A 134,189-nucleotide genomic window follows, 5' to 3' on the forward strand; every position below is an offset into this window, starting at 1 on the left:
AACTGGCTTTCTACTGTAAAATTTAAATTTAGGTAGTCAGTTTTATAACTCTTAAATCAAATGTATGCAGGAGTAGGACCAGAGAGTTTTAATTGATTTTGACTGAGCAATTAGTTTTGAGGGAAAGAGCTCTGGTTTGCTCATACAAAATGGATGTAACCATAAATCTGTCTTCAGCGAAGACTTGCAGAAGTGCTACATATTTGGTTTGCACTCCAGCCATAGCTGTACAGAGTAACTCTCCTCTGCTTCTTCCACATTTGTCTCTCCTTCTGTCTGTTGTCCTTTCTGCAAGCTCTATGTTACTACAGTATATTCCCTTTATTTCTCAAAAATTCTCTCCCATGTAAAGTGTTTTCTTTTTTTTTAAAAAAAGAACAGGTTTGAAAATGCATTTTCCGAGCATTTCTTTAATGCTGGAATTTGAAGGAGTATAATTACAGTTTTTGGTTTTTTTTAGTGTTAATGTCTTTAAATAAATCTATTTAGGAGGTTGGAACAAGAAGCTATCCGAATTATTTAAGTATTATTTAAAAACAACAGAGAAAGATTTTTTAAAAAATAATTTTCCCTTTTTAATAATTTTTCTTTGTCTGTATCCAATCTGTTTTCCAAAACTATATATACGGGAAGACAAAATCTTTTTAGTCAACTATTTCTCAGCTATTCCCTATTTTCACATCTGTAAGCTAATTTGAGCATGACTTTCAATACTAAGAAGTTATTTTCCACTGAGCTGAACTTCATTCACCTTTACTAGTGCCAGGGTGGATATCTGAAGGTGAGGAAAAACATGCTTCTAAATGGATTTTGTATGCCCGGATGAAAAATGAAGATAGCCAGTTGTCACAGTTACAGTTCAACTTTTTAATTTCTCATGATGTGGCTGATTTGAACTGGCAGGCTAGCTTCAGGTGCTTCCATGCAGGCAGCAATTTGGGAAGAGTTAGCTGTGGGCTTTAGCGGGTCTATTTGCCTGATACCACTTTCATAGGAGGGATTTCGTGTGCTAGTTGCTCTAGCACCAAAACTAATGCTGTTCCTTCCCCATAATTTTGGGTAACTCAAAAATTTTTTTCAATTTTTACACATTTTTTCCTCATAGATTGCAAAGTCAAGACTTTGGATCTAATCAGTGAATGTGCCTTTTCTTCACACATGCACATTACATTTTTTGGTTTTCCATTACCATGGTCTCATCTCCTGTCGAAAACCAGCTTTTTCTCACCGGCACTGTTCCAAGGTGCTGCTGTTTGAATGGAAGGTTATTCAGGTTAACAACCACTCGCTGTTGCTATACCAACCCAGCTGATGGTGTAGCCTCATTGCTGAGCAGCTGGCTTGGTTCAAAGAGAGGTTTTACAAGACAATCCACAGCTCCTGAAGTTTGCATTAACACATTTGCCGACCTATGAAGCAAGTGATTAAAAAATGTGTTCAGCAGCAACTCTAAAATTGTAAGTTTTCATGTTAGTATTGTAGTTTCTGTCCTTATGAAAAATAAACTGTATTTATGAAATCTAGCAAACAAAATGCAAGTGTTCCGTAACCAAACTCCCCGCTGTCATTGATTTTCATGACCTGTCAAGACACTGAAATCAAAATTAGAGTATTTTTATACATAGTTTGGAGAAAAGTCTGATTTGATCTTGCAAAATTCTCTGCTCTCCCATAACCCAGGAAATTATTTGATAAACTGTCAGTACAAGAATGAGAGAGTATTTCTGAATCTCAGTTAGAGCTGATTTACTTAAACAATTGCAATATTTTTTATTATCTTATTTCTTAATCAAATATTGGGCTTTATTACTGCTATGTAATAAAGGATGTGCAGTTCCCAATAAAAGTGTTATTCTTTGATGCAATTCATGTCATATGTGCTTAGACATTTTTGTCCTTAGGATTTTTATTTTAGATCATTCAGAGTATTACCTCGTAAACTCTTGTCATCACAGACACAAACATAACAATTAAAGCCTTCCTCTGAGAACATGGGAGGGCTGGAGATCAAGTCTTTTTCTTAATTTGTCCATTTGTTACCAAGAAGTGTTATGCAGGTTACAGGGTACTGAAAGAATATTCAATTTCAGATGGCAAGTACTACAGAAGCAGCAAAGTGGCCATAAGATAATAGCATGTTTTGAAAGTGAACCAGAAAGTAAATTATGAAGAAGTGGGAAGATTAATATCGTGCCAGCCTTCAAAAGGGGCAAGGTGGAGAGTGTAGGCTGGTCAGCCTCACTTCAGCCCCTTGGAGCATTTTTGAGCAGGTCTGCCCTAAAAGCCATTTCCAGGCATACGCCGGGCAAGCAGATGACCAGGAGCAGCCAGCGGGGCTTTATCGAGGCATCTGGCCAACCTTCTTCCATTCCACGAAGAAGTGACTGATTCTGCGAACATGGGGAAAAACATTCAACTTTGTTTACCTTGACTTCAGCCAGGTCTTCAACACCATCTGCCACAGTATTCTTACAGGCAAACTGGAGGGAGAGGGTTTGGATAGATGTATGTTAAGGCCAGTGGAAAATAGACGGGATTTGCAGGCTCAAAGCCGAGTCCACAGCACTGTTCCCAAGAATCTGTTCTGGAGCAGATAGTGTTTAACATCTCCATTTATGACCTGAATGATGGGACACATACAGTGCACCCTCAGCAAGCTTGCAGGTGACACGGAATTGGAGGGAGTAGTCAATATGCTGGCAGAAAGAGCTGCCTGTCAGTGGAGCTTTGACAGGCATGAGGAACAGGTTTTCTGGGAGAAACCTCAGGAAGTTTAGCAAATATAGAGGGGAAGTCCAGCACCTGGGACAAAATAATCCCATGCAACAGCAGAGGTTGGGTTCTGGCTGACTGGGGATCAACCCTACAGAAAATAGCCTGGGATGCTGGTAGACAAGAAGTTAGGAGAGGTTGCAGTGTGCCCCTGCAGTGATGATGTGGATGCATTAGCAAGAGTGTATCGAGAAGTCAAGGGAAGTGATTATTCCTTTCTAGTCAGCATTTGCGAGGGTAAGAAAGTCTGACCTTCTATGTCCTCTTCTGTGTCCCCTTCCTCCCCAGTACAAAAGAGAGATTGAGAAACTGGAAGAAGTCCAGCAGAAAGGATGGTTAGGGTGCTGTAGCATAACATATGAGGAGACGCTAAAGAAGGTTGCTTATTTCAGCCTGGAGAAGAGAAGACTAAAGGTGAGAGAGCGTAATTAGTCTTCAGCTACCTAAGTGCAGACTATAGAAGACTCTCACTCCAGCTTCTCTATGAAGTGTATAGGATGACAGGCAACAGTCACAAGCTGTATCAGGGGAAATTCTGACAGCTATAAGGAAAAAAAAAAATCAGAATGAGAGTGGATAAGCACTGGAACATGTTGCCCAAAGACACTGTGAAATGGCCGTCCTTGAAGATATCCAAAGGTTGACTGGACAAGGCCTTATCTAACATTGAAGTTGGCCCTGCAAGTAAGGCTGGGGAGGTGGGAGTGGGTGGGATGCCAGAAGTCGCTTCCAAACTAAATTATGCTGTGATTCTAAGCTCAAGTTAAGCAGAGGGGATCTCTGTTCTTTCCCAGGAAAGTAATAAATGGCCACATTTAGTCACTCTGATAAAATCAATGAAAGCAATAAATGACTTCTTAGAACTGCGGAAAATGGATTAAACACTGTCTTCAGCTAACCCAACATTAAAGCTACCATAATCTGACTACTCTTTGCCACTCATTGCCACACATTTTTGCAGTAGCGATTTTTTAGCTAAATGTACCAATTGCAAGACTGAAACTTGGTCCATTTAGTGATACTTCCCTGAACATCTGTGTCATCCCTTTAGGCATGCCCTATTGGTAATCCATGTACTATACTTACAACTAGTCTGTCTCAGAGTTGAAGGGTTTTGTGTATATCTATCTCCTACATTTTTAAAATTATGACGCAGGCACTATTGTAGTGCATCATACTATCATTTATGGATATAGATGTTCATAAGATGTAATCTTGACCTTATTGAAACAAGCACTTAATCCCCATTAATTGTACTAAGGATTTCACCCTAGTATTTCAAGAAGATTCACTGACACATTAGCTCCAAGAGCTGGATGGTCTTGTGGTGACTGTTCCACAATATGAGAACCAGGGGACCTTTGCTGATAAGAGATAAAGAACGAATCAAAATGAGGGGCTGGTATATTTCCATGTCTCATGGTCCTTCTGTCTTCTGAAAGTTTTAAAAATAGTTACTGATACAGAAAAGAGAGGAGAACAGGAATGGTATCTTAGAACTGATCCTCAGGAAGGTGATTTACAGAGAATTTGGCAAAGCATTTTGCCCTGTTGTCAAAGAATAAGGTTTCTGTGAAACTACACAGCTTGATGCATCCATGTCCTTTTTTATTGACATTTGAAAGAACAAGTAGAGGGTGCTTGCTGGCACTGACCAGTACCAGGATGTGAGGATATACACTGATGACATAACTGTGTTATCTGAATTATTCTTGCATTACTAAGCATCTTTGACTTTAATATGCAGCATGCAAACTTATTTTATCAATTTATGCATGTCAAGAAAGTTAGAAAGCCACTATGCTTACTTAACCCTTTATGTGCTGAAAAGGCTGCCTTTTGGACACCCAATGATTAACTCTAAAAACATTTAGGAGACAACACCAAATCCAAGAAAAAAGTACCACATAGACCAGTAGGTTTCAAGCTCACTGTCAGAAATTTAATGTGAAACAGATCATAAGAGAAAAATGAATTAAGTGATTTTAGACTTTCCTACTTTTCAAGAATATTCAGTTCAGTCATGATGCTAGCTCAGTATTCTCATGCTATTGAATCTATTATTGTTTTCTTTCCCCAGATACGCTAAATACATCCATTTAACTGCCATGACATCCTATGCGGGAAAAGAAAATACTGTGAATATTTCAGAACTCATCAATACCTTTCTTTTAACAGTACAGAGAACAGGAGCAGGTAATGGGACCTCAGATAGCTCCAGTGTGCTTATAAATGCACAGGTCCTCTTCAGACCCAGGTAAAACCACCAGTGGAGGATTATATTGGGAATGTCTGTTCTCTATTTTGAGATTATTAGTGTTCAAGGACTCCAAAAATCTGTTTTGGTTTCATCATTTTTTATCCACATACTTGTAAGGCCCAGGATACACAAGGCAGCCAGACTCTACGCTACAGTGGGCATTGAGGTGCTGGCTTTGGGCCAGTAATGATGAGAATGGTGGTCTGAAAACAACACTGAATTCTTTAGACTATGAATAATAAATATTGCCATGGTTATTAATTCACACATAGAAAATAAGCATGGATGCTCTTATTCACACTGACTGGATTTATCTCAAGATGTTTATTTTAGGTAGTTTTTGGTCATTTAATGTGTTTTTTTTGACTAAATGTCAAATTAGAACTAATAATTCCCTTATTGTTAACTGTGACGCATAAAATGTCTGGAGTGTTTCCAGATATTGGTTTACCGTTACAGTTTATAACAGGTGATACACTTTAAAGATATATACCACACAACCCACTGTTAGAAATACTTGCAGGAATGCAGAGAAAAATGTCTTCTGAAACTACCACTGTGTTCTTCTGTAATTACAGTGAAATGTTCAGTCTTCTCTTTCCAATGCAACGTTTTTATCTGTTAACCTCAGACTGTTTCTTTCGTTCTGTGGCAATCAGAATTAACTTCAACAAAATACCATAGTATCAACATGCTCATAATGCAAAGTCTTTCCTCTTCCAATACAAAATGCTAATTTTATGGTAAGATTTTATTTGGTGAGGCCTGTCTTAATTCTTAGGGGGGAAAAAAAGTCCATCTTGATATCTAAAATGTAAGGGGGGGTGTATACACCTGAATCTTCCTGGCTTATGAAACGTACTATATTTATCTGATATCTGTTAAAGTCAATGGAATGTTTTAGATCTCTGAAAGACTGCGAACCATTTTCTTTAGCAACTGGATCAGATTAATAGGCAATACAGGTTATTTGATTTAGACCGTACATTCAGGTTTTAGATTATACTGATTAAATCTAGCATTCATATCTCTATATGTTGTGTTACACCTATATTATTCCCATTATCTCTTATCTACTATAAAATGAAAATTTAATTTTAAGAATACGAAATGAATGGCAAGCATTTCCTGGAATATTTTCTTCAATAAAGGCTTATTCAGAAGACCATTTCTATTAATGTGCGGTTAGAAATAACTTCTAATGAATAACTTAGACAAATAAGACTTCTGTGGGCATGCACATAAGTTTCTCACTACTTACAAGTGGCCTCACAAAGCTTGTATGCAACTCTTCATAACTACATACTGTAATTTGAATTTCAAATTAAAAATTGACTCTTGCATCACAGAATTGTCAATAGCTGCTGATCTTGTATTTCACAATACTGTAACACACTTAAGGAGTTTGTAGAAAGGAAAATATTAACATTTCTGACCATCATGACACTAAAAATGCATGTCCATGAGAGTCTTGTGCTCTCTTTATACATGAGTAGTTCAAGCAAGTTCTTAGCAGATTTGTCACCTTAGAATTGACATCTAGTGTGTTTTTTTGAAGCTTGAAATGTATGTGAAATTATAGTTTTGTTTCACAAGCTTGCAGCAGTACTGCTTGGTCCAGATCCTGTATTAATTCTGACATTCAAGCACACCTTTGACAGCAGCAAGGGCAAAGACTGGTAAACAAGAGAAACAAAACAGAAAGCTGTTTCTGTCTAATCTAAATATTTACAACACTATCCTTGCTGAGTTAGCAAAGTTGGAGTTATAGGTTATAGTGTGTAAATTAGCCAGAAAAAAACCCAACAGTTTAGGCCAATTTCTTCAAAATAGTTCTCAGCTTCAGTTCTCAGCTGTAACAATTGTGGCACATGATAAATGTCTAATAGAAAAATATATGCAGCTAATAAAAATAATATGAATAGATGAAAACAAGAATAAGTATTTTGACTTTGCACAAAATTTGCTTTTTTTAGATTCCATATGGGTTAAAAATTTTCAGTTTCCTTTTCATGGACATGGTGGAGGGAGAAGAATCTGGAGAGAAACACCCACAATGATTTCCAACACCCAAAATGAATGAATAAATTCATCTACAACTACCTGAAGGGAGGCTGTAGCAGGGTGGGGGTCAGTCTCTTCTCCCAAGTAACAAGTGATAGGATGAGAGGAAATGGCATCAAGTTGCGCCAGGGTAGGATTAGGTTGGATATTAGGAAAAATTTCTTCTCTGAAAGGGTAGTCAGCCACTGGAACAGGCTGCCCAGGGAAGTGGTTGAGTCCCCATCCCTGGAGGTATTTAAAAGACGGGTAGGTGTGCTGCTTAAGGACATGGCTTAGTGGTGGACTTGGCAGTGCTAGGTTAATGGTTGGACTCGATGATTTTAAAGCTCTTTTCCAACCTAAACAATTCAGTCATTTGTTCAATAGTAATGGCTGTAGCAGTTTCATAGATCAGACTCTGACAACCTCTCTGAAAATGCATGTTTAGAAACAATGCCACTGGAGACAGTGCTACTGTATCACACATCGGAGGTCAGAAAGCTCTGCTATTTAACCACAAAACTAGAAATGAAAGGATGTATGTCTGTGCAATAACAAGTATCCTGTTCTGTCATCAGGAGATTATTAATGCTTTAAAAAGTGTGCATAAAAAAGTTTTGAGCTTAGCATTACTTTATACATTATCTACAAAACATATCTTGTTCCGTATCTAACTTACTCCCACACCTACAACAGCATTATATCAGGAATGTCTTCACTTGAATCTTTACCAAATGATGACACAAACCAGCTGGACTGTATTTTCATTTTCTGGGGAATTTTTCCTGGCCCAAAGCATGACTCTATTGAACAGGTTTAGGTTTTTAAGTCTATGATATAAAACCTTGAGCAAAAGGCAATTAATCCAAAGCAAAAATCCCAGACACAAATTATTTGCTATCCAGCCAGTTATTGTGGCTGTATGTAGCCCTGGAGCAACTGCACTTGAGCCTCAGCTACCCTTGCTGCCATGACAGCAGGCTTAGATGCTTCACCATTACACACACCAGTAACATATTCATTCTCCAGGCTGAGACCTCTAAGCGAAAATTGAGTCCTAAACTGAAAAGAGTTGTTTTCTTCTAGGGTCCTAGGAAAGCAACTGGGGAATGAAGATTCACAAGCAGCTTAAAGAAAATATTTGTTTGCTATGCATACACAATAGCAATTCTATTTCTAAAGCAGTGTGGAAGAGGTGCACTTCTTATTACTGACCATATTTTGAGACTGATTTTTTCTCAAACTACCTACCTGCTGCTTGTAGATGCTGAGGTCCAGCTGACAGTGTTGCAGGGATGAACCTTCCCTTAAACAGGTGCAAATCCTCTGCGTCAACTCCGTTGCCTTCCACAACTTGGTGAAAACCTCTGAATACAGCCAGACTTTTGACAATTCCTGGGAGGGCTTCTGTAAGGACGCCTCACAGACTTGCAAAATAGCATGTGGCTTGGACAGATATCTCTGTGTTCGTTTAGTTTCACTTCCTTTTCAGAGAGAGATATGTGGGGGAACACTGGTTTGGTTTAACAGATTTCATTCTGCCTTAAAGTCTCTTTGACCGAAAATAATCAGCCCTCTCTTCAGTTTTTCTTCTAGCTGCATTTATAAATCTGCATTTTTATCAGAGTTTACTATTAACCTACCTGAGTGTGACAGTAATGAAACAATTCACCCATCACTTTGGGATTATTTGTTGTGCTACAGCAGGAACTTCTTGTCAGACATGAAGAGCTCTTTGTACTATCAAGAGAAGTCACACTGCTCTTCTTTACTCTATATGCTACTCCACTGCCCTGAAACCAATTAAATCATGTGGTATGTTAAAAAAAGGGCATGCTTTCATTCATATGTTCTTGATTTAGACTCACTGAAGAAATCTAAGGTAATTCTGCTGTTTGTCATTGGCTTTAGACCATGTTTCATAAAAATCTCTGTATTGCTGGAGTATATCTTGGGTGTAAATCTATCACTTTTTAGTAAGACAGGAAACAGTATTTCTAGTTTCCCCTTTACAAGCTAAATCCATCATCTGCCTCTCAGAGAAAGTGCTCTGATATGGAACCTGGAAAAGCCTTTGTGATCAAACCTCTGGAGTAGGTTCTCTTTTTCAGTGTCAACTATATGTTTGTAACAAAGATTGTTAACTAAGACTGTGCTTTCCAAAACAGATTGTCTCCAGTCTCCAGTCTTCAGAAGGCATCATGATTTTTAAATTAAAGTTCTGGTAGGCTATCTCATCCATCTAAAATACAGTGTCCTGGGACCCATTCCTATAGATTTATATAACTTTTCCATTTTTATTGTGAACAGCATATTTCTTTTATATCTGCCCTTGTGTTCCTTTGAAACACAAATATGTTGCCAGTTTGTTGGTTCTGCTGTATTTTTAACTACTGATCGTCTTTATTTTGCTCCTCCCAAAGATGCTCGTAAAAAAGTGTACTTTTAGTCATCTATTATTACACTGGATTTATTGTTGATAGCAGGAATAGCAATGGCTTACAGAAAGAATCATTCAGATGATTTTCAGACTTCAGAGCTTTGCTGCATGTGAATTCATAGATAAAGTACCTGTTTTAATCTAGTTTTCAAAGTCCTTAATGATGACACTGTCAGTGATGCGAAATTTTGTTTTCTTTCCTTACATACACAATGGAACATTTTTTTAGACCTGAAGATCTACAGATAAAGAATTCAAAAGCAGACCTTTTACCAGAGTATACTCGACTTTTATCTGACTCTGTTAGGTCTGGCTGTGAGCTGGATGCAAGAAAAGAAAAATTGGAAATTACCAGATAGTACCTTATCAGGAACTGATGTAGACCTTCAACATCTAGTTGCTGGATCATTTGTCAGGGATGCACATCTAGTTTTAAAATGACTGTGAGCCAAAGCACAGGCTCACTTTACTCAGAAGCTGTGATTTCCAGAGTATTCACTGAGTATAAGCAAAAGTCTCTGGCCTTATCAAGGTATGATAATTAGAAATAAAAGGAACGTTTCTTTAATATCTATAAAGATACATTTTTTTTCTGTTATCAACCTCTTCTCTCAAGTCTAATATGAAATGAAAGTGGAGTATGGGTCCTGCCCTTCTAGTGCAGTGACCCCATTATCATTCTGTTTTGCAAATTTGGCTTTCAGCTGTGTCAGAAAACCAGAAATCCCATCTATCTTTGAATTAAACACGCCATAACTTTCTCAGAAAAGACAGAAAATTGGGCATTAACATTATAAATACTAAAAGAAAATTAAGCCAAACTGACAAGATCAATAATATTCCCTTTTACATGCAAAATATCTAACTCCAGAAATAACATGAGTGGTGCGTCAATGATCATAACACCTAACCTTAGTGAATACATGTTTCCAATTATGTTCTACTTCAAAATCCTGTTTGCAATTAATATCTTCCACTGTCATCTAGTGTTCAAAAAACTTTCTGCACGTGTTTGGTGATCACACAGAAGAATGAAATACATACATACGATATATTTTCCCAACTTCATTTAAAAACTTTTTATCAGAAAGTAATTCCTAAACTTTGGATAGTCAAGATTTTCTTCTGTCTGTATAGTTACTCAGCCTTGAAAAAGTCTATACAGCTGAACATGCATGTCCAGCGAGGAAATATGAAATGAAGAGAAAATACAGGGCTTTGAAAAACAATACCATTACAGAAGATCCCAGTTGTGTTAGGGCTTTAAAGGAATTGAATTAAATTGAATTAGAAGAAAGCACAATCAAAATATGTCAGTACAATTGAACAGAAGAAATCAGTAAATACATCTAGTGAAGAAAAACATTAGGACATATTGCTAAAAAGAAACCCAAATAAACAAAAACAACTAAAACTTTAAATTGCCAAAATAAGAACATTCATTAAATATATTTCATACTTTCACATGAATCGTCCCTCTTTCCTACATAAAGTAACAAGAAAGCAAACATGACAGGTTTGAATCATGCTCTCTAGGGCACTTGTAAGGTATTTCACTGAGCACGCTGTTTCAGCTTGCATAGTGAAGAACAGAGCCATATTCATAGTTATTATGTTTAAGCCTTACTCTTCATAAACATCCATGTTTATAATTTTGATTAGTAATACTGCAAGAATATCTGATCGCCTTTTCAAGGAAATATTTATTAGTTTTCAAAGTGAAAGATCATATGAAACTGTTGTTTCAACTTCCATGTACTTGCTACAGCCATTGATCAAATCCAGTTTTCATTTCACAACATTCAAATATGGCACAAAATATTCTAAGAAAAGTGGGGACTATGTTCACATATCCAAAAGGAAACAGGATTAAAAATACATGTCAATAACCTGGTATGTCGTTAATCTATTTAGCCCTGCTGAAATTAGCCTCAAGGAACCACGGCACCAGACTCTTAAAATGACAAACTTAACGCAGGGCATTAATATCTGCTCTTGAATGTAAGGTTGCTGCCAAATGTACATTATCTGTTTACTTCATAAATGTTACTCCAAGGGTAAAAGGCAGTATAGTGAAGCTAAATAACCCAAAATGACATAAGGGCAATTTATTAACATAAAACACATTAATAAAAGGGTGATTTGCCTTTGCAAAAAAACCCCAACAAAACCCAGTACTGTTTATGTAGGTGAACAGGTAATTAAAATATAGAAACAGTCTTAATTCCACCCTCTTATGACCTGTGAAAGATATAAGGGTTTGAAAAGAAACTTTCAATCTTTACAAATCAGATTCATATCACCTTAGACTGAAAAAAAATTAAAAATGATCAGATATTACAATTATTCTTTAATTATTATTAATTATTAAATTATTAATTATTTATTATTAATTAAAGAAGAGGTAAATGTTGCAGTGATTTAAAGGTTTAAAAAGAACAGATCCATATTCACCTGCTCATCCCTGCAACATGGCAGCAATACTCTTACAAGTTCAGCTGAAGGAATCTTGATGTCCATACAATTTAAAAGTAAAAAAAATATAAAGCCCTCACAAGAATTTAATTTAAAAATATTAGTTTGGCAGATAGTGCAAGAGTAAAATAAACTTGCTATGATTAAGGTAGATACTGAACCTAACTGGGTAAGAGGGATAAAGGTTTCAACTTGGTTTACATGTATAAAAAAACAATAACATTTACCAGTGTTTAATGAGCAAAAGAAAGAACACACTGTCATCCTCTTTCAGTTGGCAGCTTACAGCAATGAGTAGTGATGTCTTGATTACAGAATTCTCGGTAGTGTTAGAATAAGATGAATAGAAGGTGATTTTTAAGTCCCAATATGTCCTCAGAGAGGTCCATATGGCAAATGCAAAGACATTTGGAACCCCATGTGCATTATTTATTATCCTGTCTATTGCTTCACCTAGTAACTAACGAAATTTCAGTAGCTCGGGGTTCTGAAAGTATTTTAACTCATTTTCTGTAAAGAAAACAATTTATTCTGTAAATTTGGACTATAATTTCCTTGCATTAAAGTGTGCTGAAAGAAAATCTAGTAGTAAATTTGGAACTGAGTAGAAAATACCATACCAGAGAAGACTGTCCCACCAAGAATGTTGTGCTAAGAAAACAAAAATTTTGTTCCAAAAATATTTTTTTTATTATGGTTATCTTAGATTTTTGAACACAGTAATTTTCAGTTGGAACATAACCTTGGAACCCATTAATCAGTTCCAACAACTTCAATCCTTTGTGAAATGAAGTATATATATCTAGTAAAATACCTAAGTACCAGTACTTAAACATTTGACGTCGTGCTACATTGGACCTCTAAATTTCTCCTTGCACTTCGTTAGAGCATTAGAAATACTCTAGGATATGCCTTTTTGCATATAATAAAAGACTTTCAGACAACTTTGCAATCATTGGACTGTAAAAGAAAGGGAACAAAGATAAACTTTCTTTCTGAAGACCCTCCTAACCTCACCAAGGATTCTACATACTATATTCTGCATCAGAATTCAGTAGAAATTCCTAATATTGGCCTTTAATGAAAAATATCAAAAGGCAAATTCATCCTTGCTAAATGACAGATTGGCAAAATAATTAAGAACCAATTAGAGAGTAAGAAATAAATCGCATAGGACTGACATGCAGGTTGCTAGACCATTTTATTGTTTTTAATGTATATATTCTCTTGTATCTTCTGGGATTGCTGTCCTACTCCTAAAAAATTTCCTAAAAATATATAATAATAAAACCCCACCTATTTAAAAACATTTTTCCAAAAAAAAGTCCAAAATGAAGTGTGAAAACTTATGAAACCATAGATCAAGAGGGAATTGGATCCCAGACGTACTCCACATCGTGTATGATTAAAGAAGAAAAAAAAAGTAATTCCTATCATTAAACTCTGAGAGCTCCAACACTTGCTTGCAGACAGATTAAAAATGTAAAGACTACCAATGACCTCTAGCGTTGTGTTTTAAGTACTGCAATACAGTGTTGCTAGCAATAAACCACAGCATCCATGAAACAGCCAGGTAATTCTAGACTGTATTATTCAATTATGTGGTGTAACACAGAAGAGGCTCTTTTAAAGAAGAAAAAATGCTTTGTCTATTAACTAAAGCTACGAGCAGCAGAAATACTCTGCCCTTTTCCTTATAAACTAGTAAAAACTAGTGGAATACTGTTTGGATACTGCATCTGTTTCTGATGATATGGGGGTGAACTTTCTGTACTCTTCTTTGCACCTGGTTCAAGAACAAGGATTATGTATCAGATGAGATGCTACTCTGGCTGTCTCATATGCCCAGGACAGGTAGGACAGGGGGAGCAGGAGACAGTGAATTAAATCCTAACAAGAAGAGCCAATGAGAGGCCATTATATTTCATCCTATTGCCGGATAAGCATCCTTTGGACCATTTGTGGAGAAAGGACAGAGCAGCGTTGCTTTCTAAGATGACCTTCATGGAAGGATAAGGCTATTACTGTCCCCTACACAAGCAAATGTCCCTGTTGCATATCAGCTTTATCAGCCATGAGTGTGAACAAAACAAGCCTAGATGCACAGATGTGGTTTAAAAAAAGACAGTACTAGGACCTAAATGAATTGCCCATATAGGCTTGAGAGGAAACACAATACTTCTTTTTGGTAACACCACAGAATTCTTGGCCTAACTCTTACAGCTCAGACCTTGCTTTTAGATTTCCTGTGCAATTATTGAAGAAGTGGGATCAATTTAGCTCTACTAAATATTTGAAAAAAAAAGTCTCCAGATTCAGTGAAACACAAAAAACTGTCTTTAGGGACAAATCACCACAGCAGGATGGTTAAAAAGATCATATGAAATCTGCTGTGAAAACCTTCTGTGGCTTACCCGAGGATTCAGGGCTACTTCACAAACATAGCTGAACTGAAATAGCAGAATTATCTTAATAGGTTTTTCCAGGGCTTGCTCTGGTCACCAAGCACTGAAGAGAGTAACATTTCTGTGCCTAATTCCACTTTTGGGTCTGGCTTGCTCTCACTTGGTCCTCACTTTTTTTCTTCTTAATATTTCTTTCTTTTTTCCTTCCTAATAACAATGCTAAGCACACTGCTGAACTATTCCTTACAGCTGTAAGAGTTTTCATGTGCTATTTAGCAACTTGATTTTCTTTAAATGCCTCCATTTTATTGCTACTTCCTGTATCAATGTGGGTATGTTTTTTTTTCAGAGTACACCTGTGCAATACTCTAGCCAATCTTTATCTGCAATTTGACATGAGTTTTATCACACACTTTCAGAATCTAGTCCTGTAATTAGAGAGAAAGTCACTATAAAACCTCTCATCAAAGGTTTGCCCTAAACTGGTTGCAGCACTGCCAGTGCCATAGTTGCAGCAACACAGAGCTCAGGCTGGGTTAGCTGACTGCCAGTTTCCCCTTCGCTGGTTTTGCAGCCTTGGCTGAGCCATATGACGTTTCAGCTGTGCTATCACCGATAAAAGAGACACTTGCGTAAAGGAAGTTCCACTCCGCTTCTACGATCTGAAATCCCATATAGAGCATTAGCACTGTGTGTCGATTCTATGATCAGCTGTCTGCAGTGAAATCACAAAACACCCTGATTCATGCTAGAATGTACCTCACAAAATATTAAGTGGCACAATGACCTTAGGGGTGTGTGGAAAACAAAGGCTTTTTGAGATGGCAGTCTGGAGTATTTCTGAATTGAATCGAATTGAAGGAAATACTTGAATTTCTATATGGCCCTGGAGAGCATAATGCAAACCCATGCTTAAGCAGGCTCAGATTTTAAGAAGCATCTGAGACAGACCAGGGGTTTCTCTTCTTCTGCATCCTAAGAAAACTCCAAAGTTGAGTTAGGGCTTAGAGAAATACTAAACAAAATTCTTCATGACAGTTTTTCCAGCTCTGTCTTTCAAATATAACTTCTTATAACTAAGCTAGAAAAAAACAATTCCTCCTGCAGATAAATCTAGATTAACTAATTCTTCAAATGGGATTTGTGACTGTTTAGTGACCAGCAATACTTTTTGTCTCACATTCAGAACAGGTATATTTTGTTCAGATTAGGGGACATATGTAAACTCAGCAATTCCTTTTACCTAATTTACCAGACGTAAAGGTAATGAGCAAAATTGATCTGAAAACACATACAGAGAAAAATGTGGATGAAAATTGAGTATTCTTTCAAAGGATTTAATAAGCAGACAAAAAGCCCCAACTCTGCAATCTAGAGAGAGCTACTGCTAAGAGCCTATCCAGATTCACCAGTTATATAAAAGACATAGTTAGAAATTAAACAACAGCAGCAACAACAAAACTAATCAGTATTATGTAACACACCAGAGGAAAAGAGAAACGGATAGCAGCAATGTGAACTGGAAGCTATGAAACATGAAACACTGAAAAGCTAAAGTCCTTAGCCAGTCAAGGCCAGGGTCAGTTGCTCTTTTGTTCCCTGTCATGGTTTAACCCAGCCAGCAACTAAGCACCACACAGCCGCTCACTCACTCCCCCACCCCTGGTGGGATGGGGAGAGGATCGGAAGAGTAAAAGTGAGAAAACTCGTGGGTTGAGATAAAGACAGTTTAATAATTAAAATAAAATAAAGCATAATAATAATAATAAATAATAATAATAAAGAATATACAAAGCAAGTGATGCACAATACAATTGCTCACCACCCATCGGCTGATCCCACCCAGTTCCTGAGCAGTGAGTGGTCACTGCCCCTGGCCAACTCCTTTTGGGTCCTTGAAATACCCTCTCCTGAGGTAGCCTATTCCAAGGATGCACTGAGCCTCTGGGCCAGTCACAATGGGGTGCTTTTGCCACTCATTCCCAGTTAGGCTAACTTTGGCCTCCAATACAGTCAGCTGTTGGGATCCTCCATCACTCCAGAAATACAGATGGGTTCTGCCCCTTCATAGCTTGATGGCATGAGGGTGCACTGTGCACCGGTGCCTACCAGAGCCTTATACTCCTGTGGGTCTGATGTGCCAGGCCATTGAATCCACACAGTCCAGTAAACCTGGTTGTCCTTTTCCTCCACCTGACTGGAGGCAGGGCCTCTCTAGTCCCGGGCATAGTATTCATTACTCACTTCTTGTAAATACCAATCAAAAGTCCCTTTATTAAGATCAGAAGTAAGATCAGCCCTTCTACTCTGTCTGGGGAACTGCCCACTGGAAACTGGAGCAGCAATTTTGCTGGAAGAACCCCCTTGTGTGACTGTTTTTCCTTGCAACTCACATACCCCTGCCTCTAGAGTCGAGGTAGGTTTTCCATCCCACTTCCTCATGTCCTCTCCGTCGTCATGCAGGTAAAACCACAGGGTGGCCCATGGAGAGTACCCACTATATTCTCTCTCTTGAGCAGAGGAATGCTTAGTCCTAATGACTGAGATACTGGTCCATACATGTGGGGAGTAGGACAGATCCTCTTTGAGTTGTTGGAACTCCCAGGACAGTTTTTCCACAGCCGACATACAGGCTCATAGAGACGAAGAGAGACTTTCTTCATATTGCCAGAGTTGGCCAGCCAATTCATCCACTGTTTGTTCCTCTCCGTCTTTCCAGGTCATTACTGCCAGTGAGTTTGCATGTGACGATGGTGCACTCCGTACAAACTTCTGCCACATGGGTTGTATGCATCTGACTTCATCTGGATCTTTGGACAACTGCTTGTTGTTCAGGTCATCATAAGTCACCTCCAGCTACGTAGCTGCAGTGCTTGTCGCCAGGGTTAGAGCAGCTGCAGTGCCTGTTGTTTTGTTGTCAGATCCAGAGACCTTCTCTTCCTCTTGAGGATTCTGAGTAGTGTTAGTGTTGAACAGGGCTTGGTAGGCATGGGCCAGGCCCCAGCACGTTGCAGTGATTTGTATCTGTCTGGAGTTGCCAGGGTGACAACATACTTTTTCCAAATACTTTACTAGTTTTCCAGGATTCTGCTTTTGTTCAGGGGTGAAGTTCCACAACACTGGAGGTGCCCACTGTCCTAGGTACTTGCCCATACTTTCCCACATACCCTGCCACTCATAACTATCCAGCCTTGGGGCAGATTTCTGGATTATATTCTTTCTTAAACTGCTTATTAACCTTAGACAAAGTCTAAACAATATTCCCAAGAAATACCAAGAGAAGTATCTTAACTACCCAAGGATGTTCAAGATACTGAAAAGTTACTGTAATGAAGAAGGAAACATCGTAGAAGGCAGAGAAGGTGCCATTCTGTATTTCCTTCACAGAAAACCTCTCAGAGGAAGAGGTATAATTGCTAATTGTCTCCATGAGGTGGTACCCGAAGTACAGTAATGGCTTCAGTACAAAGCTCAAATAGCAGGTTAAGCTCAAGGCCAGTGTTTTAATAACTAATCGCCCGGGCAAAACATCACTAATCACTGCAGAGCACAGCAAACTGCAAAAACTAACATCAATCTTTAACATGTACAGCAAAAAAAAAAGAGCAAGGCACAGAACAGATAAACTATATTGAGAATAGATGAATTGTGACCGGTAACTGTTAACAAATTCCTTAATACACTCTGGTTAATCTGCTATTATCTCAAACCCTTTGTGCCCCACGTTGGGCACCAAAAAGGACTGTCATGGTTTAACCCCAGACAGCAACTAAGCACCACACAACCTCTCGCTCACTCCCTCGCCGCCGGTGGGTTGGGGGAGAGAATCGGAACAGTAAAAGTGAGAAAACTCGTGGGTTGAGATAAAGACAGTTTAATAATTGAAATAATAATAATAATAATAATAATAATAATAATAACAACAACAACAACAACAATAATAATAACAACAATAACAACAACAACAACAACAACAACAACAACAACAACAATAATAATAATAATAATAATAATAATAATAATAATAATAATAATAATAATAATATACAAAGCAAGTGATGCATGATACAATTGCTCACCACCCGTCAACTGATCCCAGCCAGTCCCCGAGCAGCGGTCACTGTCCCCGGGCCAAGTCCCCCCAGTTTACATACTGGGCATGACACTATACGGTATGGAATAGCCCTTTGGCCAGTCTGGGTCAGCTGTCCTGGCTGTGCCCCCTCCCAGCTTCTTGTGCACCTGGCAGAGCATGGGAAGCTGAAAAGTCCTTGACCAGTATAAACACTGCTCAGCAACAACTAAAACATCAGGGTGTTATCAACATTATTACCATCCTAAATCCAAAACACAGCACTATACCAGCTACTAGGAAGAAAACTAACTCTATTCCAGCTGAAACCAGGACATTCCCACAGTGCTAGAACTAAACACTGAGCCTATAACAAGGTGCTGAAAATATTAATGACATGAAAATGGTCTACTGTTAATTAAGAAATTTACTAGGCACTCACAGAATTTAAGTAAGTCCAGGTAACTTGGGGTTGTATGCTGTGGTCCGCTAAAGTTAATGATGTTAATAAAAATGTGAAAATCAGGAAACCTTCAGAAGACTGAAAGAGTCTAATGTTAGGGGAATGTTAAAAAATGGCAAATAGATGAAACTGCTTGATCTACAGTTTGATGTGATGCCTATATCACACTTTTTCTTTATGATGCCAACAGTTCAATTCAGTTAATACATCTAAAAGGACTAAGAACACAGTTAATCTTGCTCAGAAAGGTTTTGTGAAAACAGATCCAAAACAGTAAATTTTAATTGACTGGGATTATGTATTTGAGGAAACAATGTACATGCTGCTTACTGAAGTTAGTTTTTTCACTGTTAAATCAGGAACTATGCAAAACTTTATACACAAAGCTGATTTTCTACATACAGTGTAAAAAATAAAGAAAAGCAAAACCCCGAACAAGTCTTCAAGGAAAGAATCCTCTTCCCAGTTGGGGGGGGAGCATTACAATTTTGACATATTTTGCTTTCTTTCCTGTGCCCAAATAATTGTGTAGGTATTGATCTCTATTATCTCTAACTTGCTTATTTCAGCAGAAGAGAGTAATTTGTAATTAGTAGAGATTTTCATGTATTATTGTGCTGGTTTTGGCTGGGGTAGAGTTAATTGCTCAGGGACTGGCTGGGCATTGGTTGGTTGGTGGTGAGCAACTGTCTTCATTTGCATCACTTATCTTTCTTGGGTTTTATTTCTCTCTCTTTGTTATTTTCCTTTTCATTACAATTTATTATTATCATTGTTGTTTATTTTATTTTATTTTATTTTATTTTATTTTATTTTATTTTATTTTATTTTATTTTATTTTATTTTATTTTATTTTATTTTATTAAACTGTTTTTATCTCAACCCATGAGTTTTCTCGCTTTTACCCTTCCAATTCTCTTCCCCCCATCTTGCTGCGGGTGGGAGTGAGAGAGCGGCTGTGTGGTGCTTTGTTGCTGGCTGGGGTTAAGCCATGACAGTTAGTTTCCATTTTGGTGTCCTTCATACAGTGGAGTATAAATATACTAAATGCAATCATTTTAGAAGTGTGTTTTAGAAAGACATGCATTTAAGAGCTTTGGATATTCTTAACTTCAAAACAGCCTACCACAATCTCCATCTCTCTAAAGAATCCCCTGTCTACACTGATTTGAACAATTTATACATGCTTTTAAAATGCATAGGGAACATAAATGATGCAAGAAAACCAGCAGTCATCTGAGTTGCTGTATTGGAAAGCTCAAGTGCAGAGCAAATTCTAAAGCTGCCAAGCCCTCAGAGAGGATTCTACCAGCACCCACGCCTGATCTCATCAATGAATATAAAAAAGCTCCTAAGAGTGAGTAATGAATGCAAGTGCATTCAGAATAGTCAGGGTTTTGTTTTTTTTTTTTTAAATGATTTAAAACCTAGTTTAAATTAGTCTACTCCTACAGTATCTTTTAAAATAATGCATCTAGTTACTTAGGAATGTTTGATAGGTGTAGTCTCTTCTGGAGATGCAAAGAATCATCATTTCAGTTTATTCCATTAACTGAGGTCAGTGACTAATTCTTTGAATTGAGACTCTGGGAGCTGGAAAAAAATGATGGGTTTGTTCCTATTCTGTTCAGGAACAAAAATGAAACAAAAAGGACTGAATGCTATAAGTTACCAGAACAAAGGACGAAAAGTTAATTCAATATGTTAATAGATGATATTTTCATTTAACAATTCATCTTCATGTAAGCACAAAGTGGGTTTTATATATTTGGTTTATGGCTCTTAGTAGTTTATTTAAATGTAAGTAATAAAATATATAAAATGAAGAGTTTCTGCATCTTGAATTTCTAGTCTGTGTTGATAGAAAGCTTGGGGAGGAGAGGGGAATTTACATGCTTATTTAAAAAGGCAATTAGTCCTTATTAATGAAATGAAAAAAACCTCAAATGTCTAAATTAGCGACTTAGATTAAATATAATCATACTTTTCTAGCCTTTAAAAAAATAGACTGCACATTAAAATCTAAATATAGAAGGAGTGGACATAGTCTAGAAGCATCTGAGTCTGTCTCACTGGAGTGCCTGATGAGGTACATTTCCAGGCCAGCTGCTGTGATGTTGGCTGGCTTGTGGCCTGGGGTTTCAGCTGGAGTCGCCCAAAATCCCTGTTCCTGTAACAATACTGCCATTTGCATCTGGCTTCCCGTACTGTTCCAGGGGTTATTGTGAGAGGCAAAGTTCACTGCTGGGGCTAAGGGAGGAGCTGAAGCCTCCCGGGTATGCCTGCACCCCTTGGTTTATAAATTCTGTCTTTATGGTTACGAACCAGAAGAGTGACTGACGCAAATCATGAAAGGATCAGAGTATGTTTTCTGTGAATATAAAAACCATTAGACAGTTAGAAGGTTATCTTGCAAATGGGGACAGTATATCCTGTGCCATAACTCTAAAAAGAAAAATAAATCAGGTTTCTAGCAATGCAGGCCAAATTAATTCCTGATATACCTTCTTCAACTGAAATACCTGCTTATGTAATTAATTTTATTGTTAGCAGGAATTAGACTTAACATTTAAAACTATGAATGTATATGTGAACATGACTTAAGTGCTTTAATATAAAAAAACAACGCTGATACACAGTATAAAATGGGAACTCTATTCTCAGTAACATTTAATATTCAGTAATGCTAATACAGCAATACCTGTCTATAAATGTAATATTACTGCTGTTCCATGTAGTCTTCAGCGTATTACTTGGTTGGCCTTGTTGTGCTCAGTATCGTCTGTGTGTTGTGCAGAGGTGGTGGTGTGGGAAGGTCCAGTTGCTACATTACACAAATGAGGTCTCTTGAATCAAAATTTGCCGCAGGGTATTTTTATAGGATTATTCAGGCTGCCCATTTTCCCTTGAGAGGTTCTGTCCTTAACCAGTTCTGAGGGTATGTCCATTCTGATTATTTTATCTGAGGTTTAAATGTCCTTTGCATATTTCTGCCCAGGACCAAGAACTGATGTCATGACCTAGATGTTAAATTGAAGCTAACTATCCCCTTCCTGCAAGGAGCTCTGGCAATAAACAAGAAAAATCACTTATGAATTCAAAACCTGTGTAGTCAGAATTACTGAAACGTATTGGGAAGCCACACGATGTTAAAATCACTGGTTAGGAATGACCCATAAAGGGGTCAGAGGGAGTGGCATGCTTTCAAAAATGGCTTCAGCTGCTCCTGAGTCATTGACCATTCAAAAACAAATTACTGAGAGCTTATGGGCCAGTCAGTGCTCTGGAAAAGAAGCAAGAGATGAGACAGTACTTGGTGTTTGCTATGGACTGCCAGGCTACATTAAAGGATAATCGAAGTTCTCTCCCTAACATGCAGGAGAACTTGTGTGGTTGGAGACTGGTGTTTACTTTGTATATTCCAGTTCAGAACAGTAATATATACTTTGTCCTTTAAAAAAATTACTATTTTTTAAAGCGATTAAATTGTTTAGTTGTATGAAAGCTTAAATGGAAAATGAATACTTGTTCAAGATTACTTTACAAGATGCCACAAAGCCTCAATGGAGAAGGAAGGAACTTGGGTTTAAAACATCAGCCTAGGTTAGCAGGGAAGTGAATGCAGCTGTTTCTAATATTAAAAAAAAAAAAACAACCAAAAATGAAGGGAAGTGGATGAAGATAGCAACTGTAAGGGAAGCAGAAGTACACAGGGAGAATTTATGGCAAGCAGAGCTAAAGAAAATAGGAAGATGTGGTTTTTCAAGTACATTTGGAACTAAATAAATACTGACAGTATTGGTCCTTTACTGGCATGGCAGATTACAATCATACAGAAAGATTGATATGCTACTTCTCTGTTTGATACTGAAATAACTTTTCTGACCTGGTGTTATCAGTTTTAAGAGGGGTGCTTGATGTATTAGAGTATTACAGATGAACTATGGGAATAAACTCTTAAAAGCAGAACTCAAGAGGCTTAGTTTATTTGGTGCCACGGATAAAACTAACAGGTGTTAAGGAACGACATGTGAACAGACGTCTCCAGAGAGAAACACATAATGATTTAAACGGCTGACACTGAAACTGCCTAGTTGAGGTAATTAGCCACTGTAATCCTTGAAAGTTTAGATTCACATTGATGTTTTCCCTAAAACACACTGTAAATCAAACAGGAGTTTTCAGAGTCTTGTCCCACTTGTTTTTGGAAGAAAGTGGAGTGCTCACACTAACTCCCATCTCCAAATTTTCTTCTGGAATTGAATGAACTCAATAATTTGTTTTGTTTTGTTTTTTCTCTAAATCATTCTCTCTCAAAAAGCATTTTTGACTTCAAGAAATCCACCCCCCCCCATAGTTTGTAGTAGCTAATCAACCACACTTCCAATTTTTTTACATGTATAATTTTGTTTTACAATTGGAATTTTTAATTATAAATTACATTTACAGTGTCCAGTTTAATAAACAAAAGCTGTTGAGAAATGTATATTTAAAATAAAAGAAGCAGAGTCATTGCATAAGCTAAAAGGGATCATGAATGCAACAGCTAAGGCAGAATGCACTACCATATTCAGGCATTGGGTTGGATATAATTTGACAATAATTTGGGGAACGAATACTCATAGCAGATAAATCAATTCTGAGACTGACTATATGGAGATGGTAATCTGTAACAGAAATAGGTTTACCTGTTTATTTCGTATGGGGTTCTGTATCTACACTGTGTTTTAACTTTGCATGTAAATCTACTGCCAGTCATGGCAGCTGTCACAGCCCTGGGAAGCACTACCAGGCTCTGAGACCCCTTCTGCCCCTCTGAGGGGCCTGGCTGCCCCTGCTCGAGGCCAGCTCCGACATGGCCTGGCCGTGGGACCTGGTCAGGCTGCTGTCAGAGTGCTGTGTGGGGGCTGCTTCCCCTTTGCTCAGGAGCTGTATTCAAGCTTCAGCCCTTGGCCTTGGCTCTTTCTTGAGCTAGGCTGCGGCTGTAGCCCCACTGATCCTGCTGCACTGTGCTGGCTCTACCCCAGACCTGCCTTCTCACCATGGACTTGTCCGCCAGTCACTGAACTGGTGGCTGAACTGGCTTTTTGCCACCAGATCTTGCTCTGGTACTGTGGGACTATGCCCCTTGTCCGTGACAGTGCCCCTGCCTGCCATGCTGCCAGCCTTGGCTCTCAGCTTGCCTTCCCTTGCAGAGCAGCCTGTTCTTTTTGCTCCCTGACTACAGCTGCATAGACATGTAGTTTAAAAGAGACAGATTCTTTGATATATCAAATTTAGCATGCAAAATTAAAAGCACACAGTGAAAAACTCCTTCAATTTTCTTGTCTATTTTACAGAATGTGAAAAAATATACAGGTGAATCCTAAACAGTATGTTGAAAGAATAATAACCTACATTTGGTACAGCACTTCTTGAAAATGTGAAGAACTATCAGCAACCTCGATTTAATGCTTTCTTTTCATATATCCTGGAGAAAAATAATCTCCATAAAATACTGCTTTTTTCAGGACAGAAGTGCTACATATAATGTTAAACTTTTGTTTTTGTTCAGACAGGCTTATGAAAAAACCCTGTAATTAGTTGGTTGGCATGAACTGGCTCTGGATCATTTTGAGAGGAAGCAACATAATGAAATGTTACAAGAAGAAGCCAGACCAACCTGCTCTACTAGCAGTGCTTTGCTTATTCCCCAGTTCCTGCTTCAGTCCTGCCTCAGCTGCCTCTCAAATCAACAGTTGTCCCACACATACTGTAAAAAACTGAACAGTGCTTAAGCGCCTGGAGCCTCATTTTATGCAGTTAGTGTGAACTTGAGTGGCAGAGGTGCTTTGCTGGAAAACTACAAACCCTGTCAGTAACGCAGCTTCAGTGTTTGAATAGTTGCTGCTGCTGCTTCTCTCAGCTCCTTGAACTGCAAGAGGGCACTCTCAGTAGTATCTCCTCAAGACAAGTTTCATGAGACTCACTGGCGCTTCAGCCCTACTAAACCGCAAAGTTTTTTTACCTCTGCCTTATCTCCCCGTTTATGGCATGTATGGCACTTGTTTTGTGAAGTTCTAGCTGGATGTCATTCCCTTCACACTAAAGATTAGTCCTTCATCACATGCAAAGAATTTATGAAGAAGACCATTTTAGGAAATGCAAAAAGCCGAAGTTGACATCTGTAGAACTAAAACATCACTTAACTTTGACATAATCAGTGTTATATTACACAAAGCTGCCTTGAATTGCTTCGCTAGAAACTTTTATTATATTATGTCTGTTCATCAGAGTACCGATGTCTTCCCAGCTCCACTGACTGTTGTAGTCTGAAGTCCCAGAGATGTCTTTCAGAACATGGGTAATTAGGACAAGTCTCCCAACAAGCTGCAAAATTGGAGAGCGCTTGTTTAGCAGGTGACACAAGGTGGCAACTAGGGGTAGCGAAGCCGTGTTTACTTTCAAAGGCCCATGGCAGTGGCGTTTTCCAAGAACAAATACCTGTCGGTACAGGCTGTGACTCTTCAACACTGTCTTTAACACGACAGACAGGCTGGAGGCTCTTCAAGCTGGCAGAAGCAGCTACTAAGAGTTTACTGTGAAAACCATAAGCCTGGTCCAGCTTGTAGATTTACAAGCTGATGAACTAGAAGTAAAAAATAGTATCAGGTGAAGGGCTGTGCATATGAGGTTTAAAGAGGCCTAAGAGGAAAGTTCAGGTAAGACGAAGAAAATGTTTTATATAATGAACCTAGCTATTTTACTGAATGCATCTGTCCCGCAGGCTGAAAATGAGATGCTTGTGCTCTCTTTTGCATTCCTCTTCTGATGTGCTTGCTTCATATTCTGGCCGCAACACTGTGCTTTGAATTTCTTATATTCAATGACCTGCCACCTATGGTGTATGTTACAGGAGAAGGAGAGGTCATGGTGAGGCAACAGAGAAGGTAAGATTCAGTTGTGCTCTGTGCTCAAGGGATCTTTGCTGGAAGATATCTGTAACTCCAGCATCATGACTCTCACCCGCAGTTCCGAGTGAAACAACACTCTTCCTCGCACCCCTCTCCAATCTGCTCTTCTCTGAGTTATGTGGCTATGTTCTCATCTCAAAGAAAAGTTCAGTGGGCTAAGCCTCTAACAAAACTTACAACAAAAAAAAGAAACCTGAAAGTGACGTGCACAAGGTTCACTTTCACTTTCTCAGGACAGGAGTAAGAGGCCAGTTCCTACCCTACAGCTCTCGGTCTGCTTTGTGTCGAAAGCTCTGTGAGCCCCCAGAGGGGCCCCAGTCCTTCCCCGCGGCCCTTGCAAGGAGGCAGGCGAGGAGCCCGGCCCGGGCGGTGAGTACACCCGCGGCGATGAATTTCACGTTTGTTAAATGTGGAGGGGGGCGGTAGCCCCCCTCGTTACCCGTGTTGGGGTAAGGCCTAGGCGGCCTGTGGCTCCGAGCCAGGGAGGCCTCAGATCGGCATCCCCCACGGGCGGGGCCGGTTAACGGCCGCCGGTGACGACCTCCCCCCGCCCCGCGCTTCAACGGTCTCCGGGGTCTCCCGGGGTGAGCGCGAGGGCACGACTTCCGCCTGCCCCAGGCCCGCGTGCGCCGCCGCCGCTGCGGCTTCCGCCCTGCGGTTCCTCCTCCGGGCCGCCCTCTCCCGGCATGCCCTGGCGCCGGAAGCGGCTGACGACAATAACAAACATCGGCGGCGGCGGCTGCGCCAGGGCTCCCCGTCCCCCCGCTCCCCAGCCGGCCCCGCCGCCACCTTCCCCGCCCGCCAGCTCCGCCGCTTCTCCCCGCCCCCGCCCGGGCGCGGTGACCGCTGAGGCGGTGCGTGCCCCCGCGAAGCCGCCGGGCTCGGCCGCGCGGGGGGCGGAGGGGGGGCGCGCCGCCGGTGGAGGATGCGCGGCGCTGCCGCGGGACCCTCGGGTGAGTGGCGCCGGGTGAGGCGCGGGTTCCCCCCGCCGCTCCGCTTCTCGTCTCGGCTCCTCCCAGCCGGGAGGAGGACAGGGACCCCCGTTACCGGGAGGGCGGCCTTGGCAAGGGGCGGCGGTCCCGGCTCTGGACGCAGGGCTGCACCCGTGGGGCGGGTGATGAAGGGCGGGCGCGGGGGGAGGACTGGGATCCCTGGCTCCGGTCCCGGGGTGGCGGGGTGACCCCTGCGGAACCGGGGGCGGCGGAGGACGAGGGGCGGTGGCTGCCAGCTCGTAGGGGGCCGCGGCGGTGGCGGGGCAGCGGCGGGCGGGCCGGGGTGCTCCCTCCCTGCCCAGGGCTCCGCTGCCAGGGCGAGGGATTCGCGGTGAAGTTACTACAAGGAATGACTCAGCCCGGCTGCGCCTCCGAGCTCGCCGTCGGCAGCGGTCGGACGAGCGCCGGGCAGAAGCGTTGTGTTTACAAACGTTGTTCTGCCTTTTTCTCGGTTGTTTACGTGTTTCTGTTCCCGAGGAAGCATATGTCGTGTGCTGAATTTTCCCGTCGGTTTCTCCTTATTGCTTTCGCGCACGCTTCCAGGCTGTTATGTTGATCCGTGCTGGCGTTTCCTTCCCAGTGCCCCCCAAAGTTCTGGCTGACAGTGATCCAGAGGTAGAAATGCTAATATGAATGTTGGGAAAATTAAATGGACTGATTTTTGTAACACTCAGGTTTCTTACTTAACTTCGTCTAGAGACAGGAAAAAAAAATCATGTCTGAACCTGAAATACTCAGAAGCGAGCCAGAAATGTTAGTTTAGTCCTTTTATAGCCATAGCCTTTTTTTGCTATGTAATTTGTTTTTTGTCTGAAGCAATTAAGTGGTATGTTCTGTCCATGAGCCATTCCCCATGGTTTGTATTTAAAGCTTTCACCTTTATTTCTTTATGGGAGAGAATGAGGAGGTCGAGTATTTTTTTCTGCCACTCACATAAATGTGCGTTAGAAGTAGTTCATGCTATCGGCTTTATGGAAGAACTTGCACTTCTGAAGTTGTTTGGTTGACTGCATGGTGAAAGATACCTCAGTGGTGCTGGAGAAATAACGAGGATGGAAAAATATGCTTCTTGCAGTTGAAGTTCAGACAGCTGGGAAGTACTGTGAGGAATACTAGACGCTATAAATACTTCGCAACCATAAAGAAAACTTGCGTGCTATTATGGCATATTTGTGAGCTTTTACGAATGTTTAATATCTAGTACCTTGGGTAGTTTTTAGAAGATGAAACACATGAAGAAAGGATTTTACTATTATCTAGTGTTTTAACATAAACTTTAGTACCAAGAAGCAAATATTAACAAGAAAGAAATTAGACATTTAAACATCATTAAGTTCAGTTTAAATGAAAGTGTGCAGAGGATCTATTTGTACTTATTCTAAATGCTGTCTGGAACTCAAAATGGTTTTGTTATGTTGGGAGTAGTAAAGAAAACTTACTGAAGAATGAGAGGTAAGGGACTTTAGCTGTACCAGTTATAGAGTTGGAAATACAAATGGGATCTTTTGGGATAATGGGATTAGTGTAAGATAGACCTAATTGCACTTTGGAAGTGTATTATTGTTGTACACTTTGTAGATTTTAAAGAAAAAGCAAACCTATCTTACGCTGTATTGTGTTGCTCTAGCCTTGTGCTCAGCACAAATTTGGGTTAGTAGTCCCTGAGATCATATTCAAGGGGCTGGCGCTCTCCCCATGTCATGTTACTGTATTTATAATTAGAAGTGTATGCAGCAGCCTTGCAGTGTGACTGGAGAAGAGGGCAAGGGTTATTTTGAGGTCTTTTGTGGCATCTGTTTGAAACATTGTTTGTCCCTGCATGTTGCCTGAACACAGCTAAGGTTACGTAGTCTAGCAAAAAAAAGGGTGAACAATATAATTTCTAAACTATTAGTACATTTCTTAGAATCTCAGTTATTCTGATTAAGTAGGAGGTGAGTGTCTGGGAGGCGGGGTATGAGTAGCACATGTCGATTTGTTCCTTTTGATAAGAGAGTGGCAGTTACAGTATTTGAAAGAATTTTTCTGTATGCTGTCCTGTAGGGTAGGTTGTTATCAGTGTGTCCTTAAGTCTTTATTTGGTTTTAAGCTAGCAGTTAGTTTCTGTGGAAGGCTGGCTTAGAGTGGTGTAAAGGTCTTGAGACTTTTTATTGCACAGGTTGGGTTCATTCGCATGTTGTGGTAAAGTGAAGTAAGTCAAAATGAAACACTGTAGCGTGCATATGCAGCCATCGCATGAGCTACTTCAGAGTCATTTGGACAGTGTCCAAGCAGTCATGCGTTGTCTTCTGCATATGCGTATTGCTCAAGAAAGTTGTGCTCCTGATTTCGGTCCATAGCTCAATGACATCATGTGAAGAGTTCTGAAGGTGGGGGAGAAGAAATTTTTAATACCCTACTACTTTCAAGGACTCTACTGATAGTTAGCATTCTGATGCAGAGTTGATAATCAGTATTATCAAGTTGTGAACACTTGATTACAAGATGCCAGCTTACATAATAATATTGTATTATACTGCAGGACCTGATTGAATGCACTGATACCAAACAGGCAAAAAAAGTATCACTAATATGTAAATTACTAATCTAATTGCTAGAATTACAAAGTGTGTATTTTGTAGCTGATTTGTCGTAGTAATGATTTCAGTGTACAAATTAAAAGATCCTTACATGAATTCCTTGTTGTAAAAAGCCTACAGCATGATTAATGGTGATAGAGAAATTGCTAACAATGATTTTAGTGAGCTAATTAGGATTCTGTGGTTATAGTGAAAGTCACTTATCTATTTATGAGTTTATTCATATTGCAGATCCGCTTTTAATTTAGTTTTGAGTTCAGTTGGAAGAGAAGTTGGAAGACATCATAGCCACCTATCAGCTATTTCTATCCCCATTCGTAAGCAGGATTGGAAGTGGATATAATTTTTTGATGTGTTTTCTAATGGGATTTGAACATAACTAAATTGTTAATAATACATTAATAATATCTAAATCTAAATTGTTGGCACTTATCAATAGAAATATCAAAACAAATTTATTGATACAAAATTTTCATTCAGAGATTCAGATGGGGCTGGCTACTGTTGGCTGGTCAGGAGAACCACCTGGGATGTCAGGGGAGTTCTCGCTTGTCTTCTGTCCATCTCCAGGTGTGTATTTTCCTTTTGTTCTTCAGGTTTGCCGTCAGTGGTTCCAGTAGGGTTCTGAGCTCAAACTACCAGCTCAAGCAACAGCTAATGTAGCTTTTTATGTGCATCCAAGATGTTGACAGTTTCTTTTGGGAGCAGATTTTGCAGCTGGGCCTGCTGCCTTTATCGCATCAAGGTGAAATGATTACAGTGTGCTATATATAAATCTCTAGTAGTTTGTGCATCTAGAAAATTAGCTCTTGTAGAATGTGGTAGCCTGCTTTCTATGTGAAATGACTTAAGCATTATATGAATTTCTCTGACCTGTGTTGATTACCTGGTGATTGAATGTAAAATGTAAAACTGCTTTGTTGACTAGTAGGGTTTCAAATGTCCTGTATCTCTCTTGCTGTGTAGTGCCATAGGTCCAATAAGCAGACTGATGTGCAAATATTTGAGAGCAGCTCTGCTTATGGAACGTCCTAATGGGTCTCTGACTTCAGAACACGCTTTTATTTTCTTGTTATGAAATAGCTCATATTTTCTTACCTCCTAAGACTTATTTTTGAAACAGTATTTTTGCTTTATCAGGAGAGTAGGAAAGTTTTGGTGGTGGGGAAATGTGTTCAGTATTTCAATTGCCTGTTCCTTTTATTTGGAGGAATTAGATGAAACTAGTGTCTGTATGATAGTAACACAATACATCAATCTTCATTATTATTCTTGAAGATGTGTTTGAAAGGCCAGTATGCTGTTTTCAGTTTGAACAGATTGAAAGCAATGTGTGTTTCAGAGCTAGAAAGCAGCATTCAAGAACTAATTAAAGGGAAAGTTTTACTTCCATCATGGATTGAAAAAATCAGACCACTCTTAACAAAGCTAAAATATAAATTCTGTTTAAGAGTGGCACTTTGCTGAGATCCAATTTCTTTGTACATTTGAGGTAGCTGCTCCTAAATTCCAAAATTTTATTTTGATTTGGTGTTTAGGTTCTCTTTTGTAACTGACTGATCTGCTACTGTTTTGTCTGATTGAATATGTTCATGCTACATTCTGTAAAATATGCTCTTTTGTCTATTATGTATATTGTAGATATGGCTGCAGCAATTTTTGCTCTTCCTCATTTGAATGGTGGTGTTTTCCTGATATTGCAGGGACTCTAAATGTCAGTGGTTTATCTCCAAATTCTATGTTGGGTTTGTTGATGCCAAGTAGCTGTGCTGGTATGTCAAAAGTACGGCTATTTGACCCTTATTTAATGTAGTTGTGCCTAGGGTAGACAGTTCGTACTGACAAAATGGTGTTTTTATTTATATACTTTTCCTTCCATCCTCCAGAGTGTGTATTTTTATTAAATTCAGATGAAGTGGAGATTCTTATATAAGAATGCATTGTGTAACTGGACTAGCAGCTCTCTTCTAATATATTATGCTTATGCTATATTGCAAGTATTCTGCTAGTAAACTCAAGATGACTTATTTGTCTATTGTAATTAAAAATATTCTTTACAAATACTTGTCTACAGATGGAAAGAGACTTGATTCAAACCCAGTGAATACTCTTTAAACAAAAAATGAAAATATGACTCAAAATTCTTAGTTCTGTCTGAAGAAAAGAGGGGGTGTAATGTGTAAACTTTAGTTATGTTATGTGAAAGACTCGAAGATAAAATACTTATAAATTTCAAAAAGCAGATGTAATATAACAGCAATTTCACATGCATGTTATGGCTGCAAACAGCACAACCAGGGTTCAAGAAGGTAGGAATACAGTTGTAGTATATCAACAGTTATGGGTTGTGATTTGGGTTTTTTTTGTGAGGTTGTGTAGTTCTTAAGCTGGTAATATTCCATAACGGGATTTATTAGTATACTTTTTTAGCTTTTTTTAAGCTACCAAATATCTATTGCAGAAAGGTAAAGAAGGCCAGTTGAAAATTACTAAACACCTTCTTGATAAGATAAAATTTAATATTCTTCAAACCCATTCTGCAGCACTTCTCATTTCTCTAACATGGCTGTTATTTTCTTTCGGATTGATGCCAGTAGAGATCTGAAGGTGATTTGTAACTATGTAACATGCAAATAGAGTAGTAAGCTGACTTGCCAAAAATCTAGACATGATTTTTGAATATGTATTCATAGGGAGGGTGAGGGTTATGTTGACTCTGCACATCACTGATGGTCCTTTACTTGTCTGTTTCAGATACCACTGAAAAAAAGAATATAGATAAATAGGAAGAGGTTCATAGGTAACATGTTAATTATAAGGAACTTAAAAATGAGAAATTAGAGAAATTCCGTCTTTAGATCATAAAAGTTCAAATGCTAAATTTACAAACACCCATACGAATAAGAAAAATTTGAAATAAGTTTGGAAGTTGCTAATCATTTGAACAGTTTACCAAGATGGTGGTGGATTTCCTTATTACTGGAAAACTTCAATGTTATTCTAAAAAATTATTGTTTATGAATAGAAATTAATTAAGGAAGAACCTGTTACTTTTATGTAGGCAATCAGACTAAATCACAAGGATCTTTACTTGTCTTACATTTCATTATTGTCAATCTTTCTCTTCTATCTGTAGTGTTTCCATTCCTGTGAAATAAATGCCATTTAATCAGTCTTTCTATGCTTTCATCCTATAAAGTAGGTCTGGCCGAGTTACCTTGTGCTATCCACCTTAAAAAACCTTGTAGCATTACGATGGTGTATCTGGAGAGGGGAAGGCAAGAGAAGTGGCCTCATAGTCTATATTTTGAGAAACTCTGTCCTTGGTTGCATATGTAGTAATTGCCCATTTCCGAGTTATCTTAGCCTGCGCTTTAAGACGATACTGGCTTTTTTTTTTTTTAATAGGTTACCATTTATAAGAGGTTATCTATTAATAACTGATGATGTCATGGGCAGTTAGGAATGTGAATGATGTCTTCTGGAAATTTTCACTTGTCTTCTTGGATGATGGTGCTGACGTTCAGTACCCCCTTGTATTCATCAGCCTCTTTCCAGCCTTAGTTGTAGTGTAACAGTTTGTGGGGCTGCATAGTGAACTGGATCATGGAACTAATTAAAGCTAGCAGTAACCTGGGGAAGTACGCTGTTTCTAGCTTGTTACAGCAAAGTAATCTGGTTTACTCCATAGAAGTATGGAAAGTTGCACCACTGAAAGTCGTGCAGGGAGAGGAGCAGAAGAACAACTGGCTGAGGAAAGGGATTCATGAGTCTGGTGATCTTACTTTAACCAGTATTCAGGTGATTGTGGTCTTGGTTAACCAGAGAGAGAGTGTTAGTGAAAGAAGCATTGGTGCCGACTTGTCTGAGTTTTGATGTAAGAGATAAAGGAATTTTTGTTGGCTGTTTCTTGCAGAATTGTTTGCAAACACTGCACTACATGCTAATTATTTTTAAAGAGTATATGTCTACAGGGAGAACCTTCCCACCAGTATGGAGTCAGTCAGTAACTTGAATAAAACCACCTGAAGCTCCACATGCCCAAGAGCACCATTCTTTGCAAAGTGCATGTATTAATCTCTGTAATTGGAGGAAGACTTGTAGTCTAGAAATGCTTTTGAAATGGCAAAATTATACATTTTAAAAAAAAAAAAAGCTGACAAAACCTTCAGTTAACTTTGTCAAAGACGAGTAAGGGTACTTCTACAGGCTGTGGCTGTTTCCTAGCAATAAGAATGCCAGAAACCCTTCGTTTGTTTTCTGACTTGTACCTGTTACCTGAGGCACAGAAATTTCACTTTCTGTCAGGTAAGAGATGTGGGCTCTTGGAAAATGTGGTAGAGTTTTGGTTTCTTTTTTTTTTTTTTTTTTTACTGTTGGAGGAGAAACACTTTTGTCTGATCCATTATATGGATTGTGTTTTGGCAGCTCCTCAAATTAGTGAAAAGAGCAGTATAAATAGATGCTAACCCTCAGATCTGAAATATACATATGGAATCATGACACAATGCTTAATAATGCGCTTGTTGTCTCATAAACATGTCTGAAACTATTGCTTTCCTAGAATTCATGATATAAGTTGTGTCTGAACTTGCAAGAAGCTGCCACACCAATTTCAAAGCTACTCTTTAATGCATAATGTTTTCTTAGCTGCCCAGATGCAGTTGCTTTTGATCTCCTGCTGTTCCACTGCTGATGTTGTTGAGGATCTGTGAAGGTGTTGCTGTACCTACTTTGCTAAATGAAGAGTTTCCATGTAATTCAGAGTTGCAGGAGAAACTCTAAATATGGTGGTCATATATAACTCTTAAGTATTAAGTTGGTATTGTGTAAAATGATTTATCTTAAAGGGGGGGGGGGGGGGAAGCCTCTTGTACTATGAATTACTGTATACTGAATTACTGAGTTTTGAAATTCCTCTTTAGTGAATTGGGAAGTGGGAAGTAGGGGCTTAGACACGTTTCCTGGTCGCTCTGCAGAATTGCAGCTTTGTTCCTGTGTTGGGTGGAGAAGACTTGCTTTACTGACCAGCAGCTGAGTTTGAGAGCTGCTAACAACACGGTGACTGTTGGAGATACTGTAATTAAGTAACCGCCTCTGTGCCTGATGCACATCTCGACACAGTATAAATAGAGCTCCAGATGGCACCTTACAGATGTCAGGGATTGACAGCCTTTCTTTAAGACTACAGTGTGGCTTGAACATGAGGTTTGTAGGCTTTGATATAAGGTGGTAATGGGAGACAGGATCTCTACCTGGAGTAACATGTATCTCGGTTATTAGGTGTGGTCTTCTGGTTAAATTTATTTTGGAGGAGCAGGGGATGAAATTATTCTCTGCAACTGGCTCAGGAGGAGGCCTACTATTTATTCATCACGTAGCTTACGATTTTTTTTTTTAAAGTTTTACTTTAAGTTTTTTAAGTGCCTTTTAAAGCATGTTTCCTTTCAACACTTGGTTGTCCAGATAAGAGTATGCATTTGCATTGTGTTTTAGAAACTAAGCCATTTCTGTTGCTAAAAGCATTAGTAAAGAATGTGTGCCCTCATAATGAGGTCATTCTCTCTGTTCTTCTGGTGGTGGTAGTAATCTTCTGCAAAATTAAGATATATTTGGTTAGATTCATTGGTTGCAGCATTGAAGGAAGGTCCTTGAAGTGTACTTTTAGAGATGATCTTACAACTGACATGAAAGAGGGTGTTTGTTTCCTTAAATTCAGCTTAGTCTCTATGTTTGTTTTCCTTTGATACTAGGATTTACGTGCTATAAAATCCTTTGCTTATGAGGTGAGGTGTGCAAGACGGAGCAAGAGAGCATTTTTTGAGAAGGGTACCTGAAGAAAACAAAGGAAATAGAGGTAGAAGACAGGTTTGTAGAAGAAAAAAAAAATTAATTGGAAGGAACATTCTGTGCTAGTCTTGTACCTTTTGTTTATTGTAGAATTGCTTAAGTCAAACAGGAAATCCTGCTCTAAAAGGAGAGAAAAATTAAATCACAGGAACTGCAGCATCTCAAAGGCGAACCTTAAGATTTGCTGTATGGAAATGAAGCACAGCTTAATAAGATGTTAATGCACCCCAAAGTTGGCTCTCCATCTCCAGAGGTAATAAAGGTATATTCTCCTTGAGGGGAGATGTTCTCCAGATATTCAGTGAATGAGGAATAGCACTTGAGTCTTTTAAGCATGTGATGGACTTGTCAGCCTTTGCCTCAGATGAATTGACCTTTTGACAAGCAGGAATTCTGCAGTGATCTCCTGTGAGACGTCTGACCCTTGTAATCAGTGGTAACATTTATGACTCATATTGGAGGCACTATCTGTTACCTGCAGTGTAGCCTCAGCTGGTCTGCAGTAAAAGAAGAGAAACTTCCTTTATTGGCAGCGTAGAGATGATGTTCATACAGAACTATGTGAATGTCTAATAATTGGCAATGTGGAATTGCAGGCTTCTGAGTGAACAGTGAGAGTCTTGCCGTGCTTAGGTAGTTAAGCTAGTTCTGTCTGTCTGCTTTCAGAGTTGAGCTGCTTCCAACCTGGAGATAATACATGGGGGGGAACAAGCTTCGGCCTCTTGGCCCTCTGACCTGGGAGATGAAGCATTGATAAGTATGGCACTTACTCTATAGATGTGAAGCAGTACTTCCCCAGGCACAGAAGGCAAGGTACCTTATGCTGCTGGTGTGTTGCTGATGTAAAAGATGGAAATTTAAACCGCTGGGTTTAAAGGAAAGCTATGACTTTGGCATAATTCAGTTTAAATTTCAGGGAGTTAAAGAAAAATGTATTAATAACTTTGTTTGCTTAAGTTTAGTTTGTAAACCAGTTTGTAAAGGAGGCATGGGAAATGAGATGTCAAAAACATGTGCATGAACTTAAATATTGGGATATCGTAGAGGAAACTTAATGACTTTGTAGTGAAGTTGATAATGCCCCTTGAAACCCAAACAGCATAAATATTGATTTCTGTCTTTGTCCTGCCGTGAATGCTATATTTCAGTGTTTGAGTTTATGAAATTGGAAAGAATTGTACCATGAAACAGTGGAACAGTCAGAATTGGATAATGGAGCAGGGATTCTGCACTTAATGGCAGAAATGAATGGTTAATGTAGCCATAGGATTATTTGTAGAGTGCTGTGGAACCCATGATGCCCATACTGTAATTACGAAAAGGAAAGGTCTGTAAACAGGCATTCATTTTCTTTTACAGATGTAGCAATGAGCATGTTCTGAACTAAGTAAGATACATTTCAAAACTTCTAAACTACATGCATTGAAAGTATCGATAAACACAGACTTCAGAAGTACTCAGTTGTTGAAGAGTTTATATTGGATAGAAAACGCTTGCAATACTTTCATGAAGTGAAGCAGATGTAGTAATTGCATTGCAATGTAAACACAATGTAGACCAGTAAATAGTGTTATAACCAGCATAATATATTCATGGCTGGTTTTGGTGTTAGCTAATGTAACAAAATATACATCTTCCGAATTAATTCTGTAAGCTTTTTCTACTTCATGCTATTCTTACTTTCATTTTTGTCACCTTATTTTTTTTTATGTTCATGTCTACCATATTCTGTCTACTCTGGCAGCTCCTACAGAAATTTCCTTTTCAAATTTTTCAGCTAATTTTTTAATGGTGTAACTAATAATTCATGGCTGTTGATCATACAAGCTACCATCCCATAATTTGAAGGATCTAGTTTATAGGAGAGCATGGATCTGCTCTCGTGCTGCAGGTCACACAGTTCAAACAAATAATCTGGGTGGATTAGTCATTTTGTTACAGTCTGATTACATAGTTAGCAGCTCTGTCTTCAGTAGTTACCAAATTTTGTAATTGTTCAACCTCTATTAAAATGAATTAAAGTAATTTCAGCAATGTAACACTAAAAAGCTTGAAAGTTGTAACACTAACAGTGTAATGCTAAAAAAGCCTGAAATTCTCATAATGGCCATAATGTTGAAGACAGAAGAATAAATAGAAGAAGAATAAAATGTATGCATTTATGGATATATTCTGTTGAAGCTTGATGGTGGCTGACTTTCACACCCAACTTATGTTAAAAACTTGTGTTACTGCTGAATCATAACATTCAAGAACATTGGGAACAAACTTAAAGGCTAATTTGTGATATGTAGCTGACCTTGCTTGTAATAGTCTGCTGTAACCTGGCCTTTGAAAGAAAAGAGACTTAGGCAACTGTGACTGGTTTTCACGCATCTCGCCCTTTAACTAATCTTGGACTTTGTTGGCCAAACTCAGCCAGATGTTGTCCGGAGATACAAGACTAGGGAGAGCTCTCAAAATTCAGTTTCTTCCAGTGTTGTGAAAACAGGTAGCTGGAGAGAGGCACTTGACATGGTTTCTGCTGAAGGGAGGGCTGCAGCCTGCCCTTATTGGGCACCAGTGAATCTGCAGGAGAGCTCAGTGTTAAATGCATGTGTTTTCTGAAACCATGCTTTACACGATTCCTCTGTTCCTGGAAGTACTCACTGAAATTTGTGGCAACCTTGGGAGTGGGTGAATTCTACTTTTTTTTTTTTTTTCTTTAAAGAGTAACATAATTCAAATTTGTCCTGCCTGTATGAGTGTAGTTCTGCTCCCCCAGGATTGTTTGTTGAAATGTTGAGTGGAAGAAATAAGACTTGTTTTTTGACTTCATGGTTGCAAAGGAATTGGAAGAACAGAGATTATAGTGCTGTGATCCTACTTTGTGGCAGAAGTGTTTCAGTAGTTTCTTGTTATTAATGCTAATGTGCATTACTTTGATTTAAAGCAAGTGTTCATAAATTAATTTTGCTCAAGTACAACTGCTGACTGCTGATAGCTAAACTGGAAGAGGACACTTCAGTTACTGGTTTTCCAGTGGTGGTACTTAAACACATTGCTTTTTTCCCTTTTATTGCACCTTTGCTTCTGACAGGGTGACGTGTGTGCATTTTGCATAGGAGGAAAGAGGGAATGGACAGGAGGGAAGAGGATAATAGCTCAAATAACAGCCTAATAAAGTGCTATCTGTTCTGTGCGTGTAAAATACTTCTAATAGTTGTATATTTTTTTCCTTTATCATAAGATTTTCAAATTTGGGATGAAGTGGTTTTGATTTACCATTAGTAGCATGGGTTGTGTAAAATGATTTACACGTTCTAAAGGTTTTCATGCTTCAGCAAACCTATTTTTAGTAATGGATTATCACCCTTTATAGTGCCTGATCATCTTCTCAGAAAGGTTGCGAGGGCATTAACATGATAGAAATAATGTTTGTTTGCAGTTTGGAGTTTGATTGTGCACTTGTCTGACTGCCCTGAGCCCAACTGCTCATCACCGCCTTCCTTGCCAAGGGCTTCTTCTCCTTTGGCACTGCTACTTAACTGACAACAGTTAAAGTGAACTAGGGTGGCCTAAAGAGACCACCTTTGTTGATCGGACTCATTTTGATTGTTGTAGTTTCAATTCTAGTTTAAACAGCAGTTCTGGGTGAGGAAGCCCCTGGCAAGGATGCCAGTGACAAGCAGCTGGGAATAGTAACATATTCAGTTTATTTAAAGAAAAAAAAAAATTCTAAAGTAGGTGAATGGTTTAACAAATAAGGTTACCTTGTTTCAGGTAAGGAAGGTGATGCTGATTCCTGAAGGAATCTGTTGGATATAGCTGCAGGATAAAGCTGTTCATTCAACAGCAATAACGTGTGGCTTTCTACACTGGATTTTTTTGGATAGATTACATTTTGTTATGACTTTCTGTATTGCTCTTAGCATCATCTCATCAGCATTCTGCACTAGTTCTGAAAAATACTTTCAGTTAATGGAAATACAAGCAGTTCTGTTTAGCGAACTAACTTTGCCTCCTTGTAAATACTGAAGAATATCGCTAATGGTTGAACTGAACCTATGGGCAAAAATATTCAGGTATGTAGCAGTTTTGAGCAGACTTGTAACTGGAGAGCATTGTTAATTAAGAAAGAAATACTACCACATAATTATTCTTCCTGGCATTGACATACACAGGTTTCTGGCTTAGATGCAATGATGACCATAAAATCCTGACATTTTAATAATACCTGTATTCTGTATCTTTTCTTTCCAGATCTTCTCTGGCTTTGAACAGCCATGCTGCTCTGTTGCCAAAAATCAAGTAAAGCAAATGTGCACGTTTATTCTCCTCTTGAATTTGAAGAAGGTGGCAGCTTTGTGTAGTGCCTGAAGGTAATTCTTTCTTTACTTGAAGTTAAAAAGTTTGAGACTGCTGATGCTGTCAAATATTTTTGATCTTGATAATGTTTTTTCTTTAGTGTTAAGGTATGGAGGGGGAAATGTTTGATCAAAATTTCACTTTATACATGAGGTTTCTGGACAAATTCTCCCTTAAATATTGCTTGAGCTTAAAAGGTAATGTTCATATGAAAACTAGATACTATACAAGCCTCTTACTCTGCTTAGGTGGAAAGGAGCTTTTTTTGGTGGGTGCTCCATGGTGCTTGCTTTAAGCATTATATTATTTAACACATTTGTTTCTAATCTACCTGGACCACAGTCACAAATATACCCTTTGTGAAAAGAAGTCTCTCTACATGTGAGACTGATTAATTCTGAAACCTAGGCCAAAGAATTTACTAATTAATTATTGCTAGCTTGTTCTTGGTGTTTAGCAGTTTTTGTCTATCTAATAACTTTGTTTATAGAGTATATTCTTCTTTTCCCAATATAAATTGGAACTGGTGCCACTGAGTAGAGTAGAGTTCTAGTGTAAGGACAACAAAAGTCAATTCAGATCAAATTATTTAACTGGGGCTTCTTTATTTGATGTGGTTCTATTTCTGAAGCCTTGTGAAAATGCCTGTTTTGACTAGTTTATGTACTATAATTAATACTTTAAAAGTGGGTGGAAAGCCACTCTCTTGAAAGAAAGCTCTTTTGACTTTCTGGGCTTCTTAGTGTGGTAAAACCTTTCCCCCTTCCCCATTTTAATGGCGTTTTTGTTATTTTTCTCTATGGTTTGTCACTTTTTCTCTGTGTAGGCAGAGAGATAAATGCAAATTCAGAGTCATTTTAGAATAATACCATTAGCTGTGTAGACCGTGTGTGTGTATCCTGTTCATATTTCAGGGAAAGAGGGACTTCTTATACTTCCTGTGAAGTAATTTAATCCAAAAAATCTTTTTTATAATGATATAAGAATATCGCTGAGTGGCTAAAAGTTTTCCAGCTTAACTTTTCATAAGTCCTTCCACTTCAAAAAAATTTCAGGTCATTAGTGACTGCAGTGCTAGCTGTACTTCTGCAGCAGCTTTGTTAGTGTGAAGGAAATCATTCCTAAACTTCTGAGCTCCTGTGGACGAGAAGAGAAAAAGGCTCAGAAGTATGGAGTATTTCAGTGATAAAATCTCAGATTAAATCTCCATGTTTTACAAAGCAGTTCAATGTTTTTCTTCTGTTATGTATACTGGAAAAACACGTGCTTATAGTCACTCATCCAGATGCTTGTAGGGCACAGGACTGAAAATGTGTCCAATGTGTTGGACTGCACTGTCTCTCTTGATCACTCCATATTCACTATTAGTGATGAAGAAAGTAGCTACAGATTTAGCTAGTGCTGGAAACAGGAAAATATTTTTTAAAACTATTACTTAATTATGGAGAGAGAGAAAAAGAAAATCTACATAATCTTAGGGTGTTTTTATTTTTAATTTTTGCTAATGCTTCCATATGTCTGAGTGAAAAAACTATGGATAGGGATAGTAGTGAGCAGATAGACTTTGTAGCTGTAAGTTGAGGAATGAATACTAGCAGCATAGATCATGCTGCTGTTTGTAAAATCTAGAAAAGATGTCTGGAAATAACTCTATCTGGGGCTTTAAAAATGCATTTTATAATTGAGAGAAGCCAGGTAATGATCTGGGATGGTGGCCTCTGCAACCAAAAGTTGTCTTTTTTTTTTTTCTTTTAGTTCTCCTCAGTGTATATTTTCATGTGTTCTCTTAACTATCTGCATATGTGGACGCTTACCTCCGCAGAGGTCAGAGGAGCATCTGTATGTTTAGTAATGGATAAAGAACTGTGGAATATGAGAGCTGATGTATTCACCCACCATATACCTAAAAGTATTTTTTTCAAAAGCATGTATGTGTCTTTTTTTGTATGTGAAACAAGTTTCATAACTCATATGTGAAACTAATGAATTTTTTTTTTTCCTCAGTTTCTAAATGATTTTAGCAGTGAAAGTTATAAACTTCAGAAGCCTAAAGAAATCATCATGAAGCTATATGTATTTCTGGTCAACACTGGAACTACCCTTACTTTTGATACGGAACTTGCTGTACAGAAGTAAGAAAGTTAATTAATTGCTTATTATTTGTTTTTTAAATAAATTTTAAAAAGAGTATATATACTTTTTGTATACTGAAAGATGATACTCAGTTGTTTTTTAGTATGTCCATGTAGTTATCTTCTAGGTTTTCATGTATTTGAGTGAATTTGGGGGGATTTTTTGGATTAGCATTTTCAATGCCTTGCAGGTGATTGTGTGTGTTTGAGGTCCTATGAAAGCGTGGTGACGTTATTTACTTTCTGGGGCAGTGACAGAGGATGCCCTGCTCTTAGTTGAGTCTGGTGTTATGTTTGGTCATTTTTTGAAAAACCATGAGAATGAATTCAGGTCTTCTGTGACCTTTTATTGGATGGTGCTTTTATTTAGGATTCCTCTGTAAAAGGTTTATTTTTTTATTGACTGGCATCACTGCAGAAATTCTGCAGTTTGCTTTTTCTCCTGTCAGTGTATACTCATCCTGAAGAAAATGTGTGCTCTGTAATATTTTTAGATTGGATGCTAAAGAACTGACATTTTTGACTCATGTCCAGGATGGGTAAAAGTTGGTTCTGGCGTATGTTGTAAGGCTCCAAAATGTTTTACATCAATTTTATATGTAAAACATGAACTTCTGAATGCCCAATTGCCTGAAACATGAGCAGTGTTACAGAATCACAGTTTAAGTCCCAATAACTTTGCTATTTGTATTTCTTTTCTCTGCACGTTAAAAGCATCTTGCAAATATAAAGATGCTTTTAGAGAGGTTTAGGTATACTGGATGTATTGTATCCTTTTTCCTTGTTCTTATGTGGGACTCATCAAATAAGTAAATTCTGTATCATGTCATGATAGCTCATACACCTTGGACCTATCATGAGCCAAGCTTACCTGCTGTCTTCATATTCTGTCAGTGATGAATGAGTTGCAGGTAATTGTGGTTGAAAGATTTCTGCCATGGATTTTGTGCTCGGATGCACTGTTTCCGTTCTGCTGAATTCCTGTTTGTAGTTTTCATGACTCAACAAGTTTATTTGGATTTTGAAACTCGTTTGAGGTGGAAGGGCCCTAAGACTGTCTACACAGATTGGTTTTGTATGCTCTTCTGCAAAGCCCACTGACACTCAGGGTATTATTGAGCATGAAATATTGTTTCATCTCAGCCATTCTGGACCTACTGGGTCATTTGCAGGTGTATCAGCAGCTCTGTATGCTGTCTGGTACATTGAGACATTCTGTTCCTAAATCATGGTGAGTGAGGTACAGCATCTGAACTGCCAGACCAGGCACCTAATAGTCTGGTATGGGCTGACTTTTTACTCATTTGGATAGTTCTTTGAGAAAGAAGCTTTCCAACGGCTGAACCACACAAAGTTCAAGACCATTCAATTGAACAGTTTAATTTCTTATTCTGTATATCTGTATATATAGACTTGCTCTTTCTAGCAAGATTAACTTTCTTGGGTTCTTTGCCTGTCTCCTTGTACATGGACAGGCCAAGCTATCTTCCCAAAGACCATGGAGATGACAGGTGAATGCTTACTGTAACGCAGCTAGCAAGTACAAGCTTGTGCTCATGAGATGTTTGTAGTGAATCCATGATGTCATACGGAATGATGGTTATTTTAGATAACTGATCTTTATTTTTCAAGTACCATATAGCCAGTAACGTTGTTATGCTTCCTGCCAGTTATATCAAAACCAGTGATGCTTATATTGATTATTCACTTGATACTCTGAAGCATTTTAATACCTTTGCACAGGTACTACCCCAGTGTGTTATATAGTTTGGGTCAGTTACTGTATCATGTTAGTAAATTTTTGTTTAATTTGCTGTTTGCCTGTGTCTCCAAGACGAAGTCTAGAACTGTCTAAAATAAGCAGTAATGTGAAGATGTTGTCACCCAGAATTAAAGGTTTGGGATGGTGAACGAAAACAGGGGTAGTTTATTAATCTACTGTTTCTGCATTAAAAGTGTCTGTAATGTTTATATGAATTTGTTGCATATATATGGAGTCTTTAATTTCCTGTTATTAACTGCTATTCTGCACTTTATGTACAGTAAATCAGATTTGATTAGGTGAAATTTTGTTTGTTACGCATAATGAAGTGTTAATACTGTTGTCGTCTTCCAGGGTTTCAGTAAGTCAGCTGTTTGTTCATAAAGTATATATTCAAAGAACATATGACTTTTACAGTTATTATCCTAAATACTTGATGTGATTTAATCCGGAATTTCAGCATCCTATCAGATCTTCTTGGAAAAAGATTGCTGATGACTTACCAGTAATGCAGAGGCTGTCTTCTTTTAGCTGATAGCTTATTAGCTGGATATCCAGAATGCAACACATTATAGCACTTACAAAACTTAAAAATATGTCATTGTGCAGAATAAAAAGTAATAGTTCTTTAAAAAAAGTTCTGCTTTGACACAGACAAGTTTCCTGACTCTATTACAGGAATATGTAAAATGAGAGACACAAATAGGCTGATAGTGTCGTCTTCTCTTCCCATTTTTTTTCCCAGTGTGGCTGATCTGAAACATGCAATTCAAACAAAGTATAAGATTGCCATTCAGCACCAAGTACTGGTTGTCAATGGAGGAGAATGTATGGCACCAGACAGAAGAGTGTGTAGTTACAGTGCTGGAACAGTAAGTGCACACTGCATTCTTTGTCTAAACTGTTATAGGGGAAGAAAAAGATGTTTTACTAAGGGATTTTTAAGTATTTTTCTGTAGTGTACTGTTTGCTGCATTTCTTTGCTTTGAGAAGCAGATGTTTATGTATTCAGCTTGTACATGTAGATTTTAATGTATTCTTAAGACACGTTACCCACATGATGAAATAATTGGTGATTGAACAGTATGTTGCCTTTACTCAGTGTTTGGTTTCATTTTCTTTTTGAGTGTAGGATACCAATCCAATTTTTTTATTCAACAAAGAAATGATCTTGTGTGAACGTCCACCAGCTATCCCCAAAACCACGTTTTCAGCAGAGAATGAGATGGAATTGAAAGTAGAAGAATCTCTCATGATGCCTGCAGTGTTTCATACAGTAGCATCACGAACACAACTTGCTGTGGTAAGTAAATTCTTACTGTATTCTTAACCTTTTTGTATGTCAGAGGGGAGGCTTGATATAAATTATGAAATAGTTTGTTCAAAAGACACTAAGAATGGCATGTTAGTGATGATGTATTCTTCAGAGCCTTTGTCTCAAAGTTTCAAGGTAGGTATTGAAATGTGCTTGCTTCTTCAGTATGTTCAAAGCTTCTTTCAAAAGCATATTGTATGGATGTGTATGTTTACAGCATTTGCAAACCAAAAGCAATCTGGTTGCTTTGGACCCACGCCTTTATGCTCTGCCTTATTTTCAGTGTCTTCAGTCTGCCTCAACCTGCAAACAGAAAAATTTGTGAATTTGGAACGTTGTTAACCCAAATAGAAAATTAGCAGCATAATTTTTAAAAGCACCTTGCCAAGCTTCTGTTTCATCTTATATGTCTAAACAACTGGTGAGGAATTAATAAAACTAAGCTTCCTTTTCCTGAAATTCAGGTCTCTTATTATTGAGTGCTAGCTTTTACTTGCATAGAAAGCAAACTTGTCAGAATTCCAGTTTGATTACTTCTGTATTATATTGATGGGGGAACCAGTTCACTGCAACATGGTCAGTAAGATATCAAGTGTGCACGCTGTAGGAACAGCTGTGTGTTCAAGAAAGTGACACAATGCCTTCAGTCGCTGGACTGATTGGTTTTCTTCATGTTAGGAAATACTGCCCTCATTTTCCTTTTAAAATTTTTACATTTAAAGGCGTTAAATATTTTTTCATGTCTCTAAAGATTATTTAAACGTTTAATGGCTGGGAGTGGGGGATGGTTATGTGTAGCACTGAGCACAAAATGAATAGTAATGTATGTTTTTAGCATGGTGTCTTGGTAATAAAGTTTCCTGATTTCGGTTACAACTTTAATGTGATCCAAAAAAATATTTAGCGCTTGAACTGGCTGGTTTTTAATACTGTACAGCTGAATTCAGAGAAGAGTGCTAAGTCTTGCATATAGTACAGGGTTTTTTGGTTTTCCCCCTTGGCCTCCTGACCTGTGAAGAGGGGGAAAGTTAGCCTGAATAATCTGACCTTGACATACTGTCTGATTTAAGGCAAGGACTGAGTCCAGTAGACTCTTCCTCTGTCTACCACCTGTTAGCAGTTACTGCTGACTTAGTAAATAGGACTTTGAGTTATTAGGGGTCTGGGAATCGTATGACTGTCATATGGAGAAGAGTGGATATCGATGCGAGTTCAGCTAGGAGTGGGAGGTTTTCATTTGTGCTCCTTGAAGAGTGTGAGGATTCTGGTTTTAGCAGCTGAAACTGAAAGTGCTTTAAAACCACTTTTTTGTGAGGTGTTAAGAGGATCTTATAAAAGTCAGCAAGACTGATATCTGTTAAATGCTTAACATTGATTTGATATGAAAGGGTGCTGTAGTGATTACTGGTAATTATGTCTTTGTGCTTTTAATAAAGTAATTATGGTCTTTGTGCTTGTGCTTTACTTAAGGTAGAGGAAGTGAAAGGTGGTGGTACCTGGTCTCACATTTCTCATTGTTGATATTTTATCTTCTTTCTTCATCCCATCCCTGATTTTGTGGTCTTGAAGATTCTTAATTTTGGCTTTGGTCTGGTGAAATTAGTATACACTGATAGAACAGATTTAATTCTTCTGGAGTAAGCTTTTTATATTCCAGGAGTTTTATAAAAAATACTCCTACTTAGACATGAAAAGAATTGTTAGTGCTACCTTCTCTTCCCCTTTGATTCTGAAGGATGTATTAATATGCAGAGCAAGCAAGTTTATTGCAGTGTTTCTGCTTTTAAATTAATTATTTAGATCTTTACTGGCTTGTTTGGGTGGCGCGTCTTCTGTAAGGGAAGCCCATATTTCAGAAATACTCTTAAAAGCTGTACTCCACGCAGAGACTTTTATTGGCCAACTGGAGCTATAATATTTGGCTAGAGACTGAAAAGTTTGTCTAGAGAGAGTGATCCTGAGCTGATTTGCAAGAAGAAAATAAATCTTTCCATACCTGATGGCACCTATTATTACGGGATTGGGGGAGGAATTTAGTATTTAAAGTTCTTTAAACATGGATCTAAGCAGAATGGAGGTTTTATTTTTAGCCTGCAGATTTATCTTGAAAAAGATGCTTCTCTATTCCCCACTTCTTCTAGCTCTTCCCTGCTTGTAAAAAGGCTACAATGATAGTAGAATCTTTTGTGAAAAACTTAGAAATTTATTTAGAGATTAAATAGGTGTATCAGATTTAAGAATATCACTATCTTTATACCTACAGTTAATTTTATCAAAGATTTTAAAGCTTTCAAAACCATAGGCTCTGTGTTAGGCTGTGAAAACGCATTGGGTACTTCTTTGGGAGGTCAGGGGAATGATAAAACCATCATGTATGGTGGAAGATTAGCAAATAGGCTATCATGACTTTAGATGTACCAAGGTGTGAAAACTGTATAAAGGAGTATTGCAGTATTGTACTAAAGCAGTTTTTTATGATGCCTGCTTGAAGCATATTGAGCAGTAATTCAGAAGAAACTGAGGGAGGAATGGGAATGTGGTTAGAACATTAATCTTCTTCAAGGTTCACCATAAGCCTCTTGGCTGGGAGGAAGAGGGAACATGGGATATTAATCCTTCTCAAAATTCATTAAGATCTGGGCAGAGCTATAAAGGCTCTGAACCTCTGTAGTTGTGAGATTGATGCATCCAAAGCCACACTGAGAATACTGTATGGGAGATGTCCTGCAAAATGGGCATGAAAAATCTGCTTTAAAATTATCCAAGCTTTGTCTTGTTATTAATTTTAGACAGACAGTAACCTGCCTTACCAGAAAAGCAGAGTGGCAGTACTTGATGGAGAGTGTTTGCTTATTAAGTGTAATATATTTACTACTAATAAATGATAAAAATATATTGTATTAGGAAATAAACGTTACAATCTAAATCATTGCTCATGATAGAAAGTTTTACCTATTCTTGTCAACAATAAGAAACAGCGATATATAACTGTGTAAAAGTAGGGAAGAATATTTGATAGCTACCAGTTTCTATTTAATTTGGTATCTGTTCTGCCCAGAGGATATACAGTATGATTTAAAAATCAGACTTGAAATGAAATTGTAAACAGCATATGAAGTAGTAAAAATTGCTTAGAAGATGGCTTCTAACTTACTGTGCGAGAGCTCTTAGTTATCTCTTGTACCTCATGCCCTATGCCTACTTTAGTAATAGGCAAACTTGTTGTATGGAAGATTATGAATATTTCAGGATGTGAAGACTTTTACTTCTGTCTTCTTTCTCCCTCATTTTAAGCCTGCCTGAAAACTGTTGAATTTCATAATGTTTTTCAGCATCTGTGACTTGAACTGTATGCCACTTGGCAACTATGCTGTAGAACTGTATGAAAGGTGGTTTTTTTACCTTACCTTGTTTTGAACCTTATTTATACTGTGGAGAAGGGTGGACAGATATTTCTGATTCACTTTTTCTGATCCGTACTTTGTATACACTGGTATATGGCCTTTAACTTTTTTTCCTCACGATAACAAGTAGTTCTAGATTCTCCTTTAACAAGTATTTTTATTAATCCGTGCCTTTATTTCCTCTCCATTTTTTGCCTGTCTAAAACTGACCATTATTGATTTAAATTCTTCTTTTGCGTTCTGAGTTTTTTTGCCATAATTTTCAGATACCCTTAGTTACTATACAGGTATAAACAAAAGTCATCTTTTAGTTCACAGTGGAGGCCCTGGCATTCTTACAGCCCTTTTGTCCATATATGTATAGGGTATAGGTATATGTAAAAGCAGCCTTTTTTTTTTTTTTTCCCCCAATTGAAACTAATTTTCTTAACTTAATATGTAGCCTTTTTTAGATTTTAATGCCTCCTAACCAAAAATCATAACTGTGAGAAACTTATTACCTCCTGTTTGGTTTTCCACTGTACTGTGATTATCATATCAAGATACCTCAATTTTTTCTTTTTGCTTTCATGATTTTAACATCTGTACAGATTTTCTTAAGTTCCTGTTGATTACACGAGATCTCATTATGTAGAATTCACAGTATAAAGATTTGGTAGCTTGAAAGAAGCTATGTCTGTTACCTTAACTTGTTCCTTTACCAATTAAACAGAAATTCTTGCCATAGGTTTTATTTACATGTGGCACAATGTCTCTGTCTTATAAACTTTTTTTATCAGATCCTTTTTGGTCAGTGTTTGTTGCATCTACTGTCTGGCTTTTAAATCTCAGTTAAAGCAACTTTCTAAGCCTATTTTCATTTTATGTCCCTGTATCCTGGTTTCATTTTGATCAAAAACTTACCTTTGAGATATCTGTGCCTAAAGGGTTACAGCTGGCCTTTTTACAACTGGCCTAGTTTCCCACCTCTCTTCCATTTCAACAGTTTTGGCCTTGAGCTGCAGTGTGTGGACAATGAGGTGTACAGAGTATTTGCAAAAAGTTACGTACACACCAGCTTAGGAGAAGACGAGCTGTTCTCTACACAGCACATTGTGCAATAAACTACGTTGTGTGAATTTTATCATAGAATCATAGAATGGCCCGAGTTGGAAGAGATCCACAAGGATCATCGCGTCCAACTCCTGTCCTTGCATAGGACAACCCCAAAAATCACACCGTATGTCTGAGGGCGTTGTCCAAATGCTTCTTAAATGTTGTCAGGCTTGGTGCTGTGACTACCTCCCTGGGGAGCCTGTTCCAATGCTCCACCACCCTTTGGGTGAAGAACCTTTTCCTAATGTCCAACCTAAACCTCCCCTGGCATATCTTCCTGCCTTTCCCTTGGGTTCTATCATTGGTCACCAGGGAGAAGAGATCAGCACTTGTCCCTCCTCTTCCCCTTGTGAGGAAGCTGTAGACTGCAGTGAGGTCTCCCCTCAGTCTCCTCTTCTCCAGGCTGAACAGACCAAGTGACTTCAGCCGCTCCTCATACGGCTTCCCCTCTAAACCCTTCACCGTCTTTGTGGCTCTCCTCTGGACACTCTCTAGTAGCTTTGTATCCTTTTTGTACTGTGGCGCCCAAAACTGCACACAATACTCAACGTGAGGCTGCGCCAGCACAGAGTGGGACAATTACCTCCCCTCGACTGGCTAGCAATACAGTGCTTGATGCACCCCAGGACACGGTTGGCCCTCTTGACTGCCAGGGCATACTGTTGGCTCATGTTCAACTTGCTGTCAACCAGAACCCCCAGATCCCTCTCCACAGGGCTGCTCTCCAGCCTCTTGTTCCCCAGTCTGTATGTACATCCAGGGTTGCCATGTCCCAGGTGCAAAATCTGGCACTTGCCCTTGTTAAACTTCATATGGTTGGTGATTGCCCAGCTCTCTAATTTGTCCAGATCTCTCTGCAGGGCCTCTCTGCCCTCAAGAGTGTCAACAGCTCTTCCCAATTTTGTGTCATGGGAAAACTTTGATAACAAACCTTCAAGTCCTGCATCCAAGTCATTTATGAAGATATTGAAGAGCACTGGCCCTAAGATGCATCCCTGCGGAACCCCACTAGTGACTGGTCGCCAGTCTGATACAGCCCCATTTACTATAACCCTTTGAGCCTGACCCATCAGCCAATTGCTCACCCGTTGCATTATGTGTTTATCCAGCTGTATGCTGGACATTTTGTCCAGGAGGATACGGTGAGAGATAGTATTGGAAGCTTTACTGAAATCCAAAAAGATTACATCGACTGGTTTCCCTTGGTCAACTAGGTGGGTAACTTTGTCATAGAAGGAAATTAATCATGTCTAATCTTGTGGTCTTTTAAAACTACAGCTTAAAATAATTTCTGGTAGCTTAGCCTTTAGAAAAGGATTTTTTTTTTTTTTCAGTGATCTAACTGAAGGTCCCATGTTATTTGTTCCAGAAGAAGGATATTGGAAACTTGGACTTTTTGTTAGTCCATATGTTTCACATTTCATGTGATATTGCTGCTGTCATCATCAAACTGTTAATTCTGGTCAGTTTTTCCTTGAGAAATGGAAATGAGGGTGAGAAACTGTGTGGTCAGTTTCATTTGGTTGCCTAAAACCAGGGCTGTAGTCATTGTACCTAGATCATTCTTGGTTTAGTTCCAAATGCTTTGTAATACTTAAGCCAAGAAATATAGTCATGCTTCCTGAAAGCTGTATATCTACTATTTAGAGAAACGCTTTTTCACTTCTACTAGAAAGCTGTTTTGAGACCCTCTGGAAAAGAGTTACTTTAAAATTTTAATGTTCTTTAAAGCTTTGTAATGTTTGTAACAATTGTGTAGCTAAATTAATGCTTCTCATTCTTTTTGGCTAAATTATCAGTCTAATAGCCAGACACGCTTCTAGCTCCTCCACAGAAGTCCAGGCTTCTTTGTAACTCTGATTAGCGGTCAATCTCATAATCTTTTAAAGTCATTGAGCTTGGTGGGGTTAAAATGGAGTAGGTGTTAGTTTACCCTAAGGTATACTAAAAGATACAGCATTTGTTTTGGTTGGCCTTTGTAACCTGAACTGTTAGATCAAGCTTTTAGAAAATTCACCAGGAGAAAAAGACTTGGGTGGCTTGGAATCAAGCTAGTAGAAGTTATCACTTATCTTGTACCATGGTTTGATTCCCTGGCTGTGGTGGTTTATGTCAGCTTCTCAGTATTTTTTTCGGTGGTAAATTTTGTCACTTGACTTCTACTCTACTTTTAATGTCAGAGCCAAGAGCTGGTGAAAACAGTACTGAAGAAAAAGTCATTAAGCTATAACTTAGAGAATAACTTGTTCTGTATTATGCTGATGAAATAAATACTTTCTGAGTATGCAATAAGTCATGAACTGTGTGGACAAATGTCCAAAGGACGCAGTCACCAAAAATGACCGCTATTAAAGGAAAATGGAATAATCAGTTGTCTAGTAAAAGGAAAAATTGCCATGAAATATCAGTCTCCCTCACAGTGAAGTTAACTGTTCCAATTACAGGTTTTAAAAGCTGAAATCTTGAAGTGGTTAATCTAGTAGCTTTACTGATGTTTTAGTTGGGAGATGCATGAATTAGAGATAATGGTCTGGTTACTAATTTTGGTAAGCAAGATGATGGTTACCTTTTGTGGAAGCATTTATCTGCTGTTATAGTGTATAGGCATGTGTAATTTCACTTTCAAGGATCTTTTTTGTTGGCCTGAAGTTGATTTTTAGGGTGACTGAAAGCTATAAGGAGTGTCCTTTAGGAAACCTAAAGGGAGTATCCTTTTTACAGGGTTTCAGACACATGGCAATAGAGGACTTTGATGACTTGTTTCCTTTTACCACAGGGTTGTAGAGAATGGAAAGAACCCTGCATTTCCTGAGAACTTTTGTTCTTTAGAGGTAAGTCCAAACACCACTTAAGACAAAAAGACCTTCCCCAGATTTTTTTCATTATGACAGTAGGATGCAAAGACGAAGTCTCAAAATTGATGGGGAACACTTTACCAATTAATTTTTGTTTTAGATAAAACATACTTTGTTGCTTCTTCTGATTTTGGTTGAAACATACTAAATGGAAGTAATTATGATCAGAAGAATCACCTAAATTTAAGTTACAGTGAACGAAGGAATTCAAGTAAACATTCTGTTAAAGCACCTAGCAGAAGATAAAAATCTTTCTGGTGGGCTTGCGACTTTCTTGACAAATTCAGAAGTGAAGATGCCTTTATATACTCTTCAACATAACAGCATGTTGAGATTACTCTGGGTTTGTCTAGTCTTGTACTGGTAGTGTTGCTTCTTGAGGTCCACATTCCAGTGGTATGGTGAAGCTGTCAGTGTTCTAGGTATGCTGGTATAGCCAAGTAAGATGGACATAACTCTACAAGGCAACTGAAGTTAATTTGTATGCTCTGTGAACCATTGGGTGTCTGCCAATTACCCTTTAGTGGATCTGTGAAAAATTAGTGACAAAAGCAAGCCTGTTGTTAGACAGGCTTCATTTTCTGTGCTGGAGCTGGCAACTTTACTGAGAAGTGTTAAAACATATGTTGGATTGCAGGCCTTTATTTATATGCCTGACATAATTTGGTTTTTAGACTTTATTAATTTAGCAGAGAGCTGCTTAATTCTCTTCTGCATACAGACATACCGGTTTTGTGAAATAGATAAGTCTTGATCCTTCTAAAGTAGCCTGAGGAGGTCTCCCCAGAAATGTTGTCTATGGAGATGGTAGGAAGAACAAACCAAATCTCTTGAAGATGTATTTCAGTAGTGACGGGATGATAAGAAAGATATGTCTGTGTAGTTTTTAATTTCTTAACTACTTTTAAGCTACATAGATACTCCAAAGGAAGCAAAAAGCTTCACCACTTCATTTTCTTGCTGCACACCCTCACATTTTGAAAGCAGGGTTATAGGATTGACTGAAACTGTTTTCTTCTTGACCCCTCTATGCAGCATTAAAAAATAATGATTTAACACAGTGTTCATGTTCCCTGCATTGGTATCTGCTTAGTATAGTCTAAGACTGAAACAGTTCTGATAGGTAGAAAAATAGTTACTCCATGCGGTTTGAACTTTATTAGAACCACCTACTCGGACCCTATGAATTCAGAGTAATATTCTTTACTATTTGAAAGTAATGAGCTTATTTCACGATATCGCCTAAGGAGTCAGCATCAAAAGCAGTATTGGGTTCCTGCGGACTCCGGTTGCATTCAGGTTCATCCATGCAGACAGAATTCTACTGCTTGCCCCCCATCACCCAGAGAGAATTTCTTTGGCACTCAGGATACATATGTAAAAGTAACTTTGGGAGGATGATAATACGGAATGCTGTTGTAATATCTTGCATATGTGGCCTGAAACAGTCATGTCTGTTTAGTTGTACAAATTGACTTGTAGTGTATTAGCTTACAGGTAACTTTGAAAACATGTTATTTGAAAGAAACTTAGCTATGTTTTCAGGCTAATGAATTTTGAGCTCAATGTTAGTTCAGTTTGAGCTCTAAATAGTTCAGAAAAAAATCTTTTGTCTTTCGGTATCGTATTTATGATTGCTTTCGTAATAGGATTTTTTGTTTTAATGTCCACGTCCCCTGCATATACAACAAAGAGCTGCAGGTCATCTGGCAATAAATGCCTGGTTGAATACTTAAATGGCATTGGAGTATTTCTATTTTTATGTTCCTTTGGGAAAGTCTGTGTTATATGACAGATCCTGATGCTTATTAGAATGCCCTTCTGTTACATGGTTTCTAAAAAATAAAGAAATATTAGTTTGCCACTGTGGGAAATACTGTTTACTCTCACTTTTCTAGGAGTCAGACTGCTGGGACACAGGCTTCTGGTTTGGTTAAATTTGGGTAAATCGCCACAGGTCAGAGTGCTAGATACAGAGTGTCAGTGCTGGTCATCAGTAGTGTAACAAGTCCTCTCAATTGTAGTGATTTCCCCCCCTACTAAAATTTGGTAACTTTTGTCTTCAGTTTTGTGTTTGAAAGTGTTTTCCTGAGGAAACAACCTTGTTAAAACTAAAATCTTAAATTGGCAACACTTAGGCTCTCAAAGGACAATCAAGAATGACATCTAAAGCTTCACAGGACAACACTAACTTGTAACTTTTGACTTCCATTGTGAACACAATAAATAGATCTAGCTAAAAAAGCAGACACTAGCCACTAGTTAAGACTATGTTTCAGGGCAGAAAGTCTGGTTATATCAAGACTAGTGTACGCATTTCCTTATTACACAGTTGAGTTGTGTCATGCTAAGTGAGTTTGTCCAAAGGAAAATAGAACTACCAAAAGCCTCTACCCAGGGCTTTTAAAGAAACATTTTTGTTTGAAGGTGGGAGAAGTCCAGTCTTCACTTTCCCCAGTAAACTCACTTGAAGGAACTGCATAAAAAGACTTCAAGATCAATTTTGATTTTTGTAGATGGTTTATATTGTTTTAGTCTTCAAACTAATGTGTGGTTCTGTGTATGCTCTCACTTCTGGCATTATTGCCAGTAGTTTGGAGGAAGGTAGACTTTGGGAAGAGAATAGTGTTTGTGAGTTGAAAGTAAAATGCTTATGTACATTCCCAGGACATACATTAGAATGCAATGGGGACATTCAGTTACCTTTTCAGCTTCATGTTTTTGGTGTATTTTTTAGTATACCTTATGGTAAAACAGCCTGTTCTTTTGGTTCTTAATAGGATAATCGAGGAAGCAGTAATTCTGCTCTTTTATATGCTGTGGAATTTGCCTTTGAGTAACTTGTATACAAAGTGAATTTAAGAAAATAATACATTGTTCAAGTTGTCAATATTGCATTAGTCAGCTTATGTGAATTTAAATTGTATAGATGAACTGGAGATAGTCTGAAGAAAATGACTTGCAGATTTCAGCACTATCTGGATGCCATCCCAGTTGTGTTACTGGTTGATTTCGACTTAAGTGAGAGCTCATGCAGCAAATAACTGTTCTTTTCAAACCTGAAATCCTTATTCTTATGTACACAGAAGTGACCAAAGTTTGGAAAACAAGAAAACAAATAGCCTCTTTATTACAAAGTGATAGAAATTTGTAGTAGTTTTTTCTTTCCTTGGAGTTGCATGTATGTTTGTATATTCATTGTTCATCTGCTGATAGCTTAGATACCAGTGCTTTGAAGGACAGTGGAATTTTTGTCATGCTGCTTGAGATAAGGCTTGGACTTCTAAAAAACGGGAGGGTATTCATAACTTTCAGGTTTTGTCAATATTAATTCTGAAATGTTTGGATAAAATGCTCTGCAGTTTTGTGGTTTATTTTGGGAAGATAAGTGCTGTTGGGCTCTAAATTTTTTTTGTGTATGCATATGTGCTGCTAACCATGTGTTCAGCAGTACATTTCAGAATGCATTTGCTGATGTGTTGGGTTTTTAACACTGCTTTCTCACTGTACTTGTATAACTTGTTTCTCCATGCATGGTTTTCTCACATGTACTATAGCAGAGGGAAGTTATGTGTTTAGTCCTAGTTTAACAGTATGCTGAACATGCAAAAAGTAGTAAGATTTTCTTTCTGGGAGGGTAGGTAGATATTAAAACCCAACATGCAAGTACGCTCAGAAGTTTTTCCATGTAGTATGTTATTGATAAAGTATTGAGCTGAAGAATTTATTGTATGACATTTGTTTTACTTTCTCATTTTGGTATTTGAGTAGTAGGCACTTTGAGGGGGACAGTCTCTTTTCTTAAACTGGTAAACTTAGTTACTCCTCTACTAGTAGTTAAAACTTTGGAATTTAACATAATAAGCATTGCTGTTGGTGCACTTTTAGTAAGATACGGTACTTGCCATATGTAGGTCTCTGTTTTAACTCTGCCAGGTTGGGTGGTAGTTAAATTCTTAACTCTGCCAGGTTGGGTGGTAGTTAAATTCTCACCTTCTTATGGCAGTCAAATGCATCTGTGTCATCCAGTTCTTTAACAGAAAAGCTTCCGCGTTGGTTTGCATATACCAGGTTTCAGGGGGTATGTTAGAGTTTTGTGGACACTGCACTGCTTCTCATCATGTTGCATCTGGTTTATTAATCAATGGAAGACTTCAATTAATTATCAGCCCTGCTGTTTTCCTCATGCATCTGATGCACCTGTGCTTCTGCTGACTGATCGTGCAGTTCATTGTCCTGTTCTGAGCTTCTGCTTGGCTCATCAGTAGTGGTCTCCTTAATCGACCTTGTTTGCCAGCTTCTTCTATCAGATTAGTGCAAGCATTATTATTAATGTATGTGTGCACTGAATATTTTATATTAGCAGTATTTAATTAATTTTATACGTTTTTTTGGAACTGCAACTTTCACCTGCCTGTTTAGAAGATATTTCTCAGTAAATCGTCTATACATTTTTTCATCTAATTAATTTTTTTATTTAAGAAAGAAGGAAGTTTTGTTATTTTTGATGACGTTTAAAGGTGTACAACTTTTTAGCTATCTAAATTTAACACTTTTAATGTTGTGTCTCACTTTAATGTTTTGTATAGTTACCACAGTAATAACCTGAAGTGATTTGCATTTTGTTGGATTTTTTTTTTCCTTTTTTTTCAGGAAATGTATGAGGTTGCCAAGAAGCTTTGCTCCTTTTGTGAAGGTCTTGTACATGATGAACATCTTCAGCATCAAGGCTGGGCTGCCATAATGGCCAACTTGGAAGATTGTACATACTCTTACCAAAAGCTACTTTTCAAGTTTGAAAATGTATATTCAAGCTATTTGCAGTCCATAGATGATATCAAGTTGAAACTTACACAGTAGGTTTGCCATTAAACTTCAGCCTCGGTCTCCAAAGTTACTATATTTTAAATTTTTTTTTTTTTGAGTGTTGTATGTCTGGTGCTAGTTCTGATTAACGAAGCATGTATTTGTTTGATTGTGTCAAGGAGAACGTTCTTTCTGTTTTATGCTAGTCGTTCTTTAACTGACATTTTTTTCCTTTTTTTTCATCAGCACACTAAAACATGTATTGAATTATGTGGAAGATATGCTCATTAATGAGCAGCTGTTTAAGAGCTGGAGTCCTTCCAAATGTGCACTAGAAATAGCTAGATAATAAACTTAGACATTAATCAACATTTTTAAATAGGTATTTGCACTTTTGGATTAATTGCTTTTTAATACATTTGAGCAGATATTAAGAATGATGATCTATGTTAAAAGTACGATGTCATAACACAAACTTTGGGTGTGTATGTATACCTTTGATGGGAGGGGTGTGTGTGTATATATATGTGTGTGTGTGTGTATACTTGCATCCTGCAAACTTTGGATGTTACTTCAAGGAAAATCTTTGACATCTTTCTGGACATTATAGCATTATGGTATTTCTATGAGTGCTTTGCCTAATAGAATGTAAGTAGATGTTGGATACTTAAATAAAGCATAAATATGGTTTACTTTAAAAAAAAAAAAAAAAAAAAGTTGAACTTCATAGCTTTTACCAAATGTATAGAAACTGTTCAAACTCCGCAAAAGGAGCTGGCCAGAGGACACTCAATGTTTGCTAATAAGCATTGGTATCCATGCAGATTGGAAACAGAAGTCCCAGTTGTGTGTTTTTTTAAAAAAAAAGGCATGTCTCAGTTTATCAAACTGTCCTTTTTTTCATTGCATTATAAACATAAGCTTACTTGGAAGTTTTTAGAAGAGTTCATATTCATCAGTGGAACAGAGCAAAAATTGTAACTTCTTTAGCTGTCCTTTCGTGATGTTGATACTGAACACAGTATTTTGAAAGGGTAGTTGCCAAATTCATTTTGAAATCTGCTTCAATTCTAAAATAGCACTTTATATTATGAGTGGTTTGCATCTAAGATTTTATGTCACATTGGCTTCTAGATACTGATGTTTTTTTCTTTTCTCCCTTTTCAACAAGCTTGGGTTCTGCTGTTTCTATCATGGCCAAGATACCATTACTGGAGTGCCTAACGAGACATAGTTACAGAGAGTGTTTAGGAAGACTGGATTCTTCAGCTGAGCATGGAGGGGCAGAAAGTGAAGAAACTGAGGATGCGAAATCTGCTGAATTGGTGCTTTATGCCGATACATCTAAAGTGAACAGTAAATCAATGTTAGCCTCATTTTGCAAGTCAGTTGAACATTCAGCTTTGGAAGGCACAGATCCTGAAAATGTAAAAGATGATAAGGAGTCTGGTCAAAGTGCTACTGTCCAGGACAATGAAACATCAGTAGAATTGAAAGATGATGATCAGCCTTCCTTCAATGTGTCTTTGTTAGACTGGATAAATGTTCAAGATAGACCTAATGATGTTGAATCACTGGTCAGAAAATGTTTTGATTCTATGAGCAGGGTAAGTTAACAATTTTTTAAAAATCAAGTTATATCACATTGAATGTTACTACTTATTTTCCAGGTGCTGGTGATTCAGAAGTGACTTACCTTCTTGTAACTTGTTTCTCAGATAACTTTTGGAATGAAGACCAAACCAGAGACTGGGGGTGGGGGGGCGGGAAGTATTTTGAGAGTTCTTGAGTGTTAACAATTTGACCTTTAGGAAAAGTTATAATTTCACAATGAATGCTTGTTATCTTGCTTGTTTCTCAAATAGCCATTCCTGTTGGAAAGCCAATAGCTTTTTGCAGCATATAAGCAAAGTGACTTTACTTCTGTTCTTTCTTTGCCTTTTTCGTAGAAATCATGCTCACAATGAAAGTAAAGATTTTCCTGGACCAAAGTTAATGTTCTTTGTGTTAAAAATACTGAAGCCTTTATTAATATATAGGACAAATTCATGTGGTTAATTGTGATAAATTTGCATGCTCTATATATGCATTCTTTATTAGCTGATACAGATGTGCTCAGAAGAGCCCAACATGTCAGTTTATATTTCTGCTGCTGGTAGAATAAAACATTGCTCACTTTCTTTACTTTCCAGATTATTATTGTAACCAGTGAGCATTATAACCCTATAAAAACCTTTTGCCTAGAGATTTCCTGCTTTCTTTGCTTTCACTGTAGCTTATATTTCTTACATCGTCTAGCCTTGTTTGCATATGTATAATTTTATACTATTACAACTCAATATAGCTTAAACAAAGAAAACAATTTCTGTTGTTTCCTCCTTAAGGTAGGACTGGAAGACTCTGTTATGTCTAAAGCCCATCTGTTGTAGGGAACATGATGATGTGGTCAGTTCTGTATATTGATTTTTCAGTTCTGTCCTGAAAGTAGTTGGAGAATTGGGCTTAATGTTAAGGGCTGCTTAAGATTTTGAGCTGTGTAAATCTTAGTAGTACAGAAAAGGCTAAGAAAAAGATTGGGCTTCAAGTGTTTTTTCTTTAGCAAAAACAATATTCAGTTTTGTGTGTGAAAGACTTCCTAATTGCTGAAGTCTGAGACAATCCTCTGTCCTGTTTGTTCAGTAATGCTACCAGGTGCTTTCTACTAGCTTAAAAACAAGAGTAACAAAACCCAGTAGTTAGGCTGTGAGAGAATGAATTAACTTTGTACATAATATTAACAAAGCACAAATATAATGTCTCTTAAAAGTCAATATTTTAAGAGACAGACATGAAACAGTTGCTTCCAAATAGATTAGTGATACTAAAGACACAAAAGTGAAAAAATAACCACTTCAGTTAAGTACTTATTGTACCTTTTTTGATCAGCTCGTAGTCTTACCTGACATACATCACGTGTTTTTAGAGAAGCTATTTTGTAACCGTGTGTTTTTCTGTCCTTGCCTTATCTCAGACTAGTCAGAAATCCCTTGTTTCAGCTATTGTAGTTGTTTTGTAACTTAAGCTGATTTTTGTAGGAAAAAAATGTGATTGCTCCTGCAAAAATGAAGTTGCTTTTTGTTTTCTTGGCATAAGCAGAATTGGCAGGTAGGGAAAATGCTTTAGTCAGACTATTCTGGCCACCACCAGAACAACTGTGATTGATCAGTCTTGTTCTATTTTGGTTCATAAAAAACCCAAAGCTTTGAAGGAATGTGATAGTTCCTAGTTCTCCTAAGGAAAACATTAATTTACTCTATTTTCATAGCAGCACAAAGGATTGAATCTTTGCCTACTATTGATTCAGAATTAGTTTTAAAACAGAATTGGCCTGTAGCTGAAAAGGAAAAGAAAATACTAAATAAATATCTTGCAACACAATTGTTCTTTTTAATATTTACTTGAGATGACACTGTAACATAGCAAGCTAGAATAAAATGGCACTAACTTTTTTTAATTGTTTTTGCTGCATTCTCCCCATGCTCTTTTCTTCTTGGAAATATGAACCATACAAATGGTTTGTGATTGCAATTCTTATTTGAAACTCTGAATTCAGGTAAGATTTTCATGAAAGTGTAAAGCATCAGAGTACGAGCTTTATACCTTTCATACTGGTAGTCTTGGCAGAACTGGTGTGTTGCACAGAGTGCTGCTAGGTATCTGGTTCTTCTAGCCTCTAGGTGTTTCTACAAAATTACACTTCTAATTGCAGAAGCCTAGGCTGCAGTAAAAGCATTGGGTAAGTAGGAGCTAACCCAATGTTTCTGTTAAATGCTGTTGTAGCCACTTAAATAAAAGACTAGAAAAGGAAGAGACTTTTAAAGATGAGGAAAGCAATATTTTCTACCAGTGAAAGTAGAGCTGAATGCTACAGATGCAATTAGGTAAAAAATGGGATGAGAAGAATGGATGGAGGAAAAAAAATTAGAGTGGAATGAGAGGAATAGGCATTCTTTGTAAAAAGAGATAAAACACAATTAGTTCATGAAGGTAAAAAGGAAAAAAAAAAAACCCACACCTTATTGTTCTTTAGTATTTTGTCTGTTAAGAAACTGTTCTGGATGCTGCAGTGGAGTAATTTAGGATGCCACAGGGGAGTAATCCTGAACAGGATGGCAATAAAGATGATCCTATAAAAACAATCTGGTTTAATCTCTGTTTTTATTACTGATTCTTAAAGATGGACAACTCGCTTGAGAAGGACCAAGATTCATAAGACCATTCATAACATACTAAAAATTAGCCTTTGCTGTTTTCAGAGAACTGTGATGTATTTTGTCACATTAATAATAACATTAATTATTTATTCTGAAAAGTTCTGGGCTAATTACCAGTTTTTAGTACTTCCCTTTGTGGTCGTCTTTTGTTTATTTGTTTTTGCTTTCTTGTTTGTTTGTTTGTTTGAAGAGAATGAAAGACATATTCTTTGTAGTTGCTCCTTAATTCGTAATGCTTTTCCTCTTCAAATTCCTCTCTCTGTATCCCAGAGGGGTGTTTTCAGAATGAAAAAGTGCTGTGTGTGAAAGCTTTTATACAGTTAAATAATAGATTGAGGGGAAAATAGTGCTTTTATTTATGTTAATATTGAGTCGTATAAGTGGCTTCTTTTTTGAGGGTTGTGTGCTCTGTAACTGGTATGAACCCTACATGTTGACAAAAGAAGCCAGTGCTGTGACAGCTATTATGACCTCACAGGATAGTGTCCTTTTCACTAGATTCTCATATAACAGATGACATACATTAACCATTTTGGATAAACGTGGGCAAATTCGTTCATGTTCTGCTAACACCTAATGACTCTTACTGTGTTCCTAACTAATATATTCCAGGTTTAGATTAAACTCTGTCCTATGTAAGCTGTTGCAATTACCTGTGTTGGTTTTAGAACTAAGGAAATAAAGTCTGTAATTTATTTCACTACTTAGAGTGAAACTTGAAGAGCCACTCTTAATATCTGTGGACATTGGTAGCCTCTTAATGTTTCAAAGAATTTTTTTCTGGATAATGGCCTGTGAAGGAATATGATGAAATAATTCTAAAAATGTGTTTTTATTAGGGAAAACATTAACAAAAAGTATTACAAATGTATTATTTTTCTATAGCTTGTTTTTCAGTTACTTAGAACTGCTCTGCTTGTCTAAGGAATCAGTTAAAACATTCATTTAGTAGGAAAAGGCTAATGGGTCTTGCAGCTTTTTCCTGTCACCCTCCCTACTGCACTTACCACTGAGTCACATTCATCACTTGTTTTGATTGTAGCTGTATGGATTCTGTTCCAGGGCAGACTGTGTCCGTTAGCTTTAAACTGCCTCTTCCCCCCCCACACCCTGCCTTGTCACCTCAATTAATTTCCATTCTCCTTGTAAGGATCCTGTTTTCTATGGTGGTCTGGTTGGAATACATCAAAGAAATACATGCTGTGATACAAAATCCACAGACTCATTACCTCAGAATTCTGAAACAGATGACAGATGTAGGCACATGTTTGATTAAAAAAAAAAAAAAAAGAAAAATATTAAGGTTATAATAGCTCATGTCACCATTCAATATGTCAACTGCTAATAAACATTTTTTTATTTCTTTCTTCCTCCCCCTCAGCTTGATCCAGGGATCATCCAACCCTTTCTGGCAGAATGTCGACAAACTATCACCAAATTAGATAATCAGAACATGAAGGCTATTAAAGGCCTTGAGGATAGGCTCTATGCATTGGACCAGATGATAGCAAGCTGCAGCAGACTGGTGAATGAACAAAAAGAACTTGCTCAGGTAGTAGACATTTGTGTGTGTAACATTGGAAGATGGTAGATTTTTGATATGTGTATGCTGTTAAAGATTACAACAAAACAATTGCATGTCTTAATGCAAGATAGTTTTCAACTTATCACACTGGAGATGCTCAAAAAGGTGCTATGTTCATAATAATTTGATATTTAAATATTGGCAGTTTTTACATCTTGTGGCCATGTTTTCAGCTCGTAACTCCAACTACCGCATTAATTTAAATACTTTTTTTTAAAACATCAAAGTAGTTGAAAATGCAACAATGGATAGTGGACTGGAAGTTAAATATAGGGCTTATATTGATGTTGCTTCATCTATATTGGAGAAGTCACTCTACAAAATTAAATGTCTTACATAAAATATCCTAGACTTAATGCACTAAGAACATGCACAGCTGTAGTTCACTGCAACTTTGTCAACTGCATATTAAACTGTATATTTTTATAGCTAAAGTATTTCTGTCAACATTCTCTTGGTTATAATTTCGAAAAATATATTTAATTCCAATTCAGCCAATCAGCATTCTCAGAAAAGCACCAGTGTAAAACTGCTGGTTTCTGAGTTACATCAGTATATGGTATTGTTTCTGGAATAAAATACATCTATTTTATTTTTATTTTTAAAATTAGGTTTCTTCGGGATGAGTAAGAATCACTTAGAAAAATGGTAAAATTTAAAAACTTTGAAAATAGCTTTCAAAGTGTTTCTTGTTGTGTTAAGGTGTATCTTAAGTGAATGGTTTACAAACAGGTTGTGCTGTATTAATGTAACATTTTTGCACATTAATGTAGAAAGCTGCTAATAAAAGTAGGATCTGAGGAAGGTATCTAACAGCTATAAACACTGTAGATATTTATTTTAAAGCTTACTTGAAAATTGATGTTTTTAATGAGTATTCTGAGTTTAAGGAAAAGAAAACATGTGGCTTAAATATTTATCTTATATCAGCCTGTACATATCTTTGTCAAATCTGTCTAAATTCCACCTGGTTTACAGCTACGTTTAAGGGCAGACAACTTTTTGCCAATGGTAGACCGTCAAAAGACAGCCTGTAGTTTGCAGTTGCTCATATGCTGGAGACCAGGATGCTGTGAATTGATTCATCTGTGCTAGTTCATCCAGTCTCTTGTTAAATGGAAGGCAGAAGTGGAAAAAAACCTCAACAATGGAGAGGGAAAATGAGGCACGAAATTGGCATCGTGCCCCAGTGGCATGTCCTGAACCCTTCCTGTCACACCAACTCATGTGTTGGTTTGTTCTTCATATGTTGTTGTCTTCTGACCTTTGACTAGTTTGAGTCAAACAAATACAGCCAGATGGTTGGTGAGCTGCTCCGCTGTCCTTTTATTCTTTCTCTTGGTGATGTCACGTAGCTCATGTGCCACTCCATGCAGTTAGCTTTTCTTGTTCTGAGGGGGCACGGTGTTTTATTTTTCTGAGCTGAAAAGGGGAGTTGTGACCCTGCTGCAGCAGATACTTCAGGGATTAGAAGTTGGGGACCTTCAGGTTTGAGTTGTGGAGGGACTTTCTGGTATCCTTATGGTCTAGAAATAGAAAAACAGACAGAAAATCAGAACTTCAGTTGGAGATATGGAGTAAGAGATAAGTAGACTAAATTTAATTTTGAAGGGAAATACCAAGACCTTGGTAACTTGTCACTCAATGACAGAGGATCAGGGAGGAGGTGATGTGGCTAATGATTAATCACCAAGCCCATGGAGTAGTGTGCCTGCACTAGACAGTGTCATTTGAAGTGCTAAGAAATTTGATTAAAGACTATTTTAAATGTAAAATATATAGCTCATATTTTTTGAAAACATTACAGTGCCATATCAAAGCTTCTTTATTAAATACAGTTTTTGTGAAGAGCTTCAGTTAACTTTATACCCAAGATTGTCCTTTAATGCCTTGTTTGCAACTGAAGTATATTAAAATCTATATGTGGTCATTATCTGATGTTCAGATTTTCACCATTACATTGGAGCTGGGACCGTGAAGACAGACATGAGTTTCTTATTTCTGCTTGCGTATTGGTAGAGCATTGGTAGGACTAAGTGAACAATATTGCCTCCCTATCTTCAGGTGGTTAGAGCCACATTTTGAGGAGGAGAGAAGTGGGCTAACATTTTTTAAATTGTTTAAAAGTGGAGCCTGTCTTCAAATAATTTCAATAAGTCTAGAAGTAAGTTTGTGCTAAGTCTCAGTCTCGCAGTGTTTATATTGTAGGCCAGTGCTAAATCCAAGCGAATTTACCATGATGGAAAAGTTACTCTTCTATCCGTATACTTGGTTGCCCAGTGCTGTAAGTGGTAGTTTTAGCTATGTTTTCCCTCTTCACTTGAATGAAGAGCGCCTACCTCAAGTTTACTGATCCCACTTTAGAGTGAGATGCCTAAAAGTCAGTTGGAAAGATACTTGTCACCTTGTTTAAATGCCACTGTAAATTTAGAATTTGTACCTTTTGAAGACTTATCAAACTTGTAACCTTCAAATCTTCATCTTTGCATTTTCTTTTTATAAAAATTGTCTCTTCCTTTACTTATGATATAGGGGGTTTTAAGAACAGTCAGACAGAATGTGATGGTGTGCTTGGTTTTTTTTATTGCTTTTTTTGAAGCTTCAATTAATTAAATGTTTGTGGTTCAACAAGTGATTAAGTGTACTACCAGATGCTTTTATTCCTTGATTTTATATTTGAGCCTTGGAAATATTTTCATACCAGTTTTAGCAGTTGTTTGGATACTGTTTGGAAAAAATTAGACACTTGTAAGATATAACTGGTATCACGTTACTCATTCAAATGATAGTCTGCATAGAAATATAAGAAGAATGGCTAAATGCTAGGGTTTCATTATATTTAAAAATATAGATGAGGACTTGTGTATTTTTAAAGGTGGTGCTCACAATTTGTATAATCATGTTCTGTGTTATCTGAAAAAAACTCATAAAATTTCCCTTTACATCACACCTTCCACCAGTGAACTGTTTCTGTTCATAAAGAAATAAAGTGGAGGTACTTTATAGAACAAGGATAAGGAACATCTCAATGGTAATCCCATTGGCAGTATTTGTATTGGAAGGCTTATTTTCCCCAGGCCAGAAAAAGCTGATGTTCTATCCAGAATTTGAGCTGACTTTCTACTCCAACCTCAGTTTCAATCCCAGTCTCATTATTAAAATTCAAACCAAGCTTATCCCATGGAACCAAGTCATGTGCTGCTAGAAGGCCTTATTGCTTAGTTAATTTGCTTATTCCTGGACCTGCCTTAAGAGTTCTTTTGCTTCCAGTCAGTCTTTTCAATTAACTGACCATTAAACAGCCTTTTATATGAAAAATTACATCCTGAGTTATGTAGTTGAATAGTTCATTTCCAGCCCCTAACATTTAATACAGAAAGCTGCTTTGTTAAATTAAAAAACGTGTTTTTCTCTGTGGAAGCTAGGATTTGTAACATAAGCATGTAGAATTGCGGTCAGTAGGTGGCATTATGTAGTAAGAGTACGCCTCTAGAAAATTTGGAGCCTCTCTAATCTTTCAGTCTGATTCTGCCCAATAGCTTATCCTTTCCAACATTTTCTTGTGTTTGATTTTTTTTTTTTTTTAATTTCCCTATTAGTAGTGTAGCTTTTCGGCATGTGCGGGACAACCGGGGGATCAGGCTCAGCCAGCATGGGTTTATGAAAGGGAGATCCTGCTTCACTAACCTGGTCTCCTATGACAAGGTGACCCGCTTAGTGAATGAGGGGAAGGCTGTGGATGTTGTCTACTTGGACCTTAGTAAGGCCTTTGACACTGTCTCCCACAGCATTCTCCTGGAGAAGCTGGCTGGTCATGGCTTGGATAAGTGCCCTCTGCGCTGGGTTAAAAACTGGCTGGACGGCCGAGCCCAGAGAGTGGTGGTAAATGGAGTCAAATCCAGTTGGCGGCCGGTCACGAGTGGTGTTCCTCAGGGCTCAGTACTGGGGCCGGTCCTGTTCAACATCTTCATTGATGATCTGGATGAGGGGATCGAGTGCCCCCTCAGTAAGTTTGCAGATGACACCAAGTTGGGTGGAAGTGTCGATCTGCTGGAGGGTAGGAAGGCCCTGCAGAGGGACCTGGACAGGCTGGACTGATGGTCTGGGGCCAACGTCATGAGATTCAACAAGGCTAAGTGCCGGGTCCTGCACTTGGGTCACAACAACCCCGTGGAATGCTACAGGCTTGGGGAGGAGTGGCTGGAGAGCTGCCTGGCTGAAAAGGACCTGGGGGTGTTGGTTGACAGCCGCCTGAACATGAGCCAGCAGTGTGCTCAGGTGGCCAAGAGGGCCAATGGCATCCTGGCCTGTATCAGGAATAGTGTGGCCAGCAGGACCAGGGTGGTGATAGTGCCCCTGTACTTGGCACTGGTGAGGCTGCACCTTGAGTAGTGCGTTCAGTTTTGGGCCCCTCACTACAAGAGGGACATCGAGGTGCTGGAGCGTGTCCAAAGAAGGGCAATGAAATTGGTGAAGGGTCTGGAGCACAAGTCTTATGAGGAGCGGTTGTTTAGTCTAGAGAAGAGGAGGCCGAGGGGAGACCTTATCGCTGTCTACAACTACCTGAAAGGAGGTTGTGGTGAGGTGGGGGTCAGTCTCTTCTCCCAAGTAACAAGTGATAGGATGAGAAGATACGGCCTCAAGCTGCACCAGGGGAGGTTTAGGTTAGACATTAGGAAAAACTTCTTCACTGAAAGGGTGGTCAAGCATTGGAACAGGCTGCCCGGGGAAGTGGTTGAGTCTCCATCCCTGGAGGTATTTAAAGAACGGATAGATGTGGTGCTCGAGGACATGGTATAGTGATGGACTTGGCAGTGCTAGGTTAACGGTTGGACTCGATGATCTTAAGGGTCTTTTCCAACCTTGACGATTCTATGATTCTATGATTTTCAAAACATTTCATTACATCCAAATACATTTCCATCAGTTAAGTTCATAGAAGTGTTACTCTTCTATTATCTCTGTTACACAGTCAAAAAAACTGCCTGGCAGATGGCCTTCTTGATTCTGGGCTTGTTCTCTTTCAGTTGAAGTTGCTGGGGAAAGGACTTTGTCCCTATGATATTCTGTACTTGTATGTTCCTCCTGCTTCTTGTTAAATCAAAGAAAACCTTAGATTTTTAGGTTTATAGTGATTCAAGGTCTTCTCAGCTGCTTATTACATCACTGACTGCCTTCCCTGTTGATTGTTTGAACTTAAGTCTGAAATGTTTTAAAATATTCTTTATTGTTGCTTCTTTGATTTGGAAATAGTCATTGGGAAAAAAAATCCATAAAGGCATTATCATACCTGTTTTTCAGGACCCATAGTTTCACTATGATGGTCATGTCATGAATCCTGTCATCTGATCAGGGCTAGAAAGGCAAGAACTTGTGAGAACAACTGATTATTTAGATCTTAGATTTCTCCACAATTTATTGGCGTTCCCCTCCTTTTTTGTTTTTTTTCCTCAGTTTACTGCATTTTTTTTAACTGACCTTTTTCTAGTATGCTGAGATTTTTCTTTTTGCTTTGCATACTAGGGTAGTTTTAGTTCAGATTTTATTTTTTATTATCCACAGATACAGAAATGGCAAAAGGTACTCAAATTTATGAATAGCCTTTTGGAACTGAGAGTAAAGCTGGAAGGGATTTTCTAGCTCACTGCATCCAGTTTTATGTAACTTCAGGCTCCATGCCATGTGATTCTTTTAAAAAGCTTACTGAGCTGCTATTTAAAAACAATTGTTTTCTTGACTTCTCTATTCCTGTTGCAAAGTTGTAGACAATATGATTGTCCTAATGTTTATAAACATCCGTTAATCTCAGATCTGAAAGTACTCTTGGCTAGTTCAAATCTGTATGCTCTTATGCCTATACTGCTTTTCATTTTGGTGCTTGGCAATTCCCTAACGATTATCACAGCATGTTTCTTCAATGTCTTTGCCTTCCTTGACTAAACAACCCAAGTTCTTTTGGTGGGGCTGTCCTCTTCTTCATCTCAACAACAGTTCTTCCCACCTTTTCTGGTTTCCATTCACTTGGCTTGGATAATACATACAGTTAAAATGTTTGCAACCTGCTTTTGTTTCCCAGAGGATCCTTGTTCATTTAGTACCTAAGTTGCTCAGAGTTTAGTAAATGGTTGACTCTTCAGTATTCCCCTCCATCTTCAATGTGTGTCTTTTTCCTTTCCTTTTCATTAAACTTAATATACTTGTTTGACATTTAGTTTGATTTCTGTGCTGTTCTCACTAGGATATAAATATTTATTGCAGGTTTTGCAAATGTGTTTTATAGAATCTTATGACAAGATTGCTTTACATTCAATATCAAATCAGTAATGACAGTGGTTTCATTTTTCAGCAGTTTTATATAACTCTCTATGGTTTACTGTTCTCATCTACTTCAGCTTCAGAAAGAAACACTTAAAACTATTGTCTCGTTTTGAATCCTTTTATTAAGAAAACAAAGGCTAAATAAACAAGCTTGTAGACCTACAAATGTAGTGACCACTGTAATGTTCAAGTGACGTGTCAGAGACATGATATGAATGTGGACAAAATCAAAGCTAAAATTGGTCTTGTTGGGTGGTATTTTCTTGCCTAAAGCACCACAGTGTTTCCGGCAGTATTTTCTCTTATCTGTTGAAGAAGACAACAATGGCCTGGCACACTAGTTGTTACGCCAGCAGCCCCCTGTCTTCCTTGTCTCTTCTGTGTACATCTACGTATGTTACCTCTGGTAAGCAGCCATGTAAGACATCTTTATCTAAGGCAGTCCATCTTCCCTGTTTTGCCCCCCACCCTTTTAGGGGTTGCTTGTTATCATTCACAACATATAATTCTTTGCCGTGCCCAACTCCTATGTGCAAATAAGATGTCTAGCTGCGATCTTGGCTCTCAAGAAGAATTAGCTTCATGTATGAATTTCCTTATGCAAAAAATATATTCTTTAGCCCACAGTAGTACTGAATATGCTCTAAGTTGATGTTAAATCTTATATATGCCATAAGTTAACAAGTTGGTTGTTTACAGAAATTAGAATTATGGTTGGTCCCCTCCATTCTAGTAGCTACTTTTCTGCTGCATTATCTTTTGTGATCTTCCACTGGTGTTGGTTAGTTGTGTGAAGTTCTTATAGGGTTATGTAACTGTTCAAGAAGGAAATATCAGATAAGATTTATTTGTACTGGATTATAGAATGAAAAGAAAGCGACTTTGACCCTTGAATTCTCTATGTAGCATTCTGTTATACTCCTCAATGGTTATAGTAAGCTTATTAAAATGCTTGCACTCTTACAGAGAAGATGGATCATTTCCATGCTTTTTGATTGTTACAAAGATTGTGTAACAGATGTGTCTCTCTTCCTCTAGGGATTTTTGGCTAATCAGAAGAGAGCTGAGAACTTGAAAGATCCTTCCGTGCTGCCTGATTTGTGTTTGAGTCATGCAAATCAGCTGATGATTATGTTAACTAATCACAGAAAACTGTTAGATATTAAACAGAAATGTACCACTGCCAAACAGGAGCTTGCAAATAATCTACAAGTCAGACTGAAGTAAGTTACAACTTTTCAACTTTATATTTCTTCCACTTGTATCAAGACTGTTTAAAGAATGTGTCTTAAGAAAATCTTTGGTAATGCATAGAGTTTTTCTTAATGGAAGAGAAAATAAAAGTTGGATCACTTCAGTTTGTGTATGAAGTTTTTTGTAAGTGTGAAACAATATTATTTTAAGAGAAACTTCTATTAGAGTTTAAATGGTCTTCATATCAATAAAACAATATCCAAGAACCTACAATACCCTCTCCTTTCATCAACCTCAGAAGCTGTCAGTATCTTATTTAAAATTTGCCTGGCAATTATATCAATGTTTTCAAAGGATTATAATAAGCATAAGTGAAACACTCTTCAGTAGCTTGTGATCACATCAAAGCAGAAAAACATGCCAGTAGTTTGATTTACTTGTAGTTCATGAAAAATAATTACATCCAGTCACAGCCAGTAAAAATAATAATTTTTCATGTAAGTATCATTACTGTATAACATGGAAGGCAGAAAGTACACTATATTGCTCAATGGGAAATAATTTTTCATGCTACTACACTTCATGATTAAGCTTTAGGTAATTTGTTATGTGAGATATGTAGAAAAAGCATACAGAATTTAATTTTTGGAAGAAAAAACTTTGTTTATGCTAGCAACTAATAATTAGGCAACATTGTGACCCTGTTAGACTTGCAGGCTGGATGTGCATCAAGTAGGGTTTGTTTTGGTTTTTTTTCCTTCTTGAAGAGTTTGCAGTTTGTATAGATGAGGCAGGTGCAAGATGCAGGAAGAAGTAAACCAAAATCAACAGTGCAATAGTGACAAAGATCCTGTTGTGTTTGTAAAACAAATTACTGCTAGGTAAATCAAAATGTGAATTTGTCTTTATTGCATATGCATCTGCTCTTAACCCAATGAAAAGATGACTTTTTTGCACCATTTTTCACTGCAGCAGGTATTTAGGGATAGTACGTAGAACCTAGGATGCCATAAATATAACTTTCATTCCCTATATGTTAAAGAGTTTGTGTAGTATACACTTAATTAATGAGTTATTAAAGGAAAAGATTTACCTCACTTTGTAAGGAATAAGCTAGTGAGGTGTGGAGAGTGAATGCAAAAGAGGATTGATCTGAAGAGGAAAATAAAGCATAGCTGTAAAAAAAAGAACAAAAAACCCCAACAAAACAAACAAACAAAAAAAACCCCAAAGACGACTGGCCCTGACTTTCACCTCCCCCAAACCCCCCCCAAACAAACAAACCCACTCTGTCTTGAGTCAAACCAAAGGTTCTTCTAGCTTGTCTTCAGTAGCAGTTAGTAGAAAATGACCATAATGGGAATCTAATAATGAGGAAAAAACTGTATCTAAATATTGTTAGAGGAGAAAATTAATATCTGATCTAGAAGCAGCTCTTCTGTGTTTAATTGCTGGTGAAAGGTTTTTTTTTTTTTTTCTATGAACTAGTCCAACTTCTTTTTGAATCCACAAACTCCTGTTTTTTGCAAGTTCTGAACTTAACTATATGTTGCGTGGAAAATGTATTTCCCTTTGTGTTTTGAACCGGCCTCTTGTTGGCTTCATATAATGCCTTCTTTTTACTTCTTGCTAATTGTTACTATAAGAAAGTCAACAGTGCATGTCTTGTAGTTTCTCTGTTAGTATATACTATGTTCCTAGTGGCTTAATGTTGACTTGTTTGTATTTGTTCTTTCACTTCACTTCTGTCAAGAAAAACAATTTTTATTTTTTTGTTACTTAGGAGAGATACCTCCACCTTATGCCTTCTCTGCTGGCAAAGTTGCTGTAATGTTTCCCCTCAAACACACCAACTGATCGCCTTTGCAGTAGTTATCCTGTGATTTAGTTATGTGGGTGGCTGTGCTTGAAATTAATGTATTGATTGCATCAATAAGATAATTGAAGGCCTGGTTACAAGGTGTGGGAATTTGTGGCTGTAATTTGTAGTGTGCGAGTAGATGGTGTGAACTTCCTAAACAGTCTCTTTACTCTTAATATTTTTCTAGTGCTTTTCAAGAAGTAGTTTTAAGATTTATAAGCAAAAAGTAGTCTCTTCTTGCTCTGGAGGTACCAGCTTTTTTTTAATTCTTCTGGAGAAAGTTATAATGTCATTCCTTCTAAGGTTATGTATGCTAAGAGAATTACTTGTCAAAAACAATGCCTTAACTCAAATGATGGTAAGTGTCATTTTTTGAGCACTGTTTAGTTATCTTACTGTGAGAATTTAACAGGGAACTGCAAGGCAACTACTGAATTTTGAATTGTTTGGTACTTCCAGATAGCCTCTTGTTGTCCCATGTAAAATGATGTCATTGTTCAGTTCATCCAGACATGTTGCTAATCTTAGTGAAATTTAAATGCAGAAAAGATTACTAAGTTGTTATCTTCTAAAGTGTAAACTACTTTTGTAGGTGGTGTTGTTTTGTAATGCTTCATGCTGACCAAGATGGAGAGAAACTACAAGCATTGCTTCGTCTTGTAACAGAGCTCCTAGAAAGGGTCAAGGTTGTAGAGGCTCTCAGTACTGTTCCTCAAATGTACTGTCTAGCTGTTGTTGAGGTTGTGAGGAGAAAAACGTTCATAAAACACTACAGGGAGGTAAGTAAGTAAAACTTCGAGACCAAAGCTTTGTGTCAATATATCGGTTAACAACTAACTACATGTTTTCCCTTCCACAGTGGGCGGGTGCTTTAATAAAAGATGGGAAACACCTATATGAAGCTGAAAAGGCAAAAAGGGACTCTTTTGGTAAACTGTTCAGTAAGTACTTTCTCTTCTGTGAAATCAGAATTGTGGTTAAGTATAACTTTTGTCTTTGTAGTTAAAATACTTTAATTATGTTGTAGATTAAATACCTTTTTTTTTGCTTATATCGAAAATGCATGCAGTGTGCCAGATGGTCCTATTATGAACAAAATATTTTTCTATAAATTTTTCTATTAAATTAATGAACTGTTTCATACAGATTATCCAAAATACTGTGAAAGTCCTAATTAGCTTAATGTTTGTAAAAGATAAGATTTCTAATTATTACATTTGAATGCAGTTTCTGTTTGAACGTGCTCTGCAAGCTTTACTGTTCTTTTAAGTAACATTCTTGAAACCATTACTGAATATTTGAGTATTGTTATGATGACTTCTGTACTACTTCAGAAGAAAAACAAGAATGAAGACCCATGTCTAAAGAGCTTGATCAGAGGTTAAAAAAATAAATTAAAAATGAAGTTGCTGGTAAAAGAAGTCTGGTTTTTTTTTTTCTTTTTTCTGCAAAATATGCAACTTATGTTCTGAGTGAACTACTAAAATAAGAAAATGAGCAAAAGGTTATAAAAATTTTGGAAAGGAGATTAGCAAGATTACAATGAAAATTTGAAAAAGGAGTTGAGGCTTTTATAGGGGTGAACATTAAGAAAAAGAGGCTGCAATGAAGTGAGAAGTTCTACTTTCATGGTGGGTTTTATGTCAAATTCTATGGTCACTTGTGATTTTTATGTTGCCAAGAAATGACATAGTTAGTAATGCTTTCAAATTTAGTTCAGTTGTTAAACTGCAGTAGCTTAATTGTTTTCTCTTGAGGCATTGTTTGTATGTTGCATTTCTTTCTTTTCAGTAACCATTTTTTCTTTACTCAGGGAAGTCTTTTCTAAGGAACCGTTTATTTAGAGGACTTGACTCCTGGCCTCCATCCTTTTGTGTATGTACTCAATATCTTCTTGGTTTTTATTTCATTTTTATAAACAGTACTTCCATAAATTAAAAACCTAAGCTTAATTCATTCAAGCTATATGCCTCTCACATTGCTCTGATAGTCGAAAAAGCTGGGAGCTAGTGTTCTTTGCTGTTTCGAGTGACCTATATTAACATTAGTTCGTAACTTGCAGTGTGGTGGGAGAGGAAATGTCAACTTAGTACTCCTTTTTTTTTTTTTTTTTTTTTTTTTTTTTAAGAAGGAGTGTGGTATTGAACAAAAAATTGCCATTAATGATCAGAAAAAAGAAGCCAGTAGGGATAATTTGGTCATCTAATCCACTCTTCTGAATAATAGATCCATAAAATTAATTGGATGGTAAAAGCAAAGAAAAGGCTTTCATGTTTTTCTGTAATCACTGGATGAGTGGAAAAGCATTTTCATCTCTTTATTGGCTGATAACGTGAAGGGATGAAAAAGTATAGCTGTAATCAAGCATTGCCTGTTAACTTTGATTTCATACAGCTTGGTTAATTCAAGTAAGATAACTCTCCCTGATTCTAGTGTTGCCATCTCACTTTGTCTCACTTAACCTTTTCAGCTTCTCCTTTGCAGCTTTTTTTTTTTTTTTGAAAGGATACTTGGAAAAATAAGAATGCTACTTGTTTCAGCATGTTAAATACTGAACTGAATACTTGACTGTGTGTTTAGTAGTACAATAAGTAAAGCTTCAGCGCCATCTCTTATCCGTTAACTTTTTAAACATGTCCTTAATGTTTATGAAGCTTGGTAATAGAGAGGAAGTACTGCTCCCCAGGGCACTATTGATAGAATTAATGGCTATAAATGTAAATGAATTTTTTTTTAGGGGGGTGGGAGTAGGGCCAGATATGGTTCCTTTAAAAAAAGTATGAAATCTTTTGAGAGAGAGATCAGTTTAACTGCAACTTTTCTGTGTTATTAAGCTCTTTTTTAATCCTTCCTTAGTCATCTTGATATTATTTACCTTAACAATGTGTAAATTAATTTTTTTCTTAATACAGACACGAAAACCTCGCAGATTTGACAGTGAGCTTCCAGATATCTCATTAAGTGACTTGCAGTTTTTGCAGTCATTTTGTCCTTCAGAAGTACAGCCGTTTCTCAGGTAAATCACTTTTTTAAACTGTGTGCTATGGAAACAACTTCTCTTTCTGTCTTGCTCCTAACCACAATTCATTTTTCTTAAGGAACAGACAAGGGTATTTTTTTTTTTTTCAACTAATACCATTCTTAATCAATGCTCTTCGATGACTTAATGCAAATATATATTACCTATATGCTTCATGTACTTAAGCTCAGATGATTTGAACACAGGTATTCTGTATTGAGGTGTAAAAGATGTTGGACATTCTTCTGAGCTGCGTCATAGCTAAAACCCAAAAAACTCTTGTTAGTTTTAAACTGAAGTAAACTCGTAACTTCATGTGTGTTTTGTCAGATAAGAGTTAGATTTTTTTTTTTCTTTTTTTCATTTGCCCATTGTTAATCTGGTATTCTGGAGGAAATAAAATAAATTTCTTTAGCCCAGCATGAGATCGTAGAGATCTCCTGTATTCAGTTATTGTTTCTTCTTTGACAGACGTATTTTACTAAAAGGTGTATTCTGTAAGTGCCTCTTTCTGGAAAAGTTGACTGTTAGAGTGAGCTTTCAAACTCATATGGTTTAAACCTGTAGCAATTGGACAGAGAAATGCCAACCAAGATAATGGGCAAGAAACAGGCAGTAGCAAGTTCGATGTAAGGTTCTGTCTAGGAAGAGATCTGTCTGTCAGTATGACCACAGTCAGATGCTGCATATATCCATCGTCCTTGTGCTAGAAGAGATCTGCAGTTAGAGATTTGCTGAGATTGCATTTTTCAGACCAAAGGCTGCAATCTCACAAAGGATGATAAGGTACATCCAAAAGGAGAATGCTCCACTGTCATCTGTCAGGTTCACCAACAGTATCAGCCTGATGCCTGTTATTGGTGCACAGTGCGGGAGCTGAATTCACTGCTGTTTTGACCTCTATTTTGTACTGGCATTCTTCTTGATTCAGAATTCCTGGCCATCCTTCTGGTATTGCTGCTGGAATTAACAATAAGTATAGTGATCTTAGTCTACTTGACAATGGATTTGCCCTAGATCATGATACAGCTGATGTACCCTTTTAATTTCTCATGTTATGCTTTTAGGCTTGCTCCTTAGTGATTCTGCAGGAAAAAAATGCAAACTGTAGTGTCATATTGCTGATACTTGCCTAATTTTCAGGTTTGTGAGAATTTTACAACCTTCCTGGGAAATTTGGACTGAGTTCAGGAAGAATTTTGCCTAGCTGTTGTCGGAAAACCAATCACTAACCAAACTTTTTTAGTTGGTCAGAATTGTAGTGACATAGCTTTCCACTTGATGGCAATAGAGGTGGGATTATGTCATGTTCCTCCTGGTTTCTGGGCTCAGGGTTACATTGGTGAAAATATGGATGATAGTGGTGGACTTGGAACTCAAGTGGGCAAAGCTGTCACACACTTTGGTAGAAACTAAGCCTCAGAAGAAACTTCTTGGGTATTTTCATTTAACATCTAAAAATCAAGCAATAGGTAAACTGAGACCCAGGACAGAGTCCTTTTCTATCAGCACTGAACCCCTGAGCTGCATAATTAAAATGATGCTTCTGTTTACTTACAATCCTTCAGTCTTCTCAACTTACATGTTTGAGCAATTATTGAAACCTTAATTCTACAAAAATACACTAGATGCCACTTGCCCTGTGTATTGAATAGGGAATTCAAAATATGTTGAAGTGCAATCTGCTTTTATTATATTGTTGGTGTAAATGAACTCTTGCTTCATGGTTTCAGTGGACCTATTCCTGAAGAAATTAAAAATTCTGTATATAGGGACTGTCAAGAAAAATGATATAAATGTTGGTTTTCCAGAGGTTTAGAAGACTTGCAATTGAAAGCTTATCTTGCAACACTTGCAATGTGATCACGACACATTAATCAGTCTTAATTTAGGTTACCTATCATTAAAATAAAATAGTAGAGAATTAATAGCTACAGGAAGAGCTGGATTGGAGAGAATCCAACTGGAGAGAAGAATAGAGTAATTTGCAAACATAAGTGCTTGAATTACAGATCTAATCACTGTCAATTCTCTTCTGTTACTGTAACTCTAGGTACTACTGGTAAATGTTTTCCTCAGAAGGAAAGGCTCTGATATAGTACTTCCCCATCGTTGTGTTTATCATTATCTACTCCTTAAAAGCTCTCAAGTTCTTCATTTAAAACACAAATACCGTGTGGGTTTAGTGGATTTTCCATGTAAAATAGATGAATTGAAGAAAGCACAAGCCTTATATAGAGGGAAGCTTAGTCTTGTTGGAATATACACATAGTAATTTAATATATTTGAATATTAGATTAACAATGTGGAAAAAAATTTTTAATCCTATACTGTTTTTAAGGGTTCCCATACTTTGTGACTTTGAACCTCTTCACCAGCATGTACGTGCTCTGCATAACCTGGTAAAAGCAGCACAGAGTTTGGATGAAATGTCACAAACCATTACAGACCTGCTGAATGAACAAAAGGTATTTTTGTTTTTCTTTACCAAGAAAAGAGAATATTCTATTCAAAAGAGTAGAATATTTCCATAGTATTGTTTTATCAACCTCTTCAGAAAGAAACTTTGTTTTTTCCAGATGTAAAGATTCGTTGGTCTCATAACTGCATAATAAGTTTCCTTTCGAATCACATACTAGTAAATATTCTGAGAATTTTGAGCTCTCCAACTAGTAAAGTGAGTCTATCTAGAGAATAGTCAAAAGACATTAAATATCTTCTGAACATATAACAGGTACTTATATTCCACGGAAATTGTAGAATTACTCTGTTAATATTTCTGCTTTCTGCCATTTTCTCAAGCTTCTGTGTACAGAATGTGTGCATTTTGCCTTTGTTGCTTTAGTTTGTATTCAGTGAAGTTGTTTGTTACTTCTGTAGATGTTTGCATTGCTCCTTGAAGTCCTTTTGGCACAAGCAGTTAAGGAGAATTTAGGGCCTTGATTGGTTGTCCCCATTAGACTGAATATTGATGTGTCATTTACTCCTTTGTTGCAGTCCTGCTTTTTGGGGAAGGGAAGAAATATGCGCGGTTTCTTTCTTTGAGTATAGAAGGAACAGACGGCAAAAAACTCTTCCTAGTTTCACTCTGCCTGTCAAGCAGATTCCTTCCACTAGAAACTCTGTTTCTGCCACTCATTTTTGATTGCTTCTATGCGTTCAGCCTCTGACTTTCATAACATGCCAAACAGGGTCCTTTTAGCTTCTGACTGTAGCCGGTCCCAGTGAAACCCCAGGTGAATTTAGCAATGCTTAAAATTATATGTGAAGTTGACTGCTTCAAATTTTGCTGTAGAAAAAACATGTCATTCTTGTAGGACTCCGTGTTACCATCCACAGTGTGTTTGTATGCATTTTGATGCTGACTAAAAGCATCTTCTGTAACCGCTGAGGTTATGGGCATGTTCAATTTTGAATTAGCAAATTCGTGCTTAAACCAGGTGACGTGAAGTCCTCTATCTTCTTAATCCTCTGGAACTTTAACAAGAGATTTACTGGAAATCTTTCATTTATGTAAAATATGAGATCTGGGCTGCTCTTTGTTCTGTAGTATAAAAAAGATGTGTCATTTATGTTGTATCTTAGCTCTTTTCTGTCTTTATGAAGATTCATTTTTATGTGAACAGCCGTTAAGAACAGAAGTGTTAGGGCCTGATCACTGTATTAGCCAACAGAATGGCTAGGAGTGGTGTAAATTTTATGAAATCTCAGAGTTTTCTGAACATGCTCTTCCAACAGACCATGCTCTGACATACAGAAGTCCACCCCCAACTTGGAGGATCCTGAAATTTATCTCATAAAAAACCAGGATAGTGGCAGGTGTTCTAACGAATTCATTTTTCACTAAAGCTTGCATTGTCAGAAGAGTGTGAAATAAAAGGGTAACTTTTAATCCAAAAATATACATAATAACAGTGGAAAAATAAACCGGAAAGGTGCCTTACTTGTACAAGTCTTGATAGTTTGCCCTTTTTGGTTTAGACTTGCTTATCAGAGAAATTTTTATCAGTGTCTGGCTGCACAAAAAAGATGTTTGCCAAATCAGGAGAATCTGTTCTTCCCACTCTTCTCTTTGGCTGTGCTTTGGCCAGTTTGAATTCTTGGCTGACTCAGAAATGTCAAGTGCTTAGACAGATTTGGATAATTGTCTCTTTCCTTAGAGTAAATTGCATTGCACAGTCAGAGCTGGGCCATTTATGATGTCATCTTGAAAATGCCCATCTCTGTGTAATTTCAATGATTCATTTGAACTCTTTTTTGGAATTGAAGCAAATAGATCTGTCAGGTTTTTTTTCCTTCTCAATGACACTGCTGTTGTTACTACTTGATGAAAGATACTAGGTCTTTCTCTGTGTTGCTTTATTCCACAGATGGTCTAGGAGTGCTTTTTAAATTATATTACTTTTGCCTGTGTTCTTTTTTTTTGCATAGAATTACTGAAATAATTTGAAAATGTTATTTTCTTATCCTTAGGATTGCTGGGAATTTACAGTATATAATTAGAAGGATGAATAAACATTTAATAGTCCTGAAGATGTCTACAGCTTCATGCACCTACACATTCTGTTGGTGAACTGTGAGATATTGTCCCAGTTTGATGCAGAGTTGGCGATGACTGTGCAGGCGTTGAGTGTTGCCCATATAGCAGAATGTTGCTCTTGTCCTCTCCCAAGGAGACACATTTGGCCCCAACTTTGCTTTCCATACAAGTGGCAGCAGAAGCCTGGTTCTTTAAGTTGGACTGGGGTATTTTCCCTGGCTTGTTGGTAGTGCAGCAGTTTAGCTCTGTCATGGTCAGGTGAGAGTTCATCCTACTGCATCAGCCACAGCAGCTGGTCTTTTGATAGTTGCTTTATGCAGGAGAGAAAAGCTGTGGCTGCAGACAAATGAGCAAAGAGCAAGTCAGAGAGGAGATCCAGTACATTACTGGGGATGTTGGTAGCATTTCTTTTTAAGTGTCCCCATAACTCTTATTATTTCAGCTTTCAGGTTCATAGAACGTAAATGATGACATGCTTCTCTATCTGATATCCAATTTCTTTTTTTAGTATTACATCGGAGTAGTTAAAGAACATCGTTCTTGATTTTTGCTTAATTTGTTACTACTTTGAAATCTGTTTTCTTTTTTAAAGTTTTCTGCTCTATTCTTTGTAATTTAATGGTCTCATGCCAAAGATATTGCTGTACTCTCTCATTTCCGTAATACAGACAAAGTTTAAACAGATCAGTGATTGGGTTAAAGATGTCCAGGAGAAAGTTAAGGTCCCCATAGGAGTCAGGTAAGACGATTAAGGTGTCTTCTCCATGGTTCGTAGGTTTAGTTTTTAGTAGATTAACATATGCAATCCTTTGGTATTAGAAGTTTCCCTTGTAAGAGGAGCTGGCTTTTCAAATGAGATTATGAATCTGCCATTTGTTCTAGTTGCGTTTGAAATTCAAATACTGTAATCCTTCCAAGAATTGCCCCGTTCCCTGACTATGTTTGTCATAGTAACATAACTAGAACCAGGCAACACCTGAATCCAGCAACACCTAAGAACTTAAAAATTAACTCTGCTTCTCTGTCTCTGCTTTCCATTTTTTGTTTGCTCTTGACTCCTTTTCCTTTTTCATCACAGGAATTAGTGTATGACATACGCATGCATTGCTGCCTGTAGATTGTAAGTAGACTAGATGGCAGGCACCAGCTTCTGAGGGAAACAGGCAACAGTAAACAAAGTCTTCCATATAGTTTCAGCTACTCAAAAATATGATGTTTAACTCTTCAGTAGGCAGTAATCTGGTATTCTAACTATAGACCCAGCTCACAGCAGCCACTGCAGAGGCATGGAATTTGTTACAGCCCTAGGTCATGAGGAAACCAAGCTCAGTAGAATATTGCTCCACACAGTGACTGGGTTTTTTTTTGTTTTTCTTCTTCATGCTATATTCTTAGTCTTTACCTTCTAGGATGATTCTGCAGGGGTGCCAAAAGTAGATAACATCTTGCCTTTGCATGTGGCTTTCTGTAGGGCCTTCTAATATTCAAAGTCTTTGAAGTGCTTTTTTTAGTATGTGCTTGCTGTCATCTGTGTTGCTAGCTTTTATTTCTGTTAAAGCTCTGGTTTATCAATGTTAAATGTTTGTCACTTAAAGCATATGCTTTGAATCCAGGCATGTATCAGCATATACAGTATCCTTCAATATTTCTTTTTCTGAGTTTTCTTAGATAAGCAGCAAGCTGAAATTAAACCCAAGGGAAATGCTTAAACCTGGACTAATAGTACCTTTAACAAAAGGAGCGTTTCCCTTTAGCTTTTTTTTGTCTCATGTCCTGGGTTCATTTTTGGTAACCAAAGACAATATTTTGTATATAATGAGCATAAGGTTTTTTTACAGTGTGTTTTCATCATTGGATTTCAAAACCATTGTATGGTTTACTTTCATACAGATGCAAAGGCTAATGGAGGTGAGATATAAATGCAGCTCTGCTATGTAGATGAGTGTCAGAACTGGAAATAGGTTCTTCCTAAATCTCAGTTCAGAATTCAGTCACACTACATCTCCATTAAGAGAACATTTACATGGTACAGAGAAGAATAGGGTCCCTTTCTGGGTAGCAGCCATTTGTAAAAGATTGAGAAAACAGAAATTGGCTATTTATAGATCAGCAGTCTGATATCTGTCACTTCTGTCTGGGTTTTTTTGGAGTTCTGTTGCTGACCATTTATTGCCCAGCTCCACTAACTGTCACCAGTCAAGTAGCTGAGTTCAATGGATAGCAAAAATTTCTCCCATAAAAACTAATGTACTAAACAACACCAGACATGATTTAAATGCATGGAGACAGTGTGGATGGTTTGCAGAAGAGGCACAAGCAGGATCATCAGGATTATCAGCTGGAGGCAGTGTTGGCTTTTTGGAGAAGATCACCATTCTGAAAGATCTCCAGACCTTTGAGACTGAACATCTTATGAGAATCTTTTACTGCAAATATTCCCATGAGTCTTTACAAACAATTTCTTTTCAAGATGGTGATGTTCCTCAGATGAATAAGATGAAACAAGTCCTTCAAGGATGAAGGATGGAAAAGCAAGGTAATGGTTGGGCTATGCTGTTAAATCTAATGCATTTAAGATCTTTCAGGACACTGTTCCATTCAAAAAACTCAACATCTCTTCCAGTTTGTGAACCTGATGATCCTGCTTGTGCCTCTTCATCCTACGTGTCACAGATACTCTCCCTATGTGTTTTAACTGTGTGTATTTCACTGCAATTTTCTTAGGAAAAATTGCTTCGCTACCCATCCTGTTATGAACTTGTTCCGGAATGCATCCTTGGTGGAAACTGAGGCTGTACATTGCTTTTTGGCTTCCACTGGGATGTGTTCTGCACTTGCTGAAGCTTAAGGTTTATATTTTTGTTCTTAGATTCTGCAGGTGATATTGTTGTTGGCATTAGGGCTTTTATATTTCCAGTTGTATTTAATAGTTAATAGTATAATATACTACGTGTTGACCATTTGTTCCTAGTTCTGGTAGATGTGAAGATGGTAAAGGAAGAGGACTTTAATACAGGCTTAATTTATTCTGTCAAACAAACCTTGCAAGCAGTAAAATTATTATGTTAATTCTATTAAATAAATAGCAAAGATAAGAAAATCTATAACTGAAGTGTAATCTTGTAGGTACATCATACTGTAAGTTAAATTGAGTTTTAGTCACAGTTGAAAAGCTTGACAATCACAGAACACAGGCTGTTTGCACAGTCTCTGAGGCCTTGCTGAGGTTGATTATTTTTTTAAAGCATTTCAAAATGGTGCTTTACTGAATTTCAGATGCATAGAAATAAGTGCATGTAACTTCACCTGCAGTTACAACCATTATAGCTATGATAAATCAAAGTTCAGCTGAATTAACTATATAAAATATATATTCCATGGCAGTATAGAAAAGCATGATGTCTTTGAAATAGCAAAGATTGGTTTTTGAACACTGGGCATGAATTTACACTTTACAGCAGAGTATGCACTGGAACTTGAGATCTTGCTTTGTAATTCATATGGTAATGAACAAGAACTGATGATAATGAGATTTAAACATGTTATCACAATTAACTGGAAAATTGATTTGAAGGTAAGTTTTTAGCCTTTTAAGAATCAAAAGCACTGGAATTGATCAGAATTATTTGAGAACAGTTCTGTAAAGGTGGAGAAGCTTTACTTAATCTTTGTATTGGTTTACAAGCTGCTGTTACGGATGGGTGATTATGGGTGGTTATTCTAACCATTAGCTTTTCAGTTGAAGATTGAAGGATCTGGTAATACAGAATCAGGTTTGGTGGCATCCAGGGTCTAGAGGCAAAATTACAAAAATTGGGAGCGACGGAAGCAGCATGGAGGGGAAAAAAAAATCCACTTAGACTGTTGTCTTGCATTCTGAAAAATCAGAATGTTGCTTTTAATTAGAATGTGCCCTTCATTATACTCTCTTACTCTTACACTCTCACAAGCAGAACAATTCTCATGCATGTTTTTGATATATTAGTAGACAGTAGTTTTGTTGTAGTAAAGCTTTTTGTAAACCTTTTTAATTTAGTATATTAATAGTGACTGGATTACACTGATTTTTAACAGCAGTACTAGCAAAAATAAAATAAAAATATTTTAGTAACAAAATTATTAGGAGAACCAAAATCAGTAGGCTGTTAGGAAACAGCTTGTTTCTGACTGGTTACTTCAGTTTTTTTGTATCATCCAAACTTATGTTTCAGCCCTTTCAAATACCATTATATGTGATCTATGTAGGACTTTTGGATAGATGAACATTTAATATTTATGTATTTACAAATGGTGCTTTTTTGAAACCTACTAGAAAATCTCTCTGAAGTTCTGCAATTTTTACTTAAATTTTAGTCGTATGTAATTTGGACTGTTACGGATAATAAGGCTGGCTTTTTAAGTTCTTGGTTTTGCCTGGTAATTTTTAATCAATGTAAAATATTAATACTTTTGCCTATCACTTCGTTAAGTGTTTATTTCATGTTTTATAACTTGTAGGCCTCCAACAGTCAGGCATCGCCACAATCTGCTACTACACCAAGGATGGAAAGTACAACAGGAACTGCAATTGCTACCTCTTCAAGAACTCCTCCAGCACTCAGTCTTCAGGATCCCCTGTGTCCTTCTGTATGTCCCCCAGCTCCATTAGAAGAATTGTCTCCAGACAGCATTGATGCTCATACGTTTGATTTTGAAACTATTGCCCATCCGAACTTGGAGCAAGCCCTTAAGCAAGGATCATTAGACTTGGATTCATTAGCAGAAAGTCCAGAATCTGACTTTATGTCAGCAGTAAATGAATTTGTAATAGAAGAAAATCCAGTATCTCCTAATGTAATAAGTGATCCACAAAGTCCAGAAATGATGGTGGAATCTCTTTATTCTTCGGTTATCAATGCAATAGACAGTAGACGTATGCAAGATACGAATTCTTGTGTAAAGGACGTTTCAGTAGAAAATGCATCTCTCAGTGTTTGCATGGAGAAGTGTAGGGTTATTGCCCAAGACTCAAAGGTACATTTAAGAGGTATAAAAGAAGATCTTTGCCACTTTAGAACACTTGTACAAAGAGAACAGTGTGACTTTTCTAATTCTTTAAAATGCACTTCGTTAGAAATAGTAAATACTATTGAGCAGGTAAAACTTTCACTTGAAAAAACACTAAAAGATAAACATCAAAAAGAATTACAGTCTTTGAAAAGTGAATATGAAACTAAAATTAATAAATTATTGGAGGATGGTGAAGAAAGTAAGAAGAAGATTACAAAGTTAAAAGGTGACTTATTAGGCCTTGAGGAAGTTCTTCAGAATAAGAATGATGAATTTGCAATGGTGAAAAATGAGAAAGAAGCTGTAGTTTGCCTTCAGAATGAAAAAGACCAGAAATTACTTGAATTGGAATGCCAAATGGAGACACAAAATTGTGAAATTAAGGAACTGAGACAGTCACGTGAGATAGTACTTGAAGACTTGAAAAAACTTCATGTTGAAAACAATGAAAAACTGCAACTCCTAAGGGCAGAACTTGAGAGTTTAGAGCAAAGTCATTTAAAAGAACTGGAAAACAACCTACAAGCCAGGCATTTACAGGAATTTGAGAAGGTGCTAGCTGAGCACAAGGACTGTTTAGATAAATTAAAAAAAGAGAACCAGCATAGACTTGAACAAATGCAGGAATCTCACGCAGTAGTTGTGCAAGAGAAACAACAACAAGTAGAAGAGTTACAACTCAAAGTTTCAGATCTGTCTGATTTGAGGTGTAAATTAGAAGTTGAACTTGCCCTGAAAGAGGCAGAAACTGATGAAATGAAGCTTCTATTGGAAGAAAGCAGAAACCAGCAACAAGAGGCCTTAAAATCTCAGATTCATAAGGAAACGGAAAGCTTAAAGAAGGAGATAGATAAATTAAACAATAAAATACAAATTAACAGTGATGAATATCAAGTGGGCTTATCAGAACTAAGGACTCTGATGACAATTGAAAAAGATCAGTGCATTTCTGAGCTAGTGGACAGATATGAAGAAGAAGCAAATTTGCTTAGAACTAAACTAAATAAAGTGACACTTCTTCATCAAAAAGCTTCTGAAGCAGAAAAAAGACTTTCAGAGCAAATAACGGAACTACAAAGTAAGTTAGAGTTGGAAGCAAATGCCCTAGAAAAGGAAAAAACAGAAAAATCGTCTCTCTGTGAGCAGCAGGAAAAATACGAAGCTATTATCCGTAAGCTTAAGGAAGAGAAAGAACTGTTAGTATCTAACCAAGAACAAGACAGGCAGTTGCTCATTCAGAAGCTCAATTGTGAAAAAGAGGATGCAGTACAAACTGCTTGTAAAGAGATTGAATTACAGAGGGAAGCTGCTGAAAAAGGGCTTTTGGAAAAAATACAACAACTTGAGATGCAAGTTAATCAGAGGTACTGTAAGAATTAAGTTGCTGTGTTTTCTTAGTATTTTGAAGTAATTAATATGGTATTTGTGATACACTATGCAGTAAGTATAATTTCTACATATTTGTAATAGTGTTTATCTGGGTTGGTTTCTATATTCAAGTTTCAAGTTACTTCTGTTTTATAGTGATATTCCTGTGTCTGTAGTTAATCTCAAAGATTGTAAAATATCTTATACAATATTATTGCCGGCCAGCAATGGAGTTTTTTTATTTCAGTCTTGTAATGTTATGTTGAAGGAGCGTTTCCACAATAGCATGTTGCTTGCAGTTCTGATTTTGATGGTCTCAGCCTCTCTCTCCTTTTTCCATCCTTTGCTCTGGTATTATCACTGTGTGAGCATGCAGTGGCTAGTTTTTAGGCTGATAACTTTCTTTGATTGGCTAACTATATACTCTTGTTGGTGCTAATGGTGGCATGAAAAAGTGTGGAAATGTATGTGATCGACTAAGAACTGTCTGATGGCCACATGGACTTCCATTGACTTTAGCTACCACAGTTGTGTATTTCAGGGTCTTCAGTTTGAGTTTTATAATGAAACACGTGGGCAACATAGTTCTAAAGAACATCCTAACATCATTGTTTTTCAGTGTTAATTTCTGCAGTGTTTTTCCATTTTAAAAAGAAAAATATATTTTCCCCTGCCATAAATGCCTGGAATTACTCTTTCTGACTTATCATATCTTACCTACTTACTAGTTCATAATGCCTGTCAGCAGAGTAGATTATGATGTTGTGGAATGGAAATACTAGAATTTTTCTATGTGACTACTGCTTAGAAACAGTATTCTATTTTGAAATGCTAGAATTTGTCATTTATGTTCTTGTAGTGTGAAGGAACGCAGCGGATAGATCTTGTTTGTACAATACGTAAACAGAGCGTTGTTTTTCTAGGCATTATGATATACCAAGTATGTAAAATGGGAAAAGACCAATAAAATGGACAGAATGGGCATAAAACCCAGAAAAGTACTGCAGAACATGAATACAGACTTAAGTTAGCATTTAACTTCTGAATATTAATGTAATGTTTAAAAAAAAAAAGGAAGGACAGGGAAAGTTATGCAGAGAGTCCAACACGTGTGCACGATTCACTTAAATAGTGTAGGGGAAATCTGAATATCCACTTCACTTGAATTATCCACTTCAGTCCCATTACCTCAGGATTTTGATACGTGAACATATCCATTGTTAAATGATGTTGTATCAGTGTCTGTGTTTTGTATGTCATGTATGAAAAAATACATCAAGATAATATTATGGTTCTTGAGTTAAGATTGGGACATAAGGAAATTAAGAACTGCCCTTCTTAATTGAACAAAATATTCTCTTAATGAAACATGGTGAAATGAGGAAAAACGTGAACCCTATGTTCTTTTCCTTTTATATGTATTAATGCACTGTAGAAGTTTTAAAAACTTGACTGAACAGGAAAAAGATGTAGCTGTGTCATCAGACTTTTTAAAAATCCACAATCTACACTTACATTTGAACAACTTCTGAGCACAGCTGTGTGTATTCTTATACAAACTGGATAAAACAGATAGTAATGTATTTCAAAGAAATATTGTCTGCTTCAGTCTAAAGAAGTGTTAGTAATTTGTTATGAGTTCTGTCAAGTAACTTAATTTTGTGATGTTAAAATATGTGTTGCCTCCTAAGGCTGCTCTTTATGCCTTTAATCTGCTGTTAGGCTTTTACTCTAGGAATAAAGACATGCTGTGTTTTTATATTCAAAAGGCATATATGTTATGTGAATCTGTCTTAATATTTCAAAGTCACTGTCTAGCTGTTTGGTTTTTGAGTTCCTGAAACCCGAAGCTATGTCAGTAATTCGAGTTGACTTGTTATCCTCACTCAGTCATTGTTTAGCAGTTAACTTGTAATGGTAGAAACCAATTTTTATTTGGCATGTGCCTGTATGCTTGTCAGATAAATGTCCTTTTCTCCAAAAGCAATGTTATGTTAGCCATCCAGAAGGCACGGACAGGGAGATGAATTGTTAAATTTCACCCGAGTGTTGCACTGGTATCAGGAATTTAGTTTTTGAACTTGCATGAAAACTAACAAAAATATTTAGAAGTGACAAGGAAATGTTTGTGACCCATGCATCACCAGCATATGAAAATTAATGTGTTTTGGTTATCATGTGCCTGGAATTCAAGCCATCATGATTAGGAAAGATAATAAAACTGCAAGGCATTTGTAACTCTCCTATTTAATCTTTTTACTGTATGTAGTATGTACTAACCAAGATTAACTGAAAAACACAATTTCTGTAATGACTTTGATTGTTAAGCAGTTTGCTGGTTAGTTAAAAGAATTATTACATTGTACAGAATGTTAAAAAATAGAAAAGGATTCATGACTGCTTTGAAAACTGAATTACAGCTTTGGTGTCTTCCAGCCTTGGTATTGTCCAGCCACTTCTATCAGACCACCATCAGTAGTGAAGCTTCTCTGTAGAGCACATGCTTTCTCTCACAGCTAAGCTTAATTTAGAAATAAACTGAAATTTAATCCAGCACGAAAATGCATTCTCAGTGGCATAAGAGAGTTGCCTGGGTGTCTCATGACTTGCTTTGTTCTCTGCTTATTTTATATCTGATTTCTGAGGTTATTTTGCCACTCTGAGAACTTCAGTTGGCTTTCAGGGCTCTTATTTACAACTTCTTATGGGCTTTTTCAGTGCTTAGCTACTGCATAATAGTTTGTATCTTCAATGTATGCCCATGTGGTAGAACAGTGGTAGTGTTGCTAAATGGCATCCTTTGTTATCTTAGCATAGAGCATTATAGTGTTTACTTGCAAAGGAACCCCGATCTGTGAAGAAATGTGCTTTTGGTATCTTGAAAACACTAAAAAAAGTTAGGTATTGTCAGTATTGCCATAGTTGTCAAGACCTTTGCATATTAAATGTGTAAAGCCAATACCTGATATAGTGCCGAGGTTTAAAAACTAGGAATGTATGTTAGCATCCTTTGCAGAATAACAATACCCTTTACCTGGCTGTCGTTTGCAAATAGTCAGTAGTCCAGGCAGCCTGAGAGGCAGATGATACCTGCTTTGGTTTAGTGCAGCTAACAGCCTTGGGATTAGGCTGATGTATTAACTTGGCGTTTAGATAACTTGGAGTAATATGAGTGAATTTTTGTTGCTTGTAAAGCAAGGTGCAGGCATACTGCTTCTTCACACTTCTCAGACAAACTTATCCTGTGCTTTCTTAACTTGATAGAGAGAACTCATGGGAGAAACAGAAGTAGGTGAGTATGTGCTGGATTGTATGGTAGAGCAAAGACTGTAGAAATGGCGGGACCTGGTGGTTTCATGGATGCCCAAACTCCCATCCAGTATGCAGTGATCAGAATTTGACATTCCTTGCCTCCTCTGCAATTCAGTTTTCTTTTGTATTCTCTGTGCTGAATCTTTCTGGTGTCTCTGAGGTTCTGTAGCCGTCAGTGTTAACAGAGAAGCTTTGCATTATGAAGCAAGGAGAATTCTTGGAGCATTTTTAGCATTAGGAGTTGTGCTTGTGAGTGTTAGTATATTAGCACGTGATGTTTTGCTTTCAGCACAGCCTACCTAACATCAGGAGACCATATCTCCAGGCTGCTCTGGCTGGAGAAGACCACTGATGCGTGTATGTAGATGTAGAGTTAGGTTTGGGGGATTTTCTTTATATTAAATATGATTCTGGTGTAGAGGAATAATAGAAATTTAAAATAATAATTTTTCACAAAAGTTGCCCAATGAAGAGATTTGTCTATCCCAGTGTTCTTCAATGGTGGTTCTTGGTAACTCAAGCCAAAACACAGAAGAGGGTAGTTAATGCTTTGGGTTCAGTGATGGAAAACATTTAGCCTATGTAACATTGCCTGTTTCAAGAGCCATTTAAGGTCATTATTCTTCCTGCTTCAATGACTGTTGATGATTTCCTTTCGTTATGATCATTACTACTGTTCTCCAGATTCTACAGCCCAGAGTTTTGTGTTTCGTATCTGAATTCCTTAACATAAGATTTATTGCTGAAATGCTTTAATTATGTGATGTTCTGGAGGCTTTGCATTTTGACATACAACGAATCTTCAGGGAGTTGATACGTCCTTTTTTTCCTCTTTTTACCACTTTCCACATGTTCTTTTATGTTAGAAAAATGAAAACAAAAATCTCCCTCCCTCAACAAAATTTAAAAATTAGTGCCAGTGTAGTACACTAAAAAACAGAATGCCCAAGAGTGAGAATTTGGTAACATGCTCATGATTGAAAAGTAGAATTGAAGATTAGTAATGACTTAATTGGAATACAGTATTTATTAAACATTTCAGAAAAATGTCTCAAAAAGGAACTTCTGACTTGTGTGTGTTTGCTTATTTCATGTATTCTGGGACTCTGTATATGCTGCAAATTTAAAGACTAAACATTTTCTTTTAAGTCCTCCCACGGAATCATCTGTTGAATCAAGCTTGGTTGCTGAACTTCAAGAGAAGCTTCAGGAAGAAAAAATGAAGTTCTTGGAGCAACTTGAAGAACAAGAGAAAAGAAAGAATGAAGAAATGCAGAACATTAGAACATCGCTCACTGCAGAACAGCAGGTAAAGCTGATGCTTTTTTATTACTTTTGCTCCCATGACAATTGTGTTCTTTTGCTCTTTTGAAGTTATGGAGCTGGGTTGTTTGTTTTGGTTTGGTTGTTTTTTTTTTTTTTCCCCCCGTGTAACACTTATACATTCTAAATTTGTGCTGTTACCTGGAGCTGGGATATGAAGTGTTAATGGAATGCAACACTTAAGGAAAAGGAACACCAAGCAAAAAAGCCTTCCACCTGAAATATCTGTGAACTGGGCAATCCAGATTCAATTTTTGTTATTTTGTGACTACTCTTGCTTAGGTTGTTAGGCTAGTGCTGTAAATTTTTATCCATTAATCTATTGAACTCCAGAAAGATACTGGTTAAGTATAGTTTAAGTTAACAACACAAAACTTGTGGACAACACAAAATTAATTATTGGAAATACTAATTGATTTGGAATGCCACTTAATGGCTTTTTAAACTTTATTAGCCTGGGCAGGTGGCATTGGAGGTTGAAAGGAAATGTTATCTTTTGCTTAATAAACTTAGAACCACTGTGTACTCCACACCTTGATACAAAATCATATTGCACTGGATTAGTAATTTTATCAGTATCGACACATGTTTTCCTTTCAAAACATCTTACATCTCTCACGTTTTGTAGATGAGTCTTCAGTTCTTAAATCTCTGTTAGTAGCTGGTATTATCTACAGCTTTGTTGCATTTAAACACTAAGAATGGATTTTCTGTTTTAAGCACCTCTACTTACTTTAGCTATGGTAGGATCAAATAAGGACAAAGAGACAGTGTAGTGATCAGCCACGTTGGTGAATGAATGCTATGAATCACTTGGTGCAGAGAGCAGAAAATTGCCAACAATTATAAAGAAAGGAATATTTCTAAAAGTTTTGGACAGCAAGCATTAATATTGAAGTGAGCCTTACATAGTAAATCTAATAGGAATATTCCATGCATTACACTGATAATCGTAAGAATTGTTTTTCCATCAGAATATGCCTTAATATGCCATTTTCCTCATTATGTAATAATATTCATTTGTGTAGCAGAGCGTGGAAGGGAAGGTTCTGAGGCATTAACAGCAAATTCCAGGGAAGATGGAACCTTTTATTTAAAAAACAAACAAACAAAAAACCCCCCCACAAAACAACAAAAAAAACCCCCACCAAACAAACCCATAAAAATGGTATATGAAAGTCCAGTGCTGAAAGCATAGTGCATTGGCTCTGCTGATCTGGGTATTTTAACCTCACCCTTGATCTAATTTTTTTCTCAGTAAAGTTATCTTAGAGGTGTTACTTATGCTTGTGGTGTGTGATAGTTTTGTTACACAGACGTAGCAAAGGCTGCTGCACACTAGGTAGGGAGTGTAGCCTGCCAAATAGCTTGCATGTTAAGACTGAGAGTTAATAGGCGTAGTTCAAAAATTCACCAAAAAAGTGAAGTTGTAATTTAAAATATCCTTTTAATATATTTAAAATATCCTTTTAATAGGTGGTTGTTGGTAGTATTTGTCTCTCTTCAGCAAAACCTTAAGAGTAGAAGGGGTGAGGGCATAGTGGCTAGTAGAAGGATTGAAGAAGCAAGAAGATTTGTCAGACCGATACCGAAGGATATGCTAGCCTCTTTATTGTTCAGTTATTGAAGCTATTAGCCAGGACTCCTGTATGACTTCTGCATTAATTAATTGTTCACTGAGGAATTAATGCATGACTTAATTCAGATTCTAGTATATTATTCTAGTTTATTAATTATGATATTTTTCTTTTTTTATTACATGTAATATCTTGATGCAGTGCAGCTTTGCCTTAATAACAACTTTAATCCTTAAAGTAATTGTTTTTAATATAAAACATGCAACTGTTGGACATTAACTGGAATATAAAGCATTATGTTTAAAAAAAAAAATTAACAACTTACAAATTATTATTTTTTTAATGATAATTTCTTTATACTACATGTGTATACTGGGCTTGGGGGAACCAGAGGGATAAAAATAAAAAAATTGTTACAGAGAAACCTGAAAACAAAATGTAAAGACATGTTATCTCTTCAACAAAGTAATATATAAACAAGTTTAATTCCTTGTTTAATTATGATTTAGGAAACTGAAATGCCTGATATCTTTTGTACTTTTTTGTTCTAGTGATATATTTTGCATTATGTTAATACAGTACATTTCTTATTTCAGTATTATTTCTTTCTGTTTTCAGACCAACTTTAACACTGTTCTGGCAAGAGAGAAAATGAAAAAAGAAAACATAATTAATGATCTTAGTGACAAATTAAAAATGCTTACACAACAGCAAGAAAAAGATAAGGGTAAGCAAAGTTCTGGAAAAGTATGCATCTTTTCTAATAGGACAATTCCATTCACTACAGATGGGTTTTGATCCTTAGTGCTGCTGTTATTAAAGAATTTTTCTTTACTTGTGTCATAGATTTGATTGAAACACTTTCTGAAGATCGAGCTCGCTTACTCGAAGAGAAGAAAAAGCTTGAAGAAGAAGTTAATAAACTGAGAATTAGTAATTTTTCTCCATCAACCTACTCAGCAGCAGCTTCAGAAGCTTGTGGAGCCTGCGCAGCTGATATTCTCACTGACGCAGACAGATTGGTTTCTGACACTGCAGCTGAAGGGAGAATGGACTCCACGATGGAAACCAGTATGATGGCTGTGCAGTAAGTATGGGGCATTATAGCAGGAACACACAAAGCATGCTCTTGTTCTTTAAATGTGTGCTGTTGGGTATTGCGAAGTACAAATGAGCACGTTTAACACTCCTTCTGCCTTTGATATTGTTGCTAAAAATATTCTTTTAAATGTACGCATACAATTGTGGTGTCACAATCATCAGAAACGTGTGGTTTTGATGACTTAGAAGTATGCAACTTAAAGGTGAAATTTGGCCCCACAATTATGAGGTGAAATAATAGACCTAAGTGTATGAAATGTAAGTGAAACGAGAGAGCAATTGTAATAATGGCCTAGAATGAGCTGAGTGGCTGCATGTTATTGGCATATCTTTTGAACAGTGGCTGGCTCTCATTTAAAAACAAACAAACAGAAAAACTTTGATTGTTCATGTACATCTCTGCTGTAAGATAGCATAATGACATTATTTGATAAAGAGGAAGAGGTGATAGGTATGCTTGGTAGAAATTAGGCTGAATCCTCAGGATTCAAAACAAGGGACTGAGGCTGATTAAGTGGCCTTGATGTATTGATGTTTTGTATTATTGGAGAGAAGGACAGGTGTTCAGTGTCCCTTTGTTTGTATAACCTCTGATTCATCAGTACTGTCAGCTGTGATGTACTGCTGGCTTACTAGAAGGCAGTGATGGGACTGGGAAAAAACTTGGCAATGCTTTAAACCCTTACTTGAGGAAAACAGCTAGGGCAAGCAACTTACGTACCTCAAACTAAACTTTTCACTTAAGATTGGTTCTTTTGATTTTGGATCTGGTTGATAATCTGGATTTACAACAGATTCAAATAACATTATATTGATATTGCACACATTTAACTGTTTATCACCCTTTTTGTATGGAGGTTTAATTAGGCAGGGGCTAGTTTGCAGGCAAGTATCTGAAGCTGTGCTTGAAATACTGAGGTGATTATAGGGATCAGAGGTCACTTACGGGGGTTTTTTTCAGTCATCAACTTGACTATATTTTCCATTTTGGATACCCTACAATAGCTGTGCACTTTGGTATTGCCATATAACGCCTTGCCTAGTAAGATAAGAGTCTACATGTAAAGCTAGTAGACTGATCTGGTCTCAGTATGTGACTATTAAGTCTTGTGAACTTAAATAATTCTGACTGGTACAAAATTGTCCTGTTGGTTGTTGTCAGAAATCCAGCCTACTGCAGATGTATTTTCTGTTTTTTTCAATACTGACTGCCATGAAAATGTACATCAAGTTCAGAGCCTTGATTCTTACTTCATATGTACCTAAAGTAATTTTGTAAAGACTTTTGAATAGTAAAGACTGATGCTCCAAGAGAAGGGGCTATGATGATGTATGCAAAAACTCTATTTTTTTAAAAATTTTCTTAACAATTTTCATAAATTTATTTTAACAAATGTAGAATGCTAGGCTTAAAAATTCTGTACTAAAATGAGCACATTGTATTACATGTACTTTCTGACTAGAGTAAGACAAAATGATTAGCACATGATATGTGTGCATTAAAATAGGACTCATTACTAGAAGATACTCAGCTATTATCATGCTTAGTGCAGTATGGGAATCCATTCAGAGTAGATTACTGGGAGAGAATTCAGAAAACAAACGGTGAAGAAGTTTTGTCCAGAGCATTCCAGTTGTTTTTGTAGCTCCATATAGAAACTGAAAAAAACTAGAAAAATTTAAAAATCTATAGTATGAGTGTGTTTCTGCTATAGCAGCCCAAGAAAACTGAAATAATCAACACTTAGTATTTTTTACTAATTACTGAGAATTGTTCTTCATGCTAACACTTTCTACCTCCTCGTGGTGGAAGACTGCATTTCTTTAATTCTCGTATACTAGGAGTACTCATTTTAAGATCCTTCTCCATGTCTAAGGTGTCTAAGGAAATTTGGATTTGAACTGGAAGGCACTTCTAAATATTAGCACTCACATGGAATGTTTTCTTTTATGCTTTCACACCTGTAGTAGCTTTTTAATAGACTTTTAATACCTCAGTTATGATTGCAATGCCAGATTTCCTCTCTTCTCCTAATCCTCCCATAGAATTTCATATTTGTGAGGTTGATAAATATCACAGGCTGTGTCATGTTACCCTGAATAAACAGCAAGCCTGCTTTGTTCTAGTTGCCTCAGTGCAATGAGGTGTTTTGGGAAGACAGATCTTGTGATCTTATTTAAAATAGAACAAAAATTCATGTGCTCTTATTTCCCCTCTTATTTCTGAAGCTTCTCGAAATATATGTCTGATGCTTCAGAACTGTACAGGGTAATGTTTGTTGTATTCTTTTGCACGGAAAAAAATCCCAGATTAATTTCATTATACCCCTAATATTATTAAAGGTTTCTTTTTGCTCATTAAGAACACTTACCTGAAGAAACTGGCTGCATCTTTGAATCGCCCACTCAATACAGCTTGCAAATTTTCACTGTTGTTGGAAGGAAAGCAGAATAACTGACTGTAAGCTCCTGGTTGCTACCCCTTTACCTAGTATCTTCGTGGAAGATCATTAAGCAATTGCAACCTATGCATTTTCTCACTTTTGTGCCACTAGCTTTTTGAACAACCCCAGACTTCTGCTTACTTATCACAGAAGTAATGAACCTGAGTGGGAAACACACAAGTGGAATGAGGTTTTGCCTGAGAAGCAAAAGCAGAGTTGTTAGATATACTTACATTCACATTAATCAGTGCCCATCACAACTGGTGCTGCCTAACCCAGAATAATGTACCCAGTGCACTAAAGAACTTTGTGGAAGCAAGGGTGAAAACAGTTGTTGCTTACCAAACTAAACTTGCACTGATAATCAATAAAACACTGCAATACCCTCTCTTTAGAAGGAGAACTATTTCTTACAATAGTCGTTCTAGTCCTGAACTCTCAAGGCAGGCTTACAAAAAAAAAAACTTGAAAAGGTAAGCCTGGGAACAAAAAATTTTTGCTCAACGTACTAAAAGTGAGGTAATAAATGGGCAGAAATTATTACAGGTTTCTGTTGACTTCTTCCTATTACATAAGGGCTAAACAGCCTTTTAACTGAAATGAAGTAATGATTAGCATGGATTAATTATAATCAGTTAGTTCTACTTGGCATTTTCCTTGGATTTATAGCATGTTTTGTCAGACTGGATGAATGGACTATGCGTCTAAAAACTTGTCCGTTTTCTTTTCCCAACCAAATGGGTTTGGACTCCAAAATATATTGTTTCTTCCCTGTTACACTACCTTTAAAAATACAAAGACTAGGAAAATAAGACATTGTAGAGCTGAACTGCAATATCAAGGGTTAACTGCCAAAGCATTTGGAGCTGTATCTTTCATCCTAATGTTTTGAAAATAATGCAAAATATGCAGAAATGGCCCCATGTAAATTTATAAACTAATCAGTGACTGAAAATTTACTGGCTTGTTGCAACAAAGAAGCTCCTTGGGTTTAAAATAAAAAAAGGGGGGCGTGGGGGGGGAAATCCCCCAAAACCTTCTACCAGAAATGTTGATGGGGATTCTTAAGCTATCTTTCTGTGTTCTTCCCTCTGTTCTAGCAATACCTGGCACTCATCACTGAGTGAAGATTGGGGAGGTGGGAAAGATAATTTTTGATCATGAAAAAAAATTTCATTTTTAATCTATCCATTTTCTTCTTTCTCTTTTAGTGAAAATGTCCATATGTCTGAAGAAAAACAGAGGATAATGTTGTTAGAAAGAGTGAGTAGATTGTTTGTGATGATAAGCATTACAACTAAGTACTTATAAATATGTATGTGTAAAGTTGTGCTGTGGTCAGTTATATACTCTGATGCAACATAGTATCTGCAAGGCTTATAAATGTCATTCCAGGGAATGGTTTTTCATTGTACTTATTTTGTATCAGTATAATTCATAGAAGTAATTCAAAATAAGTATTAATACATTATACTTGCACTTGGCCTAGCTTAAAGTTTGTTTATACTTTATTCTGTTTATGTAGGCTTCAGTATGAATGAGTCAGGTGTAGTGTTTCTTCTTAGGAGTTGAAACATTCAAGGCCAGGCTGGATGGGGCTCTGAGCAACCTGATCTAGTTGAAGATGTCCCTGCCCTTTGCAGGGGGGTTGGACGAGATGACCTTTAAAGCTCCCTTCCATTCCAAAGCATTCTATGATTCTATGATGGGTCATTAATCTAGGGAATTTCTGTAGCAAAAAAAGGCTTTGATTACTTTTTCAAATTAAGGCATCCAAAGCAGTTGGACAGGAATTAATTGAAATGTGTAATTTCTTCTTTTAGGCTGCTATTACTTAGATAATTTTAATTCTGCTTAGGATGCATTATAATCTTGACAGTATTTCTTCTGTAAAAAGTGAAATAACACTTGTTATGAATGTGCTTAAAATTGCAATTTTCTGAAGTTATTGTCATGTTCCTACAAGCTAGAATTGTAAGTTTATACCTCACCCTTCCTGCTTCTCCCAAATACATACCTTAATAAAATTTTCACTTCTGTTACAACTTTTATTTTGAGCATAGCCTTCAATGTGCACTGAGCAATGGAACCTTTTTGATGAAATAAAAGTTGTTACTCTTGGTAAAAAGCTAGATTAACCCTTAGTAGTTACACTGTAATCTTTTAGATTCTAGTAATTTTTAACTATCCAGTAGTATCTAACTCCATTCCAGTTGCCTTTTTCTTGCCTCTTCAAAGTTGACCTTAAAAAAAAAAAAAGTGTCCTTAGCTTTCAGCTTTCTGGGATCACTTAAACTATAATCTATGATCAGTTAGAGAACATGTATGTTTTCTGTTAATGGATTGTGGCACTGTATGATGCAAGTGGCTGGATATTTCTGACTAGGAGCACTTACATGCTTTATTCTGTCATCTGCTTACAAAGGATTTGTCATGGGTAGAAGCTAAAAGATAGTAACATATTACATTTCTTTTGCTGTTTTATCAGTGAAATGTTTTTCTAAGTTAAGCAGAAGGATGAGTATGGAGATAAGCATAGCTTGGCAGTGGGTTTTGTAGCACTGTCGTAATCGCTAGACTTCAAATTTTTTTACATGTCTTTGTTCGAAAGATGATTTGATACTGTTTTAAAACTGAAAGCTGTAGTAAATATGTATATTGTACAAGTATTCTGGCCCTGGTCATATCAAAACTTTTTAAAAAATGTTTATACTGTATAAGGTGTATTAATTAGTTAATCAGATAAGATTTTCTTTCAGACTTTGCAGTTGAAAGAGGAGGAAAATAAGAGATTAAATCAAAGACTGGTAAGTGTTCATGCAATGCAAGTTTTAAGTCTCCTGAAAAAATAAGAAAAGCTTACAAATGTTAAGTTTGTTAAAATCTAAAAATGTGTTTTATCAACTTCAAAAATGTTTTAAGTGTTAAGGCAAGTGGCAAATAGGTAACCTGATAACCTTTCAGAGGTACCTCAATTTAGCAGTCTTCTCATGGAAAAGATTCTCAGGACTGGAGAGAAAGAAACTTCCCCAAAAACACAGACCATCCAGGCTTGGGGTAGGGGGAGTTAATTTCAGTGGTGCCATGGCTGGGTTGTTCAACAACAGTAGATTGAAAGCCAGTTTACAACAATGTAAATATGCCTGCACATTAAGCATAATTAGGAGTGTTAGCAATAACTTAGAGATTGTTTTTTAGAAAACTGCACCTGTCTTTTTTGTAAGGTGTGAAACTAATTCTGGCTAGCAACTGGAAATATGAACAGCCATTGTCTTAAACTGAAACACTCAAATAACAGTCAATGCCTATGGAAGGAAAAAGAATACAGCAACAGAGTTCTCTTGATTCCTGTGCTATGGATCCTTCTCAGAATAAAATGAAACTGAAGAAAACCCAGCGTTACACAAGACAAATACAAAATTCTTTTTTGTCATTATGATTAATAACAAGCCAAGTAAGAGAAATCAGCAGCTCATTGGTGTCTAAAGCAATTCAAAATTATTTTCTAAATGGGCATAGGAACATAATATCTTTTAAATATCTTGGTTATAAATTGGCCATTTCATAGATAAAATACACTATTTTTATTTCTTGTCTCTTCATCCTCCTTTCTTCCCCTCTTCCCAGTACACTTCTAAAACAGAAATATACATCAGGCCTTACATACTAATATATATTTCTATCCAGCTCCTTCAGATAAGGAACCCAGAAGGGGTTCTGCACAATAAAAGAAAATCTTTTCAGGTCACTGACTTTTGCAGCAAAACTTGTGGGTTACCTCTGCAAGCAATAAAACATAGAAAGGAGCTCCTTTTAATATGAGGAATGTTATTACAGGATTTTTGTTATTTTAAATAAATTATTGAGAAAGGGACCATTTTTTTCTGTTTAAAGGCTATTGGAACTCTAGTCATAAAATATTCTTTACTAAGTTTTAATGGAAATATTCTTAACATTCTAATTTGTTCTGTTTTTCTTAAGGTTAGAAATTAATCAAAAATACAGAAATCAAGCTAGTTTGCATTTTAATTTAACACTTATTCCAGTTTTAAAAAACAGAAAAACTTTGGTCTTAACATGTGAAGGGAACTGTCAAACACTTCAGTGAATGATGTAAGCAAATTATATGCATTTGACAACTTTCATGTTAGCTGCAACTTTTGCAAGAAAAAAAAGTACAGTGTGGATAAGTCAAAGAAATGTATCTAACAAAAAAAAATTGATCTGAAGTTGGACTGGATAAAGAAAACTGCTGAAAGTGTCATCAGAAGTTGAGAGCTTTTTGTGTTGTACAGTATTCAGTTTGGCCTCCTTCTTTGAGGAAATGAAGAAAATGAGCAGTGAATAGGGTGTAAGCTCCTATTACGACAGGCTCATGCTGTTTCCAGGGAAGTGTGTGGAGGGAAGACTGACAATAGGAAATATGCTGTAGGTAACAATATTTGAGTTACAGCTGAAAAATCATGTGCTAAACTTCAAGTATGAGTAATCTAGATTTCAGTGGCATGTATAAATAGTCCAGGAAGTAGGAACCTATGGAAAAACTGCAAGACCTTTAATCAGAGTCTCTACAGGGCAATTATGAATTGTGTTCTGTAAGGAAGTTACCAGAGGGTAATGAACTGTATACATTTACATCAGATCAGCTTGTCTATCTACTTGCCTGTATGTGGGCTATATATGTATCCCTTTGCAGATGAAAAGTAGCATTACCCATTTTCATTTCTTATCACAGTTACTGTAGAAAGTGTATGTACACTTATATTTTTTGTTAGATCTAGTTCATCCTACTGAAGTTGGTTCGTGTGCCAGTATTAAACAAACAGATTTAAAGGCAAATACCATGCATATAGGAGATAAGAATTATGTCCAAAACCTTACATAATTGAGCCTTTGTTTGGTCTTAGTCAATTTGATTCCAGTTTTACTCCAGGGAGCACTGCTCTGTCTATTATAGTAAACTTTAGATCATGTGGCAGTCCTTAGTAAAACTGAGAGACCATACCGAGTTCAACATCCAGAGTTTAATTGCAATAAAAATGTTTAACCTCCAGTGTTTTACAGTCAGCCTTTTTCAGAATGTCAGTGGCTTCTGTGTTAGAGTGCACAACTATATCATAGGTCTTGTGTATGCTCAGAACAAACCTTCCCTGGCACTGATCTGGAAAGCACTTCTCAGTTTTAAATAATGAGGGAGAAGTCAGTTACGTAAGAAATTTCATAATCAAAGGTAGCTATTTAAAAAAAAAAAAAAAAAAGAAACCCCACCAAACCCACAAACAAACAAAAAACAACCAAACCTGCTACGGAACAGAATGACAGAAAAGTATGCTGTTTTCTTGAGTGAATGTAAGATCTGCAAGAATAGACACTGTTTGAAATCAATAATAAATGGTTTCTTTTAACCGTATTGTTACCTGCAATATACGTTTCATCATAGCTTGCCAATACTTTACAGCTTCTATCTTTTTTATAGATGTCCCAGAGCATGTCATCAGTATCCTCAAGACATTCTGAAAAAATAGCAATTAGAGAGTGAGTACATGTTAATTTTGATATAAACAGATGGATATGCCTTCATAATAAGTATGTAGTTAAAGAATGTCACAATTCTTCTGTTCCTGCTCTGTGGTGATAAGATATATAGGTCATCTCTATAGTTTAGCCATCAGTTATTGAACCATCACAGTTGGGCATAAATCAAATTTTTTAAACCCTTTTTTTAAACAAAAAAAAGGCCTTTCTGAATTTTGTATGTCAGTAGCTTTCATGAATTCTGTGCCTTTCTTCACACAGTTCATAAGGATAACACCTCGTGGGATTTATAGAATCCTCCCAGAGTTTTCTTTTAAATTACTTATTGTTTATCTGTAACTTTCTTGAAATCATGCTAAGGAAAAGTAGAAGGAATCCTGTTCACCCTGAATATGCGTAGTGCTGCATTATATTTCAAGAGAAGTTTTACCTTCCTCAAGTCTTCAAAATTTTTGGCTTACCTTGACAGAATGAAATGAGATTAACTCAAATATTTTGTTAGATATTATCAATCTGTTAGCAGCTGCCTGTAGAATTGTTACTGGAAAAAGAAGTATTAATTCTTGCAAAATATGAAAGCTACAGACAACCGTTCTTAAGTAATTTATCAGTCTGATATTAATTGAGTAATAGAAAAAATCTTTTTGGAAAGAAAACAGACACAGATTATTCCTTTAATGTTTTCTGAATTACACCAAATGGCATTTTTATTGTAACAAGGCCAGTATGTGCAGAATCAACTTTTCCTGTGAGCATCTGAATATTGTGGCAACTCTCTTGGTAGTATTTGGTGAGGAAAACGTCACGGAAGAATTCATCTGTCCAATAGAGATGTCTTTATCTAATTCAGTATAGTCTGTCATCATAGTAAGTCCAGGCAGAAAAACCTGGAGTATTGTTTTATTTAATCTGAAAGTGAACTTCAAAGAAGATGAGCTAAATTTCTCTCTAGATTTAGCTATTGATCTCTGACTATGTATCTGTGATTTCCTTTTATGGAGAAGAGTTTTCTCCTTTCTTTGCTACTTCTCCCCCATCCCCAGATTAGTAGTAATATTTATTCTTAGAGCCCTGTCATGGTCTAATGCTTAATTTTTGGCTATTTTAGACTTCATTTCATTAATGGGTAAATAATTTACTTCCAACACATTTGCACTGTGAAATAGAAATTGCAGACAGAAAAAGTTCTCTGAATTCTCTTACTGAAACTTGGCATGAGAACTTGGTACCTTCATGTGTTATCCTGGTGTCAGGAAGAAACAGATTTTTGAAACTTTTTATGTAAAGTCCCCACAGTGTTTCTTTTACTTTTAACCCTTTGATCAAAGATGAACATTTTATCCCTTCTTTGTCTTGTGTGTTTAAAATTTTAAGATTGAATAGTTACATAAATTTTTCTCTGCTCAAATTGACTTCAGTTTAAAACATCAAAAGAATGTTTGTAAACACTGGTACAGTGATCATTACCGTAAGTACTGGTGAATAAAAATAATATAAAATTGAAATGTTAGTATTTTGTTAGGTACTTCTGTTTATATTTCAAAGCAAAACTGTCAGTTCTTTTGAAAAAAATAATTTGAGCTGATGGATGCAGAAAAACATTTCAAAACCACTTTTTAAAAGATAATGTTTTGTTGACTTCAGAAAATATAAAATGTATATGAGTTGGCATAACAAGTAGAAATGTCTGTGCTGCTGTTTGACTAAGTCTCAGTATATGCAATACTTGGGAAGAAATTGTAGTGTAATTAATGTAGTTTTAGACTTCTATGCTTTTTTAGTTAAGTTCCTTGATTTTTCCCCCCCCCCCCCCCAGTTTTCAGGTTGGCGATTTGGTTCTCATTATCTTGGATGAAAGGCATGACAACTATGTATTGTTCACTGTGAGTCCAACCTTGTATTTCTTGCACTCAGAATCTCTTGCTGCACTGGATCTCAAACCAGGTGAGTGTGGTAAGTGTCAAATTACTTCCAATTATTATCTCCTCCTACAAATAACACTCTTAACTTTCTAACACTTAGTAAGTGATTTTATAAATGTGATAAATATGAGAAGCATGTAATATAGATAGCTGTCAGCTATCTTTATAGCCTTTGCTATTTGTTTTGCTGCTAAACATTTTTCAAGGCAGAACATTTTAAATCAAAAATTTTTATATAGATGTTAATACCTTGGGAAAATAAGGAAAAATATCTGCATCTTCAAAGTAAGCTGTCAAAAAAAAAAAAAAAAGAGGAAATGCTAATTTTGTACGCACACAGAGTATGTTAACGTGTCTGTGGGGAAAACATTCCCATCAGGCTGCTTAGCTATTCAGCATGAATAATAATGCATAACTGTGTAGGTCTCGGGCCTATTTTTATGTGGACTTATGTTTTCAATGTCGTCTTTGAGGAAACTAACTACAAAACTCAAGGTGACATTTCTGTCAAAACTGCATGCTCTGTTCTTATTTTTTAATACCTGATTTTGTGATGTTCTTTGAAGATTGTCTTTGGCTAAAATTTGTTCTCTCTGTAGCTCATCTTCTAAAAGTGAAGAAAGAACATTTTGTATTAAATCTAATTATCAGTAAAAGTTTGTGTGTTATTGCATGTCAGAAGCTGTCAACTTATTCTCAATGAGCAAACTCATTGTAGGTTTCAATTATGATGAAAGATGATAGTTCTGAAATTATTGTGTAATCTCCAGAAGACCACCAAGCTTTAACTGCATTGAGACTGCTGAAGAATCTGTCCCATATGTGTTCTGTGAAACACATGGGAAGAACTGTCTTGCATACGTAATACATTCTGAACTATGGCATTAGTAGTGCATATGTAACTCTCATATATGATTTATTTTCTTACTATTGGTTTACATATATAAGGTAAAAGGCATGTCAGTTTGTATATTACTTGAGTACACAGTTCACTGACCTGTCTGTTTTCAGATGGACTTAGCCTGCTCCATTCCATACCACATGCTAACCAAGGTTAGTTTCAAATTTGAGAAAACTGCACATAAAACAAACACAAAGACTTACCATTTGCTTTAGGAACATACTTGCGTCTAGCTAGGAACTTCAGGAAACCATGTCTTGATTATATTTCTGCATCAGGGAAGTGGAGAAAATGAAACCCAGAACACTAGTATTATTTATGATAGATTAAAATTGGTGTGGAGTAGGTGCTGCAAATTGCTGTTTTAAGGGCTGCCAAAATGTTGCATCTAAATCTGACCTTTTGTACCAACACATATATATCAAGTTGTTAATCCTGTATAGGTCCACCTACAGAATTAAGTGTCAGGGATCTAGGCTATTGTAGGTTGTCTCTACCTATGTTAAGAGCACTTAGAATGCTATGACAACAGTGAAATTGGTTGAAGACTGCATGGTTTCTACGTTGTCCCTTATCTTTGGGATATGGAAGTTTTCATTTGCAAATGTAAGGAAAAAAACTCTGCATCTATCTCACTATCTTTGTTAGAGCAGTGAAGTCTGTCAGCCAAGCAAATTAAAAAAACTTAAAAGCATTCAGGCCAGATATGAATACTTTGCACTGATTTGTAAGAGTGTGGAGTAGAACAAAATCTGCTCCGTTATCAATAGTCAAATTAATCCTTGTCATGGTTTAACCCTAGCCAGGACTAAGGACCACACAGCCGCTTGCTCACTCCCCTCCGGTGGGATGGGGGAGAGAATCAGAAGGGTAAAAGCGAGAAAACTTGTGGGTTGAGATACAGTTTAATAGGTAAAGCAAAAGCCATGCGCAAAAGCAAAGCAAAACAAGGAATTTGAGGCTGCATCTCAAATACTGTGTTCAGTTTTGAGCCCCTCGCTGCAAGAAGGACATTGAGGTGCTGGAGCGTGTCCAAAGAGCAGCAATGAAGCTGGTGAAGGGTCTAGAGAACAGGTCTTATGAGGAGCAGCTGACAGAACTGGGGCTGTTTTAGCCTGGAGAAAAGGAGGCTGAGGAGAGACCTTATTGCTGTCTACAACTACCTGAAAGGAGGTTGTAGCGAGGTGGGGGTTGATCTCTTTCCCCAAATAACAAGCGATAGGACTAGAGGAAATGGCCTCAAGTTGCACGAGGGGAGGCTTAGATTGGATACTGGGAAAAAAATTTCTTCACTGAAAGGGCAGTCAGGCACTGGAACAGGCTGCCCAGGGAAGCGGTTGAGTCCCCATCCCTGGAGGTATTTAAAAGACTGGCAGATGTGGTGCTTAAGGACATGGTTTAGTGGTGGACTTGGCAGTGCTAGGTTAACGGTTGGACTTAATGATCTTAAGGGTCTTTTCCAACCTAAATGATTCCATGATTCTATGACTCATTTGCTACTTTCCATTGGCAGGCAGATGTTAGCCATCTCCAGGAAAGCAGGGTTCCATCACATGTAATGGTTACTTGGGAAGACAAATGCCATCACTCCAAACATCCCCCCCTTACTACTTCTTCCCCTAGCTTTATATGCTGAGCATGATGTCATATGGTATGGAACAGCCCTTTGGTCAGTTGGGGTCAGCTGCCCCAGCCATGTCCCCTCCCAGCTTCTTGTGCACTCCCAGCCTACTCGCTGGTGGGGTGGTGTGAGAAGCAGAAAAGGCCTTGACTCTGTGCAAGCGCTGCTCAGCAATGATGAAAACATCCCTGTGTTATTATAGAATCATAGAATCGTTAAGGTTGGAAAAGACCCTTAAGATCGAGTCCAACCGTTAACCCATCGCTGCCAAGTCCATCACTAAACCATGTCCTCAAGCACCACATCTATCCGTCCTTTAAGGATCTCCAGGGATGGAGACTCAACCACTTCCCTGGGCAGCCTGTTCCAATGCCTGACTACCCTTTTGGTGAAGAAGTTTTTCCTAATACCCAACCTAAACTTTCTCTGGCGCAGCTTGAGGCCGTTTCCTCTCGTCCTATCACTTATTACTAGGGAGAAGAGACCGACCTCCACCTCGCTACAACCTCCTTCCAGGTAGTTGTAGACAGCAATAAGGTCTCCCCTCAGCCTCCTGTTCTCCAGACTAAACAACCCCAGTTCCCTCAGCTGCTTCTCACAGGACTTGTTCTCTAGACGCTTCACCAACTTCATTGCCCTTCTCTGGATATGCTCCAGCACCTCGATGTCCTTCTTGTAGTGAGGGGCCCAAAACTGAACACAGTACTCGAGGTGCGGCCTCACCAGTGCCAAGTACAGGGGCACTATCACCTCCCTGGTCCTGCTGGCCACACTATTCCTGATACAGGCCAGGATGCCATTGGCCCTCTTGGCCACCTGAGCACACTGCTGGCTCATGTTCAGGTGGCTGTCAGCCAGGACCCCCTGGTCCTTTTCTGCCAGGCAGCTCTGCAGCCACTCCTCCCCCAGCCCGTAGCGTTGCATGGGGCTGTTGTGACTGAAGTGCAGGACTTGGCACTTAGCCGAGTTGAATCTCATGCAGTTGGCCCTGGTAACACTGTTTTCAGCACAAATCCAAAACATAGCCCCATACTAGCTACTATGAAGAAAATTAACGCTATTCCAGCCAAAACCAGCACAATCCTGAAGGGTAGGATTAAAATTTCAAACTCTGGTTCTTGAGTGACTCGTGTTGTAGTCACTAGATACAGTAGCTCATAAATAGTCATACTTAGAAAAGCATTGATTTTAGTATTATGCAGAGCATACGTGAGCTGTTCCTTCCATCTGTTTTGATGTTTTCTTCATGCCATGATTAGTGACAGACAGAAAATAGCAAAGCATGTAAAATGGATATAAGTTCTTGGAATACAAGGCAAATATGCATTTCTTCACTGTTACAGAAAAGGATACAAGCTGAAAGTATTTATGCCCAGTTTGTTGCTCTTTTGACCTGTCGGTTTATTTTTGAGGTTTTTCACTTTTCTCCTTTCTGAACAGTATTGGGTACTCTCAAAGACTGCAACCAAAACTAGAGACTTGTATGGCTTTAAAATTATTATTTATGAGTAACTAATTTCCATCACTAATAGAGAAAAATAATAAAATATTTCAGTAAGGGCAATAATAATAGCTGAGTACAGAAGACTTTCTATCTTTTGAAATACTTCAAGAAATTCTCACCTTAAATCAGACCAAAAGGTCAAGCTGGGTTGACTAGAACAATTTTGAATTATTAAATAAATTTCAGTTTTGATTTGCCTGTGTTCTCTAATGTTAACTTTAAAAGAAAATTTAAACTGGAAAATCAATTTTTTGTTTGAAAATGTCAGTGACCTGTCTTGATATCTGAACTTACTTAAATTTTGTTAATTTATTAAAAAAAATTTAAGAATTTCTGCTTTCAATGAAATCACTTTAGCAAATAATCTTTAACTATATTGAATGTAATGTCCTGTTACCTGTAGTTGATTATCCAAAATAATAAATATATTGTCTCTTTAGCTTCAGGTGCATCTAGGAGACCTTGGGTGCTAGGAAAAGTGATGGAAAAGGAATATTGCCAGGCAAAAAAGGTAAGGAAATAGAATGGAAAATCATCTGATAAAATTAATAGAGAAGAAAATCAGATTTCATGTTTGTAAAAACTGTGAGAAGTACTCTCTGCGTAAGCGAGATGAAAATTGTCCTAGGTTCTGCCATTCCTGCTCTATTTTCTAGAAAGTGAATAGCAAGAGAAGAGGAAATAGAAAAAAAAGTGAGCAGTGGCTTGGGTAGTTGTGTCCATACTGCCCAGAAACTTGCCAGACTCCAAAGGGTCTCATAAATGCTGAGAGGCAGGAATCAGTTTTTGCTTAAAAATATAAAAAATAGAGGAATAATCTCACATTTCTAATGTAAATTTTTTTTTTGTAGGCGCAAAACAGATTTAAAGTTCCTTTGGGTACAAAATTCTACAGAGTGAAAGCAGTACCATGGAACAAGAAAGTATAACACAAAAAAATTCATTTGTTCTGTCTCCGTTCTTTTTTTGACTTGTCCTTCAGTGCTTGTTCATCGCTCCAAGTAGCAGGCCATCTTTTTATACTGAGGTCATGTGACAAGATCCGTCATTGATGTACTGCTTTTACTTTTTAACAGGTCACATTTTAGAAACAAGAATTTCATCAAAAACTCTGGCCCTAACTGTTCCAATTTTTTTACCCAGATAACTTTAGGAGTGTGGACCAAATGAGTTCCATTTTCTCAGAGGGCAACCACATGAAACATGGTTTGCTAGCCATGTTAATTGCCTGTTAAATATACATTAGCTTGTATTTAGATGTTAAATGTTAGTTACCATTATTACCAGCATACGTCCTTTTGTGAAATCATTATCGAAGTACTTGCACTCTTTAACAGGTTCTTTATATGTGTAAAATTCATCAACTATTTAAAGAGGAGTGTTCATTGCATGCAGATAATCATATAATTTTTCTTCAACATGAGTTTGCCTCAGTAGATGAATAAAAATAACTACTGCAACTTGTTTCATTACATGAAAATGCTCTTTAATGTTAAAAAAAACCTTGTAATTTGATAGACTGATTTTGAAAATCAGTCCGTTAGATCTGCAATCTTCAAAAGCACTTTCGATGGATTGATCACACAGATTCTGAAGGGGAGACACCTGTGCCATTTGTTCAAAGTGAAGCACTTGTTCTTCCCAACAAAACAGAAATCTTGTATTAATCTATTTAGAAAAATCATATTGATGAAATTGTATTTCATGGTTGAGTTTCAGGAAAAAACTCATTGTACATTAACCATACAAGAGTCATTTAAGTAACAAATTATTGTAATTGTAAAAGACATGTAGAATTTTAAAACAATAAAGATTTGAAACTGTATGTGTTTGAAGTATTTATGTGCCTTTTAAATACTATCTATAATATTTATTTCATGTTAATCTATTGCAGCTTCTCTCTGATTCCTTCAGCAGTTTCATTACATAGAAATACCTAAATTTTCTACAAGAGGTATTAATATTCAACAAATTCAGGAATTACAAGAATTACCTTGTAACACTAAAAAAGAATTTAAGTAGACAGAAATTCATTTTGTCAGCAAATCAAACTGATAAATGAAATTTTTCAAAATAGTTATACTGGCTACATTTTAAAAATGTAGTCTAATTTATTTTTTTAATAACAGTATAAAATGATGTACTATAAATGTGTAGCCAATGGAAAGTAAAACTCTGGATTCAACTATGAGCTTATGTCTAGGACTTAATCCATAGAGCTATTCAGCTGTGATTTATCTTCAGAAGGTGTGGAGTGGAGGAAGAAAAGAGATAAAGAAATAATCACATGAAAATGTCAATGCTTCTGCCCATATGTTGCAAATAATATTCCTCCAGACTAACCAGTCCACTTGAATACCGAGAAACTTCTGTATATGCTTTATTTAAAACTTTGTTACATAACAATTTTAAGTTCAGATTTTTATGAAATGCATGGGCTTGTAATTGTATCACACCTTTCATGAAATAAATCTAAGACGGTTGATCTCTGGAAAACAGAATGTCATTTCGTCAAGTTGCATTCTTATCCGATTGTTAAATTTGCTAGTTAATGTACTGACTTTTTAAAATTACTTAGCAAAAAAATGTGCCTCCTTCTTCAAGAACGATACTACCACAGTTGAGTACTGCCCGGTGTCAAATATATAAATAACATAGATCTATAGAACAGGCTTAAAGCAAAAAAAAAAAAAAAAAATCATGATGCAATATTTTTTTTTATCACTGAATTTTTGACCTTCAACTAAATGGGAGTTCAGTTCTGTCTGCAGTTTGGATGCAGTCTTGTTCCTTTAGTCAACAGAGTCACAAGTGGCTTAAGAAGGTGCACACGTAGCACGATTCATTCCTTATAATATGCTGAGTGTTTAGAAGCCTCGGTATCTTTTACCCCACTGACAAAACTTTCCCAGCCTCAGATAATCTCCCTAGCGCTTTGAATATTATTTGTCCTTCAGGGACTAATTATCTCCCAGAAACCACCAGGCCTAGCTAAGAGGCACAGAGTCCTTCCGTTTCTGGGAGGACATTTACCCCTTGAGTAGCAGCAGTGAATCTGCGTAGCAACGTGCAATCCAGCGCTACGATGTAAGACCCCACTCTTCTGTTATTAAATAGTCTACTTCAAAGATAAGTAAAAGGTCACCCAGAATTTCCTCTACAGAGGAAAGGATGCGTTTTGTCAAGTTCTTCGACAATGGATAAAACTGCATATTTGGTGACAGCCCTACAGGACTGTGCACCTACAAGCAGCACTCTTTTTTAGTCATACAAAAATAAAAGTGTTTTTAAGTGTCATTAAGCACTAAGGCCTGTGTGTCTTGCTACTCTGTGTGGTTGACATACCATGAAGTTCGTTGCAGGCTTTGGGATGGTGTCCTGAGCACAGAAGCGAGGTGAGTACAGAACTCCATGCTGAGAATTAAAAAAAAAAAAAAAAAAAAAAAAAAAAAAAAAAAAGAAAGTCAAATTCTTTCATCTTTGTCTGTAAAAAATCTGAGCTTTCTCATCTCAGTTTATTGTTGCCCAGATTAAAAAATATATATATATTTAAGCTTATATGTGGACAGTAGCCGTGATGATTTATGATGCTGTGAAAGTTGGCTTGATTTCTAGCTTAAGATAGACAAAGGCGTGACTGACGTTTATATAACTCAGAAACACATGAGCAATATATGAAAGTGAACTTGTGAAGCACCTAAATAAAGTGATTAAAATAAAGTACTGTAATGCAAACTATGAGGGAAGAAAAAGTCCTTCCCTGCTGATATCTGCCACTTAAAAGAATGCCAGGATGTATCTGTTATTGTTACACGACATCATATTTTTAAAATATAAATAACCAGCAATGGCTTTGGTTTTTAGGAATATTTGTCATGTGTTTCATTTTATAATCTTTATGTATATTCAGAATGGAAATTCTGTCAAACAAACTCCTAACATACTCAGTAATGATTCTGAACAGTCGTTGAAAAAAATGTAGTTTACATATTTTTTGTATGTCACAGCCTTACTAGTTCTTGAAAGTATGCTTGTTATGCACCACCTATGTGTTTCATCTTGCTCTATAATAAAACTTTGTATATAGCTATGTAATTTGGATGAGGAGCATATTCAGAGGGGATGGGGGGGGAAGTTGGAGGATAAATTCGATGATCTGAGATTTCTCTAATTCTTTTGTGCAGCTGCATGTTGGAAACTTACTGATTACTGAAAAAGCCTCTTGTGCTACTGCTAATATATGTTTATTCCATAAGTCTGGCTTTAGACAAAGGCAACTATATTTTTGAAGTGCAAAAAGGAACATGAGTGGTAGAGAAAGCTGATTGAAAGCAAATGTTTTCCTGCAGACTTAACACAAAAAGGATGTGATAATGTAAAAGGGATTTTTTTTTTTTTCATTGTTTGTGGAAGGCTATATCCATTTGAATACTCTGGGAAGCACATGGCTTTTTGCACTGCTCTGCAGTAGGTCTCAAGTCAGGAGCTTCTGCTGTTTAGAATTCAGCTGTGGTTCATTTGAATCTTAAGATGGTCTATGAGTAGGACCAGTTTACACTTAAGCATATACTTTTCACTAAATATAGTTGTCGTTACATATGTTGCATAGCAGGACTGGAAAGTCTGCCCTCTGCTCTGCAAAATTATTCTGCGCCTTTTTGTAGCACAAGTTTTCTTCATGACCTAATATTGCATTCTTGTTTTGTGGAGTTTTAGCTAGAAGCCAGATTGGCTGTAAACAGTTACAGCAAAAATTGAATAGTACTTTGTAGTGCTTATTCATTCCTATAAATTTTTTCATTAATAAATTGTAATGCAGGGAATTATTTTTTTAGTGCCAAATTGATAATTCTAGAAATGGAGCATTCACCGTACAAGAACTCGATTGCCTTTTCAAGCTACATTTGGCTATTAAACTTCAGTGAGCTATCTCAGTGCTGCATTTTAAGGTCACCGATGTCTTTAGATTGGTTTACAAGCCATTCTGCAGTCCTAAAGCAGTGATGATAAATGATAAAGGATAAACAGTTACTTCCTTTAGCACTCACTGTATTAACACTTACTCATATTAACAACATCCACATACAATACTGAGGAGCTTGGGAAAATCTAGTCCCCAGACTCCAAGTACTGGCTAAGATTTGAGTTCAGTGTTGACACACTCAAGTAGCGTCAGACTCACAGAACGGTTGAGGTTGGAAGGCAGGTCATCTTGTCCAGCCCCCTGCTCAGGCTGAATTGTTGTGACTTTTTCACTAAAAAAGTCATAAGTTTACAGCTAATTTGGTGAATGTCCAATTTAGTCCTTTGTTTTGAAGGCTGGGTTGAAACTGATGGTATAATTTGTGCAATTTTAAAATTTTCCCCTCAAAAAATTGCTTATCTTAGGTAAATGCTAGCTTTTAACATGCTTTCACTATAAAATGTTTTTTTTAATTTTAAATGCAGGAAATATGATAGCTGCTAAAGTATTATTTCTATGGCTGCTCCCAGCAAACACACTAAATTTTTGTTCTGTATATTAATTCCATTTCATACTTTTAATAGAAAGTTTCAGGCCATGAATTTCTGGCATATCACTGCATTGCTCAATAGTTGCTCCATATTTTTGTCTCAATTCTATGACACTGATTATGGGTGGCAGCCTTGCTTTTCTTTCTCTAACTTTTGCTTGTTGTAAATTTGCCTTTTACCTATTTGTCTTGGGACTTTCTTAACAGGTGGTTTTCACTGTGTATTTTACTTTTTAGGCAAAATTACTGAGTAATGAGCAGATTTTTCTGCAGTGGGAGGAGCATTGCTGGTGTCTTATCTCCTAATCAAGAATTTGTACAGTTTGCCAAAGGGTGTTAATGGAGAACCTTTGTCATCACACTCGTAGATTAATAAATCCTTTTTTTGCCCCAGATCTCTATGTGAGGTCTACTTATCCTAAACACATGGATGTATGGTTGTGTACACACCTTTAACAAATGCTGATACTTGCAGCCAAAGCTGCTGTGTTTTGGTCCTGTTTGCCTGTGCTGGGAGTGTTAGAGGTCCAGAAAAATTCAGAAAGTAAGTAATGCCTCTTTTTTTTTTTTTTTTTCTTCAGTGAAGATCAGCTACAGGGCTAGAACCCGTGTGTTTGCATAACCAAAGCATTTCTGTTTTGTTAGAGCTTAACATGTATAAGCTTACCCATGCTATAGTCATTGTAGGAAAAATATCAAGAAAGAACAAATAAAATAGCCTAAAGATCCTGGATACTTAAGGAGAAGCAGTCAGTTTTAAGTACCTTTGCATCTCTGAGCCTGTATTAATTTAAGCAATTGGAATGTTAGCACTTAATGTCTAATGTAATTGGAGTGGTAATCGGGAGACTGCTGGGCTATGCCTCTCACAGGGCGCTGGTCAGCGTTAATTGACTACCACGTCTCTTGTGAATGCTGGGGTGTATTTTTAGCACAATGGTTGAAATAGTAGAAAAAGCTTATGATGAGTACTGAACTTGGCAAAGAAGTTCCTGATAATGTTGTAGAAAACTGATAATTTTTTAAACTTCAGAAGAGAGATTTATTGTGTGTAACTGCTCTATACACAGAAAAAAAGTATTTAGTTTCAATTTAAACCAACTGCCTAAAAATAACTGTCTGCTTTTAAAAATGCTGTAAGCTGGAAATAACCTTTCTTGGGATATACTAAGCTTTCTTGAATTGTACTGAATTAATTCTTCAGAGATTGTACCTTTAAAAGTATTTGATCAACAAAATAGCGAAGCAGTAAAATTCCCTCTTTCAATTTTAGACCTTGTAATACCCATTGTATTTATAATCTTTACGTTTGTAGCTCTTATGTATAAGTGAACTTTCGTAAGCACAAGTAATTTGCCAGAGACGCGTGTAGTTAAATATGCTTCTGCTGACCTTTCAACAATACGCTGCAGAGTTTGCAAAAAATTTCCAAATTACCAGTAAAGTGTGAGTACATACACAGTGTTGTGCTTGATTTGTGGCTAGTCCAGAATACCAGATCTTTTGAACCTATGTGTGATTGTGTTGTGTGTGTATACTCTGAAGGCATACACTTCAGTTTTTGCAATGATTGATTTTTTAAGCACTGAAAAATTACGAAATGTCAGGTTACGACTGCTTGTCAAACTTTGCTTTTCTTTTCCTGCTCTTCTTGTCTCTTCCACATGTTCACGTAGTTGTACATTAAAACCTTGCCTTGAACATGTGATTACAACCTTGTCCTTTTTATGATGACAATTTCTAAGCAGAATGCTTACTATGTGCCTCTTAGGTAAGACGTGAGAGTCTCCAGATTATCCACTTATTTTTGGTACCTGAAAACCAGGGTGACCAATCTGAGATACTTGGGCTGCTGTTTCAGAGGACAGCAGTATATAGCTTCAAATACTGTGCTCTCACAATTTGTGCTCTCTCCATTATGTAAACAAGAAACTGCTATTACAAAGTAAAACAATGTGTGCAAAGGCACATAGCACCAGAATTAAAAATTCCAGCCTTGCATCTATGCCCTGTTTGACACTTCTGATTCTCCTTTTAGGTACTTCTGGAAACTCTATGTTGGTAGTTGGCGTGGGTCAGTTCTTACTCTGTAAGCCAGTCTCCCGTATAATACAAGGCACGCAGTTGTACTCTGTTGTGTATCAAATGACATACCCCTTTTAGAATATATCTTTAAGGGAGACCTAATATGCACGATAGAAAATTCATTTTTACAATGGTTGATTAAAGAGCTGTATTTTTCAGCTGGGTTTTGTAGGTTTCGATTTCTATCTACTGGGATCTTGTACATTTTTTCTGCTTTATATTAGACTTCCATAATGTGTGTATTTGAAAAAAAAGGAAGGAAAAATCATTCCCAGTGCTTCTCCATCTGCCAAATTACTTCTTTCTTTCCTCATCTACAAGTGTCATCTTGAACTTTCAGTCTTTCTGTGGATATAGTTCCTTGGCAATCATCTTGAGAAATTTTGTTAAACTTCGGACCCAATACTGCATAGGAAACAGGATGAGCCATGATTTTTTTGTGGTGCCTTTTGACTGTCTATGATAATCTTTCTTTTTCTGTCTTTTTAGTCTCACTTTACCCTTTCCAGCTCTTCAGTGAGTTTGGAAAGAGGAACTTACTGTTGACAATTCAAGTCTATTCTCTATATCCCGGTATGGTTGAATGAAATAAAAGCATTTGTCTCATTGTGTAGATAAATCATATTTTCCGTTGCATGTACATAGTTTAGACTATCCACTGGTTACAAAGAATAGTGCATGAGCTTTTAATGCCCTGGAGCTCATTGGTAAGTTTTTAGTAGAAAGTTCTTTTTTGGAAAACCTTAACTCTTATGAACTTGAAATGTCCCATAGAAGTGCCTTTAACATTTAGGAAACTTCTCCCGAGTAGACATGCCACTGTGTAATCTGGCATGAAGGGAGTCATCTGCTGTTAAGGGAAGACACCTTGCTGTCTGACTTCTAGGCCATTGATTAAATAGCTTTCTCCAAGGGGTCCCACAGTTCATTTTTTCCTTAGTTACAAGAAATAAGCATCAGAACTGCAACACTTTCTATGCAATGGAACCGCTGTTTAGTAGCCATCAGTGGCACCAATCTCTCTCTTACCTACAAGGCATTCATGTAACCAGCTTTAATAGATATATTAAGAAATTATGAGAAGGAAAAGAGTTTAAATGACTTTATTTTCTGTATCCATTAAAAAAGTGTTCATATTTTAAACTTTTCTATAAACTTATTTTTGTAATGTTGTGCTCCTTTGTCTGTGAGACAATGACTTTTTTATTGGTTTTGTGTTTCTCCAGACAAATGAAATCAATACGTCTTGCATCTTTTGTTTTAAACAACAGGCTACATAGTTTATTCTGCAGAAACATCTTGGGGTGTCACTGAATCTCAGACTAGCTTAGGTAATTCTGATGTAATTTCACTGGCAATCAAATTTTGAGGCAAAAATCAACATTTTAAAGATGGTATTGTCTATATGGTAATTATTCAAATGAATGCATCTCTCCTTGCTTCCTATGACAGATATAGAAGATGAAATTGTAAACCTATTCAGGAGTTCAGTGCATAATTTGTTTTTTTTTTCCAACTTTACAGAAACTTTTGTTCAAGCATCCTCAATATGGATAAAGAGAACTGAAATTATACTAATAAGTATTATTTTTATTGGAAGGAAAAGAAAACTGTAAAGTATGTCATACTTTTAAGCACAAAGTAATCTCAATAAGAAGGCAGTGTAACGATGAGGTCGCTCAATCATTGCCCAGTAGATGTTCTTGGAAACCAGTTTTAAAAGATGAGATGAGAAAAATGATAAACCTGCGATGTTTGTGCTAATGGCTACATTTGTCTTTTGCTGAACTTTGCATGTTGACTCACGTGGGAAGAGTATTCTTAAGAGTTTAGGGTTACCATCTTCACCGGTACCAAGAAATGAATTGGAAACCTTTAAAACTAGGCTGTAAAGTTTCATTTTAAAGAACAGAGAGCCTTGGCTGAGAGCTCGTACCCACGTGTGCTGAGTACGGGAACGCTGCTTGATGACCACTGGAAAGAAACTTATGCCAATACAAAAAAGGAAAAGTGGGTAAGAAATGGCAATCCTTTTGCTTTCTACTTATCACAGAATTTACACCATCTTCCATAAATACTTTTCACCTGTTCTTCATGTTTTCAGTTGCTCCATATTCGTTATATTTAACTTGTTTAATTATTTCCCTGGGTTGGTGGGATTTTTATTTTTTTCCATGGGGGATTTCTGCAGAAGCTGAATCACTTTGCTACAGGCTGGATGCTATTTTTCATCATGCCTATCCTTTTTCATCTTCAGTAAATACGGTGTCAGCCTCCCTGCATACACTGTTTATACTTGTGATCCTCTTGCTGAATTTACAGGTGGGAAATTAATGGCAGCACTGCTTTGCTGTAGAGCAAGTGCACTGGCTTTGAGCTGGGATATAATGGTTGTAATGGAAAGCCCCAGCATAAGAGTCTCGGCTCTCCTATTGCTCTGCGCTGGTTTTATAATGTTTTAGCTTTCTTTGTCAATGGCACCTCATGCACATTCCAAGGGAGTGACGCATCCGCTGCTTATGGGCAGTTCTACTGCCCGGGTGACTTGTTTGATGTGTTTTCACAGCAGGTTAATAGTCGGACGTTGAGGTTGCCTGCTTCATGCTGTAATTATTATCCCATCGCTTGCGTTAGTGTTGCGGTGAACTAAATATTTGTTTCTAACAAAATGCTCTTTCCCGTATGATGCTTTAACACTCTGACCTGCTTGCAAAATCCTGCTTTGTGGGTTCAGGAGTTCCGTTTGTTTCTGTATTACGAGCCCTTTCCTCTTTTGGTGAAGGCAACGGAGCCAGTTTAAAGGAGTAAAGGAGGGAATGGATGTTTGAATACGTGCTGAGGAGCAGTAGACCGTGCTGAGACCAGAGGTCTGACTGTCATTGGCCTGTGACCATGCTCATGATGCAGGGTCTTTAGGATGTTGGTTTGCCTCGTGCCTTTCCTTGCATAGAGCCAGGCTGCTGCGGCTGTGTTAAACTCTGGATGTAGGTGTGAGAAAGAGGAGTACAGTGGGGGTTGAAGAAGCCCTGCCAGAAGCTTCCTGATTCCTCTTGGCATAAATCCTGGGAATCAGTACCCAGATGGTCCAGGCCATTTTGGCACTGGTTTTAGTTCTTTGGCCAGCAGAACAAAAAGTCATTTTTGAAACTGTTCTTCAAGTTTAGCGTTTCAGCTGAGTGCTAAGAGCACTCTTCAGGATCAGTGGCGAAGCAGTGCTGCACATATTGTTCTCAATGAAACTAAACCCAGGACACTGTTTGAAGCTTACCTCCTTTTCCACGAAGTGTGATGCTGCAAAGGGTAGTCATTTGCAAACCCCCCCCACAAAATTCAGTCTGTTACCCTGACAGCTCCAACTCTTCCCAGTCACAAATATTCAGAGTTCAAACCACTTGCAGTTGTGGCATTAATATATATTTAATACACCTCCAGAAAGTACAGTCTCCACATTTTTAGCTTCCTACAATAGATGAATAGTTTCTACAGGACAATGTCTGCCACTGTTGCGTAACCTTCTTTAGGTTCTTTCTGAGGGAATATTTTTGTTGTCTATGAACACAGTTGTTAGATAAATGACAGAGCAGTAGTAGCACTTCCATTTCTGCATGCTTAGTTATTCCTTTTTAAACAAGCATATGATTATAATGTGGAAGTTGAAGTAGTTGATTTAGTAGTTATGTTCATTTAAAATCCATTCTAGATGTGAAAAAAATGTGATGAAATTCTAATGCAGGGGAGGACTATTATTAAATTTTTGAAGGCATAAAATGGATCTTGATAAGTTACTATTTCAAGTGTGTCCCAGGAATCCAGGAGTCTTTTTATAACACACAATCTGTGGGTTACTTCAATGAAAAAGAAAAAAAGCAAACTATTATTCTCATACGTTTTTTTTTACATAAGTAATGTTTAAATCTATTTTTAAAGATACAGAATTAAGATACTTTCTTATTTTAAAACCAGAGTTAAAAAATTAAGGTTCTCTTTTATTGAACTGTATCTAATTATGTATGCAGGGTAGTTAAACAGTTATTTTGTGATTTTAAGACACTTTTCATGTGTGTTTATTTGATGAATAATAAAAGTAGACTATGGTAACAGCTATAATGGAATTACTTGCTTTCTTCCTTCTGTTTCACCATTTGGAAAAGGATTGTGACTAAGGCAGTATGCCTGAGCTGTTAGAACCCTGCTTCTAACATATGTTTCTATATAGGTTACGTAGCATGAAAACAGCAATACGGTGTTGCTGCATTGATAGCTGTATGACTGTGTGGTGTTTTGAATGTGCTTAATGTAAAGCTGATAATTCCTGTCTCCTGTTTCTGTCTGATTTGGGATTAGTCTTTTCATTAGACCAACTTCCTCTAGGCCTGCTTTTAAACGTTACATGTGTTGAAGGCAGACATCAAAAAAGACTAATTTCCTGCAAAGCATTAGTTTAAGTAGCCTATTTCTCCTCTCCATTAAGTTCTAATTTTGATTTGCAAGAGAACGTATCTCCTGTTTAAAAAGAAAAAAAATTATAAAGGAAGCATGGGACTGACCATATAGACTACATTTATGCTTTGGAAGAAGCAAAAAGCCCCAAATTTTAGAGAAATAATGCAGTTTTAGAATGAATCATGAGGGAGGAACTACAGGTAATGGATAAAGTAACTTGCTGGCCATTGGACGAGAGGATACTTTCTTAAGGATAAGTAACAATATTTTACTATACTGTAGTTCCACTTAGTAATAGTGGCTACTCATAATTCCACTCATTTCTCTGTATAATGTTTTGGTAGATGGAAATAAGGATCTTGGTTGAGTTACTTTTCCAGGTCCATGTTTTATGTAGACTAAGTCTTACAACCTGCAGCTGCAGGAATATTCCTTTTCTCCCATTTGTGATGTTTTCCACTTTCTACATGGTATGTTTAGCCCTTGTTCTTTTCCTTGTCTCCTGATCTCTCATCTCCATTATTCGATACTGTAGGAGAATATTTTGGAATTTTTTCCTTGAGGAGATTGCATCATTTTCTACCTGAAAGTCCTGAACTGTGAAAGAACAGAAGGAGCAGTGCCATGCTGGGCAGCTAAAGCTCATCTGCTGATAGTTTGCTTCTGACCTGAAGACTTCACACTTTGAGTGTCTCATTGATGGCAATTTTAAAGAGGAAATGGCTGCTTCCATTTCAGGAAGACATTAAAACTATGAAGAGGCAAGAAAAATTTTGTTGTCTTCGGGGTAGAAGTGAAAACTGATTGTTCGTGGTATTAGCTGCTTGAAAAAGCTTCAGTACTTGTAAGAAATATCAGAGTGGAAATGACATTTTTCAGGTTTGAGGTGGAAATTAGCAATGTGATGCAGATTCTAGAATAATCTTGAAAGTTCATTGATTAGATATTCTTGTAACAGGAATATCTATTGACTTTGAAGGGGGAAGGAGATTTTGATTTATTTTGCCACAGCCAAAAGGATGATCAGGGAAGATCACTGGGTGCAGACTGATGGGAAGAGCAAGCCTAGGAGTGCCTGCAACCCCAAGGAAAGCCAGCGGGGCTCTGGGGACCCAGTGACATCTGCAGAGCGACGTCTGCTGATGTGCGTTTCCACACGAAAGGATTACGTGCCGTTCATATCAGCCATGCACACAGTCGCAGTGTGGCTCACTGCGAGCTGTGCTTTTTGTTTGTGCTGAAGTTTATGGATGTTTTCTGAAGGTTCCCATGTGCTTCACCAAATACTCCCATGGATCCTGCTTTTCCCAGTATTGCTGGTTTTCTAGCATGGGAAAATGTTCCCATAATCCTCACTGTTCATAAGATGCAAATATATGAAGTAGTTAATGAAAGACATCTGATCCTGCATGGGGCTGTATTTCCAGAGCAGAATGATGATCCCTCATGTCTTACATAAAGAAATATTAAAAGAATACATGAAAGTCTCTGACCAGTTCAGAGATTTGAGAAGGCCTTTTCATGCTGCTTGGAGTAGAGGTACTGAAGAAACGCTCAAGGCTCTGCTGTATATGTTAAAAATAAAGGCCAAGACAAGCAAGAGAGCCCAAGTTGATGGCTTAGGGAAGATCAAAGTTATTCTGACTGGTTTGTGTTACGTGGGGGGAAAAAATAGGTACTTGCCTTACTTACACATTTACCCTTATTTTCTTGTACCATTACCCTTGTTTAGGCTTCACTGTGATGTTACATCTCAGTGGCTTCAGAAGAAGGATATCTGATACTCTAGTGTTTGTAATGAGACACTGTTTGAACATGAAATGCAGGGCTTTGCAGAGAAGTTCAGGCTTAAATACGTGATTCCAGGTGCTCACTTTCCTCATCCTAAAGCACTGGGCAGGGGGGGAAGAGGATGCCCAAACCCATCAAAGATGTAGGATCTAAACTTTCAAGTTATTTTGCTATTTTCTGATTTAATAGAAAACCCAGAATAACCATGTTAGAAACCTACCTATCTGCAGACTGTAACATTGAAGTGTCAAAACAGACAATGGTTAAAAATAAAAAAAAATAAAATCTGTGGTTATTATTTAGGATGCCAGCAGCTGACACTGCAGCAGGGTAGCATGATGTGTGCAGGGAGAAAGGTGGTGCTCTCTATAACAATGTTTATGAGTAAGATAATCTCATAGGAAAATGAAGATATCTTCAGAGACAAGCAATAGAGGATTAATTGACTTCAAGATACATGAGAGAGTGAATTAAAAATGCCAAGTCTTCCATCCTGCTGGAGAAAAGTATCCATCTTGCTTTGAGGCCCAGTGATGCCAAATGAAATGAGTGTAATGCCTCTTGGTTGCAGAGCAGTGCTATGTAAAGGAAGACCTGCAAGTCCAGGCAATAGCAAAACATCACCTAAAAACTTAATTTAGTGGACTGGTCCTAACCATTCAGGATTTGGAATGGGTTTTGCCAATTTCTAGGAGGCGTAGTTTTTTTTTTTTTTTTTTTTCTTTTTGCCTGTGATAGGAATTTGTAACTTTACACAGCTGAGTTTCTTGACTGGCAGGAGAAAGGGGTAGAGATTTTTCCACTAGAGAAAGCAGTGGCAACTAGATGGGTATCTGTGATGTAAGTGGATATTTTTTTGATACTTTGAATTCCTGACTGTCACAGCCACAAAAGTGGGGAATTCCCATGAAGTTATGAAACTAATAAAAAACCTGCTGTTGCTTTGAAATATTATTTTTTTCCAAATTAGGAAAAAGTAATCTGTGACAGGAAATATGAGCCGAAAGACAACGGATGAAAATGCCTTTGATTTTTTTTCATTATTCATGAGAAGCCTTATCTTTAGTAAGAATGGTTTCTATTAGTGTCTTGCTGAGATGAACCTTTGACTCCTCTAACATCTGCAGTGCCATGGACAAGATAGTCTATTAACTGATATGGAGTGTTCTGCAAGAATTCAAGCAGTCCTAGATATTAAACACGCTGTGGGAGATGTTGCAGGATCATGCAGTGGCCACCTTGGTCAGAAAAATGTTGTTGGAGCCTTTCTCCAACATCTTTAAAATAATAAAAGGAACCAACAACTATCTACAAAGAAATACATGTGCCAAAATAAAAATACACTTCATGAGAAAGGCTGCTTTCTGGGATTTTATTAAAGGTATATCAATTTAAAGGTATTTTTTTAATCATGTATAAGCCAAGCTCTCAATATCTGTTCTATCTAATTTAATGGTTGGTTTTTCAACAATAGAAAAAATATAATCTCACTTAAGATACTTTTTCACAGGTTTATGCCAAGTGTGTCCTTAAAACTCATCTTGCACTTCTGATACTTGAGGAAAGTACAGGTCTTGAAAAGGGGGGGGGGGGCAGGAAGAGGCGGGGGAAAAAAAATAAAAAAGCTGATGTTAATTTATCTTGGGAAAACTAAAATAGTGATATTAAATCTCTTGGCATTGTGCTGTGAGACTAGGCAAATATGCGTTCATTATAATGAGCTTAAACATCTAGGTAACTATTTTGGGAGTTGGCCTGTTAGAGTGGTATTCCACTCCAAACTAATTAGATGAAGTACCTTAAAAAACAAAAACATCCATTGAGCTGTGAACTTCAACTAGCAACTATGTTCTTAGAGTAATTTTCATGGTGAGAAAGTGTCTCAATTATGGATAAATATTAATTTCTTGTAAATAATTCAGTAGAAGTCCTTATATTAAAATAAATAATTAGTTTTTGTTTATACTAATCTATTCCTAGAGTGCTGAGGAAAGGCTTTAGAATAACTGCTTATGCAGCTAGCATGAGCAATTCTTCCATCTGCCAGAAAAGCTGGGGATGACTTCTCTTGCTGCTGTTCTACTGAGTGTTTTCATATGGGTTTTTTTTGTTGTTGTTGTTTTAATTTTATAGTATTTAAGTCAGAAAGTTGATATGATCACTTAATTTGACCTTAGTTTGGCATGCTATAGGCCATTATATTTTTCTCCATTAGGACTGAATTGAACATAACCTGCCTAAATAAAAATAACAATGCGAGCCTGTCTTCCACAAGGACGCCTGGTCTTAGTATCAAGACTCCCACTAATTCCTAGCTATTTGTTACAGTGATTAATCTTACTTTCCAAAAATAAGAACAAAAAAAAAAAATGGGCCTGACTTCTAAATCTAATGCATGTGGCTTGGTTTCCAGGAGGTGTTCTTGTTTTGGTTGTCTCTGGCCCGGGGCATGTTAGACAGGGCCTGGGCGGTATGTTGCATGCAAAAATGTTTGAGTGACTCTGTGTCTGCTGGACTATGGGAAGCAGGAAACCATCCCCCTCCTGAAGATACTTGTGTCTTATTCTTGTTTTTGACTGACTTGCATAGATTGATCTCTCAAAGTCTTTAAGAGTGTGTGTGTGTTTGTTTGTTTGTTTGTTTGTTTGTTGGGGTTTTGGTTTGGTTTGGTTTTTTTCCTGCCTGTGGCTGGGCGGGGGTCTAAGGTACCTTCACAGAAATCTACCAATTGGACTGACCACTCTAACCAGATACACCTCCAAGGGCAAAGACTCCGCATTTCTCAGGAGGGATCATGTGGTCCAGTTCCTGCGTCCGTTGTGCGTATGCACACGCTACTTGGTGTTTGTCCAGTCTTCAGCTCTGTGACTAGAAATCCCAAAGCAGACTGTCATCCTGAGGGTGCATATCAAATTACCTCTAGGGCAGACTTGCATTGGCTGAGTGCTCTGTTGCCAGGGCAGAAAATGGCTGAAGGTGCTCTCATTGTGTTGGATGTGTAGACATCATACTGAAGTATGTATTTAGAAATATTACAAATGTTCTTAAAATTAGTCTCTATTGCATTCAAAAGCAGTAACCAAAACCAGTGTGTTGAGCAAGTTAAATACTGATAAAAAGTGACTATGAGTGTCAGTGCACAGAGACACACAAAGGTGATTGACAAACCTCCCTCCAAGTCCTGTTAGATGCAATGGCACAATGGTTAGACGGTGGAAGAGGTGGAGTCAGATCTTCTCAAGCAAGGGGAGAAATTTTGCTTTTCACCTTTGTTTTGGAGTTTAATGGCTTAGCTGTTATAAACAGGACTTTGGGGCTGAGTTTTTATATTAAGTTGTGGGGGTTTTGTGTGACCCTTCTTCTCCCCCCAGCTAAAATTGGTCAAGCATGTGATTTATCTCCAGACTTGTTCATGGCCAAGGTCTCCTTGAGGTATTTGATGTGCTGTCAGCTGCTGGTCTGTGATGGCCTTTCTTCTCAAAGGAATACTAGGTTATTTTCAGTAAATAAGTAATTTATAAAAAAATATTGTTCAGGTCTCCTCAGGTACCAGAATGAGCCAACTTCAGGTCTCCTGTTACCGAGGCCTGTGATTTAAACCTCTATACAGGAGAAGGGTAGCACTTTCACAGTTGTTTTGTGAAGAGGTCTTTGGTTTAGCTATCCTAACTCTCAGAAAAATGGGAATAGCTGGTTGATGCAAGTCACTGGGAGAGGTTTGCCTAGTGGGGTGGCTGGGATGTTGCCTAAATAAATCCCAGTTCCCTGAGACTCGTCATGCTTTTCCTTCTGAATGCATGTAGACGTTCACTACGTGAGTTGGCTTCTGTGAATTTATTTTAACTTATACCTATGTCGCTGGCTGTTCTTAGTGTTATTTAGGTTGCCAAGTGCTTAGCTTGCAACAGAATCATTTTGAGAACCTAGCTCCTACTGACAAATCTTGCTTCCATGTCCCACGCTGACATCTCATTTGCAGTGAAGCGCTGTAATGAGCATGTCCCCACTAACTGGGCGGGCTGGCTGAAAGCTGCAGAGGTCAGGCTGGTTTGGGAGAACGAGGTTCTGAGTTGCTCAGGAGACAGAACAATATAATGTTTTAAATCATATAAAAAGCAGTTTGTGCAGCCTCCCAAGGCCTTAGCAAGGGGAAACACAAGCGTGATCAGAGCAATCAAGGCAGTAACAGTTGATAAGTATCACTTCTTAACTTATACTTTTAGCATTCTTGTAGACATAATGGTTTTCATACATCTTCAAAGGCATTTGTTGCTGTTGGCTCAGTAAACCAAAAACTGATTTGGTTTCCTCTTTCCAGACTCATTCAAAACAGTATTTAACAGTCTCTTCAGGGTGGCCTTCTTGAAATGTGATGGGTGTGATATGTTGGGTTTGTTGGTTTTTTTTTTTCCCCAACTTGATTTGAAGACACTTTTAGCCTTTTGATCTTTCTCTGATCTGGATTTGTTAAATAAAATGATTACCTAAGCATTTTGATGGTATAGTAATATCCAGGTTCATTCAAACAGAAATGATGTCTCTGACAGCTGCTCCTGGAGACAGAGGCCCCTTGATAGCCGATGAACTGCAAGGCTTCCCACACTTTAGGAACTGTGCCTAAGTAGGACACGATGCCAATGCTGGGAAAGAGCAGTTAAGCGGGAAGTACTGTACTCTTTCTCTATGAGCATCTCTTCAGCTGCTGCAGCTGCCAGATGTGGAGAGATCTGCAAGCAGGTTACATCTCCCGTGACACTTGCGCTGTGGGAGGTGGAAAACGTTCAGCACAGTCTGAAGGGTTCCTAGGAGTCATGAAAGATAATAAACATGCTTTTTTTTTTTTTTTTTAAAAAAAAAAAAAAGCCCTCAGATATTAATCCAGTCAGAGAATTTGTCACTGGGATAGCAACAGCCCTATTTAGCAAGGTATAAACTTCCCTTTTTCCTAAACATCCCAGACGTTATGGAATTTGCAGCTTAAACAGCTGAGAGGAGAGGAACACAGCTGAAGTATTTGAGGAACTGCATTACATAGACAAGTAGGGTCATAACTTATTAAAACATTTGCAAAACACATTCCAGCGAGACGAAGTTAAACAGCTAGAGCATCTTCCCACGTAAGAAAGGCATCGGGGAGCAGAATGGGTAATCACGGAAATCGGTTGCCCAGGCACATTCCATGGATGGCTGAACTCACTTTTGATAACTCTGAACTCCCTATCATTGGCTTGTAGGGCAAATTCAATTGGTATTACAGTGTAAGTGATGCTGGAGCTTACGTAAGAATTTTTTCCTTCCTACGTCCCACTGTATTTCTAAGCTGTACGTGATCGTAGGCTGCGTTGCAAGCATATGTTTGGGTCAGAAATAGAGTAGTGTGCAATATACTTTTTCCTGAAAATCCTGCATATAAGTAGTACAGGTGGGAAAGATTAACTCAGTTGCCCTCCAGTTCAATGGCAGTTTGAAAACTGGTCTGGCTGTCCTAGTGGAATGATGTAATATTGGCAATGGTAAGCAGGAATAGAGCCAGGGATTTCAAGGTCATGCACAGAGCTCCTAGACTGCTTCTGTATGCCCCATCCAACATACAATTAGTGCAGCTGCACAGTCATGACTCTTTCCCCCCTCATCCCTGTTAGCATTCCTGCATTTTGAGGGGCCAGAGCAGGGGATGGCATATCCTCTAAAGAAGAAGCGGACTAGCTGGGAAGCTTTCCCCTCATCACTTCCTAGGAAAACTGTTCAGCTACATGCAGTGAAGGTGCTTGCCCTGCACCTTTGAAGGCAAATGTAACATTAATAGTGATGCACAAATGTGTCCTGTTGATGAAGATGAAAATAAGTTCTCTCTGCCATGTATAAAAGGCAAAACAGATAGGAAAGTTTCTCAGAAGTCTTTGGTGAGCTGGAACCACAAATCCCTTCAGAAAGCGACAGGGACTGTTCTGAGGGCAATAAGCATATTAGAGAGGTTTTGTTTTATTTGTCTTGTGTCACAAAGTTTTTCTGAATATTCAATAATAATCATCATTATACGCAGGATATATCCATACTCTACACTCTTCACTATCAACCATTTAACAATATACACAAAACCACCTGTCATGCTAACTGGAGAATTAAATGTATTTGTGTATCATCGCTTGAAAACTTCTTTGAATAATGCTTGCACACAATAATGAGTAAAATCTGGAGATAAATCAATGAATACTCTAACTGAAAGCAAACAATAAAGTGGTAATCGTAGTTGTCATTGGCCAGTTTCTTAATAAGACATGCAGATTTAGGATTAGTTAGTCTTAAATCAGCGTCCACTTCTGCAAGGCTGAAGGCTGATAAACGTCATATGCTGTTGTATTAAGTGTAAAAAAATTACTGTTTTTCTGGCTCTAAGGCTAAATGCTATTAGCCCAAATGAGCTATCAAGGTGATATGATAAAGGCCCCGTTGAATATTTATACAGAATTAAATTAAATACGCATGTGCCACTTGCTCTACAAAGAACATAAGGGAAAATATGACTAATACATAAGAACAAAGATTAGTTAGCTTGTCAGTTCATGATCATGATACAGATGGAATTTCCTTCCATAAAAACAGCATGACAAAGAGTTCATGAATATTTTCACCAGTAGCTAATGTTTCCATTCCTGGAGGAGAGCTCTAAGCCCACAAACAAAAAAGGCTGCTACATTTAAGATTCAATGGAACGTCATCACAAAATGTAAACTGTCTCCAAGAAACTCGCAGCTTTGATAGTTTTATCACATCAGAGACAAGTGCATCACAGCTGTGAAGTGCATCATAGCACAGACATGACCCATATTTATATAAAAAAAAATCTTTGACTAATATAGCATTTTGTTATATTAGAAATCTGTGTTGTAACAGTGCAGGGCTGGGTTCTGCTGAGAGCAATGAGAGCTTGTAGGTGGAGGGCAGTATTGTGTTTCCATTTTGTCATCATTTTCAGGTGAAAGGTGCAGCTTTTCCACTGCTACAAGTTTGAGGACATATTTTCAGAGGATGGCACAATGAATTTATGTGCATTCACTGTTTGACTTTTGGGATTGCTCATAAATGTAATAGATTAAATTACAGATTAGTAAGTAACGTGTAGGTGCAGCATATATACAGTTTGAATATGGCTATGTCATAGAAATTATTGCCCTTATTTAATAGCTTAAAAACAATTCTCTCCTAGAATAATTCACTTCCTCATAAGTGAATATGAATTAGTTAAATACAATCTGACTTTGAGGCCTTGAGTAAACAGTTTATGTGCTGAGCTGATTTGAAATAGCAATATCAAGTATTTGGAGCTGCATTACCTTCTGCTAAAATAAAATCTGTGTATCATTTTGGTCATTCTCATGTACCTTTCTCAGCTTTTTTTATCTCTTCTTGAAAATGGGAAGGATGGGCAAACAAAATTGGAAGGAATATTGCCCAAATATGGGTAATAAAAAAAGCAGCGCTGCAGCAGGTATGCAGAAACTAACACATAGGAGAAAGTTGCCCATAGTAAATGAAAGAGAACAGTAAGGCTGAAGTTGGAATAATATTCTTAAAAGTGGATACTTAGCAGAATGAGTTAGAGATGTCATAGGTGGGGGAAATATTGTCCAAAATGTATTATGGGAAAAGGCTTTCAGCCTTCAAAATGTGATAACTGGAAAATCAGCAAGTTTCTATAAAGGGAAAAAATCCACAACCATCTAGAAATATTTTTATTTTCGGCTGAGTGCTGTGACACCTTTTCCACAGAAGGAGTACAGAAATTCAGGAAGTTCTTATTATAGCTGTTGAACAAACCCAAATGGGCAAACACTTAGTTTTTTCCAAGTGAATGCAAGTTCTAGTGGCAAACAGCAAAGTTCTAAGAAAATGAGATAATTAAGTTACGGGATTTACTTAGACATTTACTTCTAAGGAAGTCTTAAAGACGATTTTACTACTTTTCTATTGTTTATACTATTTTAATGTGTCTACTTAAGAGACAGCTGGCCTATGTCTGTATACCATGTGTGCAGGTTTTGGCTGGGATAGAGTTAATTTTCTTCATAGTAGCTAGTATGGGGCTATGTTCTGGATTTGTGCTGAAAACAGCGTTGAGAATACAGAGATGTTTTCGTTACTGCTGATCAGTGCTTACACAGAATTAAGGCCTTTTCTGCTTCTCACCCCACCCCACCAGCGAGCTGGCTGGGGGTGCACAAGAAGTCAGGAGGGGACACACCTGGGGCAGCTGACCCCAACTGACCAAAGGGATATTCCATACTATATGACATCATGCTCAGCATATAAAACTGGGGAAAAATGAAGGAAGTGGAAGACATGAGGAGCAATGGTGTTTTGTCTTCCCAAGTAACCGTTAAGCGCGGTGGAGGCCTGCTTTCCTGGAGATGGCTGAACACCTGCCTGCTGATGGGAAGTAGTGAATTAATTCCTTGTTTTGCTTTGCTTGCATGCATGGCTTTTGCTTTACTTATTAGACTGTCTTTATCTCAACCCATGAGTTTTCTCACTTTTACTCCTCTGATTCTCTCCCCCATCCCATTGTGGGGGGAGTGAGCGAGCAGCTGTGTGGGGCTTAGTTGCCAGCTGGGGTTAAAACTTGACATGATGCAATAAAATCTTCTGTTTAACATGCAGTGTGGTCCAAGAAGCAGCCAGAATGTATCTGGAGTGAGATAGCGAGTGATGTTTTTCAATGCTTGAAAGTGTACTGGGGAAAGCAAGGAGTCTCTGGGCTCCACACCTTCCTGATGCTCTGAGCTTAGGGTACACGTAGGGGCAGACCCTGTGTTGCATTACAGAGCGAATTCGTGGTACCACGTATGTACACACTGTGCAGTGTGTTGTTACATAGGCAGTCATGCCCCTGATGCCCACTGATGTTGTGCCTATTTGTCCAGGATTCCCAGACATCCAACATCCTATGCTACTGAATATCAGGAAATGCTAGCTGGTCGTCACTACAAGAAATATGACATCTCTCCAAGTAATAAATTTCTCAGTGTTTTGCCCTCAATAACCGTTACATAAAGTACCAGTGAGGGAATACTCACATTAAGAGCAATTTATTTTATTTTTTTGTAGAACTTGAGAGCAGTTCCACATAATATTGTGTGAATAGTCAAGGCTACAGGAAGAAAATTGGCTCCGTGGTCATGTCACTTTAGCAGAACTTACAAACTCTTCTATGGACCCATGTAACTTTCAAGCTACACTGCAAGCACATAGGACAAACTTGTCATTTCATTAAAGAAAAAGACATGGATTAAGTTACAATGGTATTAAAATCTCAAGAAAGGAAACACTCATTTAATACATGAAAATAACTTAACAGTCATGAAAGGAAATAACAATCATGAGCAGAATGGTAATCTCTGAGTACTTCTGGACAGCTTGCTAGATGTCAGTTGAAAACTATGTTCTCTGTCTCAGTTCTGAGATTTTTTTTTTTGCTAAATGATGCGGTGTACATCAAAAAGCCTCAAAACCAGAACACCAAAGAATAGAGCAGAATTGCATTAATGCAATTAGTATGCATTAATACATCATATATTAATATCTTGTTCAAAATAAAATAATTGTAGTGGATTTAATTGCGTACAATTAATGACTGCTTGAGGGCTAAAGCCTTAATTTTTTTAATATATGAGAAAGATGCTGACTTTTGCCCTCTTGAGCAGCAAGAATGATCTAGGTCTATTGCAGTTTGGTCTGTTTTGTGAACCCTGAGCACATGCACTGGAAATACACTTTATTTACAAAATCTATATTGTTGAAGCATCTACTGAGAAAAAGCAGAAACTAGCTATAAATGCTTTTTCTGCACTTCCTAGCCTAAACATACAGACTGTTGTCTTCGTGGAGCAACAACATCTGTTACTCTGGAAAAACAGATGTGTGAAGTATACTAGCAGTCGGGAAATATCAAAAAGGTGAAGATGAGTCTTCAGCAGCTCCAGAGGCAGCAAGAAAATTGGAAGAGAAGACAGATGCAATATGTGCTTGCAAACAGGGCATGCAAAAGAGGTAAAAAGATGACATGTGAATTGTTTAATTTGGAACGATAAAGAAAAGCTCCAGGAAGAAAAGTACAATATTGTGAGGGCCTGCTTATGCTTTTGTTTTCTTTAATCACATTTCTTATTTATAACAGAGTTGATGACTTAGGGGTTTCCCAGGAATCCTTTCATAGTTCTGGATGCTGATTTACACTGAATCTCATGGGTTTGCTATCAAGGGGATGTTGGATTAGCTGGACAATAGCTGGGTATAATTCTTGGCCATGTTATAACAATTTATGAGATGAAAGTCTGGCTCCAGGAGATCAAATAGGAGTTTTTTATTTGATATCAGGACTTTGCCCTGTTTTTTCATTTTTTTCACAGCTTGATCAGAGCAGAGGAAAAAAGGAAAAAGTGCTGGCATGCTGGCTGTTTTGTAGTGGCATTAGAACTGAGAACTCCCAGTCCTTGTGAACTTGTAATTATTTTTTTAAAGCCTTGAACCATAGAATTTAATGCTTTGTGTGTATGTGTAAACTTGGAAAAATAGCTTGACTAAATATTCTAATTTCAGAAGACAAATAGATTGAAAGTTAATTATTTTAAAAAAATTCTTGTGTTTTTAAGCCTATTAAGTGATGCTTTGAGATCTGACCTGTAGTACTGGAATGTTTGGAATAACCAGTCTTGGATGTCCTCAGGCTTCTCAAATCCTGATGTATTTCAAACCAACCTTCTTGACTCTGCAAAAGTTGGTTAGAGGTCTTTGTCCTTTCCATCCAAGTCCCGCATGAAAAAAGCAGAGTTGAGAAACAATGATTAAATAAAGTATAATTCAGACAACATATTTTAACTTCTAAAAAGTTTTTCTCAGTTCTGTGTTTTCCCTGAATGTTTGCTTCTCCCTTTGCAGTGTTCAAAATTATGGAAATTGGGAGATATTTTGATGTTTCTTCCTTGGGGAGAAGGATTCATTTCCTTACCTTATATGATGCACTGTGTCTTTGGGTGTCTTTGAGACCATTTTAGTCTCAAGGTTGCAAGCTAAGACAAATGCAGGCAACAGTTGTTTTGCTTCTGAGCACCTTGAAGAGCATTAACAGAAAGGCTAAAAGTAGAACTGAGCAGGCATATGGTAAATACCATCCTGGATTAGGTCCAAAACCCACCTAATACCGTACCATGTCTCCAGCAATGGTTAGTGTCATATACTTTAGATGAAAATGGGATTACGTGGTCTTTGCTCCTCCACAGACATTTGAAGGCTTATTCTGAGTTGTAATAACTTGAAATTGGCTTAAAACCTGAATGCTGTGGTTTAACGTCTCTTGCACAGGAATTTCTTGTCTACATTCTCTGGAGCACTGGTTATTTCTGTGATAATTATTTTGTATGCTGTTGTCACAGCACCAAGTTTTCGTCTCCTTTCCAGGCTACTTTTTGCAATCTCGTTTCATATGATCGAGGTTTTTTTTTCATATTTCAGCATCCTCAGGGCATTTCTTAGACTTCCTATGTTTGGCCATGTCTCTGACACTGATGTTCAGGACTGCCTGTGGCAGGAGAAATGTAAGTGAGAAATACTGCAGATGATAGATAGTAAATTTGGAGAAACTTCCAAGGCAGGGTAAGGGCTTTTTCAGTAATTGGGGTTAAGAGCACCAAAGAAAGTCTCAAAGAGAGAGCAATGGGAGAGTGTGAGGCAATTTCATCACTAACAAAAGCAGTGAGAAGAGATCAGAGAAAGGATGTCTCAAGTGCTGGGAAGGAGAGAGCAAGCGGGAAAGTTTGCAGACCCCCTCCCATCCGGGAAGAAATACTGAAATGTCTGAGACTAAGCTATTATAAAGTGTGATGCTGAAATAAACTTTCATATACCTTACTTTTCTCCTGCTATAACTGTTTACAATTTTGTGATGAAAAATTTACCCCCTAGTTCTCCAAGAGATCACAAACACTATAAATAGTGTGATGTTTTAGACTATCAACATAGCATTAGATGCCTACAGATCATCAGTTACAGAAAAACCTATTATAAAACTACTGCATGAATTTTACTGACATAGTTTTTAAGTATGGTATTGACAGGATGCAATTACCTTCCGTTGATTTGGAGGCATCCAATTTAGGAAATGGTAAATGGCATCTTTGTTATGAAGAACAGTGGTGTTTTGGGGAGCACTTGCATGTTGTTCTGTGTCAGAGTTTATCTGTGTTGACTAAGTTGTATAAAAGAGCTTTCATTACCTGCTTTAAAACACAAACTGCAGTTAACTAAAACCATGAAGTGATCATGAATGACTGGGAGACTAAATGGACCAATATTATCTTACTGGGCTTCGTAAACTGGAAAGGTCTTGGTCTGCTACAGCTGTTGTGGGATTATGAATTGTTAGCTTGAGACCCAGGCCTTGTAAGTACAGAATAATATACCTGGTTCTGGATATCCTACAGTGTTTCTGCACTGTCAGTTTGGCAATGCTTTTACTGTTGTTTCGGCTGATGCCGTAGGTATACCAAGACTTTTTTGCTTTGAAACCCTGATAGTCTGAATGTCTGTACAAGACAGAGGCATAAATTGGCAGGTGTCTATCTTAGTTGTGTCTAATCTGACTACTTTTTTGTGAGGACAGAATTTAGTGTATCCTGGAGTTTGGGACTACAGAGGCCTCTCTCCCGCAGCTCCTGCCCTCCTTCCTCAATTCCCACTGGTTGTTGATGAACGACAAGCTACCAGGGGGTTGGTAAGTTACTGGTCAGTGCTTAACCCTTCACTCCAATGTAGCCAGCTCCATTTGTGTGTCACTGCACAGCCACAGACTTGTCATGCCACTTGTTGGTTAAGAGATTAGTTTTTCATTTGAGTCTATCAAAAGCTGTATTTTTCA

The 134,189-nt window shown here is 37.3% G+C and overlaps 1 protein-coding gene across 10 annotated transcripts; it reads left to right on the top strand.

The window, feature by feature from the left end:
• The first annotated feature begins 26,573 nt into the window (after nt 1-26,573).
• RB1CC1 (RB1 inducible coiled-coil 1) lies at nt 26,574-109,272 on the top strand. 10 transcript variants are annotated; one of them, XM_087753399.1, is made up of 26 exons: nt 26,574-26,836; nt 29,935-30,024; nt 39,547-39,665; nt 41,656-41,783; nt 44,291-44,417; nt 44,678-44,848; nt 56,868-57,070; nt 58,192-58,627; nt 62,655-62,825; nt 70,215-70,399; nt 72,824-73,010; nt 73,091-73,172; nt 74,045-74,106; nt 75,144-75,247; nt 77,592-77,718; nt 84,288-86,203; nt 90,669-90,828; nt 93,038-93,146; nt 93,266-93,506; nt 97,176-97,227; nt 98,724-98,771; nt 101,441-101,499; nt 103,316-103,452; nt 104,433-104,474; nt 107,888-107,958; nt 108,299-109,272. In XM_087753399.1, exons 4-26 carry the CDS (start codon nt 41,713-41,715, stop codon nt 108,374-108,376), a joined length of 4,839 nt encoding a protein of 1,612 aa, XP_087609525.1. In that variant the 5' UTR covers nt 26,574-26,836; nt 29,935-30,024; nt 39,547-39,665; nt 41,656-41,712; the 3' UTR covers nt 108,377-109,272. The 10 variants fall into 10 exon arrangements, with proteins under 10 accessions (XP_087609525.1, XP_087609535.1, XP_087609517.1 ...); XM_087753409.1 differs by lacking the exon at nt 29,935-30,024 and adding an exon at nt 30,051-30,199; XM_087753391.1 differs by lacking the exon at nt 29,935-30,024 and adding an exon at nt 35,971-36,117.
• The last annotated feature ends 24,917 nt before the right edge of the window (nt 109,273-134,189 follow it).

This window comes from Nipponia nippon, unplaced genomic scaffold, assembly GCF_047370975.1.
Source record: "Nipponia nippon isolate SJK-2023a ecotype South Korea unplaced genomic scaffold, ASM4737097v1 scaffold_1, whole genome shotgun sequence".
NCBI classification, from domain to species: Eukaryota; Metazoa; Chordata; class Aves; order Pelecaniformes; family Threskiornithidae; genus Nipponia; species Nipponia nippon.

Bases quoted from the DNA above. Each gene is read 5' to 3' on its own strand.
- RB1CC1 (XM_087753399.1), top strand. From the start codon at position 41,713: ATGAAGCTATATGTATTTCTGGTCAACACTGGAACTACCCTTACTTTT. The intron at 44,418-44,677 runs GTAAGTGCACAC...TTTTGAGTGTAG, and splicing joins GTAGTTACAGTGCTGGAACA to GATACCAATCCAATTTTTTT. The intron at 74,107-75,143 runs GTATGTACTCAA...TTCTTAATACAG, and splicing joins CCTGGCCTCCATCCTTTTGT to ACACGAAAACCTCGCAGATT.